Source organism: Macaca nemestrina, chromosome 20, assembly GCF_043159975.1.
Source record: "Macaca nemestrina isolate mMacNem1 chromosome 20, mMacNem.hap1, whole genome shotgun sequence".
In the NCBI taxonomy this organism is placed as follows: Eukaryota; Metazoa; Chordata; class Mammalia; order Primates; family Cercopithecidae; genus Macaca; species Macaca nemestrina.
Window position 1 is genome coordinate 61,832,531 of NC_092144.1, and position 113,130 is coordinate 61,945,660.

The 113,130-nt window shown below is 41.9% G+C and overlaps 3 protein-coding genes and 2 long non-coding RNA genes across 12 annotated transcripts; 3 read left to right on the top strand and 2 right to left on the bottom strand.

The window, feature by feature from the left end:
* Positions 1-16,182: 16,182 nt before the first annotated feature.
* Positions 16,183-38,983, bottom strand: LOC105497082 (zinc finger protein 577). 6 transcript variants are annotated; one of them, XM_011767810.2, is made up of 7 exons: positions 36,045-36,100; positions 34,907-34,998; positions 28,472-28,670; positions 28,115-28,193; positions 26,508-26,634; positions 25,428-25,523; positions 20,160-21,804 (listed from the first exon to the last, which is right to left on the bottom strand). In XM_011767810.2, exons 4-7 carry the CDS (start codon positions 28,172-28,174, stop codon positions 20,645-20,647), a joined length of 1,443 nt encoding a protein of 480 aa, XP_011766112.2. In that variant the 5' UTR covers positions 28,175-28,193; positions 28,472-28,670; positions 34,907-34,998; positions 36,045-36,100; the 3' UTR covers positions 20,160-20,644. The 6 variants fall into 6 exon arrangements, with proteins under 6 accessions (XP_011766110.2, XP_070943790.1, XP_011766112.2 ...); XM_024797658.2 differs by lacking the exon at positions 36,045-36,100 and adding an exon at positions 35,934-36,038; XM_071087688.1 differs by lacking the exon at positions 36,045-36,100 and adding an exon at positions 35,265-36,038.
* Positions 38,984-41,134: 2,151 nt separating this feature from the next.
* LOC105497085 (uncharacterized) lies at positions 41,135-51,295 on the top strand. The gene is made up of 3 exons (XR_011617864.1): positions 41,135-41,237; positions 46,851-46,986; positions 51,157-51,295. It is a non-coding gene; the product is annotated as an uncharacterized lncRNA (long non-coding RNA).
* Positions 41,290-77,706, bottom strand: LOC105497084 (zinc finger protein 649). Of its 2 annotated transcripts, none has more exons than XM_011767813.3 (9): positions 77,209-77,706; positions 70,948-71,121; positions 64,494-64,603; positions 63,800-63,892; positions 55,855-56,060; positions 50,832-51,320; positions 47,847-47,981; positions 47,459-47,554; positions 41,290-42,747 (listed from the first exon to the last, which is right to left on the bottom strand). In XM_011767813.3, exon 9 carries the CDS (start codon positions 42,588-42,590, stop codon positions 41,295-41,297), a length of 1,296 nt encoding a protein of 431 aa, XP_011766115.1. In that variant the 5' UTR covers positions 42,591-42,747; positions 47,459-47,554; positions 47,847-47,981; positions 50,832-51,320; positions 55,855-56,060; positions 63,800-63,892; positions 64,494-64,603; positions 70,948-71,121; positions 77,209-77,706; the 3' UTR covers positions 41,290-41,294. The 2 variants fall into 2 exon arrangements, with proteins under 2 accessions (XP_011766115.1, XP_011766114.2); XM_011767812.3 differs by having other exon boundaries at positions 41,290-42,652; positions 47,839-47,965; positions 51,127-51,320; positions 77,209-77,703.
* LOC139360452 (uncharacterized) lies at positions 55,015-66,783 on the top strand. Its single transcript, XR_011617866.1, has 3 exons — positions 55,015-55,080; positions 56,554-56,676; positions 66,648-66,783. It is a non-coding gene; the product is annotated as an uncharacterized lncRNA (long non-coding RNA).
* A 112-nt stretch (positions 77,707-77,818) lies between the features above and the next one.
* LOC105497086 (zinc finger protein 613) lies at positions 77,819-105,081 on the top strand. 2 transcript variants are annotated; one of them, XM_071087690.1, is made up of 8 exons: positions 77,819-77,903; positions 78,257-78,356; positions 80,473-80,565; positions 86,095-86,302; positions 88,887-89,013; positions 89,295-89,387; positions 92,787-94,171; positions 103,587-105,081. In XM_071087690.1, the coding sequence occupies exons 4-8, from the start codon at positions 86,288-86,290 to the stop codon at positions 103,752-103,754; spliced, it is 1,788 nt and encodes a 595-aa protein (XP_070943791.1). In that variant the 5' UTR covers positions 77,819-77,903; positions 78,257-78,356; positions 80,473-80,565; positions 86,095-86,287; the 3' UTR covers positions 103,755-105,081. The 2 variants fall into 2 exon arrangements, with proteins under 2 accessions (XP_070943791.1, XP_070943792.1); XM_071087691.1 differs by lacking the exon at positions 103,587-105,081 and having other exon boundaries at positions 92,787-94,180.
* Positions 105,082-113,130: the final 8,049 nt, after the last annotated feature.

Consider the following 113,130-nt stretch of genomic DNA (forward strand, 5'->3'; position numbering starts at 1 on the left):
AAGAGCATGATGTGGAAAATAAAATGTTTAACAAATATGATCAAAACTATTAGATATTCATCTTTGCCTTGCACTTCACACCAAAATTAACTCCACATGGATTACAAATATAAGAATCAAAACTGTAAAACTTCAACAAGAAAGCATAAAAAATATGTAAGTAACCTTGTATTAGGCAATGATTTCTTAAATAGGACACTGCATAATAGAAAAAAATAATAAATTTAGACTTCGTAAATAGTAAGCAAGCTTCAGAATACCGTATTATAATATCTTCATTATAAAACTTACAAGCAAAACTAAAGAGTATAAATTCTTTAAGAATTCATAAATATGTGATAAAACTAAGTAAGTTCAAGTTGTTGTAAAACCAAATCAAAGGCTGTAATTATGCATTTAATCAGGCCTACTTTTATAAACTAAAAAAAGAAAAAATATCCATAATATGCACTTCAGTTTTAAAATGCATGACAGATACTTTGGTGTAGACAGTAAATTTAAGGGGAGTTTTATTATCTGCTTTTTATTGATGATAGGCATGTAAGGATATTGTAATAAACTTAAAGATCTCACTACTGAGCATATTTCCAAAGGAAATGAAATCACTGTGTGGAATAGATATCTGTACTATATATTCATTGCAGCACTATTCATAATACCTAAGATATGGAATCAAAGCAGTGTCTGTCAGTGGATGAATGGATAAAGAAAATGTGGCACAGATACACAATGAAATACTATTCAGCCATAAAAATAGAAAGAAATCTTGTCATTTGTGACAACATAGGTGAACCTGGAGGACATTATGTTAAGTGAAATAAGCCAGGCAGAAAAAGATGAATATTATATGATCTCCTAGCACTGACACCCATAATGCCCCCATGCTCAATAGCATAGGAATGGATAAAAAGGACTTCTGGAATGCTCCATTGCTTGATCTGAGTGGTATTACACACTTGTCCACATATAGGTGTTCCCATCACATGTTAAAATGTCATGTGTGTCTAATCGTGTTTAATATACTCTTCTGTAATGGTATGAATGTTTTAATAATTGCATACGCCCTGTCTTTACACAGCTAGTTGTCAGGTAGGGTGAATGGCTCTACTCAAAAGACAGTTTTCTGTTTTTTGCTTTGTTTTGAGACAGGGTTTCACTCCCGTTGCCCAGGCTGGAGTGCAATGGCACAATCTTGGCTCACTGCAACCTCTGCCTCTGCCTTCAGGCTCAAGCAATTCTGCTGCCTCAGCCTCCAGAGTAACTGGGACGACAGGCACAGGCTGCCCCACCTGGCTAATTTTTGTATTTTTTGTAGAGACAAGGTTTTGCCATGTTGCCCAGACTGGTCTCGAATTCCTAAGCTCAAGTGATCTGACCGTTTTGGCTTCCCAAAGTGTGGGATTACAGGCATGAGCCGGGTGATGGGCCCTGACCCAAAAGACAGTTTTCTTACTTCCTACTCCTTACTCCCTTTCTCTAACTCAACACCATTGGGTCTTAAGTGGTCTGCTCAGCAATTACAGATACTTCTTAGAACCCACTATCTCAAACTTCCCAATAGGGACAACAATTTTTGGCCAGCCACAAGTAAAAAGTGAGCCAGGAGCCAGTAATCTCATGTGAAAAGGGCACTATCCTAAGATTTAACATTTTTTCTCTTTCTCTTTTACCTGCTGGATCTTGGGTGATCTGCGTTGTATTCGTCTTTTTACAGATGCATTAGAGGATTTCAGTCCTCAACTGGACCAATCTAAAGGATAGTGGCTGTCCAGTTTCCAGAACAGGTAACTGTATGGGAGTCTATGTAGTACAGCCTGGTTCTGAACCTGGCCATATGATCTTTAAATATAATGAAGGCTCTGTTGCTACCTTCTATAATATCCCCAGATCTGTAGGCTTCTTGGCTTCAGAAAGTTTCACTGTTGCTTTCTTGCTTGAAACTTTCATTGAGACTAAGTTTCTCTTTTTCAGCTTGCTAGTCTTCTTCAGTGTGTAAGCCCCCTTCTTTCTTAAATACTACACCCTTAAAGGATTGACATCGTGACGGTGTTGTGCTTTGTAGGACAATACATTATTGTAAGATCCAAGTTGAGGCATTTGGGGGTGAAGGGTTATGATGTCTGCTATTTACCTTCAAATAGTTCAGTCAAAAGCAGCAAACTGGATAGAAGAGCGATATAGATTACAGGTAGAAGATAAAGAAAATATGGCAAAAATTAACATTTGTTGAATCTATGTGATGTATGTAAGGGTCTCTGCTATACTATTCTTTTAAGTTTTTCTATGTGTCTGAAAAATTTTATAATAAAATCCTTGAGAAATCTACCAGTGACTGATACTGGATTGTATGTAATTGATTCTTGGGTTGCTTGTTTTCTGTGTAGCAGGAAATCCAAGAATAAAGTGGAGGTTCTGTCTATCATATATCATTGGCATAAATATTCTCAGTGCTCATCTGATAATAATCCATTCTGCACCCATCTGGGAAAGACCAGGTTTCTGTTTAGTTTACCAGGATGAAAGCCTGTGGAGAAGGTAATGAATTCATGCTACTTGGATTTTTTTTTTTTTTTTGAGATAGGATCTCACTCCAGATGGGGTGCAGTGGCATGATCATAGCTCACTGCAGTCTTGACCTCCTGAGCTCAGGCAATCCTCCTGCCTCAGTCTCCTGAGTAGCTGGGACTACAGGCATGCACCACCATGCCCAGCCATTTTTTTTTTTTTAAGAGGTGAGGTCTCGCTATGTTACCCATGCTTCTCTTGAACTCCTGGACTCAAGCAATCCTCCAATCTTGGCTTCCCAAAGTACTGGGTTCACAGGTGAGAGCCACTGTGCCCAGCCTATTTGAAATTGATTGACCTTCTTAGATGGACACAATAATTTTCATCAAATTTGGGAAAGTTTGGCCATTATTTCTTCAAATATTCTGTTCCTTATTCCCTTTATTCATGCTCTGAGACTTACATTACATATATGTTGGTATGCTGGAAGGTATACCATATGTTTCTGAGGGTCCATTCTCTTTATGTTTTTCACTATTTTTCTCTTTCACTTCTTCATGTTCCACAGACTGGATAACTTCCATTGACCCAGCTTCGTGTTTGCTTATTCTCTCTTCTGCCAGCTCGAATCTGTTGTTGAGACCTGTTCTCTTTGTTGCTACTTCATAGGTCTTTATACATGGTTTATTTCAGTTCCTTGAACATATTTAACATAGCTGACTTTTAATCTTTGCATATAAAGTCTGACATATGAGCCTCCTCAGGGATAGTTTCAGTTGACAACCTCATTACCTGAATATGGACTACACTTTTCTGATTCTTTGTGTGTCACAAATTTTTCTTGAATACAGAAATTTTAGATCATATAAAGTTGTTTCTTTGGAAATCAGATTCCCTCTCTGCCCAGGGTTTATTGTTGCTGTTGTTGCTGCAGCTTGTTTAGTGGCATTCCTGGAGTAATTCATGTATTCCCTGCAGTGTGCAGTCACTTGAAGTCTCTTCTTGGTTAGCTAATGATTAATCAAGATTTCCTTCATTTCTTCGAGCAAGTTTTCCACTCTTTGCTGAGGGCACTGTGTGTGTGTGTATGTGTGTGTGTGTGTCTACTTCAATGCTCAAGCAGTTTATAAGTCTACTTTAGCCTTCTCTTCCTTCTTCTCAAGGGCTTCAAGATCAGCCAGAGGTGAACTACTGGTACCCTCAGGTATCTCAAGGGCATGCACACATCCCTGTGTATGTGTTGGGCCTTCTAGATCCTCAGGAATATGTCAGAGTATTCAAGAGCTCCCTATTAACATCTTCTTCTTCAGATGTCCCTTTAACAATTTTTTCAGAGCTCCTGTTTGCTCCCTAACGGTACTGCAGGCTTAGGCTACTACAACGTTAAACAATTGAAGCTGATTTTTTTTGACCAGTGCCCTAGTATCGCACTTTTCCTTCAAAGTCAGCTTTGAGTCAGGTGAAAGAATGACTTAGGACAAAGAATGGAACTGCATCATGGAGCTGTAAGATAACATACATAATGACATTGCTCTGAGTATGAGGCTTTTTGAGGACTTCCATGCTTATTTGTCTCCTCTGATGTAAGGGTGGTGATTGCAAGGCTGATGGTTTTCATGGCTACTGTGGTTCTGAGGCTGCTGTTTTCCAAAGGTAATGCAGATCTGGGGAAAGGGATATGGAAGTAGGCCAAAATTCCACATACCCCAGTATTTTTAATGAAGTTCAAAATGTTTTTCTTCAAAAAGAAAAATGCTGTTCAAAATACTGTAAGCCTTTGGTTATTTTCCAAACTTGACTGTGACAATATTTATGTTGATTTAATGAAAGAATGGATATACAGAGGCCTTGCCTCTGCTATTCTGGACATCATGCCTTATCATGTAATTTATTTTTTGCGCAGTAATCTCTAGGATAAAATTTATTAATTTTACAAGTAAAGACCCTAAGTCTTCTAATGATTAAATGGTTTACCATGGGTTATACAGTTGATGCACAAAGCCATTACTGTTTATCAATACATAATACTGCACCAATTTAATAATTGTGCTAATGAACCGTTAAAAATTTGAATATATCCCCAGATTATTTCTACCCAACCTCACCTCCATGCTTCCATCAAGTTATCTCAAAGGAAAAATACAGAGAGCATCAGGATAATGCTAACACACAGTTTTGTGTTTATTTGGTTGTATGCCTGCCTTCTGAGTAAAGCCTCTAGTCGCTAAGTCAATGTCATGCAAATCCTTTAATTATCCATATCTTAGGTGCATGTCTGTCATATTCTAGACATCCACACATCTGTGGGGAAAAGAAAGACAGATCAGCCTGTTACTGTGTCTATGTAGAAAGAAGTAGACATAAAGAACTCCATTTTGTTCTGTACTAAGAGCAATTCTTCTGCCTTGAGATGCTGTTAATCTGTAACCCTAGCCCCAACCCTGCGCTTGCAGAGACATGTGCTGTGTTGACTCAAGGTTTAATGGATTTAGGGCTGTGCAGGATGTGCTTTGTTAAAAAAGTGCTTGAAGGCAGTATGCTTGGTAAAAGTCATCGCCATTCTCTATCTCGAGTACCCAGGGACACAATACACTGCAGAAGGCCACAGGGACCTCTGCCTAGGAAAGCCAGGTATTGTCCAAGCTTTCTCCCCATGTGATTGCCTGAGATATGGCCTCGTGGGAAGAGAAAGACCTGACTATTCCCCAGCCCGACACCCGTTAAGGGTCTGTGCTGAGGAGGATGAGTGAAAGAGGGAGGCCTCTTTGCAGCTGAGATAAGAGGAAGGCATCTGTTTCCTGCAGGTCCCTGGGAATGGAATGTCTTGGTGTAAAACTCGATTGTGTGCTCTACTTACTGAGATAGGAGAAAACCGCCTTAGGGCTGGAGGTGAGACATGCTGGCGGCAATACTGCTCTTTAATGCACTGAGATGTTTGTGTATGTGCACATCAAAGCACAGCACCTTTCCTTAAACTTATTTATGACACAGAGACCTTTGCTCACATGTTTTCCTGCTGACCCTCTCCCCACTATTACCCTATAGTCCTGCCACATCCCCCTCTCCGAGATAGTAGAGATAGTGATCAATAAATACTGAGGGAACTCAGAGACCAGTACCGGCGCGGGTCCTCCGAATGCCTAGCATTGGTCCCCTGGGCCCACTGTTCTCTATACTTTGTCTCTGTGTATTATTTCTCTTCGCAGTCTCTCGTCCCACTTGACGAGAAACACCCACAGGTGTGGAGAAGCTGGCTTCCTTCACAAATCCTTGCTTTATTAAGTCAATAACCAGATTCTTTGAAGAAGAGACACTGTTGTGAACAGGACCGTCAGTAATTTTGGATTTTTTTTTCACCATTTAAGACCAGAAACATGGTGCTCAGGGACCTCGAAGCATCACGATCAGGGGGCTGAGGGAGGGATAACATGCTGTCTGAAAGGTGGTAGTATGCTGCAGCCAGAGGCTTGATTGGAAAAGAACAGCATTATAAATGAGCAGGACAAAATTGAAGAAGTAAAACAAAATGAAAGTACTTCCTAGAAGCAGCATGATTTGAATGGCTTTTGCCTCAGGGGAGAATCTGTAGGAGTTGCTGAGGGTGTGAATATGCCTCACTCTCCAGTGGTGTCTATGTAGGAGGAGTACCATGTAGATACTAGCTCCAACCATGAGTCCCATGAACACAACATCCGGGAAAGTCAACAGAAATGTGTATTTTGTGTAATCTCAGCACTTTGGAAGGCCGAGACAGGCAGAACACGAGGTCAAGAGATCAAGACCATCCTGGCCAACATGGTGAAACCTCACCTCTCTAAAAATACAAAAATTAGCTGGGTGTGGTGGCACATGCCTGTAGTCCCAGCTATTCAGGAGGCTGAGGCTGGAGAACTGCTTGAACCTGGGAGCCGGAGGCTGCAGTGAACCGAGATCATGCCACTGCACTCCAGCCTGGCAACAGAGCAAGACTCCATCTCCAAAAAAAAAAAAAAAGAAGAAAAGAGAATAAATATGTATTTTGTAGTAGATGTTTCAGGATTTTTAGAAGAGCATAGACCACAATTTCGTATCTTGACAGAATTGGGGATATGCTGAAGGGCCTCCACATGTATAAGAACAAAGATTTTTATTAGTAGGTTGGTGAACCAATACAGAAAACAGGAGAAACCAATGTTCTTCAAAGCTGTCTTTGAACTTCATCCATCCACCAGCTCTCAGGTGGGTGACTGCCAGACAACTGCTCAAGTGGCAAGTGACTGTAGCTTTCAGGCTGCTCACCAGAAATACATAGATACATATATATCTGCACACACACACACAAGATACATATATATCTGTACACACACACACACACAGGCACACACACTGAACTCTAAGAACCTATTATCTCATATGCTGCTTTTAAATCTTCCTAAAATTATTATTTTTAAATATTTTATAGAGATGGAGTCTTGCTGTGTTGCCCAGGCTGGTCTCAAACTCCGGGGTTCAAGGGACCCTCCGACCTTGGCCTCCCAAAGTGCTGGGATTACAGGTGCAGGCCATTGTGTCTGGCCTGCTTTTAGTCTTTGAGCTTTACAGAACCCTGAAGGCCTATCGTTGAATTCCCTTACTCTCACCAGATAGGCTTCCACTGCACAGGAAAGGCTCCCACCCAACTAACTCCCCAATCAGGTGAACAAGCTGCACCCAACATGGTCCTCAATCGATATTCAGCCCATGGAATTATACAAAGCAATTGCATTCTTCCACGGAAACCATGGGCACATTACCCTCTCCATTACTATAAAGCCTACTTCCCATAATCTAAGTGCCTGTTCACTCTATTCCTGAGTGCAATACCTATATGCAATGACCATCCCTCTCAGGCTGTGAGTATCTGTGACTAATAAACTGCTGTCAATTTCAACTAGCCAGTGTCAGGTATTGTGTTCAGCCATGCCATACCATTTAGGGTAGGGGATCCCTCCCTCACCCACCAGGGTGAATAGGAGGTTGTCAGAATATATGACACACACAAACACACACAGAAAAATGTTGCAATGGTCAAATCCAGATTAGTGTTTACTTTAGTATTCCTTAAACATCTTTATGTCTGAAGATTTTCATAATAAAATGGTGAAGAAAAGGTTTCTTGACAACTGTCAAACAAAGTGGGGAAGGGGCAAAAATCTAGAGAAAAAAATAAGCAAGATTTTGCTGGTACATTTTTATAGAATTCCTTGCAAAACAATAGGTTTCACTGATAACTAAAATAGGTCAGGTATTTCACATGGAGGTAATAAAAACCTTGATTTTTAATAACTAGAATACTCACTAGAAGTTTTATAGACGATTCAGTCAAGTCTCATTTTGTTTAAAAAAAGTCCATATTTGAAGTGCCAGAGTTCACGCAATATTTTTCTTTTTAAATATAATTTTATTCATATAAAAATTCAAATATTAACAATTTCAGAGTGTACAATTCAGTGAAGTTTAGTACATTTACAATATTATGCAACCACCATCTCTAACTAGTTCAAAAACATTTTCATCATTCTAAAAGAAAACCCCATACATACTACACAGATGGTTTCCATTCTCCCTTCCCCTCTAGTGCCCAATAACCATTAATTTGCTTTATTTCTCTATGGATTTACCTATTCAGAGGATTTGATAAAAATGAAAGTATAAAATGTGGAATTTGCATTTGGCTTCTTTCACTTAGTATAATGTTTTTGGGGCTCATTCATGCAACATGTCATCAGTACTTCATTCATTTGTATAGCTGAACATTCATTTATGTATTCATGTGTACAGGCATGTAGCACATTTTATTTATTCATCCTTCGATAAGCATTTGAGTTTTTTCAACCAAATGCCATTTTGGCTATTGTGAACAGTGCTAAAAAACATTCATGGACAAATATTTGGTTGAGTACCTGTTTTCAATTCTCATGGGTATTTTACTTAGGAATGGAATTCCTGGGTCATATGGTAATTCTGGATTTAACTTTTTGAGGAACCACCAAAGCAATGGCATATTATCATAACAAATCAAAAGTTTCTGTGTGACACAAACTTGAAATATATAGCCATAAACTCACCTCATATAACCTCACACTTTTTTCTTCCATTACTCTAATGTGTTGCTGGATTTTCAAAATTTTAGGTAAATCTTTTATAATCTTTGGATGTTTCAGAGTCACAAGGCTTTAGAAAAATGTAAACTTTTACTTGTGATGGATCATCACAGTTGGCAAAAATACTACAAATGACAGTAAAAATAAGGAATTCACACTTACGTGGTATAATTCTTTAAACTCCTTAATAATGAGTCAAATTATGTATTACAAGACATTTTGATTCATAAGAAAAAAACATTTTATTTGCACTACATTGTATTATTCAACATTTTGTCTTATGTTGAGAATTTCTTTAACCCTGAAAATTGTTTCTTCGTGTGATTCCAAATAAACAATAAAGTTTATAAATATGTAAAGTCCATGTCACATAGTACAGTCCACAACATAACCCCTAAAATCCTTTGTCACTATTTGACTAATCCTTATTATATTCTTATTTTTCATATATTCAAAAGGAATATTTGACAATGAAATGTCTAATATTTATAGAATATTTTCTGGAATCCTTTCTGTAATAATGCAAAACCATTGTAAAATTATATATACAGGCAAGTGTAATTACTCAAATCTAAACTGCCATCACACATTTAAAAAGCCCTGACAATTGCTATGACATTCCAGATCACAAGATGCTTCACAATTTAAGACATGGTAGGATGTGAAGAAGTGAATCCATGAAATAAAAAATAACTTATCACTGATGCTTTTACCACTTTCACTGTGTTCATAAAATCTCTGTATGGAGCAAATTCTGCTCCTATATTTAGGAATGGCAAGTTTTATATGATGCTTAATGCTATCTAATCCTCCACAGAAACTATTTCCTGTGACTATAACCATAGCTTTTAGGTAAATGTATGAATCTGCTGAAGCAGAATAGATATGGCTCCATTAGGATTTTATACCTCATTGAACCTAAATATTATTGCCTTCTTTGAGAATAGGATCTCTCTGATAAGTGAGTTAGGGGAAAATTCAGGAGCTCTGAATTTTAAATAAGAGTTTTAGACAATCACTGCAATTCTTTCCTGCTATGCAATGGGTTTTGTGGCCAATGGCCAAGTTTAACTCTATCATTTTCCCTTCTGATTTAAGTACCTGATGTATACGTCACTTTCAAAAGCTTTCCACATTCCGTTTCAGAAGGACCTATCTACTACATGGGTTTGCTGATATAATTAGTGACTTTTGGTATCTACATGAAGGTTTTACCACATTTACTGCATTAATAGGGGTTTCCTCTTGTATGAGTTTGCTACAATAAGGAAGATAAACATTAACTGGGAAGACTTTATCACAATCACATTCACTGTATCTATGAGATTTCTCTCTTAAACAAGATATTCAAAGAGTTTTGACTTTCTGGAGAAGGTTCTCATTATAAAAACGTTCATGAGATTTTAATTTTTACCTGCAATGAGGTGTGATTCTTCTTAGCTTTCCCGCATTCACTCGATCTGTAGGGTCCTTCTCCTGAATGAATACCCTAATGTGTAACAAATATAATTTGAAAATGACTTATCATTTTCATTACATCCACAGGTGCTGCCTACTAAATGCAAAGCCTCTCATTTTCTAATAAGCTCCTTTGACAATAACTGCACTCATAATGACTCTCTCTCTCCTCCACCCTTTTTTTTTTTTTGTTGAGACAGAGTCTCACTCTGTCACCCAGGCTGGAGTGCACTGGTGCAATCTCAGCTTGCTGCAACCTCCACCTCCGAAGTTCAAGAGATTCTCCTGCCTCAGCCTCCCGAGTAGTTAGGATTACAGGCGTGCACCACCACACCTGGCTAATTTTTTTTTTTGTATTTTTAGTGGGGACAGGGTTTCATCATGTTGGCCAGGCTGGTCTCGAACTCCCAACCTCAAGTGATCCGCCTGCCTCAGCCTCCCAAATTGCTGAGATTACAGGCATGAGCCACTGCGCCTGGCCAATCATTCTTCTTGGTGAGATCCCTATGGTAAATGAGGGAGATCTTCAAAAAAGAAGGCTTAAAATATTCATTGCATCTATAAGGTTTCTCTCCCACAAGAGTTCCAAAAGGGCCCATTACAATCATAGTATTCATGGAACTTCTATTATGTCTGAGCTGATGTGACTAATCAAAAAAGCTTTCTCATATTCCAAGTCACTGCATGAAGGACTTTCTTCCTTTATGCTGGGTCTTCTGATGATTAATAAGAGTTGATTTCTGAGTGAAGCTTTTTGACATTCACTGCATCTATAGGGCCTCTTTCCTGTGTGAGTTCTCTGGTGACCAATGAGAGTTGACAAAGTAGCAAATGCTTTCTTACAATCACAGCATTTATATGGTTTCTCTCCTGTATGAATTCTCTGATGTAGAGTGAGACAGGATTTAACTATGATGGCTTTATCACACACGCTACATATGAAGAGTTTCTCACCTGTATAGGTTCTCTGTTATTTATATAATGAGAGTTAACTTACAGGACAAAACCTTCCCACATTCACTGCATCCATAAGATTTCATTCTTGAATGGCAAGTTTTATGATGCTTAGTGAGACCTGTCTTTTGGGTGAAAGCTTGTTGACTTTCATTGCATTGATAGGGTCTCCCTCCTGTGTGAACTGGCTGATGATTCATGAGATATACCTTACTGGAGAAGGCCCTATCACAGTCTGAGCATTCATATTATTTATTTCTTGTATGAGTTCTCTGATATACAATGATATTTCCCTTTAATGTGAAGGCTTTATCACATACATTGCATTTGAAGGGTTTCTCACCTGTATGGGTTCTCTGATGTATAACAAAGTTTTTTTGGGGAGGATAAAACCTTCCCACATTCACTGCATTCATGGGATTTCCTTACTGCATGATGAGTTTTCTTATGATTGTTGAGATCCAACTTCCAGATGACAGCTTCTTGACATTCACTGCATCTATAGGGTCTTTCTCCTGTGTGAATTCACCGATGCTTCATAAGCTGAGCCTTTTTCAAGAAGGCTTTCTCATAATCCAAGCAAGCATATGGTTTCTGTCCTGTGTGAGTTCTCTGATGCATAGTTAGCTGTGTTCTAACAATGAAGGCTTTATGACAGACTTTGCACCTGAAAGGTCTCTCTCCTGAATGAGTTCTGAGATGCAAAATGAGGTTTGACTTCCAAGGAAAAGCTTTCCCACATTTACTGCATCCCTAGAATTTTCCTTTTCTATGAAAAACTTTCTGATGATAACTGAGCTCAGATCTGGTCTTCAAAGCTGTTTGACATTGAACACATTAATAGGGTATCTCTCCTGTGTGGATTCACTGATGAATCATGAGTAAAGCCTTTTTTGAGATGGCTTTCTCACAATCTGAGCAAGCATATGGTTTCTCTCCTGTGTGAGCTCTCTGATGTACAGTGAGATGTGTCCTAACCACGAAGCCTTTATCACATACTTTGCAAATGAATGGTCTCTCTCCTGAATGATTTCTTTGATGTAAAATGAGTTTTGACTTCCAAGGGAAAACTTCTCCACATTTACTGCATGTACAGACTTTCCCTTCTCTATGATGAGTTTTCTGATGATACACAAGACCTGAATTTGCAATGAAGGCTTTATGACATTGATTACATCAGTAGGGTCTCACTCCTGTTTGAGTTTGCTGATGAGCAATGAGCTTTAACTCACTAGGAAGGGCTCTCCTAAAATCATGATATTCCTGGGATTTCTTTCCTGCATGAGTTCTCTCAGGTATAGTCATGAGTAGTTTACAAGTATTCACTGCACATTCATTGCATCCATATGATTTCTTTCCAAAAGAATTGGTTATAATTAGCAAGCTCTGACTTCCGGATGTTATGAAAGCTAGTGTATGCACAACAGAGTAAGTGAGATAACAAGAAGAGGTCCAGAAAAGGGCTTCTTTTCCCATTTACTATAAAAAATATTAGTAAGATGGTTAAATTTGGTAAGCTCTGTAGTTTAGATAATACTGTATCAATGTCAATATTTTGATTTTGATCACAGTATTCTGATTATACAAAAGAATGCCCTTCTTTCTATGATATACACACTTGAGTTATAGGGTAGAGTTCAGAAAAACCATACCTGTGTGTGGTGTGTGTGTATAGATAAAATAAAGCAAATTGGTAAAATATCATATTTTGGGGAACTTGCAAAAAGAATGTGCAAGAAATTTGTATATTATTTTGGAACTTCTCATTAAGTCTAGACCATTTGGAGATAAGCATTTTCAAAAGCAGAAAAGAAAAAATAAATAAAGATATTCATAAAAAACATACATAGGGACACTAAGTATAATGGCCTGAATGTAAAACAGATAAACAGTGTAATATTCACCCAATGCCATTCTGCACAGAACTCTGATTCTTGATCTAGGTGCTGGTTGCACAGTGTGCTGACTAGAAAGTTACCTAGCTGTAGAATTACATTATATGTATGTTATACCAAAACATTTTTCATTAATAAGTAAACAAAAACATCTAGGCAGAAATCATGGCATGCTCCCTTGTAGGAGGATCCTGAAAAGAATTTGGATCTTGTGCTAACAGTAACAGGATGCCATTCCCAATGATAGTGGGAGCAGGATGACATGTCCTGATTTCCAATTTAAAAGCAACATCCTGTGTGTATGTTTTTCAGTAACTAACACTGACCATTGTCTTAAATATTACAGCATAAATATTTTTAGGCTTGTGCCCTGTGAATGAGTATAGATTTGCTATATCATATAACATTTTTAGACCATAATTTAGATATTTCCATCTTCCAACTAAGATTTACCTTCTTATATGAAGCTTTAATTACCTTCCACACTTTTGTCAGAACCTGAAGTCTTTAAGAACCAAGATGTTTCTGATAATTTATCTTAATGTTTAGGGATTTTGGAGGTGAGAGGCTAGAAACATTGACTCCTGCCCCTGACTCCCATATTCATTTTTATAAATAAAAATAGTAAAATAAATTCCTTAAGGGTATTATGTGGAGAACAGAAACAAGAGTAAAGGACTGAGAGTCTATTAGAGAAAACTATCATAATTTTGGCAAGAGATAATGGACATCGAAGCTTGAGTGAAAATAACTGTTAGAGAAAGGAGTAGACGACCTTGGGATATAAGGAGAAAGACTAAACTTGCTAAATGGACTGCATTTGTGGGATGAGTGAAATGGTGAAGCAAGGATGACTTGAAGTTTGAGTCAGCTATTAGATCTCCAAGAAATTCCCAGGCAAATGTAGGAGGATAAGGAAATATCTAGCCTGTAGAGAGAAATCTGTGAGTCATCAGCATATAAATAGTATTGTTAAGTCCATGAAATCGAAGAGATCACACTGGGAACAAAGAAAGGAAACTACCAACGATGAACTACCCTTATGCTGTCTGACTCTGAAGGCTTTAGGAGAAGGAGATGCCCAGAGAATGGAAAAAGTCCATCCATCAGGTTCAAACAATGAGTACCAAGAAAAGAGGCCAACTTAAGTCTTAGGAACCAACATCTGTCGGAAGCAAGATAGAATGAAGTCTTCTCAGCTCTTCACATAAAGGTAAGTGCAGTCATCCTGTTTCACTGATTCATTCTTCTTTAATTCTAAATGCAACAGTCAATGAACTTTCCCACAGATTTCTTTTTTCTCTTTTCTTTTTTTGAGACAGAGTTTCGCTCTTGTCACCCAGGCTGGAGTGCAATGGCACAATCTTGGCTCACTGCAACCTTCACCTCCCAGATTCAAGCAATTCTCCAGCCTCAGACTCTGGAGTAGCTGGGATTACAGGGCACTCGCCACCATGCCCAGCTAATTTTTGTATTTTTAGTAGAGACAGGGTTTCGCCATGTTGGCCAGGTTGGTCTCGAACTTCTGACCTCAGGTGATCCACCCACCTTGGCCTCCTAAAGTGCTGGGATTACATGTGTGAGCCACCAAGACCGGCCTTCCCAAAGACTTCTAACACCATATTTACAGGAACACCACTGTGGTGAGCACTCCCACCTTCTAGGTTGCTTTGATACATTCTCATATGACTCACTGAGGTCTCTAGGAAATACAAACATCAGGCCAAATATCCTTACCCCAGGAAAAAAGGTAGTGCTGTGATGATGTGGCAATTGTGAGAATCTGAGTCAATATAAAGAGAAAAAAAGGCACATTTTCTTTGAAACGCCAAACAAGAGAGCCTCATCAACGATCTAGGTATCTGTAGTCACCTTCCAAGTCTTAGCCCTGTTAAACACATTTGGAAGGGGTCCACCCCTCATGACCAGTTACTTTACTTTCCAGGTCTCCCATCTTGTTGGTTCTCACTCACCTGAAATGCACTGACCTCGCATTTTACCCTCTATTCTCCATGACTCTTCTCCATGTTTGAAATTAAATATCACTGGCTGGGTGCAGTGGCTCATGCCTGTAATCCCAGCACTTTGGGAGGCTGAGGCGGGAAGATCATGAGGTCAGGAGATCAGGACCATCCTGGCCAACATGGTGAAACCCCAGCTCTACTAAAAATACAAAAATTAGCTGGGTGTGGTGGCACACGCCTGTAATCCCAGCTACTCAGGAAGCTGACGCAGGAGAATTGCTTGAACCCAGGAGGCAGAGACTGCAGTGAGCCGGGATGGTGCCACTGCACTCCAGCCTGGTGACAGAGCAAGACTCCATCTCAAAAACAAAACAAAAAAAAAGAAAAAAAATTAAAGATATCTGGTTTGGTAGCTTGAGAGCCTGTTTATGGGAAATGACAGACTTGAACACTTATAATTGGGCTTGATGGGAGGTGTCTATGAACAGCACAGAAATGTTTCTGGAACTGACACACTTCCAGCTCGGCAGATTCAACATCTACTATGGCAGAGGTTGCAGTGAGCCAAGATTGCACCACTGCACTCCAACCTGGGTGACAGAGCAAGACCCTGTCTCAAAAAAAAATTAAAAGTAAAAAAAAAAAAAGTAAAATAAATAAATAAGAACAACCCCCAGCTGACAGCCAGCAAAGAAACAAATCTCAGAATTAGTCTGCCAACACCGTGAATAAGCTTGAAAATGGATTCCTCCCAGAGTCTTCCAGTAAGAGCCCTGTTGGCCCACACCTTGACTTCAGTCTTTGAAATCCAGATCAAAGAAACCAATCAAGCCAATCCAGACTTCTGACCTAAAGAACTGGGAGATAACAAATTTGTGTTGTTTCAAGCTGCTAAATGTTTGTGAGAATCTGTTTTGGCATCAACAGAAAATTAATACATTATTGACACCAGAAACATCAGAAACAGACCAGTTGTGGTGGCTCATGCCTACAATTCCAGCACTTTGGGAGGCTGAGGTGGGCAAATCATTTGAGGTCGAGTTTGAGACCAACCTGGCCAACATGGTGAAATCCCATCTCTACTAAAAATACAAAAATTAGCCAGGCGTGGTGGCACACCTTAATCCCAGCTATTCAGGAGGCTGGGGCAAGATAATCACTCAAACCTAAGAGGCAGAGGTTGCAGTGAGCCAAGACTGTGCCATTGAATTCCAACCTGAGCAACAGAGTAAGACTCTGTCTCAAAAAAACAAAACAAACAAAACCAGAAACTTAAGTACATCATACATTCTTACATATTTATTCACCTGTATTCAAACTTAAGGCACTCTGTATGAAGCTACATTTCCTCATTCTATCTTTGCCTGAACCTTGATTTGATGGTTTCTGAAATTTTTAAATTAGAAATGTATTTCCATTTAATAGTTATTTGTCTGAAGCCTTGCAAAGCCATTGGAAAGAAAGGCAAAAGTAAGAAACAAAACCTCACCAGGGCTTTTATGGTTTTCTTCGGTTCTTAGGAAAAGGCTATTATTTCTCAGGTATGATCTAGCTGTTGTCTTTTCTGATTCTGAACATCTGACAAAAGATCTCTTATCAAGAGTAAAGGAGACATTTCAGAGAGAGGCCCAGCTTTTAGAATTGTGACAATTACTCAATTTCCCTCCCTTAATGAAGGACAACTTTTTAAAAATACAAAGCTGGCCAGGTGTGGTGGCTCACACCTGTAATCCCAGCACTATGGGAGGCCGAGGTGGGCGGATCACAAGGTCAGGAATTTGAGACCAGACTGGCCAACATGGTGAAACCCCATCTCTATTAAAATACCAAAAAAAAAAAAAAAAAATGCAGCCAGGTGTGGTGGTGGGCACCTGTAATCCCAGCTACTCAGGAGACTGAGGCAGGAGAATCACTTGAAACTGGAAGGCAGAGGTTGCAGTGAGCCACAATCATGCCACTGCACTCCAGCCTGGACAAAAGAGCAAAACTCCATCTCAAAAAAACAAAAAACAAAAACAAAAACAAACAAAAAAAACAAAGCTAGGGTTGGAAAAAAGCCTTCGGAGGGCAGACTAATCAGCACCAATGAGGAATTTCCAGTTCTCTACCCCCACCCCTAAATACAGATACAGAGCAAGGCAATGAGAACCTGGACTGTCTTCTCCCTTGCATGGGATCACAGTCATGCAAGTTCTGGTGGGAGAGCTGACACTGAACTTCTACTCTGAGGTCTGACAGGTTCTAGAATCTACAGACCCAAGTTCTAAACTGGGAATCAAGACAAAGTGGATGGAATCTATAAATCTGTGCAGCAGGAGTTGTAAGTTTTTAAGTGTGTCAAATTTCTTTATACATAAATCATCTTCCCACTTGTAACAAAAGTTCTATTTAAAAGTTGCTGACTTAGTCCTCAAAGCACTGCACTGTAGACACTGTTCTAGAAGCTTTCTGTTAACAGTGATGCAGTTAATAGGCCAGTTCTGGACACCCCATAGGACACACAGACACCTACACACCTAAAAAAGTTTTATCTGGCGTGTAAAAGGAGAAAGTCAGCAGAGTAAGGTTAAGTAAGACCCATGCCCTGAGTGCCCTCCCCAGCCTCCAACATGGGATCCATCTGGCCCATGATGGCAGGAAGAACAAGGGCAAACATGTCCCACACAACAACGGGATTCTGTAGGGCTGCTTCCCACCTCAGCCACACAGCAGGGCAGACTCACCATGGACTGACTGGGTCTGACCCACCAAAGTCTGTCCCGGCCAAAGCAGAACTGCCAGATGAGCTCAGACTTAATATGCCCAAGGCCAATTCCCTCATAATGCTGCCCCAGCAAGCACTGGCTAAGGTTCTGACTGTTACCCTCTTCAACTGCCTTGAAACCCAGATAGAATTCACTCACGTGGAGAAAAATGGCCAAAGGCAGATGTGTGACAGAAACCCCTACAGGGGCTAAACAGTCAGGACACACCAGCCGCTACCTAGAGTAACAGTTGTTAGGCCTCCTAACTATACTTCCCAGAAACCTCAACAGCCCAGCACAGGTGTCTCAGGCACTGCCCATGGCCAAACTACACTTCCTAGGAAACTCAGCAGCCCTGCTCAGAAGCCTCAGTTCCCAGAAAAGGCAAAGAGGGGCTAAACACTGGGTAGACTACGCTCCACAAATTCAGCTGAGCTTGCTTCTGCCTCCCAGGGAACCTGGTTTCAACTGCTGGCAACTGCTTCCTTCTGGTGCCTCCCTGGGAGGATGAACATCCTAGGGGCATTGGCTCCTGTGCCTACACTGAGCTTCATCTGCCTCTTGTTCAGGTGGGGGGAACCCATCAGTAAATTATAATTTTTATAATCCACTTGATTCATATGGGACATTTATAGCAGCTGTTTCTAACATCCTTTTCTGCTATCAGTGTGTCACTTCTGGGTCTCTACTGACTTTTCTTCATGTTATGGGGTTATATTTTCCTGCTTCTTTGCACACCTGGGTAACTTTTGATTGGATGCCAGACATGGCCAAGTACTGACTGATAGACTGCTTTCTATTTCTTTATTAGTCTCTGTCTGGAAAACTGCTAAATTACTTGGAAAGTCTGGCCTTTTCGTGGATTGCATGTATGCTTTCTAAAGAGGGTTCCAGTCAGCCTTTACTGTACAGCAAATCTGAGCCACCCACAGAGGCAATACTTCTTACTTAAGGTTCACTGTGATTCTCCAAATGTTAAGAGGCGTTTCCATTCCAGCTGGTGGAAATGCCAATTACTCCCAACCTTGTGTATAATCCAAGGATTTTTCTGCATGTTCATTTCTTCCTGTTCTTCCTCCAGCCTAGGAGGGTTTTCCTCACATACATGTGCTGATTACGACTCAAAGGCTTGTGGGGGAAACTCGATAGAACTCTCAATTCCTGAGTGCAGCTCTTCTCCAGTAATCCAACTCATGAATTTGGGTCACCTTGAATTCCTCAAACCCTAAACTCTGTCTCAATTCAGAAAGATGGCTGGGATCTGCTTGGCTTTCTCCTCTCATTGCTGCAGGCTGGAAACTTTCTCCAAGCACTAAGCTGGGGCAATCATAAGGCTCATTTCATTGCTTCCTTTCTCTCATGGAAAGCCATCCTGAGCCCTTCACTTCCCAATGTCTGATGAAGTTCATTCATACATTTTGTGTATCTTTTTTAGACATTTAAGGCAGGAGATTATATATATTAGACATTTACTGTAAAAGAAAAAGGGACTGTTGGAGTTGGCTATGAAAAAGATTAGTCAATATCCAGGTGCATTATGTCATATGCATTCCATACTCATAATAAGGCACGTTAGTTCCACCCCCCTCCAACCTTTTTTAAGAAACAGAGTCTTGTCACTCAGGCTGGAGTGCAGTGGCACGATCATAGCTCACTGCAGCCTAGAACTCCTGGGCTCAAGCAATCCTCTTGCCTCAGCCTCCCAAGTAGCTGGAACTATGGGCACACACCACCATGTCCAGCTATTATTTATTTTTATTTTTTTGTAGAGATAGAGTCTCACTATGTTGCCCAGGGTGGTCTCAAATTTCTGGGCTCAAGTGATCATCCTGCCTTGGCCTCCCAAAGTGCTGAGATTACAGGTGTGAGCCACCATGCCTGGCCGGGTATGTTAATTTACGTAATTTCGGAGTAGATACAAATTTATGTTTAGCAACATTTCAAGTATCATAAATCTCATGTTCTTTCTGGACATTTAGGAGTTATTTTCCATGCTGATGCAATTTTAACATTTCAAGAGCATCTACAATGTTCACATATAACAATCATAGCATAACATTCTGTGATTATAGAGTAAAATGTTAAAATATTTGGATCATAATCAGATAGGGAGATTATCCTGGCTTATCTGGGTTTTCCCAGTGTAATCACAAGGGTCCTCAAACATGGAAGAGGGAGACAGAACACTCAAGTGTTTGAGTGATGTCAGACTGATTGGCCACTGCTGGTTTTGAAAGAAGTCCCAAACCACAGAATCTGGGCAACTTCTAGGAGCTGGAAGGGCAAGGAAAGATGCTCCCCTAGAGCCTCCAAAAAGAAAAGCAGCCCTGTCTACAGCTTGATGTAGCCCCGTGAGATGCATTTGGACTTCAGACCTCCAGAACTCTAAGATAATTATTTTGTGTTGTTCTAAGTCATTAAATCTGTGTTAGTTTGGTGCAGCACTCATAACAAACTAACATAATTTTACTTCCATATTTGTTATATTCATAGGTTTTCATTACATAATACCATTCCTGGGGTTCACGATTTCATTTATTAACCATGTCCCTCCAAGACTCTCAAGACATAAAAGTGTGATACAGGAGTTAATTTGGTGAGTTTCCATCATGTCTTACTTTCAAGAGTTTTTCTTTTCTATAAATTCTCCCATATTTTACTAAAAATGTTTTCCATATCCATTGCCTCTACAGTTGTCTTTGTTTCTTTGGCACACAAGGCACAATTTAGTGCTAAAAGCACCATCACAATCTTTCATAAACATTCCTGTAAGAATTCTTTTGATACCAATTGAGATATCATATCCAGGTAAAGGCTTCCTCATAACAGATGCATTTCTGCCCAACATGATTTCAATGGCATTTAACAGGTTTGACTTCTCACAGAAATGTCCTCCACGACCACTGCCTCCAGTGTTTCAGCCCTAAATGAGCTCTCCAGCATACAGTGGCTGCAGGATTCCTACTAAAGATTTTCCCACCTTTCTGGTATCAGATTTATTCTTATACAATATCTGTAACATACAAGATATAATTTATTACTGATGGGGCCACATTCACTTCATTTGCGAGGCTTATTCCCTGTTCAAATTCCTGATTAACTACAAAGGCTTGATTTCTTGGAAAAGGTTGTTCTACAATCACTACATTTCTACCCACTAGGCGCTCACTCTTGTTTAACAATGCCGGGGTTCCTGAGGCAGGCATTTCTATAGGTACAGTCTTTTGCTCTTGCATGTGTTCACTCATGTATAAGGAGGTATGACTCCTTGAAGAAGGTTTCTCCACCTTCAGTGAATGTATGGCTTTCTCTCTTATGTGAGTTTTCTTATGTTTAATGAGGACTGACATGTGGGCAAAGGCTTTGCCACATTCGCTGCATGAATATGGTCTCTCTCCAGTGTGAGTACGCTGATGCTGAATGAGCTTTGACTTGCTTCTAAAGGCTTTTTCACACTCATGACATTCATAAGGTTTCTCTCCTGTATGAATTCTCTGATGTCTGGTCAGGTCTGACTTAAAATAGAAGGTTCTCCCACAATCACTGCATTTATAAGGCTTCTCTCCTGTGTGAAGTCTCTGGTGTGCAATGAGGTATGCCTTCTGAGAAAAGGCTTTCCCACACACACTGCAGCCATAGAGTTTCTCTCCAGTATGGGATCGCTGATGTCTATTGAGCCGGCACTTCCGGCTGAAGGCTTTTCCGCATTCGCTGCATCTGTAGGGTTTCTCTCCTGTATGGGTTCTCTGATGGACCATGAGCTGTGACTTTCTGGAGAAGGCTTTTCCGCATTCACTACATTCATGGGGCTTCTCTCCCGTGTGAGTTCTCTGATGCTCAGTGAGCTGAATCTTCCTCATGAATGTTTTCCCACATTCACCACATCCATGGGGTTTCTCTCCTCTTTCAGTTCTCTGATGTTGAATAAGCTGTGCTTTCCTGGAGAAGGCTCTCCCGCACACACTGCATTCATGTGGTTTCTCTCCTACACAAATTTTTTGATGGTCATTGAGCTCTGATTTAGGGCTGGTGGGTTTAACACATCTATGGTATTTAACTTCAGTAAGAGTTTTGTCACGCTTGATATGGAGGCATGATTTCCCATATCCACCAAATGCATCAGAATCTTTTCCTGTGTATCTTCTATTCTGGATAACAAACCCTAAATGAGATTTCAGACTTTTACAATGTGAGCCAAACTTATTGTGTCTTTATATTAAAGGAACAATGCTCTTAAATAAATCAAACTTATTTCCAAGGGCATAACTTTACTGACATCTTTTGAAATGTTTAAGCTCATTTTGGTTTTCTGGGTACCACTGCATATGGTCAATCCCCCCAAATTTCTTCTAGGAAAAAGAACAATAAGAACATCCATGATAATTTTTTGTGGAGGTAGCAGAAGGTACAAAAATGCCATGGTTTTGGCTGGCTTTTATAAGATCTCAGTCTCAGAGTAGTGTACCTCACCCTCTGTGAAAAAGGATGATACTATAAAACAGCAAAAGGAAAATATAGCAACTTTAGCAACAACAATGGATACTCTATAATGAATCAATACAACTTGGGCTGCCTCCCAAATTGGACCTTGCAAATGGAGACAGAGTAGAAAGAGAAACACATTGTAACCGGAATAAATCAAAAATAGATGGAGGGGATGGATATATTCACCCAACAAACACTGAATGGACTGGTATTTGGGATACTACAGTGACTAATAATATATTCTCTCTCTCCATGAACCTGTCATTCAGGTAAAGATAGAGAATCAACAGGTATGCAAAGAAGTAAGAAAATTACAGAATGTGAAGAACAGTACAAAGGAAGTGGCTCACATCATAGGGTAAGAATGAGCAATGTTATGCAAAGAACAAAATAAAGAACATTCCAAGAAAAGGGAACAGCCAGTGTGAAAACCCAGAGGCAGAAAAAACTTAGGTGTGATTAAAAAAAAAAATGTAAGAAAAGCTGGTTTACCTGGAATATCCTGAGCTTGAGTGAAGTAGAAATACAAAAGTTTGGCAAGGCTGGCAGAATTAACAACATAGAGATTTTGGAGGAAGACTTTGTTAGAAATTGGAATTTATGCTAAGAACAATGGCAGTAAGCCACAAAACATTTTTTGCCAAGAAAACATACTCTGAATTGACAGTTCCAAAACATGACTGTTCTATGGAGAATGAAGTGGAGAGATGAAATTATAGAAGAGAATACCCCAGAGGCTATGGCAGAATTCAGGTGGCTTGATTAGGAATAATTACAATGGAGATGGAGAAATGTGAAAAAACAAGGACATAAGTATGGAGGAGGGAAAGACAGGATTCACTCTTAGAACAAATATTGCCGGTAGAAAAGGGAAGAATTGAGGATAATTGCTCAATATGTGGCTTAAACACCTATGTAGGTGCTGGTGCCATTTAATAAAATGAGGGTAAAAGAAGCCTCATACCAACCAGTAAAATACACGCACAAAACAATACATGACCATTACTAAGTTAGTGCAGCATAGACACAAAGGAGATAAAAGTCAGAAAAGAGAGTGGCCAGGCGCAGTGGCTCACGTCTGTAATTCCAACACTTTGGGAGGTCAAGGCAGGTGGGAGGAGTTTGAGACCAGCCTGGCCAACATGGTGAAACCTTGTCTCTACTACAAAAAAAAAAAAAAAAAAAAAAAATTGGCCGGGCATGGTGGTGGGCACCTATAATCTCAGCTACTTGGGAGGCTGAGGCAGGAGAATCCCTTGAACCTGGGAGGCAGAGGTTGCAGTGAGCCAAGATTGGGCTACTGCACTCCAGCCTGGGCAACAAGAGCAAAACTCTGTTTCAAAAAACAAAAAAAAAAAAAGAGGGAGCTCCAAATGTACCCTGCAATAGTCAAAAACTACTTCTTGGAAGTAAAACAAGAGCTGACAGTAAAAGAAAGCAGTATCTGGATGTAAAAATGCAACATGATCAAATGCACAGATGTCAGTCCTCACGTTATTTGACATTATCTGTAGCATTCAATAAAACATATGCCTTCCTCCTCTTTGGAATAATTTTGTCACTTATTTCATGGACATCTTCTGATTTTCCTACCGCAACCCTAATACTTTTCCTATGTGGCTGGGTTCTTCTCTTCTGAATCTCTGAATATATGTGGACCTCTTGTTTCTTCCACATGAGGAGTGAGCAACACTCACTCCTCACGTCTTCTCATCAAGTTCCAGTGCCTTGACGGCCCCTGCCCAGAAGGGAATGAAGCCATCACATCAAATGGAACTCACAGAAAAACGGAAGTCAGTCAAACATGCAGCAATGGAGGTGATGCGAACCTCTATTACCATGGCCTACTGTGATTTGGGGCTTGAGAGTGGAGTATTCAAAACAATAAAAATTAACAGGAGCAGCCGAGACGTTCAGACATACAACAGAGTAAACCGAGAAGACTCAAAGCAACGCCAAGGTGAGCAGGAACCGGAGTGGTGAGCAATACAGCAGAACCTAAATATAATGCACAGGGAGGGAAAGGATTTTCCAGGAGGAAAGAGAATCCCAGCTTCTAACCCTGAAGCCGAGGGAAGAAGAATTTCACAGAACACTCGTCCTGGGTGCTGGCAAAATATAGAATAAGGCAGGTGAGATTACAGAAAAGGAGATATCTGCATGAAACTATTTGTCAGAAGACAGAACTGAAATCTTTAGTATATATGAGTATACTATATGATGGTAGAAACATCTGGGAGAAAGGAGGATTCCGGTTTCACATACTGGAATAAGGAAATATTTGGAGAGCTGTCCTGGCGGCTGGCGACACACAGAGGGTTAGAGTGCAGATGAGACATTAGTAGCAGAGATGTCTATTTGCGAGTCTCCAGCAGGGGCCAGAGAGCTTAGGCCTTGAGGGTGAATTAAACTTCTACCAGGAGAATCAGCAGAAGATAAAAAGAAAACAGAAGCTGGAAAGGTGGGAGCAGTGGGTGAGTAAGTCAACAGAGATGCCCCGAGAGACAAGGTGTGGGCGCTTTGACACGAGCTAAGGTGAGGTGATTTTCAGTAAAGGAAATCGGCCCTTTCCAAAGGGGCCGGGGTACGCTTTTAAGCGGCAGAAGTGCTAAAAGTAACACAATCCGGCCAGGTGCAGTGGCTCATGCCTGAAATCTCAGCACTTTGGGAGGCCAAGGTGGGCGGATCATGAGGTCAGGAGTTCGAGACCAGCCTGGCCAATGTAGTGAAACCCCATCTCTACTAAAAATACAAAAAATTAGCCGGCCTCATGGCCGGCAGCTGTAATCCCAGCTACTCAGGAGGCTGAGGCATGAGAATCACTTGAATCTGGGAGGTGGAGGTTGCAGTGAGCCAAGATTGCACCACTGCACTCCAGCCCAGCCAACAGTGCAAGACTCCATCTCAAAAAAAAAATAAATAAATAAATAAATAAATAAAGGCAACACAATCCAGATGGGTTACAAGGAGAGTTTCAAAGCAAGTAAGGTAGGGAGCAGGAAGGGACAAAAGCTGGGAGCAGGCTGGGAAGAATGGAACCAGCTAAGAATTCAAGGTCTTCAATGATATGGACTGAAATTAGATCCAGAAAATAGAAGAAAGGAAGACATGATCCTGTGAGAGCCGGGAAGGGACAGTTCTATTAGGGATGGACACAGATGCAGAAAGGCTGATTAGGTTTCTGGGCCACCAACTACTGCAAAGTCCTCTAAAGAACATTTTAAAAGCATCAACCCTTCTCCGACCCAGCTGGGATTTTTGTGCCATTTCTCCCCGTTTTCTTAGTTTTCACTCACTTACCTGGACAGGTTTGACTGTGGGCTGCTCCTTCTACTATCCATGGGAGTTCTCCTTGCTCCAACTTGAAGAGTGAATCTGGCTTGGTGCCTTGATACCCTGTAAACAGGAGATCACTGAACACTTGGCACGTGTGCTTGGGGAATGGATGAAGATAGAGAGAGTTATGTCTCAGGAACCACAGCATTTGCACTTTGATAAAGTAAAAGTCTTTCACTCAGTAAAAGAGCACAATCACTTTGTGCCAGGGAGGAAAATACAAGTCTATGACACACTCATACCCATTAGGATGGCTACTATCAAAAAAAAAAAAAAAAAAAAAGCAGAAAATAACAATTGTTGGCAACAATGTGGAGAAACTGGGACCCTGTGCACTCTTGGTGGGAATGTAAAATGGTAATGATATTGTGGAAAACTTCCTCAAAAAATTAACAATGGAATGACCATATCACCCAGCAATTCCACCTCTGGGTATATACCCCAAAGAATGGAAAGCAGGGTCTCAGATATTTGTACACCTATTTCATAGCAACATGATTCACAAGCCCTCAAATGTGGAAGGAACCCAGTGTTCCTTAACAGATAAGTGGATAAGCAAAAGGTGGTATATACATACAAAAGAATATCATTCAGCCTTAAAAAGGAAATTCTGGCACACGTGACAACACGGATAAACCTTGAGAACATCATACTAAGTGAAATAAGCCAGACACAAAAAGACAGACACTATATGATGCCACTTATATGAGGTACTTAGAGAAGTCAAAATCCTAAAGACAGAAAGTGAATGGTGGTTGCAAGGGGCTGGGGAGAAGTGGGGGAATGGGTAGTTGTTTTGTGAGTACAGAGTTTCAGTTTTAGAAGACAGAAGGTAGTGGTGGTGGGTGCATAACACTATGAGTGAATCCCAATGAACTGCACACTTATGATTAAGATGGTAAATTTTATGTTATACATTTTACCACAACAACAAAAAAATCTATGACATACAACACTTTAGTCTAAACCATTAAATATTTACAGGACCATACAGAGGTCACCAAATAAGAAAGAAAAGGTAAGTGACTGTGATGCTGTCCTTACCTACTGATACTAGGTTGCTGTAGTTTTCCAACATTACTTCCTTGTACAAGACCTTCTGAGACCAGTCCAAAAACTGCCACTCCTCCCTGGTGAAGTCCACAGCCACATCTTCGAATGACAATGATCCCTATAAGAGCAATTCCAATGCAATCTGAGGTGGATAACAATAGATGATGCAGAAAAGAGGCACAGGGAAGCGTCTTGATCCTTTTCTCCATGACAAATTATGCACACCATGACTATGTCACATACCAAAGGACCATGGAATTCCAGCAATACCTCCTACCCTAAAAAAGCACTAAGGCAGTATTCACATAGATATGAAATAACGTGTAATAAGAATGTTCATTATTCCTTTGTTTCTGATAATGAAAAACTTATCAATAATCTAAATGTCTATCAAAAGCAGACAAGGTTAAATTACACCACCTCCATGCTATACTACAAAAATGTTAAAATCAATGAGGTAGATGTATACATAACCACGTGATTATCAATGATCTTCAAGGCATTCTCTTAAACGCAAAAAATTAAGCTCCCAAATAATATATGATCTAAGACATATTTTAAAAAATGTAATAATATGGCTGGGCATGGTGGCTCACATCTGTAATCTCAGCACTTTGGAAGGCCAAGGAGGGCAGATCACGAAGTCATGAGATTAAGACCATCTTAGCTAACACGGTGAAACCCCATCTCCACTAAAAATACAAAAAATTAGCTGGGCATAGTGGCGGGCATCTGCAGTCCCAGCTACTCGGGAGGCTGAGGCAGGAGAATTGCTTGAGCCCAGGAGGCGGAGGTTGCAGTGAGCCAAGATTGCGCCATTGCACTCCAGCCTGGGCAACAGAGCAAGACTCTATCTTGGGGGGAAAAAAAAAGTAATAATATATACAATTATATAAGTACACACGTATGTATACAGAAATGTACCTAAATATAAATATATTCTATCAGATGTCAATCACAGGGAGGAACTAGATAGAGACCCAAACTATGAACACTTATTTATTACCCTTTGGGTTGAAGTTTGGGCAGAAAAAGGGTGAAAGGAGATACTGTCTTTTGATACAAATGCTTCTATTTGCTTGAATCTCTTGCATGCAAATGTAGCCATGTATCATTTCAGTAATTAAACATAGTAAAAGCAAAACAAGCAGAACTGGTGCTTTGTTTTTTGAACCTGGAGTTAAGAAGGTAAGAAAGAAGCATTGTCAGTATCTGCATTCCAAGCTGTTACCAAAGAATGGAGCTGTTAGTTGTCTCCTGTTGTATCAATAACAAAAATCTGGCTGAAAGAATTCTACTTCATGGAGGATCAAAGGTCAGGCAGCCCATTCATTCTATTGGATGCTCCAGGCTTTACTCCTGGGCAAAGTCAGATGACCAGAAGCGTCTATTTTCAAAGCACCCTATTTTCAAAGAATTTTGTCCAATCCAGTTTTCCTTTGGCATTACTCCTTAGCTTACCTCCCTAAATAATAGGAAAAAGCCAAAGAAAACATCCCATGCCTTTATTACAAGGGTGACTTTGAGGATACTGTCAACCACAAAAGCTCTCTGAAGGAAAGAAATTTCTCAAGATCTAACAGCAATGACACATTTACCTCCCCTGAAGAACTGCCTTGCTCTCTCCTCACAGACATTACAATCGTGGCATTTTTCATGTGTTTCCTGTTATTTCAGCTGCCAAAAAAAAGGAGACACAGTTTAAAGCAGAGAAAACCCACAGGGTCTTAACAGGCACTTAGCTATGTTCCGACATTAAGAACTTGGCACAAACCCCCCGATCTATATATCTCGTTTCTTAATTTGCCAGGATTTTAAGATTCCAACTTAAACTTATTTTCTGACAGATCCTGATTTTTATCAGAATACACTATCTCATTTAACCAGACTGTCTTTTACAAGCTTCCACAGATCCACTGGGAAACAAAAGACAAAATAGGTAAAACAAACCTCACCTGGGCCTTGGCCATTTTCTTCAACTCTTAGGGGCTAGCAACTCTAGGGTGTTCTCTCTCTTCTATCTATTCTGGGCCTTCCCAGAAGTTGTGGTCAGGTATCATCTCAGGTCAAGCTACCACTGGAAACGATGATCTTCCCCAGCCTGGAAGCTCTTTCTTCCATTACTGAAAATGTCTTGTTCCTATAGGCTAGAACCTGGGGGTTCAAGACCAAATTCAATGATGAGAAACATGCTCCTAGGACCACAAGTCTCCAATTGCCATCTGGACTCACATTAACATCAGGTTCCAATATTTCATCGGTCTCCTTAACACCCTGGAATCATGGGGCACTGGTCCATAGGAAGATACGGAATGAGCAAGAGGAATGCCTTTTTTTTTTTTTTTTGGTTATGTCAGAAATAGAATGGATGTGAAACAGGAGATAGTAAACTAAAACCACCTTATGGTCTTGTCTACTGCCAAGTTCTCACATATATGTTTTAGGTAAGACAATGAAGGAAGTGGTAAAGCCAGGCATGGTGGCCTAGGCCCTAGGGTCCCAGCTATTGTAGAGGCTGAGATGGGTGGATCTCACCTGAGCTCTAGAGTTCAAGACCAGCCTGGACAACATGGCAAGACTGTCTCTAAAAACAAAAACATAAAAGAAGTGGTGGCTCAGGAAACTGACTTAAATTCACCGGCAGCCACATGCTCCTAAATTTTTTGTTTATTGCACTGTCTTACTAATCATACAAACCATACGCACTGTCTTACTAAACCCTCAATACTACTTTATAAGGTACTCGTTATTATTTCCATTTTAAACATGAGTAAGCTGAGGCTTGCTGAGACGAAGTGTGTTGTGCAGGTTAACATTCTTCCTAATTAGAAGCGTGGGAACTTGAATCTACATCTGGCTCTCTCCCTTGTGACACTTCCCTCCTACAACAGCCTCACAGTGCAAATTTGTTCTCTTTCCCGCTCACTTTTAGAACTCTACTTCCCAGCGCATTACACTGCGTGGTGGCCACACAGTCACAGCTACACAAACAAGAGCCTGCGATCTCCTAATGCAATATTCAGTGTGCATGCTCAGCCTGCTCCTTCCACACAGGCAGGAAAGCAAAGAGGGTCCCATCCTTGCCCCAGAAGCAGCAGTTCAGAGATCAGTCTCCCCAAGAGCCGCTCTAGAAACTCACACTCTGAGAACACCCACACTGTGAGACCAACTTGAATGTTGCTGTCACCCCAGCAAGTCATTCTCAAGACTCTCTAGCAAGCCTGTATCCTTTACACCCAGAGAGCTCATCTCCAAGCCATTTTCTGACCCACTGGTAAACACACTGGTCAAAATGCAAACCTCCTCTACCTTCAATCCTGAGACTGCTTCATCCCAGCCCCGGCCCTTCAGTCTAGCCTCCCCACAGGGCCAGTCCAAAAACAGTGGTACCCAACCCAAATGTAGAAATCCGTATCGATGGCTAAGAGGCAGAAAAGGCAGTTACGCATGAATGGGTTGGAGCTGAGTTCTCCAGGGTTGAAAAATCCAGGATCCAGCCATTTCCCAGAAGCTCATGGCAGACTTTCCGTCATATGTAATACATCAGAACTGCACCAGATACTCACGCGGAGAACATGGCAATGTAACCGAGAATGGCAATGATATAGCACCCTGATTGGTAAGAATAATCTGGATTTCCTACTGAACTGAGGTTCAGGTCAAACGTCCAGAGGGACAGCTACCTAAATTAAAGAGGAATTTGCTTAACAAAGGGGGCTTGGATGTCAGATTGTCAGCCAACAGTATCCAATAAAAAAAAAAAAAAAAAAAAAAAAACTAGGGCCTGCTGTGTTGGCTCAGGCCTGTAATTGCAGCAATTCTGGAGGTGAAGGCAGGAGAATTCCTTGAGGCCAGGAATTCGAGACCAGCCTGGGTAACATACCAAGACCTTGCCTCTACAGAAAAATTTAAAACTTAGCCAGGCATGGTGGTGCATGCATGTAGTCCCAGGTACTTAGGACGGTGAGGCAGGAGGATCGCTTGAGCCCAGGAGTTCCAGGCTGAATTGAGTTTATGATCGCATCACTGCACTCCAACCTGCACAACACAGCAAGATCCTGCCTCGGGAAAAAAAAAAAAAAGGCAAAAAAAAAAAGCCCTCCACTTCAAATAAAAGTTGGGATGCTTCCAAACCATTACAAGCCCTCAGCCTCATCTGCTTTTGAGAAGAATGAAGCAGAGAGGAAGGAAACAGGTAATTTCTCTCATATGATGGCCTACCTTTGGATCTGGCTGACTGCTGTATCAGGGTATCATTTTGTGTGGGTTTTTCAAAACTTTTTTTTTTTTTTTGAGAAGGAGTCTCGATCTGTCACCAGGCTGGAGTGCAGTAGCGCGATCTCAGCTCACTGCAAACTCCGCCTCCCGGGTTCAAGCAATTCTCTGCCTCAGCCTCCTGAGTAGCTGGGATTACAGGTGCCCACCACCACGCCCGGCTAATTTTTGTATTTTTAGTAAAGACAAGGTTTCTCCATCTTGGCCAGGCTGGTCTTGAAGTCCCAACCTCATGATCCACCTGCCTTAGCCTCCCAAAGTGCTGAGATTACAGGCGTGAGCCACTGCACCTGGCTAAATGTTTTTTTTTTAATAGAGACAGGGTCTTGCTATGTTGGCCAGGTTGGTCTTCAACTCTTGGCCTCAAGCAATCCTCCCGCCTCAGCCTCCCAACGTGCTAGGATTACAGGCATGAGTGACTGGTCCCAGCCTCATGGTATAGTTTAACTTGTTGTTCTCTACCTACCCAACTCCCAATTTTTCCTTTTAATTAAGTGAGTAGCTCAACTTAGAGGTTTGATTAGTCCCATGTTCAATTTTTTTAGGTAAGAATCCTTCGTGGATGGTGCTGTATACTTCCCACCACAACACATGAAGAGGTATGAGAGCAAAACAAAAACAAAAACAAAAAAAATAAAAAAAGGGGAGTTGTTATAAAATTAAAGAGATCTAAGAGATACAACAAGCAAATCGAAAGCACCCACATCATTTGGATCATGATTTAAACAATCCAATGTTAAAAGACAATGATGAGATGATCAGAAAAAACTGAATACGGACTAGCTATTCAATGAACTAAAGAAATAGGCTGGGCACAGCGGCTCACGCCTGTAACCCCAGCACTGTGGGAGGCCAACATGGGCAGATCACTTGAGGTCAAGAGTTCAAGACCAGCCTGGCCAACAGGACGAAACCCCATCTCTACAAAAAATACAAAACTTAGCCTGGTGTGATGGCGGATGCCTATAAGCCCAGCTACTCAGGAGGCTGAGGCAGGAGAACTGCTTCAACCCGGGAGGCGGGAATTGCAGTGAGAAAAGATCGTGCCACTACACTCCAGCCTCAGTGACAGAGCGAAAGTCCGTCCACCCAAAACGATAAGGAAAGAAATTATTATTAACTTGGATACACTGAAAATGGTCTAGGATGGGTGAAGTGGCTCACACCTGTAATCCTAGCACTTTGGGAAGCCGAGGCAGGAGGACTGCTTGAGCCCAGGAGTTCAAGACCAGCCTGAGCAACACACCAAGATCCTGTCTCTAAAAGAAAAAACAAAAAGGAAATGGTCTAGTGGTTATAAATTTTTTTAATGACCATACCGGTTAGAGATTCATACTGGGATACTTACAAGTTTCAAGGCATGAAGCCTTGAATTTGCTATGAAATTCTCCAGAGTAAAACAAAAGTGGAGGCACAGATAAATATGACTGATACGACAGATGAATATGAATTGATTACTGTTGAAGCTAAGTTATAGGCAAATATTATACTATACTCTCAATTTCCATGAAAAAAAAGTTAAAAAGAGTCATCAGAGCCTGATGAGTTCTATCTAATCTTTACAATACAGATGACTCCAACATTTTGTAACATTCACAAATCACAGAAAAAGTGAAGCCTCTCTAACAATTACATAAAACCAGCATTTCCAAACACGAATCAATAGAATAGAAAAAAAAAAAGAATTATAGAGATAGGTGCTTATTCACTGATTTTCATCCTTCCTTTTCTAATACTTGCAATCAAGGTTATAAATTTCCTCCACTGACTGCTTAGGTTAAATTCAACAAGTGTTTACATGTAGAATTCTTATTAAAATGCAATTTAAAATATTTCCACTGTGATTTTTTTTTGAACTCAGATTATTTAGAAGTGTATGGCATAACTGCCAATCATTCTGACAAGAAAACAGCATGTTCTGATTTGATAGTTCCAAAAAGTCACATGACTATTCTATGGCAAATAAATCATTTTGATATTGATTTACAGCTTAATTCCACTGTAGAGAAAATACTCTGTATGATTTTAATCCTTTGAAATTTATGTAGACTTCCCTGAGGGCCAACCATATGGTGACTTTTTATAAATGTTCTATGTGCATCTGAGGAAAATTATTGAGTGCAGTGTTTTAGATTGGTCAAATTTGTTAATTACGTAGGTCTTTCTAACCTTTCAGGGGTTGGGACTATTGTGGGTTAGCTGCCCATTTTTGTAAATAATGTTTTATCAGAATACAGCCACACCCATTTGTTTATACATTCTGTATAGCTACCTTCATTCTATAATTGCAGACAGGAAGTTTGCCAGCAATGGTTAATCTATGCCCTTTTAACTTTTTGTCTGCCTGTTCTATCAGTTACTGAGAAAGGTATGTTAAGAATTTCCCATTATGATTGGGCATTTGTGGTTTCTCCTTGTGTCTAGCATACTCCATTTCTCTACACTTAACACACTAAGTATATGCTTAATTAACTTTTTTTTTTTTTTTTTTTTTTGAGACGGAGTTTCACTCTTGTTGCCTAGGCTGGAGTGCAATGTCATGATCCCAGCTCACTGCAATTTCTGTCTCCTGGGTTCAAGTGATTCTCCTGCCTCATCCTCCTGAGCAGCTGGGATTACAGACAACCGCTACCACGCCCGGCTAATTTTTGTATTTTCAGTAGAGACGGGGTTTCATCATGTTGCCCAGACTGGTCTCAAACTCCTGATCTCAGGTGATCTACCCGCCTCAGCCTCCCAAAGTGCTGGGATTACAGGCGTGAGCTCTCACGCCCAGCCCTGAATAGAACTTTTATGCACCAAAAGACATGTACAAAAACATTCATATCAACAATTCTCATAACTCCCATAAGCCATAACAATGTCTCTTGATACTGGAATGGATAAAAAACATGGGGTATAATCATCAATGGAATACTACATAGCAATGAAGAAGAAATGAGCTACTGCTATATGCAGCAACGTAGATGAATTTCACAACAAAAATACTGAGCAGAAGAAGCCAGCCACAAAAGAATGTGTACCTTAGGATTTCATTCACATAAAGGTGACAACCAAGCACATCTATGATGTTTTTAGGATAACAATTACCTCTGGGGAGGACAGAGAAGACGAGGGCTTCTGGGAAGATAAAATTATTCTATTTTCTTAACCTGGTGATTTTTCAAGTATAATCATTTGGGAAAAAAACTTAAGAAAACTACAGACCAATTTCTCTTATAAATGTATAGGCAAAAAAATTTTTTAAATTTTCTACTGTGAAAAATTTCAAGCAAAAGAACAGTATACTCAAATTCCACATATTCATCATGTGACTTCAAGAATGATGAACTCACACCTGATTTTGTTTTATCTATACCACCATTCAGTCCCTCTCCACCAATGGATTATGGATTATTCCCAAGCTCATCCAAGATCTCTTTTCATTTCTTGATGCAAAAATATTAAATAAAATTTTAGCAAATAAAATCCAGTCTCATATTAAAAGAACAAACCATTATTGACAAGTATGGTTTTTTTCCTCAGGAATACATGAAATTGGGAAATAGAGCAACATAAAGAAAAATTTTTTTTTTTTTTTTTTTGAGACAGAGTCTTGCTCTGTCACCCAGGCTGGAGTGCAGTGGCCAGATCTCCGCTCACTGCAAGCTCCGCCTCCCGGGTTCCTGCTATTCTCCTGCCTCAGCCTCCCCAGTAGCTGGGACTACAGGTGCCCGCCACCTCGCCCGGCTAGTTTTTTGTATTTTTTAGTAGAGACGGGGTTTCACCGTGTTAGCCAGGATGGTCTCGATCTCCTGACCTCGTGATCCGCCCGCCTCGGCCTCCCAAAGTGCTGGGATTACAGGCTTGAGCCACCGCGCCCGGCCAAGAAAATTTTAAAGAGAAAAAAATATAAATGAAAATAATTGTAAAGGTCAAAAGCCCTTAGGAAAGAGAAATAAAAACTTGATAAATCACAATCATTATTTATTCAGACCATACTGTGTACCTAGTACTACACTTTGAACATACTTAAAGAACATTTGCTCACTTAATCTTCATAACGATTCCATGAAAAAGAAACTAGGACAGCTTTTTTTCCACAAATAAGGAAACTGACTCAGAGATTAACATACCCAAGTCAGAGGCAGAGGCAGGTACTTCTTACTCCACAGTCCATCCACTTGCCACCTGGCTAAAATTATTAGCAGATGACAAAAATGCTCAACTAGAAAAAAGAAAGACATCAATTTATAAGTTATGTGTAATGACATGAGTAGAATGAAGTGACAGAATAAACGTATATATTTTTAACTTCTGTTCTTGTCCACTAAGTAAAATTAGAAAGGAAAAAAGTAAAGAGGGAGGGGTCTTATGCGAAAAAAAAAAAGTCACGATTTACATCAAAAAGTATTAACTATGTAGAAATAAGCATAACCAGAAATGTCCAAGACACGTATGGAAAACACTACAGCTAGTCGAAGAAATAAAAACCTTGGGTTAATGGAAATCCATCGCATGTTCCTGAAAGTGTTGTATCTAGATCTACATCAGTTCTACCCAAATTAAAGCAACCACCTGACGGAACCGCAGCAGTTTAAGAAAGAAAACTCTCAAAGAGAATGTAATATGGGAATATGTAGTTGACAAGATGTTAGATTAAATACGAATAAAATTATACCAATATGTAGACACCTGAACCCAAAATACGAGTAAAATTATACCAATACCTAGACATCTGATCCCAACGCTAAACATGAAATATACTAAACCAGAGTTATTTTCTGGAGAGTATTTAAAATGATGGGGATGTTATTACTTGAGTCGCAATGATCCTGAAAGCAAATTTTCTACAGAATATACAGGAGCAGGGAAGCAAGGGGACCAGCAGACCCCTTTTTAAGCACGCATGTGATAAGCAATGAACACGAACTGCCCAGAGCTGTCTCCAACACCGACACGATTCGCTTCCCCACCACGACGCCCTAGTGCTACCGTGCAACGAAGACCTCCCAAGCGCTTGTTCCAATGCGGAGCGCATGAGCTCCCAGACTCTGGGAACCACAACACGACTCTGCGAAACGAACCCCCAGCGAGGACTCCCCACGAGCTCCCCGCAACACGGACCCCACGCGCTAGCGAACAACCAAAAAAAACCTCAACGCGCTCTCCCTGGCTCTGAAACATTCCCAGAAGCCCACGTAGACCAGATCGATGACCCTCTGTGTCCACTGCTGGAGGCGAGTCACGGACCGTAAATCCCTAAACACTCGCCTCTGCCCGCCGACCCGCAAACCCCGCGAGCTGCAGACGCGACACTCCCAAGTTTCAGGGATGGCGGCCGGCGAGGGCCACACAGTGTCTTTCCAGAGACGCGGAATCCGGCGAATGCCGTCGCTTCATGATGCAATATGTCTGCGCCCAAGGGATGCTTGCTGGGAGCAGCCATTTTCAACCCTACTGCCGTACAGCAGGCGGAGTTCCCCTTTTCGCGCCTTAAGACAGGTAGGCTCTGCCAATGAAAAGCGATTGAAAACGACCCACCCTTTTTCCATTCCACGTGAACTGCCGGACTTTGGCTTTGCAACATTCGCCAGGGGCGCTACATAAACTTCTTAGTTTCTCGAAAGCTCAAGCCTGCCCTGATCTGTCTGCAGGCTGGGTAGAGATAGTCACAGACATTTAGGCACTTTAATCCTAAGAAGAATGGAAAGAAACCATGTGGGCGCGGCAATCTGAGAGGAATTTCAAGAGGAAGGGACCTGAGCAACAATCGGAGGGGCTATTATCCTGAGGATGCTTCTGGCTGGAGGGACCTTAAGGAGAAAGCTGCCTTTGAGAACTGCCTGAAAGCCGGGCGCGGTGGCTCAAGCCTGTAATCCCAGCACTTTGGGAGGCCGAGACGGGCGGATCACTAGGTCAGGAGATCGAGACCATCCTGGCGAACACGGTGAAACCCCGTCTCTACTAAAAAATACAAAAAACTAGCCGGGCGAGGCGGCGGGCGCCTGTAGTCCCAGCTACTCGGGAGGCTGAGGCAGGAGAATGGCGTAAACCCGGGAGGCGGAGCTTGCAGTGAGCTGAGATCCGGCCACTGCACTCCAGCCCGGGCGACAGAGCCAGACTCCGTCTCAAAAAAAAAAAAAAAAAAGAGAACTGCCTGAGAAGTATCTTTACATCTACATCAGATGTAGCCTCAGATGAAGGAGTCAGTCAAAGAATGGGTAAAACAACGGCAAAGCTTAGGTTATAATTGGGGTGGAGAATGGAGAACAGGGTTGATCAGCGGGCCGACCAAAGTGGGGAACTGAAGGGGGCCAGCTCCTCAACAACTCGTGGGTGTTTCTCGTCAGGTGGGACCAGAGACTGAGAAAAGAAATAAGAGACAGAGACAAAGTATAGGGGAAGAAAAGTGGACCCACTGGTGCTCAGCATACGGATGAGGACCCACATCTGCACCAGTCTCTGAGTTCCCTCTGTATTTATTGATCATTATCTCTACCATCTCAGAGAGGGGGATGTGACAGGACAATAGAGTAATGGTGGGGAGAGGGTCAGCAGGAAAACATGTGAACAAATGTCTCTGTGTCATAAACAAGGTTAAGAAAAGGTGCTGTGGTTTGATGTGCACATACATAAACATCTCAGTGCATTAAAGAGCAATGGAATGTCTCGGTGTAAAACCCGATTGTATTTTTTATTTACTGAGATATACAAGAAAACCGCCTTAAGACTGGAGGTTGAAGGGGTGGCCTGCCCCTCCACACCTGTGGGCATTTCTCGTCAGGTGGGTCGAGAGACTGAGAAAAGAAATAAGACACAGAGACAAAGTATAGAGAAAGAAAAGTCATCCCAGGGGACCTGCCCGGCACTGGTCTCTGAGTTCCCTCAGTATTTATTAATCACTATCTCTACCATCTCGGAAAGGAGGATGTGGCAGGACTGTAGGGTAATGGTGAGGAGAGGGTCAGCAGGAAAACATGTGAGCAAAGATCTCTGTGTCATCAATAAATTTAAGGAAAGGTGCTGTGCCTCGATGTGCACATAGGCCAGATTTATGTTTGACTTTACACAAACATCTCCGTGCATTAAAGAGCAGTATTGCCGCCAGCATGTCTCACCTCAAGCCATAAGGCGGTTTTCTCCTATCTCAGTAAATAGAACGTACAATCCAGTTTTACACCAAGACATTCCATTCCCAGGGACGAGGAGGAGACAGATGCCTTCCTCTTATCTCAACTGTAAAGAGGCCTTCCTCTTTCACTAATCCTCCTCAGCACAGACCCTTTACGGGTGTCGGGCTGGGGGATGGTCAGCTCTTTCCCTTCCCACGAGGCCATATCTCAGGCAATCACATGGAGAGAAACCTTGGACAATACCTGGCTTTCCTAGGCAGAGGTCCCTGCGGCCTTCCACAATGTATCGTGTCCCTAGGTACTTGAGATTAGAGAACAGCCACGACTTTTACCAAGCATACTGCCTTCAAGCACTTTTTTAACAAAGCACATCCTGCACAGCCCTAAATCCATTAAACCTTGAGTCAACACAGCACATGTCTCTGCGAGCACACGGTTGGGGCTAGTGTTATAGACTGACAGCATCTCAAGGTAGAATTTCTCTTAGTACAGAACAAAATGGAGTTCTTTATGTCTACTTCTTTCTACATAGGCACAGTAACAGTCTGATCTCTCTTTCTTTTCCCCACAATACACTGATTTTTTTTTTAAACTTGCCCTAATTAAGACAGTTTACCTACTGACAGGCCTAAGTGATAAGACCTCAAGCCCTTCCTCAAATATCACTTTTGCAGTAATAGACTTGACCTCAGCCTTAAGCTAGCATCATTTTGTGCCAGCACCTATTGACATTACCACTGACCACAGTTCAATTATTATATCTATCAGCCTCTGAAAATATCATCCAGACTGGACAAAGGCCTGCAGTATTCCAGTTTACAACTAGATTCAGCTCTTCCACAACCTCTTTGTCTTCCCCTAATCCTGTTCAGCCTCTTCAGCTCTCTGTGGAACATGAGATACCAGAACACAGTTGATTCTCCTTTAAAGATCTCTTTTCATAAGGCACGAGGATACTTACCTGCGAGTACTTCTGCAGTGCGAGGAAATGAGGGTAGATGCCAGGAAGAATGTTGGGTCTGTTCCATTCCACAAGGAAGGTTGCAGCTGGTCAGTTATCTAGGAGTTTACAAGTTCATATTCCCAGGATTCTGAAAACAACAATTTGGATCAGGCATGACATTGCCTGTCCTGTATTTATATAAACCCCAGACCACCCACAGAGAAAAATGTAGGTGTAGCTCTCAGGTGCACACAACACCCCTTCTCCATTTTCTTGTTCAGTGGCCCATTCGTGGTTTGCCATCCAAGTCTCAAACCTGTTACAGGAACTTAGTTTCTCCCACACAATGTTGTTCATGAAGCCCCTGCACAAATGGCTAACAACACTCCAGTCTTTCTTTTCATCATCACCAGTGGGACACTCTTCATGTAATCAAAAGTGTGGTGCATCAAAGTGCCAGCCCACCAAGGTTTTGTTAGTTGTGGCTGTGGCATTTTGTCATAGTTGATTACGTTAAAACAGGGCACCTCTGCTTCCTTTCCATGTTCGGTAAGCCAGTAAGCCACTCGAGTTCTGCTGGTATATGCTGTCATGTTAGGTATACTGGTGTAGTTTATCACTGGTAGGATGAGAGGGTCACTCTAGGTGGTGACAGGTGGGCCAGGATGGCAGATCCAGCAGGGCTTCATCAGGTTACCCTTGGTGGCCAGAGCTTGGGAGAGCATAAGGAAAGCTTTATGTTTCCAGGTCTCTGCTGCCTTGTCATTGTGAAAAAAGCATATTGACAGATCAGTGCCCTCCCCCTAACTTTCCTGGGGCCTCAGATATTCCCTACCTATTGGATAGGGGTTGAGCTGAGTTGGGGTAGGAACCCAGTCTGTTTATACCAGTCCCTGTTGATTGACCCAAACCTTTCAGCTTCAGTTGCCTAGTCCAGGAAGGGAGGTCACATCCTATATAAACTTGACATCTGATATGTTGCACACTTAACTAGAAAGATCAGCTGTCTCTGGCCCCACTAGAGGGAACCTAGCACTGTAGTATTGCTTGGTCCTGTCCCTTACCCTTTCTTTTTGAAGGACTCATTTTCTGAAATAATATTGAATTAACTTTAGGGTCAGAAATTTAACAGCTAATCATCACATGATCTTGGTTGGGCACTGAAGATAGACAATTAAAAAAAGGAACCCACAAATGGGAGAAGTGAATATAATGTCGTTACAGTCTCACCGATGCATCACAATGTAGCAGTCCCTGGTTGTGAGGTATCATCCAGACTTCTTTGTCTCACAACCAAGAAAATTAAGGAGTATGGACGCAAAGGGAGAGGTTGGAGTGAAAGTTTAATAAGTGAAAAAAGAAAGCTCTCCACAGCAGAAAGGGAGCCTGAATGGGTTGCCATTTTTACAACTGAATTCAAAAGCTTTTCTACGAAACTCATCTCTGTAGCTATTTGTATAACTTATCTGTGAAGCTGTCTGTGCAACTCCCCTTATCTGTGTAGCTGTCTTTAGGCAAGCACAAAGCATAGCTTCTCCTGTTTGTGTAACTGTGGGTCTGTTTTAAGTAAGACTCCTCACTCCCCCTGCAAGCTCCCATGGAGTTCACCATGTACATGCCTGAAAAGGGGAGGAAACTTCTTCCTGGGAGCCCACTAATCACACAAAGAACAAAAGGCTTCTATGCTGGGCCTTACTTTCTTATCAGAGTAGCTGCTGCCTGAGTTTTCCCCCACTCTGCTCTTTTCATGCCTGTGCTTGATTTTTCAGGCTTTCTGTTTAAAAGAATTTTGCCAAAGGCCAGCTTTAGCTGTCTGCCCAATTAATTTTTCCTTTTTTCCTCCCTCAATGTGATAACCTTAACCAGTGATGTGGGGCAGACACTATCTCCTTTAACTTTTGGAATAATTAATGCAGTAAATAGTAATAGTTCAAGATATTCTGTCTAAAAATAGACATCAGTTATACTATCTGACATATGATGAAGTCAGGAATGGAACAGAAAGCTCTCAAACAATCCTCATTTCCGCAGGGCTTCTTTGTTTCAAGAGTACTTTAATATTTTGATAAAGGCACTTCACAGTAGTGGGTTCACAGTGTTTTATTTCTATATTTCACCTGCTAAAGGATGTGGCAGAATGTACCACTGAAAATGCTGTCACATTAACTACCTTCCAGGAGTTTTTCTCCAGTGTGTACTGACACCTCTTAAGGACAAAGGCTCTCCCACCATCACTGTATTTCTACCCACTATGAGCTCACTGTTGCCATGGTGATCACCAATGATAGGGTCCCTCTTCCAAAAGAGGCTTTCCTACTTTCTGCATTCACAGGATTTCAAGCTTTGTATTGAACCATAAGCTTGAAATCTTATGGAGGACTTAACCAGGTAATCAACTAGATACTTTTGGTCAAGGCTTTTCCGCATTTAATATACAGTTTTCAATTACGTGTTTATAACATAAAAGAAGATGTAATTGATGACTGAAGGCACGACCACGTTCACTGCATTTGTAAGGCTTCTGTCCTGTGCAAAGCTTCTATTATCTCCCGAGGGTGCACATCTGGCAAGTGGCTGTCCCACAAGGACTACGTTCCTATCTGCTAGGAGCCCGCTGGTGTTAAATGGCATCTGCGGGTTCACAGAAGGTATCTGCAGAGTCACCATATTAACAGGGCTTTTCCCCTGCGTGTGTTCACTAGGACTTAAGCTATGACTTGCTGTGGAAGGACTGTCCACCTTCACTGAATCCCCCCGTTTCTCCCTTGTGTGTATTCTCTTATGTTTAACAAGGCAAGACATATAGAAGTAGGCTTTCTCACACTCATCACAGCCATAGGGTCTCTCTCCCGTGTGAGTTCTGTGATGTACAATGAGCATTGTCTTTGTAATGAAGGCTTTCCCACAGTCACTGCATTTATAGGGTTTCTCTCCTGAGTGAATTCTCTGATGTCTAATGAGTCCTGACTTCTGTGAACAGGGTTGTCCACATTCAGGACATACAAAGGGAGTCTTTCCTGTATGATATCTCTGATGTGCTACAAGGCAAGACTTCTGGCTGAAGGCCTTACCACAGTCAATGCAACCATAAGGTTTCTCTCCAGTGTGAGTTCGTTGATGTATAATGAGATTGCCCTTCTGAATGAAGCCTTTTCCACATTCACCGCATGTGTAAGGCTTCTCTCCTGTATGAGTTCGCTGATGTACAATGAGTAGTGATTTTCTGGAGAAAGCTTTCCCACATTCGCTGCATTGATGCGGCTTATTTCCCGTGTGAATCCTTTGATGTTCAGTAAGCTGAGATTTCCTGGGGAAGGCTTTCCCACATTCACTACACCCATGAGGTTTCTCTCCTTTGTGAGCTCTCTCATGTTCAGTGAGCCTGTACTTCTTGTAGAAGGTTTTCCCACACAAGCTACACCCATGGGGTTTCTTTCCTGTATGAATTCTCTTATGCTCAGTGAGCTGAGACTTCTTGAGGAAAGCTTTCCCACAGTCAGTGCATTCATGGGCTTTCTCTATATTGCGTGTTTGCTGATGTTTAAGGAATCGTGACTTAGTGCTGATGAGTTTTCTATTTTCATGGAATTCAATTTCCATAGGCATTTGTTCATGATTATCAAGGAGAAAAGCTCCATCTCCATTAAACTCAGCAGGCTCCTTTCTGTTGTATCTTCTGCTCTGGTTGGTTAAACCTAAATATGATTTCAAAGTTCTTCCATGTTCATAGTGTTGTCCCATCCTCTTCAGTATTCTTTGGTTTTGCAAGTGCTGCTGCGGATGATCATCAGCTTTCTCAATTTCTAAGAGACAGAACAATAAATCCTTCCATGATCCTCACATGGAATAAAACTGCTTCAAAGATGCCTCGGGGTTGGCTGGCTTTTTACTGGAAACCCTATGATACCAACATGGAAGGAATTCCAAGTATAAACGTTCCCTATCTGTTAAAAACCTTTTAAGAATTGCAGTTAAATACACATAAGATAAAATTTGCCGGCCAGGCACGGTGGCTTATGCCTGTAATCCCAGCACTTTGGGAGGCCAAGGCAGGTGGATCATGAGGTCAAGAGATCGAGACCATCCTGGTCAAGATGGTGAAACCCCGTCTTTACTAAAAATAGAAAAAATTGGCTTGGCGTGATGGCACACGCCTGTAGTCCCAGCAACTCAGGAGGTTGAGGCAGAAGAATCGCTTGAACCTGGGAGGAGGTTGCAGTGAGCCGAGATTGTGCCTCTGCACTCCAGCCTGCCAACAGAGCGAGACTCCATCTAAAAAAAAAAACAAAAAATTTGCCAGCCAGGCACAGTGGCTCATGCCTCTAATCTCAACACTTTGGGAGGCTGAGGTGGGAGGATCGCTTGAGCCCAGGAGTTTGAGACCAGCCTGGGCTACATAGGGAGACCCTGTCTCTACAGAAACATTTTTTTTTAATTTGAAAAAGAATAATCCTGAGTAGGGAAACAGCAGACATAGGGATTAGAATAAATAGAAAGTCACGTTAGAATGTTAGATACACAGCATTTGACTTCATCCTAATTCTATTAGACTGTTGGGTGCTAAAATATGCCCTTCTCCATTCTGTAGACCATCATCACACTAACTTTCCTAGAGCGCCAATCTCACATGTGAAGGAAAATTGCAGTCAGTACTCTAACCTTTGTTAAAATAGAGATCACAGACTGATGGAACAGACTCTTTGTGGCAATAAGATACCAAATTATAAACTAGGCCTAAGGAAACACAGGCAACGGTTAAGTCGTACACCCCCTACATTTAAAGAATAAACTATGTTCTAACTGCCACGACTTTTTTTGTTCTGTTTTTTTCTTTTTCTGTAGCAGCTAAACAAACACTGACCTTGGGACAAGCAATATTGAAACAATTGCAGCTCCCCGACCACCAGACGCTGACTAACTGATGCCCCTCACCCCCAACAGCATTCCTAACTGCAGCTATGATTGGACAGGAGACTGATCTCAATATCTTTCTCCTGAGAAACATCAGTGAGGCTGTTTTGGTCAGTTGCTGGAGTCTGTGCAGACTTTTCTTATATCCTGTAAAAGACCTCCTAGCATAGAGTCAAATTCCACCTCATTTTAATGTTAAAACTCCACTCCAAAATGAACATGGATATGTTACATATATGTTTGCTTGCTATGCACACGTTTGCTGATTCTCATAAAGATATTCCTAAGACTCCCCCATCTCTCACTGAACAGGTATGCAAAGCAAATTCTGCAAGGCAAAAAGCCTCCTGCAAGGCAAAAAAAAAAAAAAAAAAAAAAGAGTTTCCCCTCTCTTCAGTGATGTGTGTTTCTTTCACTTCCCCAAGGTCACATTACTGAGATTTGCGAATCATCTTTTGTTAGAATATAAAGTTTCTCTTTGTCTCCTCGATTTTTCAATTAACACCTTGTATCTACCTGGCTATGACACATTCTCTTATGTTCCAACAGAAAGAGAAACACAGCCATCCCTATGGACTTTCAGAATATGCAAGCGGAACACGCAGTCCTCTCCGCACAGCTCTGCCACTGCACCACATGTGGAAACTGTCACCTTCTTTATCATGCCCTACTTGCATAGATGTCATATTAGAATTTTTTTTTTCCACTTTACTGTCCCTAATATACTAATCCCTCACCTTGCCACTAACAGCCTCTACTTCCTGAATTTTGTACTTATGTCTCTGTTGGCATCGGTGAAGGGAACCCTTAAGGAACACGTTCCTACTTCTGAATCAAGACTTGAGGCAGCTTTACTTTTAGTTTTTCTTAGAACATCAACTACACAGTATTATTGCTACAATACTGCCACCAGGTGAAAGGTAACCTCTACGTAGAGCTAGAAAAATACACAACTTTACCTCCACCACCATCCTAAATTACTGGCACAGAAAACTCACAGCAGGGGCTGAACAATAAAAGTTTTACCATTACCAGACGCATCCACTTTAAGTTCCCACTTGACCGTTTCCCAGCAAATATCTTCTAACACTGGCCTCCATGTGACCAGTTTCAGGCTAATCTCTTTTTTTTTTTTGAGATGGAGTCTTGCTCTGTCACCCAGGCTGGAGTACAGTGGCACAATCTCAGCTCACTTCAATCTCTGCCTCCCGGGTTCAAGCAGTTCTGCCTCAGCCTCCTGAGCAGCTGGAATCACAGGCGTGTGCCACCACACCTGGCTAATTTTTTGTATTTTAAGTAGAGGCAGGGTTTCACCACGTTGGCCAGACTGGTCTCAAACTCCTGACCCTCGGGTGATCTGCCCACCTCGGCCTCCCAAAGTGCTGGGATTACAGGAATGAGCCACCGCACCTGGCCTTCAGGCTAATCTTCTGACAGTCCCCACATGGCCTTGCATTTCCAGCTCTACAACTTCTTGTCTTGTCATAGTTCTTCATCTTAATTCAATACCTAGCTATGTCTCTTGCATATCAGTCTGTCATTCTCCATCTTGTCTAGACCACTGTAGGTTACATTTCTTCTAAAGTCCTACAATTCTTTCTGTATTTACTATTCACTTTATCTTTGTATAGCCCTGAATTGTAACAAAAACATTTCATATGTTCAAAAGTTTAATTTGTAAATATTACATAAAAATTTGCCCTATTTTTGCTAATAAAATCTTTGCTCAAGAGAGACATTTCTGTTTCTCAGTAAATTCAGTCTCTTCTACTGTGTATTATGGCTACAGTTCATCAACTTATGGAAACAGCCCCCGAGAGACAAGCCCAGGCCCCCAACCCAATTCTAACGAAACCAGACTCGCAGAGCAAGAGGCCTTGGGATGGATAGTGTCATGAAAACTCCTTTAATAAAGATCTTGCCTTTAAGAAATGCTTAATAGATAGAAAAGTATGATCTCTCTTCAGCCTGGCTAATCTGTCCTTCGATAAAGAAATGCATGAATGACCAAGATGTATTTCAGTCTTATACAAGGAAGAACGAAAACCAGGCCCTTGACTCCAGAGTAGCAAAGGAACCTCAAGCACCACCAAATCCCACTGATATGATATCTATGGGAGTGGCTTGTGTGTGATTAGGGTGCAAAGTAGAATGGGAATCTAGAGATGGAAGATATTATTATATTGTAGTGTATTATAAACCATGTCATGAAAAGAAAATTCAAGGTGAAAAATACATACTGTCAGAATGCAAAAAACAAACCATAGTCACATACCTATGCCTCAGGTTTTTTTTTCTGTTTTTTGTTTTGAGATGGAGTCTTACTCTGTCACCCAGGCTGGAGTGCAATGGCGTGATCTCTGCTCACTGCAACCTCCACCTCCTGGGTTCAAGTGATTCTCCTGCCTCAGCCTCCCAAATAGCTGGGACTACAGGCATATGTCACCACGCCCGGATAATTTTTGTATTTTTAGTAGAAACAGGGTTTCACCATGTTGGCCAAGCTGGTCTCAAACTCTTGACCTCATGATATGCCTGCCTCGGCCTCCCAAACTGCTGGGATTACAGCCACTATGCCTGGCCTCCTGTGCCTCAGTTCTTATCTCATTTGATGAATCAGCAACTCTAGACAATGCTTATGGCATTCTCTCTCTCTTATATAAATGTATATATAGATATAAAGTATATGTATAAATGTATATACACATATATAGACACATACACATATATATATACACACACATGCATATACATATAAGTGCTGTTCTAGCAAATTAATCAAACTTGAGGAGAGGGTCTTGGGAACCTCTACTTTACAGCTGGTTGATCAGAAGCTGAGGTGACAACCTGGGACTTGCCACTGGCATTTGAAGTGGGAGACAGTCTTGGACTGATCCCTTAACCTGTGGGATCTGATGCCGCATCAGGTAGATAGTGTCAGAGCTGATTTGAAATAGAGGACACCCAGCTGATGTCTGCTGGAGAATTGTCTGAGGTGTGAGAAAACAACCCTATATATCCAGTGGCATAAATGCTGGGTTGAGTGACTATGTGAGACAAAAAAAAAACAGTTTGTTGTTTTTGCCTCAGAAACACAAAATGATCCTCTGACAAGTGATGAAGAAGAATGGGAAGATGTGAAAATCCAAGCAAGAAGAACTTACGGGAAACAACATCTAAGAAGAAATGAATAGGGATCAGTTCAGTTCCAAGAAGGGATAAAGGGGTATGTATGTTTCTTTTTTTTTTTTTTTTTTTGAGACGGAGTCTCACGCTGTCGCCCAGGCTGGAGTGCAGTGGCGCGATCTCGGCTCACTGCAAGCTCCGCCTCCCGGGTTCCCGCCATTCTCCTGCCTCAGCCTCCTGAGTAGCTGGGACTACAGGCGCCCGCCACCGCGCCCGGCTAATTTTTTGTATTTTTAGTAGAGACGGGGTTTCACTGTGGTCTCGATCTCCTGACCTTGTGATCCGCCCGCCTCGGCCTCCCAAAGTGCTGGGATTACAGGCTTGAGCCACCGCGCCCGGCCAATGTTTCTCTAAATTCCTATAAGAAAAAGAGTTCTTGTATCATATGGGGAGAAGGATATGTGGCAGCTGTTTCTGTCTCCCTAAACACTTTCACAACTGTCATGCCTTCTCTAAACGACCAGAATGTGACTTTCACTGCCTTCCTCTCTTGCTGGTTCTCTCTCACTTACCTGGATGAGTTGGACTGTGGATTTCATCTTCTAATGCCCATAGCGGTTCTCCTTGTTCCAACTTGGTGAGGGCATCAGGTTTGTTAGCTTGAAACCCTGTTTGTGGGAAATGGGAGAAGACTTAGGCTCACTGAATTGCACTACATGGCTCTGATGATAGGAGAAAGGTACATGTTAGGGACTGCATAATTTGCATGTTAGCAAATTAAAGCGTTTTTTTCTAAGATGAAGGAAGATAGTGCCTCTTCCTCTGGGACCACAGAGGGGCCTGAGGATCTGCCATTTGGGAGCATAGCAGACACACCAAAGCTTCCAGAAGCTAAGGAAGCAAAGGCCACTGACTGGGCACCCTCTGAGTGACACAGGGCAGCTGTCCTCACCCACTGACACAAGGTTGCTGTAGTTCTCCAACATCACATCCCGGTACAGATGCTTCTGAGCAGGGCCCAGGAGCTGCCACTCCTCCCAGGTGAAGTCCACAGCCACATCCCTCAGGGTCAGTGATTCCTGTAATAACACAGTCCTGCTTAATATGAAGTGTTTCTCTTTTATTGGCATGGAAGAAATATGAAGTTGTTCTGCCCATTTTCACCATATAAGTTGCACCTGTACAGTTGTCCCTTGGTATACCCAATGGAATGGTTTCAGGATGCCCCACATATACTGAAACTGTGCATACTCATGACCCACACAGTTGGCCTGGTGGAATCTGCTTATGGCACTCTGTATAAGTGAGTTGCACATCCTGAGAATATTATATTTTTGATTCAAGCTTGTATATAAGTGGACCCTTGCAGTACAAACTCAGCATGTTCACAAATAAACTGTATTCCTAGTTCTTTCAATATACTGTGACAGAAGCAAAGTCATAGTAAAATATTCTATCTTTTATAATAACCATGAAGCCATCCATTAATCCAACAAATCGTAAGTTTCTGTAATATGCAGCCATTAAATCCTCTTGCTAACATAAGAACATCTGCAGTGTTTTTCAGCACCTACTTGCAACCCTGAACTATATGCTATAGTCATATAGCATGAGCAGAATAATCTAGCATGATTCCCTTCATGTGAACTATACCATGATGTTTAGCAAAACAACAAATAAACTATGCAGTGGCTGTAAAAAATAAGCCATCATACATGTAAACATTGACATGCATAGATACATGTATATGTATACAAATGCATGTGTACATACACACACACACACACACACACACATGCAGACATAGACGTCCTCACAGGTAAATCCCTAGAACAGGAAGACAAGCATTTGTTAATGACATACTAGGGAATTAGGTAAAAAAGTATACAGAGGGGGAACTTTGTGTACTATTTAACTTGAGTCTTTCACATTGAAAAATCTATCCATGAGGTCAGGCATGGTATCTCATGCCTGTAAACCCAGCACTTTGGGAGGTGAAGGCGGGTGGATCACCTGAGGTCAGGAATCAGAGACCAGCCTAGCCAACAAGGCGAAACCTGGTCTCAACTAAAAATACTAAAATTAGTTGGGCATGGTGGCGCCTAGATGAAGCATGAGAATCGCTTGAACCCAGGAGGCAGAGGTTGCAGTGAGCGGAGATCACATCACTGCACTCCAGCCTGGGCACCAAAGTAAGACTGTATCTCAAACAAACAAACAAAAAAAACTATCCATGAATCTGTGGTTCTTTCTGATACCAAATACACAGTGTCTTTTCCAGCAACACTTCTCCAACCCTTTGATTCTCTGATGCCAACTGGGTATCCTAGAGTTCGATCCTCTGCTAACACTAACCACTGAGGGTTATCATCAGACTCTGCAAGTTTAAGGGCTCGGTCCCACAAGACTGCCCTCACATCATGTGCCGCTCTGGGGTCCCCACATTATCGCACTTCTGTCCAACTTGACCACAATTGGGGGCTGCCACAACCTTTCTGCTCAGGTTTGATAATTTGCTAGAATGACTCACAGAACTCAGGAAAATGTCACACAATTACAGTTTATTATCTAGGATACAAATGACAGCCAGGTGAAGAGGTACAGAAGTCAAGGTCCAAAGGGTGCCAAGCACAGAAGCCTCTGTTCCTGTGGAATTGCAGCACACCCTTCCCCCACCCCCCACTTCCACATGTGATCTCCAAACCCCATGGGGGTTTTTATGGAGATTCTACGATGTGGGCATGATTAAATCATCAACCATGGCTGGGCATGGTGGCTCACACCTGTGATCCCAACACTTGGGGAGGCCGAGGCAGGCAGATCATGAGGTCAAGAGATCGAGACCATCCTGGCCAACATAGTGAAACCCTGTCTCTACTGAAAAAAAAAAAAAAAAAAAAGGGTAGCTGGGTGTGGTGGTGCCCACCTATAGTCCCAGCTACTCAGGAGGCTGAGGCAGGAGAATTGCTTGAACCCAGGAGGTGGAGGATGCAGTGAGCCGAGATTGTGCCACTGCACTCCAGCCTGGCGACAGAGCGAGACTCTGTCTCAGAAAAAAGAAAAAGAAAAAAGAAATAATCAACCATTGGTGACAGAATCTGGAGGTCAGGGGTGGGACTGAAAGTTCCAACTCTGTAATCAAGGCTTGGTCTTTCTGGCAACCAGCCCCATCCTGAGGTCACCTCATTACTATAAAAGGAGCCCACCCTGAGTCACCTCATTACCATAAACTCAGGTATGGTTGAAAGGGGCTGGTTATGAAGAACAAAATAACACTCCTATCACTCAGGAAATTCTAAAGGTTTTAGGAGCTCTGTGCCAGGAACCAGAGATAGAAACCAAATATATACACATTTAAAACCATAATGAGTCATTTGCATAATTTTTTCAAGTTAAGGCATTAAAAGAGGTGAGAGGTTAACAACTGGATTTGAAAACAGGGAAGGGATCTGTATTTTCTGAGACAACATGACATTCTAAAGCAAACCCTGTGGATCTCAACAACCCAAGCCATTGCCAAAGGGAACTTTCAACTCCCTATGGTCAAATCTGTACTTAAACGCCAGTTTAGTGACCTGTTCAAGGAGCGCCTTTGAAAGCAAACCTTGCATTGTTTAGGCAACTAGGTTTATTCACAGACTAAACAGACTGCAACAAGGTTGGGTATATAGGCCGCGGTGCTGAGGGCTCCTGAAATACTGTGTTCATTAAATTCTGCTTGGTATAGTCCCAGAGAGGACTGAGAATAATCGTGTAGAAACAGCCACACGAAACTTGCTTGTGTATCTTTTGGAAGAAAGCTGTTAAGGACAAAAAGTCTATCTTGTCACCTCTAGCAGAAAGCATCAAACGAATTTTCCAAGATTTAAGTGCCATGAAATACTGACATCCCCTGAGGAAGGGACTCACATTCTCCTCAGAATCAGTGCACATCATGTAACTTACCATGATTCTCTGGGTGTGATGGTGGCCAAAGATTTTGGACACAAGTTGACACTTAATGTAACCAACAGGGTCCGGCAGAGTCACACATTATATTCCAACACTGGTCACATGTGAGCTATGTGAACAATGTATTCATGATCCCGCTTTGTCCTGGTTGAAAGGTACAGTCTAAGTCTGTTTCTCCCCAGAGCTCATTTTTTCCAATTTATACTTTTAATGTAAAGGAACTGATTTCTTTAGACTTCCACAAATCCATCAGGGAATCGAGTTAAGAATAAAACAAACCAAAAGTCACCTGGGCCTCTGTCATTTTCTTCTGTTTCAGGAAATACCCAAGAACTGGGATGCTTCATCTTTGGTTTCTTCTGGATCCTCCCTAAATTTTGGCTAAGAAATCCATTTAAGAGTGTTCCCAGAAATGATGACATCCACATGCAGGAACCTCCTCCTTCCTTCACTTGAAGTCTCTTGCTTCTGGGGAGCCAGGATCTGTGGAGTAAAAATCAAGTTCATTTGGTGACACATTCCCTCTGGGCCCAGATGCTGTCTCTGCTGCTTAAACTCTCCTGAAGTCAAGGCCAAGCAATACATCTAAGCATCCCTTTGTCAGGTGTCTCCACGTCTTTACATCCCAGGGCAATAGAACAACACTCTGAATGTGGAGAGTCATATGGGAGTGGGCTTAACTAGCAGCCGGCATATCTGACCACATTCCAGTGCTTCAAAGGAGTGTCTTTCTCCTTAAGCACAGTGTTTATAGACAAAAGAGCAGGTCAACGTGATGGCAATAAGGCGGCTTTCCTCCTCAGAGGCCTCCTGAGGCTTTCCACAATTTATTGTCCCATACTTTTATGACCAGTTTATACCGGCACCCTACAAGCCTTTTTCCCAACAATCTTGAGACACACAGAGAAGAAACACACAGGGAAAAGACAAGGCCATGTGAAGATGGAGGCAGAGACTGGAGTGATGCTGCCACAAGTCAAGGACACCTGAGAGTCTGTTGGAAAACGGGAGACAGGTGAATGAATGCAGACAGCTGTGCCAGGGGTCCCTCAAGACCACTCCCAGATGCAGTGATTCACTAGGTGAACTCACAACACTCAGTTTGTAATCATATTCATGGCAACCACTGATTACTGTGAAAACATACAGAGCAAAACCAGCAAAGGGAAAAGGTACATGTGGCAAAGTCTGGAGGAAGCCTGACACAAGTTTCAAGTTCAGTCTCTTTGGAGTCACACAGGATACACTTGATTCCTCCAGCCACAAGTTGTGACAACACACGTGAAACACTACAGACCAAGGAAGTTTATTAGAGAGAAATTGTGTGCCCATGGTTTTTATTGGGGGCTGATCATGAAGGTGCTTACTGGCTAACATACACCAAAACTCCAGAATCCTAGAGGAAAGCAGGTGTTCAGGATAAACCACATTGTTTGAAAAAACAACTTAGGCACAGTGAGCCACTCTTATTAGGAAATGGTGAGACAGCCTCCAAAAATCTAAGCTTCCAAACACCAGATGCTATGGTTTGAATGTTTGTGCCCTCCAAAATTCATGTTGAAACTTACTCTCCAATGCAGTGGTATCAAGAGATGGGCTTTTAGGAAGTGATTAAGTCATGAGAGCTCCTCCCTTGTGAGTGGCATTAAGGCCCTTACACAAGAGGCTTTGGCCAGGCGCAGTGGCTCATGCACGTAATCCCAGCACTTTGGAAGGCTGAGGTGGGAGGATCGCTTGAGGCCAGGAGTTTGAGGCTGCAGTGAGTTGTGACTGCACCACTGAACTCTAGCCTGGGCAACACAGCAAGACCCTGTCTCTTCAAAAAAAAAAAAAAAAAGGCCAGGTGTGGTGGCTCACACCTGTAATTCCAGTACTCTGGGAGGCAAAAGTGGGCAGATCACTTGAGCTCAGGACTTGGCAACATAGTGAAACCCCATCTCTACAAAAAATACAAAAATTATCCAAGCGTGGTGGCATATGCCTGTATTCCCAGCTACTCAGGTGGCCAAGGCAGGATTGCTTGAGCCTGGGAGGTTGAGAGGTTGAGACTGCAGTGAGCTATGATGGTGCCACTGCACTCCAGGCTGGGTGACAAAGTGAGACTCTGTATCCAAAAAAAAAAAAAAAAAAAACCTAAAGAAAGAATAATAGTAATAATAAAAATAAAAGAGGCTTCACACACACATCGGCCCTTTTTGCTCTTCCGCCTTCTGCCACGTGAGGGCACAGCATTATTCACCTCCAGAGAAATAGGGACAAAACACTATATTGAAAGCAGAAATTGGGCCCTCGCCAGACACCAAACCTGCTGGTGCTTTGATCTTACATTTCCCTGTCTCCAGAACTATAACAAATAAATTTCTGTTGTTTATAAATTATCCAGTCTCAGCTATGTTGTTATAGCAGCACCAACAAGACTAAGACAGCATCCTACAATTTAATTCAATTCTGAGACTGTGTATCTGGACATAGTGTCAGATACCATAGATTAAGTGCTCAGTTCAAGCCTGCCCCCAACTTCAGATGCAAGTTGCAAGCAGCAGGTTGTCACCTGTATCTCTGATAGACCAGCTATAAATCAGGATTCACACGGCCTCCTCCTCAGGTTTGATTAATTTGCTGGATTGCTCACAGAACTCAGGAAAACACTTAACATTTACTGGTTTATTTTAACTCTTTTACTGTCTAGAAAAACAAAGTGCAGCTTGCTGCCAGCGCTTATTTAACTTGTCATAAATATGCTCTTTGAGGCTGCAGTAAATCTGATTTTCAATGTGGAAATAAAATATAAAAGCTGTTCTAGGAGTTATTTCTAATCAGAACTAACATCAGAATCATCTGAATCATCAGAATTGTCTATTTGGAAAAATCGGCTCCATCTAGCGAGTCTTCAGCCAAGAACTGCTTGAGAATGATGTTAACATCACGTGTAGGAATGCTATGTTTTTTAGGATTTGACATTTTCAGTGATCAAGAACTACCACATTTTGTAAATGGAAATACCACTACTAAAAACAGAATGCTATAAATAGAATGATGTCTTTTATTTCCAAAGTCCATCTACTAGAACAATATGAAAATAATAAAAGCGAGACCGTTCATGACAAAGTTATCTCGGGGTAAATGCTCCAGCTGCAAGCATCGACGGTGAATATTCTCAGGGCAAATGGGAAAAGGAATAAAGGATATTACAAAGGATACAGATGAAGAGCCAGATGGAAGGGATAAAACAGGGCAAAGTTTGTAGCAAGGGGCGTTGGACTTCCATGCCCTCCAAGGCAGCTTATTAGAGATTCAGTGCACCACCCCTCAGGCACCTCCACCTGCTCAAGAATCTGTAAGTTCCCCAGAAGTTCACCAATCCTTTTGAGTTTTTATGCCAGTTTCATTATATGGGCATACTTGATTAAAACACTAACCACTGGTGATCAACTCAACCTTCAACCTCCCTGTTGCCAGGCAGAGCTAAAATTTCCAACCCTCAAATCACACAGTTAGTTGCCCTGGCAAGCAGCCTCCCCCATCCTAAGGTCAGCCAGAAGCACCCAGTCACCTGCCATCTCAATGCCACACGAAGACACTTATCCCTGAAGAGGTTCCAAGGGTTTTAGGAGACATGTGCCAGGAAACAGGATAAAGATCAAGCACACATTTCTTATAAATCATAACAATCATAGCTGGGTGCGGTGGCTCACGCCTGTAATCCCAACACTTTGGGAGGCTGAGGCGGGCAGATCACCTGAGGTCAGGAGTTCAAGACCAGCCTGGCCAACATGGTGAAATCCTGTCTCTACTAAAAATACAAAAATTAGCCGGGCATGATGGTGCGGGCCTGTAATCCCAGCCGCTCGGGAGGCTGAGGCAGAAGAATCGCTCGAAGCCAGGAGGCGGGGGTTGCAGTGAGCTGAGATCTCATCACTGCACTCCAGCCTGGACAACAGAGCTAGATTCCGTCTGGGGGATGGGGGGAAACTTTGATCCTCAAATACTCAAGGAGACTGATGCTTAAGCAAACTAAATATTGCCTGAGAAGGGCTCCATACTTCTATATTTGAGTCCTTGTGGATAAACTGCAGACAAAATTGAAAACCGAACTTAATCGTATGCACCTGTAACAATAGCTGAGCGTTGCCAATCCCAGCGGCCATAGTGATAGAATGCTGAATGTTCCAATGGCGTTCAAATAAGGCAAACGACGAGTGGTAACCAATCTCACTGTTTCTGGACCTCGCTTCCGATTCCCGTATGTCACTTTTTTGTCTATAAATTTGTTCTGACCACGAGGCACCCCTGGAGTCTCTGTTAATCTATTGTGATTCTGGGGGCTGCCCAATTCGCGAATCGTTCATTGCTCATTTAAACTCCTTTAAATTTAATTCCGCTGAAAATTTTCTTTCATCACTGATTTGAGTAATAATGAAACTTCGGTCTCCCCGCACAGCCGGCTCTGCATGAATTGCTCTTTCTCCATTGCAATTTCCCTATCTTGACAAATCGGTTCTGTCTAGGCAGCCGGCAAGGGTGGGCGGTTATAGTTTCACAACTCAACCACCAGCCAGGGGCCTGGGCTTGTAAAATATCAGATTTTACAAGACTCTGAGCCCCATATGCCTGGACCTTCCCTAAACACTTAACACACATCCCTGATTCACCCTAAAACCTACACCAGACACCCTCGTAGGCTGCCCAGCACCCCGGCTTCATCACCGACTTTAAACTGCGGCGTTTGAAGTGATAATAATGGGGTCGGTGATGAAGCCGGTGTGCTGGGCAGCGTCCCCCTACAGTTCTCGATCCAGTGATCGACAGCCCTACTAACAGAGTGACCCTCAGAGACCCCAAACTTTGACGCCGAATCTCAGTCGCTGAACCCGACAGACCGTTAACGCCCGACAACCAGAACTCTCCCATGCCGGACCGCAAAGGCTCCACCGCCCAGGCCGCCACCTCTCCCCACAGGCTCCTCAGAAGCTCCCTGCCACTTTAACCTACTCCACGGAGAGACCCAAACGCTCACCTGATTTTCTCCTGGCTACACCTAAATTCCGTGATTGCTTCCTTTTCTGGCCCTTAAACCCCGGCATTGGCACCGGCCTACGGCGGCCGACGAGGGCGAGAGTCGATTCTGCTGCGCTAGGACGACCGGATTTAGGCTTCTCTTCAGGGATGTAACATGTCCGCACCCTGTGCCACGGCTCTCTGGGCGCGGCCATCTTGGTAGATCTGACGTACAGAAGGGAAACAGTTGTTCTTGTATCATTAACCGGGATGGCTCTCCTGAAAACAAAAATCTGAAGCGCAGTAAACATTTTCTAGAGTTTACTGAACAAACAGCAGTTCATGAATTGGGAAGCATCACACCAAAAGAAGTCTCGTGGTCCTTTTATGCTTAAAGCATTAGACGCAAGTATTCATAGGGTGAATGAAGAAGTAAAACAAAGAAATTATTTGATCAGTTACAATTATAAAAATGGATTTTAAAATTTGCCTTGAAAAGTCCCTAATGACATAATAGTATGTGAATTGGCCGCTTTTGATCGGTTGAAATTGAGTTTTGTCTTTCCCTAACACAAGCATTTACCAGAAATGACTCAAGTGAATTGTTGCTTATGTTTACAGGTTAAGCAAGGTTAAGGCTGTTTTTAAGGTCTACCAGGTTTTGTTTTCTCAGGAGTTTTTCAAGTCTGGTCTGCATTTTAATTTTGCTTTGACACAGGAGACAGTGAAACGGCACTGATGTGTTCCCTCTCCTGACACCTCAACCCCTGCACTGTGAGATTAGAGCACCAACACCACTGCACAAGCCACACAGATATTCAGAGGCTCAAATGGAACCAAGGTCAGCACAGTACCAACTATGTCTACCTCAGTGAGCTGGGGAGAGGTGACTGCACCCTTTATTGACTGACTACTAGGAAACTGTCAAGAGGCAGCCCACTGAGCATGGCCATCTTAGGGGAATTTCAGGTGTCCCTACAGCAGAGAACATGCCTTGAGAAAGGGGGGAAAAATAGGCCACTTAGCTTGAGTAGTCAAGGCTCATGACAAGTCACTGCATCTCAGTTACTGACTTTAAAGTTGTGAGTGAGGATCGATATATATATTCATATTAAAGATTGCTTTTTGCTTCAGGCTGTTTGGAAAACACCAAGCATAGAAATTTGAAATTGTGTTCTATGAAAAAACTGGATACAAAAGCCACTATCAAGGCAGGGGGTGGGACTTGACTCAAGAGGCCAGGCTCCAACACTAGACCAAAAAGAGGACTAGCTAAAACAGCAACAGGGCAGAAGCAGCTTTTCATAAGACATACCTGCTAGTATGCCATGTCATGTTTACCATTTCCACGGTAACACCTGGGAGTTATTGCTGCTTTCCATGACAAGCTGATGACCTGAAAGTTACCACCTTTTCCTAGAAATTTCTGCATAATCCACCACTTACTTTGCATATAATTAAAAGTGGGTAGAAATATGACTGAAGGGCTGCCTCTGAGCTGCTACTCTGGGCATACTGCTCCACAAGGAGCAGTACCTCTGCTGCTGTTGTACATTGCCACTTCAATAAAAGTTGCTATCAAAGGCCGGGTGCAGTGGCTCACGCCTGTAATCCCAGCACTTTGGGAGGCCAAGGCAGGCGGATCACGAGGTCAGGAGTTTGAGAGCAGCCTGGCCAATATGGTGAAACACTGTCTCTACTAAAAATACAAAAATTAGGCTGAAGACCATCATTCTCAGCAAAGTATCACAAGGATAGAAAACCAAACACTGCATGTTCTCACTCATAAGTGGGAGTTTAACAATGAGAACATATGGACGCAGGGAGGGGAACATCACACACTGGGGCCTGTCAGGGGGTGGCAGACTGGGCGAGGGATAGCATTGGGAGAAATACCTAATGTAAATGACGAGTTGATGGGTGCAGCAAACCAACATGGCACATGCATACCTATGTAACGAACCTGCACGTTGTGAACATGTACCCTAGAACTTAAAGTATATATAAAAAAAATACAAAAATTAGACAGGTGTGGTGGCACATGCCTGTAGTCCCAGTTACTCGGGAGGCTGAGGCAGGAGAATGGCGTAAACCCGGGAGGCGGAACTTGCCGTGAGCCAAGATCCGGCCGCCGCACTCCAGCCTGGGTGACAGAGCGAAACTCCATCTCAAAAAAAAAAAAAAAAAAGAAAAGAAAAAAAAAAGAAACGTAAGATGAAGTTTTTTTGTAAAATGGAGTTAGTTATGTCAATGTCAAGGGTGCTCTGTACATGTTGGGAATTCAAAACAGACAACTCCCCATTTTTCCCTCCCCCCTCCCCCGAGATGGGGAGTCTCTCTCACTCTTGTCACCTGGAGTGCAATGGCATGATCTTGGCTACTGCAATCTCGTGACCCACTACGCTTGGCCTTAATATTTTCTATTATCGTTTATGTTAACTCTTTTTAAAGAAATCCTTCCCCACATTAAGATCATAGAAACATTATCTTATATTTTCTTCTAACACTTTTAGAGTTTTGCTGTTCAATTCAGGTTTCCAGGGGTTAGCAAACTGCTGCTCATGAGCCATATCCAGTCCACAGCCTGCTTTGCCCTTGAGCTAAGATTGGATTTTAATATTTTTAAAGAGTAAAATAAATAGAATATACAACAGAGATCATATGTAGCCCGCAAAGCCTGAAATACTTACTATCTGGTCTTGCTCCAAAATAATCTGCTGACTTTTATAGTCTAATACAGGAAATACTGATTTATGTAGGATATGAAGTGGCACTTGTAATCCCAGCCACTGGGGAGGCTGAGGCAAGAGAATTGCTTGAACCTGGGAGATAGAGGTTGCAGTGAGTGGAGATTGCACTACTGCACTCCAGCCTGAGCAACAAAGTGAGATTCCGACTCAAAAAAGCAAAAAAAAAAAAAAAAAAAAAAAAAAAAAAAAAAAAAAAAATCCCAAAACTCCCCTTGAGGTGCATTTACCAGTTTGCTTACACTATCTTTTTTTTTTTTTTTTTTTTTTTTTGAGACAGTCTTGCTGTCACCTAGGCTGGAGTGTAGTGGTGCGATCTCAGCTCACTGCAACCTCTGCCTCCTGGGTTCAAGTGATTCTCCTGCCTCAGCCTCCCAAGTAGCTGGGATTACAGGTGTGCATCACCACACCCAGGTAATTTTTGTATTTTTATTAGAGACAGGGTTTCACCATGTTGGCCAGGCTGGTCTCAAACTCCTGACCTCAGGTGATCCACTCACCTCAGCCTCCAACAGTGCTGGGATTACAGGTGTGAGCCACTGTACCTGGCCTGTGTTTTGAAAATAGATAGATGATCTCTGTTTTAAAAGTCTGATTTTGGCTGCAACTGTGTATATAAAAGACCTCTCAGCAATCTTGTGCCTTGGTTCCCCTGAAACAGATACCTCACCTATATTTGGTTGTTGGTTATCTGGAGACAAATAGTATCCTGTGTGACTGAAAAAGATCCCTGGAATCTGTGCCTGTATGTCTCAGAACACCGTCATATTTACCTGTATTTTATTTCATTGGATTTTATTTTTCATGCTATACTGTAACCTTTGCCTTTCTTGGAGTCTTATGTAAATATAACTTGTGGAGTCATGTGAGACTGTTCAACATCTTACCCTGAGTAACTGCTATAATTGCAGTCACCTATTTTAAGGAAAAACATCGTGCTTGAAAAGGAAACATATTTTTGTAAAATTAAAATCAAGTTCAATGTATTTTAGAATTTATTCTCAATTTAAGAAAACAGTTTAGGAGACTTTCCTGCTACATTCTAGAGAGGGATTAATAAAAACATGTCTTACATTTGGCTTATGATGTTTCAAAGGGAAACACATCTTGCACACCTTGTGGCTATGAAGGAAAGAGCTTATTTTATTTGACTATAGGATCAAGCCACATTATCCATTCATGCAATAGAACCAGGACTGCAACAATTATTTAATTTCCATCTCTCTGATATCAGGGACTATTTCTCAAACTATTTAGAATTCAGAAGGGGCATGAAACCTGGAAGACTCATTTTCCTCAATCCCCAAATATTTCATTGGTTTACAAGAAACAAAACCCTGTATAAAGATGATGGCTTCTACTATATTTCATCCAATCTGAGATACCTTTGGTTGTACGGCACACCACAATTTTATACACCAAGTTCTCCATTTAAATACATTAAGCCATCAATTGTATGCCACATTATTTTAGCAGTGGTAATATGTTGGAAAAATGTCTACCTTAGAATTCATGAGACAAAGTTTTACCCAAGAGCAGCACAACATCTTCCAGACCCATTTACAAATACTAGCAAACACTAGGGGCATAAAGATATATAGTATTGTAATGAGTTTTTTACTAAAACAATGAACCACTGCAGTTCTGTGGGGACCCGAAAGCCTGAGGGTCATGACTGGCTCAGCATTCCACTGGAGGCTTTATGATCAAACAGCAAACTGTTTACCATGAATGCAGAATGTGAGCAAACTCGCATCTGCACCTGCCGCCAGAAGGTATGCTGAGGGCAATCACTCCCTGGTGCTGTGCTCCTTGAGATTATCTATTGGGACATCTGGAGCCTACTGTTCAAAGAATGCAGTCATGCAGGCCTGTACTAAATCAAGCAGCTGACTGACAACCACCCCCTCCTCATTTTCTTTACTCAGTAAATAGGAAGTGCTGTAGAAGCTCAGAGCCCTTGTTCACTAGAAGCAAGGAGCCCCTGACCCCTTCTTCCAAACATATTCTTTTGTGTTTATCTTTATTCCCACATTCATCCTCCTTTGTTCAGTCCAGTAGGGTCCATGGCACAGTTCAATTATAATTTACATAGCATTATACAAAGATTCAATGCAGATATTCTATGGGAAGGCTTTATGCACATTTAAGCATACATACTACAAATTCACAATTGTGATGCTAACACATGCAGTTCCCAAATATGAACAATCATTTTTTATAATAAAAATAGGTACAAAACACTTAAATATTTGGTATTATTCTGATATTTTTTGCTTTGTTTTCTGACAAGCATATTTATTTACATATTTAATACTTTCTATAATGCTGATTATATGAGAGCAGAAAAAAAATTATGAAAAAGCATGATTTCCCAGATTCATTAACATACAAATTTATTTTTTCTTTTATTTTCTTTCTTTGAGACAGGCTATCACCCAGGCTGGTGAAATCTTGGTTCACTGAAACCTCCACCTCTTGGCTCAAGTAATTCTCCTGCCTCAGCCTCCTGAGTAGCTGGGACTACACATGTGCACCACCATGTCCAGAAAATTTTTGTATTTTTTGTAGAGACAGGGTTTCACCATGTTGAAAACACTGGTCTTGAACTCCTGAGCTCAAACGATCCTTCCACTTTGGCCTTCCAAAGTGCCGAGATTACAAGTGTGAGTCACTGCACCTCACCTAAAGTACAGAAATTCTCCCTTAGTGTCAATTATCTGAAACTGATGTAACTGCCTTTTATCCCAACAACATCCCCACAATCAATAATACATAGATGTTCCTTCCTGTTTGTTCCCACTGGCTTATATTCAATTGACATTTATTGGAAAAGGTATTACTTCCTGACTGGCATCATGCCCAGCACTATTCTCTGATAAGAAATGATGTGTAAGCTTGAAATTAAAGTTTGTTCACGTTTTCTGCAGCCTCGAGGTTTCACTCCTATATTAACCTTGTGGTATAATGAGCTAGCTCTTCTCACTGCAAACTTTCAGATATTCACTTCATTTATTATTTCTCTCCTTTGTGTGTTTTCTGATGTAGAATGAGGCTGAATTTGCGGGAGAAGGTTTTCCAACACTCAGTGCATTCATAAGATTTCTCACCTATATGCGTTCTTTGATGTATAATAAGATGTGACTTCTGGGCAAAAGATTTCTGACATTTGCTGCATTCATGGGGTTTCTCTCCTGTATGTGCTTTCTGATGTAAAACCAGGCTAAACTTGATGGGGAAAGTTTTCCCACATTGACTACATCCATAGGGTTTCTCTCCTGTATGGATTCTTTGATGAGTAGTGAGACTAAACTTATGAGAGAAAGTCTTCCCACACTCAAGGCATTCACAAGGTTTCTCTCCCAAGTGAATTCTCTGATGGATCAGGAGATAGGACTTCCGGCTGAAGGCTTTGTGACATTCTCCACATTCGTAAGGTTTCTCTCCAGTGTGAGACCGCTGATGAATATTCAGGTGTGACTTTTGGCTGAAAGCCTTCTGACACTGACTGCACTCATAGGGTTTTTCCCCTGTATGAGTTCTTTGGTGTAGGATGAGACTAAACTTGATGGAGAACATTTTCCCACATTCATTGCATCCATAGGGTTTTTCTCCCGTATGAGTTCTCCAGTAAGTATTGAGGAATGACTTTACACTAAAGCCTTTTCCACATTCACTGCAGTGATACGGTTTCTCTCCTGTGTGAGTTCTCTGATGTCTACTGAGCTCAGATCTCTGGATGAAGGTTTTCCCACATTCATTACACCCATACAGTTTTTCCCCAGTATGGGTTTTTTTAATGTAAAATGAGGCTAAACTTAAGGGGGAATGTTTTTCCGCACTCATCACAACCATAGGGTTTATCTCCTGTGTGAGCTCTCTGATGGCTCATGAGCTGTGACTTATTGCTGAAGCTTTTCTGACATTTGCTGCATCCATAGGGTTTCTCTCCGGTATGAGTTATTTGATGTAAAGTGAGTTTTGACTTATCACTAAAACCTTTCTGACATATACGACACTCAAAGCATTTCTCTCCTGTGTGAGTTATTTGATGTTTATTAAGGCATGACTTATCAGTAAAAGCTTTCCGACATTTATTGCACTCATAAGGTTTCTCTCCTGTATGGGTTCTCTGGTGTAAAATGAGACAGGACTTCCTGCTGAAGGCTGTCTGACACCTACTGCATCCACAGGGCTTCTCTCCTGTGTTTTTTGATGCTTAATGAGGTCCGACTTCTGGGAAAAGGCTTTCCCACAGTCACTGCAGTCATACTGTTTCTTTTGTTTTTGAGGTTTCCAGTGTTTTATGAGCTGTGACTTATGACTGAAAGCCTTTACACATTCATTATATTCATTGTATTTCTCTTCAGCATGAATTTTCTCATGCTTAGGATAAAGAAAAACTTCGTCATACCCATTACATTCATCTTCATTTCTTGCATAGCTTCTATTTTGAATAAAGTACTCTAGATTAGGATTCAGGTGTTTCCCAAGTACAAAAGGGGTATGAAGGTTTGAGCTCAGACGAGATATTATTTTGCCAAATGTATGATATTTGTGGTGCCTCTCCATAGTTTCAAGGCTGCTTTGATTTTCTTGGTGCCATTCTGTGTGATCATTGAATTGCCAGACATCTTCTAGAAAGGAGACCAATTAATCCACTTGATCATGTAATAAAAGGGGTAGATGTTCACAGCAAGGGCCAAGGAGAGAAGAGGAAGTGAAACTGGGTAGAGAATGAAAATCTGAGACATTTGTAAATGGAAGAAGAAAAAAACAGAAGAAACTATGAGAGGTATGAAACACACATAAAATGAAGATAAGGGAGGAAAATTTAGGAATACTTGAAAACGGGGCTATGACTATGGATTAGGGGGATGGAGACAGGGAAAAGCAAGTAAACTAAACATGCCAGGGAGAAAGATTAACCAGGAAAGCAAGTTCTGAGATGAGCCAGAGAGGGATTTGATCAGAGTACCTAAAAGAAGAACATGGATTCTTTTAAAAGTCAAGCAAAAGAGTTCTAATATGGAGAGATTAAAAAGTGGAGGCAGTATTAAGGTATGTGAGGAGCTTACATCAGCTGTTCTTAGTCACATTCACAGCTTTAAGAACTTCAAAAACATTTCTCCAAACAGCATTTCAGAGGTGCCCCCCTATTTCTGCTTAACTGGGGTATTACTTCACGTTCCCCTACAGGACTGGTTTTTCACTTACCTGGACAAACCTGACTCTGGATTTCTTCCTCTAGTATCCATGGTTTTCCTTGGTCCAACCAGAATAATGCATCTGCTTTGGCAACTTGATACCCTAGAAAAGCATCAAGGAAACTCATAAAGGACACATGAACGCAAATACTAGGGCTACAAGACTTCTGAAAAATTATGTACTTTTTTTTCAGCTGGAGTCTCACTCTGTCTCTAGGCTGGAGTGAAGTGGTGTGATCTTAACTCACTGCAACCTCTGCCTCCTGGGTTCAAGTGATTCTCCTGCCTCAGCCTCCCAAGTAGCTGGGACTACAGCTGTGTGCTATGACACCCAGCTAATATTTCTATTTTTAGTACAGATGGGATTTCACCATGTTGGTCAGCATGGTCTCGATCTCTTGACCTCATGATCCGCCCCCCTTGGCCTCCCAAAGTGCTGGGATTATAGGCGTCAGTCACCACACCCAGCCAAAGATTACATTTAAGGAGTTAAATAATTTGTATCTGGGCCAAGTAAAGGCCTTCAACGTCCTTTGGAAATGAGAGAAAAACACTCTGTTAGAGGCCAGAAAAGTACTAAAAATCTATAATGTATTAAACTGAAGTCTGAAAAAAGTAAAGTATTTGTGAGGCCCGACCCTTTTTAATTACTCAGAAAGGAAGGGCAATTGATTGCCTACACTACCCAGAAAAACTATGCTTACCCAGTGATACCAGGTTGCTATAATTTTCCAACATCACATCTTGGTACAGATTCTTCTGAACAGATGTCTTCTGTGAAACCCACAGCTACATCCTTGAATGACAGTGAGCTCTGTAATAGAACATTCCTACTCAAATTCTAAAGAATTACCATTGTGTAATGCTATTAATATAAATGATAATTTCTTATAATACATTTTCCCAGAGTAAGTTATTTGGCTGCCTTCCATGTAACTAGTTTTGCATTATAATATATAGGAAAAAATGTTTTAGTTAAAATATCCTATTTTGGTACTTCCATTCATTCACTGATTCACATATTTAATCATTCATTCACAAAAGAGAAACAGAACCTCCTTACATCCTTTAATAAAGTATTTAATCTGCAGTCCCCAACTTTTTTGGCACCACGGATTGGTTTTGTGGAAGACAATTTTTCCACATATCAGAGCAAGGGGATGGTTTTGGAATGATTCAAGTGCATTACATTAACTGTGTACTTTATTTCTATTATTATTACATTGTAATATATAATGAAATAATTATACAACTCACCATAATGTAGAATCAGTGGGAGCCCTGAGCTTGTTTTCCTGCAACTAGATGGTTCCAGCTGTGAGTGATGGGAGACAGTGACAGATCATCAGGCATTAGATTCTCATAAGGAGTGTGCAACCTAGATCCCTCGCATGTGCAGTTCATAACAGGGTTTGAGCTCCTAGAAGTATCTAATGCTGTCTCTGATCTGACAGGAAGGGGAGCTCAGATGGTTATGCACATGATAGGGATTGGCTGTAAATACAGATAAAATTTGCTCACTGGCCTGGCCCACTTCCTCACAGGCCATGGACCAGTAGCAGGGGTTGGGAACCCCTGTTCTAGAGAATCATTCAGCCTGAGGGTGAGCAAGAGACACTTAGCAAAAATTCACTCAAATTCACATTTAGATATGCCAATGCTGATACAGGAAACCATAAGAATACACAAAAATGTTTTGAGATTATTTTAAAGATGGTGAAAAAGGATTAAGGGGGAACTTTCAGGTTTTGCACTATAAACTTCTACATTGTTTGAAAGTTTGATACTGTGAATATTTTCTTTTTTGAAATTCATTCAAGTTGGAGAAGTATTATAAAGATGATGATTTTGTTTAGAGACAGAGTATTGCTCTGTTACCCAGGCTGGAAGGCAGTGGCATGATCACAGCTCACTGCAGCCTTGACCTCCTAAGCTCAAGCGATCCTCCCACCTCAGCCTCCTGAGCAACTGGAACTACAGGTGTGTGCCACCATGCCCAGCTAACTTTCGTATTTTTTTGTAGAGATGGGGTCTCACTATGTTGTCCAGCTGGTTTCAAAGTCCTGGGCTCAACTGATCTTCCCAACTCAGCCTCCTAAAGTGCTGGGATTACAAGGGTGAGCCACCACTGCCCAGCTGACATTGTGAATATTTTGAGCTTAATATAATTGGAATTAAAAAAAAAAAAAAAAAAAAAGAAGTAGGTAAGTATTGACTTTGAACAGAGAGCTGACACTGCATTCTCGGGTATGAAGAGATTATGAAGGAAAAATCTAAGACTCTGTCAACATAACTTGGAACTGTTTACTAATCAATGTAAATAGGAGTTTCTCTACCTCAGCACTACAGGTTGAGCATCCCTGATTCAAAATTCTGAAACCTATAATGCTCCAAATTCTGAAATTCTTTTGAGGGCTGACATGATGCACAAAGGTCACACTCAAAGACCAGGACATTTCAAATTTTGGATTTTCAGATTAGGGATGCTCAACTAGTAAGTATAATGCAAGCATTCTGAAAAAAAAAAAAAATCTAAAATCTGAAACACTTCCAGTTTCAAGCATTTCTGATAAGGGATGCTCAATCTGCATTTGTTGGAGGCCAAGAAAATGGGGTCGTGACCAATTCAGTATACCACTGGAGGCTATATGAGCAAACAGAAAACTGTTCTCATGAAAGTAGGATGTTGGAAAACTGACAATTTGCGTTGCCTCCAGAAGGAGTGCCACGGGCAGTCATACCCCAGGCACAGTGTTCCTTGTGGTTTGTAGGCAGCCGAAAGCCCATGGGACATGATCAACTCAGAATTCCACTGGAAGCTATATGATCAAACAGCAAACTGTTTTTCACGAATGCAGGATAAGAGCAAACTCATGACTGTGCCTGCCGACAGAAAGTTTGCTGGAGGCTATCACTCCCTGGCACTGAGGTTATCTACTGCAACATCTGGAGCCTGTTGTTCATGGAATGCAGTCTTGCAAGCCTACTCTGGACCAACCGGCTGACCCCCTTCTTCCACCCCCCTTCTCACTATCTCTTTTGCCTAATAAATATGGAGGGCTGTGTAAAGCTCAGGGCCCTTGTCCACTACAGGCAAGGTGCTCCCTGACCCCTTCTTCCAAATATATTCTTTTGTCTCTTGTCTTGTGTTTCCACATTTGCCCCCCTTTGTTCAGTCCACCAGGGATTGTGGCAGGGTACACAGTGCCCTCCCGACCCTGGAACAGTGACAGAATCAGGTGCTCCACACTGGTCATCTATAGGAATATCTGAAGACTGTTGTATAAAGAAAGTAATTATGTGTACCTGTGATGAGTCAAAGCAGCTGACCAACCATTACCTCTCTCTCACTATTGATTCCACCTAATAAATATGAAGGGCTGTAGAAGCTCAGAGCTGCCTTTGCTCACTAGAAGCAAGGAGCCCTCTGACCCCTTATTTTAAGATGTATCTTTTTGTCTTTGTCTTCACTTCTACATTCGTCCCCCTTCATTCAATCATGTAGGAACAGACTGCGACATGCACTGACATTTTGGGTTGGAGAATTCTTTATTTTAAGGCCCGGTAGTGTCATCACAGGATGCTTAGCAGCATTCTTAGCCTCTATCCACTAGCTGTGATTAGCACACCCTCCTTTCCCAGGTGTGACAATCAAAAATGTCTCCAGACATTGCCAAATGTCACCTAGGGTCAAAACTGTCTGAAAATGGAAACCACTGAGAAAAAAAAAAAACAAAAACAGAATATTGAGGACTCTTTGTGGAAGACCATACAATGGTCATAGAATCCATCCATCTTAAAAATCTCTACATTTTATCCCTGAAAAAAAAAACAGACCATCAGGAGGCTGTGAACTTTGGCTACAATGTTTTGGAGCCCTGAAGCACTCTGATCACTGAGTTTGGTTTTGGTATTACACCACTGGCTTCTCTGTGGAGGGCACTAACTTCTATATGATCTATGTGATGACCCATCAAATAAATTTCTTCTTATTTAAGTGACATGAAATATTTACTTTTCTAGAGGAGCTTTATCCTCAGGAGAAGGAAACAATTTCTTACTGTGCCCATGTGGTAGACTGCATTTCCCAAAGATGACCACAATAATATCTCACATTCCAAAGAAAACCTTCTGCAAAACCTTGCCACTCCCACACAAAGAGATGGAGCCTATTCCCTTCCCCCTCGAATCTGGCTTGTCTTGGTGATTTGCTTGTACCCACAGAATGCAACAGAGGTGACACAACATAACTTCTGAGGCTAAGACAGAAAAGTGTGGGGGAAGAAAGAGAGATCAGACTGTTACTGTGTCTATGTAGAAAAAGGAAGACATAAGAAACTCCATCTTGTTCTGTACAAAGAAAAATTCTTCTGCCTTGAGATGCTGTTAATCTGTAACCCTAGTCCCAACCCTGTGCTTGCAGAGACATGAGATGTATTGACTCAAGGTTTAATGGATTTAGGGCTGTGCAGGCTGTGCCTTGGTGAAAATGTGTTTGCAGGTAGCATGCTTGGTAAAAGTCATTGCCATTCTCCAGTCTCGAGTACCCAGGGACGCAATGCACTACAGAAGCTGCAGGGATCTCTGCCCAAGAAAGCCTGAGTATTGTCCAAGGTTTCTCCCCACTGAGACAGCTTGATATATGGCCTCATGGGAAGTGAAAGACCTGACCATCTCCCAGCCCAACACCCATAAAGGGTCTGTGCTGAGGAGGAATAGTGAAAGAGGAAGGTCTCTTTGCAGTTGAGATAAGAGGAAGGCATCTGTCTCCTGCTCGTCCCTGGGAATGGAATGTCTCGGTGTAAAACCCAATCATACATTCTATTTACTGAGATAGGAGAAAACCGCCTTATGGCTGGAGGTGAGACATGCTTGTGGGAATACTGCTCTTTACTGCACTGAGATGTTTGTGTAAAGTCAAACATAAATCTCGCCTATGTACACATCAAGGCACAGCACCTTTCCTTAAACTTATTTATGACACAGAGTCCTTTGTTCACATGTTTTCCTGCTGACCCTCTCCCCAGCATTACCCTATAGGCCTGTCACGTCCCCCTCACTGAGAATAGTAGAGATAGTAATCAATAAATACTGAAGGAACTCAGCGACCAGTGCCAGTGTGGGTCCTCCATATGCCAGTTCCCTGGGCTCACTTTTCTTCCTCTATATTTTGTCTCTGTGTCTTATTTCTTTTCTCAGTCTCTCATCTCCACCTTGCGAGAAATACCCACAGGTGTGGAGGGGCAGGCTTCCTTCATCTGGCGCCCAAGGTGGGGCACAAACCCACGACCCTGAGATTAAGAATCTCATGCTCTACCAGGTGAGCTAGCCGCAGAATGCAACAGAGGTGACACAACATAACTTCTGAGGCTAAGGCAGAAAAGGCCCTGTAGCCTCATCTTGGCTGTCTCAGAGCCAGCACCATGCTGTGAGAAGCCCATCCACACCACATGAGAAGGTCACACACAGGTGCTCTGGCTAGCAGCCTCAGCTGAGCCTAGTTTTCAAGTAATCTCAGCCTGGCACATAGAAACAGAGAGGAAGAAGCCTTCAGATGATTCTAGTCCCTAACCTTCTGAGTCTTCCAGCTGAGATTCAAGACATCATGGTGTGAAGATAAGCTGTGCAGTAAAGGATTAACAGAGTGAGTCTGGGTTACCCATAAACTGAACATTCCAAAGAAAGGCTCAGCCTTTGCCTGTCCCTGGGAGGTAACTTCTAAATCAAACTTTTCCAACCTGTGGACCATGGGGTGCACGTGGCCCAGGAGGGCTTTGTTTCGTTTGTTGTTGTTGTTGTTGTTGTTGTTGTTGTTTGAGACAGAGTTTCACTCTCTCGCCCAGGCTGGAGTGCAGGGGCACAATCTCAGCTCACTGCAACCTCCAACTCCCAAGTTCAAGCGATTCTCCCACATTCAAACAATTCTCCCACTTCAACCTCCCAAGTAGTTGAGATTACAGGCATGCATCACCATGCCCAGCTAATTTTTTGTATTTTTAGTAAAGATGGGGTTTCACCATATTGGCAAGGCTGGTCTCAAACTCCTCACCTCAAGTGGTCTGCCCACTTTGGCCTCCCAAAGTGCTGGGATTACAGGAATAAGCCACTGTGCCTGGCCTCCAGGAGGGCTTTGAATGCAAAACAAATTTGTAAACTTTCTTAAAACATTATGAGATATTTTAGTTTTTCTTTTTTCTTTTTTCTTTAAGCTCATCAGCTGTTGGTAGTGTTAGTATATTTTATGTGTGACCCAAGACAATTCTTCTTCCAGTGTGGCCCAGGGAAGCCAAAAGACTGGACACTCCTACTCTAAGCCATTGGAATATACTGTCTGATGAGTGTCTTTGTTTGCTGGGAGCCTTGGGTCACACAAGATCATGTATGCTAACAATGTATGATGGGAGCCTTGGGCCACACTGTAGTATAGTGGCCTCTGAAGGGGCTGAAGAATAAGGTCAGCCACTCATGTGATCAGCCTTGCCCATAATAACTAAAGCCAAATAAAAACCCTGGACACCCAGGCTCAAGTGGGCTTCCTGGACTGGCAATATGTCATGCCTGTTGTCACACATCATGGCTAGGACAATCAAACATTGTCTGTGTAACTCCATGGGGTGAGGAAAACTCGAAGCTTCTGCACAGAATCTCCCAAAACTTGCCCTACACACCTTTCTCTGTTTCCTGCCACATCCCCCTCACTGAGATGGTAGAGATAGCGATCAATAAATACTGAGAGAACTCAGAGACCAGTGCTGGTGCGGGTCCTCTCTATGCTGAGTGCTGGTCCCCTGGGCCCATTTTTCTTTCTCTATACTTTGTCTCTGTGTCTTATTTCTTTTCTGTCTCTTGTCCCACTTGAAGAGAAATACTGACAGGTGTGGAGGGGCTGGCCCCCTTCACCTCATAAATATTGAACAAACATAATATCCTTTTTTTTCCCTTTTTTTCAAATATGAGGTCTCACTATGTTGCCCAGGCTGGTCCCGAACTCCTGAGATCAAGCGATCCTCCCACCTCCGCCTACCAACGTGCTGAAATTACAGGTGTGAGGCCACTGTGCCCAGGCTCATAATATCCTTTTAATTATGAGCATTATGAAACCTCTTCAAATCCACTGGAAAACCAAGTAGGAAGTCAAAATATACATGTATAACTCACTTGGGACTTGGACATTTTCTGGTGCCCTTAGATACAGCCAGCAACGGGAATATTTGTTCTATTGTTGACTCTGGCTCTTCTCTGAAGCTGGTCACTGGTCAAGGATGATGTATTGATCTTAATACCTTCACTTCCTTCCCTTATAGGAAATATTTTTTCCCAGGAAGCCGGGACCTGAGGATTAAAGGAATTCACTGCCTTAGTAAACTATGATTATAACAGATGTTTTGAGTTGTTTGAGTTGTGTATATGTGTGCCTTAGATACACACATATACACAATTATTTAACTGTTAACTGTGTTTTCTTCAGGTGATAGGTTAATCTAATAATTTAAAGGAAAAAAAAGTAACATACAGTACCAGATGGTTGGTTTTACAAGAAACACAATTATTTTATATAGCAAACACCAACAAAGTCATCTTCATTAAATTATGAAATCCTGCCAAAAACTATACCCAAAGGTCTTCATTTGGGAAAAAACAGTTATAAAGAGAAAGGGGGAGAAAAATCAAAGGAGAAAATTTTAAAAGCCAAAAAAAAATCCAGAGAAACAGATAGAAGAAGTGGAATACTGTTTGTTAATCCATCTTGGGTACCTACTATGTGCTATGTATTTTTACTATATGAGTAGTTATTAATGATTTTGTTTTTATACAAATAAAAAAAGAATCTCAGAGAAGTTAAAACACTCACCCATGTTCTCACAGTATAAATGCAGAATACAGATAAAAACCTAAGTCTGCTCAAATCCGAAGTCTGTATGCTTTGCTGAGTCAAACTTACCTGTAGATGTTCTGACTGCTTCCCTAGAAAACCTATACTTAAACATATTAGTAATATATTAATAAAACATATTAGTAATAATGCATATTATTACTAAATAATAAAACATATTATTTATTATTAAATAATAGTAATAAAACACATTAGTAATTGTAGAGAGCCAGAGGCTGGGGAATTGTGACCAAGTCAGCCTTCCACTGAGGCTATATGATCAAACAGCACATTGCTTATCATGAATGCAGAATGTGGGCAAACTCGCTTCTGTCCCGGCCCCAGAAGGTTTGCTGAGGGCCATCACTCCCTGGCGCTGGGATTCTTGAGGTTATGTACTAGGACATCTAGAGCTTATTGTTTGAGGAATGCAGTCTTGCAGACCTGCTCTGGACTGACAACCACCCCCCTTCTCGCTACCAATAAATCCTAAGACAGCTCAAAGTTTAGGGCCCTTGTTCACTAAGAGCAAGGTGCCCCCGACCACTTCTTCCAAATACACTCTTTTGCCTTTTGTCTTTATTCCCTCATTCGCCCTCCTTTGTTCAGTCCAACAGGGTCCGCGGCATAGTGGCTCAATGAACAGCGACAGAATCGGATGACATGGTCACATCCGAACACAGGGACACAAGGACGTGAATGAAGAAGGTCTGCTGGAGCAGAGGAACTGAAATTGACAAGATGAATGGGGACCCCGGGACGAGTTGGCTGGCAGCAGATATGAGGTCAGTACCTAAAGAGGCACTGTGAGCATTGCTTTAAAGAAGTACTGGGAATGGGAAGTTTTCTGAATCAGGGTAACATGGGGCAGATTTGTCTATTGAAGAAAAATACTATGTGCAGTTGCTTAAAGTTTTACTTAAACTGGTGCTCAGGTGTGAGGAAAAGAGAGATCAGACTGTTACTGTGTCTATGTAGAAAGAAGTAGACATAAGAGACTCCATTTTGTTCTGTACTAAGAGAAATTCTTCTGCCTTGAGATGCTGTTCATCTGTAACCCTAGCCCCAACCCTGCGCTTGCAGAGACATGTGCTGTGTTTGCAGGCAGTATGCTTGGTAAAAGTCATTGCCATTCTCCAGTCTCGAGTACCCAGGGACACAATACACTGCAGAAGGCCGCAGGGACCTCTGCCCAAGAAAGCCTGGGTATTGTCCAAGGTTTCCCCTACTGAGACAGCCTGAGATATGGCCTCTTGGAAAGGGAAAGACCTGAGTGTCCCCCAGCCCGACACCTGTAAAGGGTCTGTACTGAGGAGGATTAGTGAAAGAGGAAGGCCTCTTTGCAGTTGAGATAAGAGGAAAGCATCTGTCTCCTGCTCCTCCTGATGGTAAGTTCAATTTACTGAGATAGGAGAGAACTGCCTTAGGGCTGGAGGTGAGACATGCTGGCGACAATACTGCTCTTTACTGCATTGCGATGTTTGTGTAAAGTCAAACATAAATCTCGCCTATGTACACATCGAGGCACAGCACCTCTCCTTAAACTTATTTATGACACAGAGACCTTTGCTCACATGTTTTCCTGCTGACCCTCTCCCCACCATTACCCTATAGTCCTGCCACATCCCCCTTTCCGAGATGGTAGAAATAGTGATCAATAAATACTGAGGGAACTCAGAGACCAGTACCGGCGGCGTGGGTCCTCCATATGCTGAGCGCAGGTCCCCTGGGCCCACTTTTCTTTTCTCTACACTTTGTCTCTGTGTCTTATTTCTTTTCTCAGTCTCTCATCCCACCTGACAAGAAATACCCACAGGTGTGGAGGGGCTGGCCCCTTCATGAATAAAAATCTTACCTTAGTTTTATTTCATATTTTATAAGTTGCTTGTTTATTTACTTCAGTATTTTTTTCAACTTTATATTGGTTATCTTTTTCTTATTCATACTGTGAATATTAACACCTGTTAATTCTGCCATTCCCCCCACCTCTAGATTTGTCTATATGGACTTTTCATATAAATGCAATCATATAATCTTAAGTCTTTTGTGACTGGCTTCTTCCTTTAGGATGTTTTCAAGGTTCATTTATGTTTTAGCATGTTTCAGCACTTTATTCCTTTTTATACCTGCATAATATTCTAATGTATGGCTATAGTTGAAGGGGTGGCCTGCCCCTCCACACCTGTGGGCATTTTTTTGTCAGGTAGAACGAGAGACTTGAGAAAAGAAAGAGACACGGAGACAAAGTACAGAGAAAGGAAAGTGGGCCCGGGGGACCAGTGCTCAGCATATGGAGGACCCATGTGGGCACAGGTCTCTGAGTTCCTTCAGTATTTATTGATCATTATCTTTACCATCTCAGAGAGGGGGATGTGGCAGGACAATAGAGTAATAGTGGGGAGAGGGTTAGCAGGAAAACATGTGAACAAAGATCTCTGTGTCATAAATAAGTTTAAGGAAAGGTGCTGTGCCTTGATGTGCATGTAAACAAACATCTCCACAAACATTTCTATGCATTAAACGGCAGCATTGCCACTACCACATCTCACCTCCAGCCCTAGGGCGGTTTTCTCCTATCTCAGTAAATAGAACATACAATCAGGTTTTACACAGGTTTCGCATTGCCCAGGGACGAGCAGGAGACATATGCCTTCCTCTAGCTCAACTGCAAAGAGGCCTTCCTCTTTCACTAATCCTCCTCAGCACAAACCCTTTATGGGTGTCGGGCTAGGAGACGGTCAGGTCTTTCCCTTCCCATGAGGCCATATTTCAGACTAGCACATGCGGAGAAACCTTGGACAATACCTGGCTTTCCTAGACAGAGGTCCCTGTGGCCTTCCGCAGTGTTTTGTGTCCCTGGGTACTAGAGATTAGCGAATGGCCTTTTACCAAGCATACTGCCTTCAAGCACTTTTTTAACAAAGGACATCCTGCATAGCCCTAAATCCATTAAACCTTGAGTAAACACAGCACACGTCTCTGCAAGCACAGGGTTGGGGGTAGGGTTACAGATTAAGAGCATCTCAAGGCACAAGAGTTTCTATAGTACAGAACAAAATGGAGTCTCTTATGTCTACTTCTTTCTACATAGACCCAGTAACAGTCTGATCCCTCTTTCTTTTCCCCACAATACTACATTTTATTTTTCCCTTCATCAGATGATGGATAATTGAGTTGTTTTCACTTCAGGCTATTATAAATAATGCTGCTATAAACATTCATGCACAAATTTTTGTATGGACATGTTTTTATTTCTCTTGGATATAAACCCAGGAGTGAAACTGTCAGATCATATGGTCAGTATGTTTAACCATTTGAGGAACTGCCAGATTATTTTCCAAAGTGGCTGCACCATTTTACATTTCCACCAGCAGTATGTGAAGGTTCCAGTTCTTCCATATCCTCACTACACTTGTTATTCCGTGTAAATGGAATCATATAACATGTTCTCTCTTCTCTCTTTCTGCCTGGCTTCTTTCTCTCAGAATAAGGTGTGGGGGAAAGAAAGAGAGATCAGATTGTTACTGTGTCTATGTAGAAAGAAGTAGACATAAGAAACTCCATTTTGTTCTGTACTAAGAAAAATTCTTCTGCCTTGAGATGCTGTTAATCTGTAACCCTAGCCGCAACCCTGTGCTCGCAGAAATGCACTGTGTTGACTCAAAGTTTAATGGATTTAGGGCTGTGCAGGATGTGCTTTGTTAAAAATGTGTTTGCAGGCAATATGCTTGCTAAAAGTCATCGCCATTCTCCAGTCTCGAGTACCCAGGGACACAGTGCACTGCGGAAGGCCGAAAGGACCTCTGCCCAAGAAAGCCTACGTATTGTCCAAGGTTTCTCCCAACTGAGACAGCCTGAGATATGGCCTCATGGGAAGGGAAAGACCCGACCGTCCCCCAGCCCCACATCCATAAAGGGTCTGTGCTGAGAAGGATTAGTGAAAGAGGAAGGCCTCTTTGCAGCTGAGATAAGAGGAAGGCATCTGTCTCCTGCTCGTCTGGGAGGAATGGAATGGAATAGAATGTCCTGGTGTAAAACCGGATCATACATTCTATTTACTGAGAAAGGAGAAAACCGCCTTATGGCTGGAGATGAGACATGCTGGTGACAATACTGCTCTTTACTGCTCTTTGTGTAAAGTCAAACATAAGTCTGGCATACGTACATACCAAGGCACAGCACCTTTCCTTAAGCTTATTTATGACACAGAGTCCTTTGCTCACGTTTTCCTGCTGACCCTCTCCCCACCATTACCCTATAGTCCTGCCACATCCCCTTCACTGAGATGGTATAGTGATCAATAAATACTGAGGGAACTCACAGACCAGTGCCGGCGCGGGTCCTCCATATGCTGAGTGCCGGTCCCTTGCACCCCCTGCGCCCACTGTTCTTTCTTTATACTTTCTCTGTGTCCTATTTCTTTTCTCAGTCTCTCATCCCACCTGACGAGAAATACGTATGCTGAGTGCCAGTCCTCTGGGCCCATTGTTCTTTCTTTATACTTTCTCTGTGTCCTATTTCTTTTCTCAGTCTCTCGTCCCACCTGACAAGAAATACCCATAGGTGTGGAGGGGCTGGCCCCCTTCATAAGGTTGTTGACATTTATCTATAATGGTGCATACATCTGTGATTTGTTCTTTTATTATTGTTGAGTAGTATTCCAGGGTATGATTACATTACCATTTGCTTATACATTCATCTACTGATGGACACCTGGACTGTTTCCTGTTCAGGGTATTATGCATAAAAGGACCAAGAACATTCTTGTGAGACTTTGTGAGGACATATAGTTTCATTACTGTTGAATAAATATTTAGGAGTGAAATTCCTGAGTCATAAAATTATTGCTTTTATTTTGCAATTCTCCTAAGGAGTCATATAGTTCTGTAAAGCTTTTTACTCTTCACAGATTCGATATTTTAAGTAACATGGTATGTTTCTGAAATGGAGTTTGCATTTTGGGGCATTTTCTATAGATTTATCATGAAGGACACGTGAAAACTCTGTTAGAAATAGAAACACTCCACTACACGCGAATTTCCTTCTCATTCTTCCAATGGAATTGTCTTAATTTAGGTAGGATCAGAATTAGAATTTACATTATGATGACTATGTAAATAATATTTATAGGTCAGTCAGGTAGTACCCTATGATTTCTTTTCTTGCATAACTTTTTTTTTTTCTTTTTTCTTTTTTTCCTCAAGAAGGGGTTGCCAAGGCTGCGTGGTGCAGTGGCTATTGATAGGTGCGATCATAGCTCACTGCAGCCTGGAACTACTGGGCTCAAGCGATCTTCCTGCCTCGGTTTCCCCAGTAGCTAGGACTACATGTGCGCGCCATCGCGCCCGGGCTTGCACAACTTTTCATTCTCCCAGAGTCGTCTTATTTATTCCTTATAGAATTTTAGGCACTTGGTTCTCGGAAAGCCCCGACCTTAAGATTGACTCCACCTCCAGCAGAGGGAAGCCCTTCTCCTCTCTTAAGAAAAATTCCCTCCTCCCACATTGGATTCCCTTTTCCTGTTGGCTCCTGGCTGCTCTCCTTACCTGCACTGGGCGGTGACCATGTCCCTCAAACGTAAATAAGGTTCCGGCTGGTCGCTGTTTTTTCACTTTCCGTTGACGGGGTGAACAATATCCTGGTACCTCAACTGCTTCTCCACACCCTTTTTGTCCTAAAAAATCTTCCTCTTGCCCATGTAGCTAGAAGCGTTTTCGCGGTATATGACTCAGGGTGCGATTGTTCTTTTTCCTCAGCGGAGACAGCGTTTTCACTTGTACGGACACCTAACTTCTAAGATGGCCGCACCCATTGTGTCATTCCGGTCATTCTTTGTGCAAAGCGGATGACTTTTCCCCCCAGCCCGCTAAGGTGCACGTAGCCCATCCCGTGTTTGTCTTGGCTAAGCTCGAGCCTCTGAAAATAAATGAAACTTGAGTGCAGGATTTAGGTGCCAAAATATGGGGTTCTTCACGGTCCCGAGCCATCCCTGCATATTTGGGCAGAAAAGATCCACTTTACCTTCCGTACGTGCAGGATTCAAAGATGGCCGCCTTCAGTATCCGTGACGAGAGGACGCGAACTTACTACCGCCCAGTCGTCCGTGCTCCGTACACCTGCAACTTCAGACCTTCGTCGGCCGCCGTAGGCCGGCTTGGAGGCTGTGGGAGGGCCCAGAAGTGGAAGAATTCAGGAAAAGTGCAGGCTCAGGGAAGTGTCGGTGGGTTCCCCGGAAAATCAGGTCTGTGTGTGGGTCCGTCTGTCAGGATGAGGGGAGGAGGGTGTCTGTGAGCGTCCGTTTAGTGCGGAGTCGTGGAGTTTGTGGGGGAAGCTGGAGCAAGTGGGAGTCGGGATGTTGGAGTTGGGGCGTCTCAGGATTCAGCCCTGAGGGATCCCAGTGGTCAGTGGTCAGTCTGTCGAGCGCAACGCTTGGAAGTCCGTGATCAGGGTTTGGTGCCTTTACGGGTCACTCTGTAGGGCTCGGTGGTTGAGGACTGGAGTGAGGAGTGGTTTTTGTCAAGGAAAACGGTGTCTGCCGTGGATTCGGGATTTTATTTTTTTATTTTTGAGACAGGGTCTCGCTCTGTCACACAGGCTTGAGTGCAGTGGCGCGATCGTGGCTCACTGCAGCCTCCATCTCCCGGGGCTCAGGTGATCTTCCCACCTCAGCTTTCCCGAGTAGCTTGGACTACAGGTGAGCGCCACCACGCCTATCTATCTAATTATCTATCTATCTATTTTATCTATCTATCTATCTATCTATCTATCTATCTATCTATCTATCTACTTATTGCAGAGATCTATCTATCTATATCTATCTATCTATCTACTTATTGCAGAGATCGATCTATCTATCTATCTATCTATCTATCTATCTATCTATCTATCTATCTACTTATTGCAGAGATGGGGGTCTCACTATGTTGCCCAGGCTGGTCTCCAACTCCTGGCCTCAAACGATCCTCTCACCTTGGCCTCCCAAAGTGCTGGGATTACGGGCGTGAGCCTTCGCTCCAGGCTGTAATCAGGATTTAATATGTGACTCAGTGAGGAGGAGCCCGGGTTCATGTGAACCTGGGTGTGTGGTCCAGGTTTTAGGATTAATCTTAGGGGGTGTGACCAGCGTTAGGGAGGTCTAGACGCTTGTGAAGGCTGAAGCCTTGGCAGCCGAGGCATGCTGATTGGTGTGTGTGCTGAAGTCCAATGGTAATTCCCTATCAGTCCCTTTTAAGTTTCTCTGCAAGGACTGGTTTACAGACCTCATTTGACTTCTCACATCACTCCTCCCTCTCATCCTGGTAAATAGGAAACCTTGGGGAAGATCAAAGATTAATCAAATCTGGCGCGGTGGTTCACACCTGTATTCCCAGCATTTGGGAGGCCAACGTGGGCAGATTGCTTGAGCCTAGGAGTTGCAGACCAGCCTGAACAACACAGCCTGTCTCTCCAAAAAAAGACAAAAATTAACTGGGTGTGGTGACACATGCCTGTAGTCCCAGCTACTCCCGAGGCTGAGGTGGGAGGATCACCTGACCCTTAGGAGGTCTAGGCTGCAGTGAACTATGATTGAGCCACTGCACTCCAGCTTGGGCAACAGAGTGAGGCCCTGTCTCAACAGAAAAAAAGAAAGAGAGAGAGAGAGAGAGACAGAAAAGGAAAAAAACAAAAAAAGAAAATGATAAGGTTTCTATTAAAGATTTTCGTCTTTCTTCCTCAAGTTTACTGTGTGAATGTATGTATACACACACATAAATATTTTCTTTCAGGTTCTGACACAAGTAAAACAACATCTCTCTTATCCCAAAATGTGTTCCCCAGTAATGACTTTTGATAAGATTTTCGTATATTTTAATTTCAGTTTTCTATGCTTGATTTTTCACAATTCAGATAAACTACTGAAACATTGGTATAATTTGCCCTATTTAATTTTATATTATAACATTCTTATACTAAACATATCATACATGTTTTTGTTTAAAAACTTTTTTTAAGATTTCTGTAATAGTATACCATCAAGAGGCAAAACTGCACCATTGCGACTTGAATCACTAAGTATATGGATATATTTAGATAGAATTTTAAGACTTAAAATGTTCACTTATCACTTTTAAGAACTGGTTATGATTCTGTGTTTACCCAAACATGTTTCTCCCTGACCCTCATCAGCACCTTGGTTTTTAATTTTTTTGCAATTGTAAATGGTGTATTTTTATTTTTGACCTTTCTGTTCTCTTCCAATTTACTCTTACATAGAAGAGCAATTAGTTTATAAAATATTTACATTGTTTTTGGTCACCTTACTGAACAAGCTTCCCTGTTCTCCAGGTTACAAAACTTTTCAAACATATAACACGATTTAAAGAACTTTACAATTGGGCCGGGCACGGTGGCTCAAGCCTGTAATCCCAGCACTTTGGGAGGCCGAGACGGGCGGATCACGAGGTCAGGAGATCGAGACCATCCTGGCTAACACGGTGAAACCCCGTCTCTACTAAAAATACAAAAAACTAGCCGGGCGAGGTGGCTGGCGCCTGTAGTCCCAGCTACTCAGGAGGCTGAGGCAGGAGAATGGCGTAAACCTGGGAGGTGGAGCTTGCAGTGAGCTGAGATCCCGCCACTGCACTCCAACCTGGGCAACAGAGCGAGACTCCATCTCAAAAAAAAAAAAAAAAAAAAAAAAGAACTTTACAATTGAATACCTGTATGCCTACCACCTGGATTTTATCATCATTTTGTTGTGTTTCTTTTATTACATATCTATCTGTATATCCTTCTACTCATCATTAATCCATCTTTTTTTCTTTTTGTAGAGATGGCATCTCACTATGTTGTCCAGACTGATCTTGAACTCCTGACCTCAAGTGATCCTCTCTCCTTCGCCTCCTAAAGTGCTGGGATTCCAGGTGTGAGCCACCTCACCCGGTCACATTTATCCATCTTGTAAAATATTGCTTTGTTTTTTGGGGGCATTTCAAAGTAAGTTGCAGACATTCATACATTTGCCCCTAAATATTTTAGTAGGTTTATCATAATTAAGTTCTACTGACAGCTTTTCCTAATTACAGGTCTATTAGTCACATACTGTATAATTCAGTGGCTTTTACTATGTGCAGTCATCACCAAAGTCAATTTTAGAATATTTTCATCACTTAAAAAGAAGCCCCGTACCCTTTTGTTGTACAACCACTACTTGCAGTCACTTCATATTCTCCCCTCCAGTAGACCCTGGCAACCACCCATGTGCTTTCTGTCTCTTTTTGTAGAGTGCCTGATTCTGTCGCTGTTCGGGGCGCCACTTGTAACCGACCACAATCCCTGGTGGACTGAACAAAGCGGGGCAAATGCTAGAATAAAAGACAAAGATAAGGCCGGGCGCGGTGGCTCAAGCCTGTAATCCCAGCACTTTGGGAGGCCGAGACGGGTGGATCACGAGGTCAGGAGATCAAGACCATCCTGGTGAACACGGTGAAACCCCGTCTCTACTAAAAAATAAAAAACTAGCCGGGCGAGATGGCGGGCCCCTGTAGTCCCAGCTACTCCTCGGGAGGCTGAGGCAGGAGAATGGCGTGAACCCGGCAGGCGGAGCTTGCAGTGAGCTGAGATCTGGCCACTGCACTCCAGCCTGGGCGGCAGAGGGAGACTCCGTCTCAAAAAACAAACAAACAAACAAAAAGACAAAGATAAAATAGTATATTTGGAAGAAGGGGTGGGGGCACCTTGCCTCTAGTGGACAAGGGCCCTGAGCTTTACGCAGCCCTCTGTATTTATTAGCCAAAAGAGATAGAGAGAAGCGGGGTGGGGGAGGGGGGGTGGCGGTGGGAGTGGTTGCGGGGGAGGCAGGTGATTGTTGAGTAATTGTCAGTCGGGCCCTTTGGTTCACAGCAGGCTTGTGAGACTGCATTCCTTTAACAATAGACTCTAGATGCCCCCGTAGATGGCCTCAAGGAGCCTGGCGCCAGGGAGTGATGGCCCTCAGCAAACTTTCTGGGACAGGTACAGAAGCAAGTTTGCCCACATTCTATACTTATGATAAACAGTTTGCTGTTTGATCATGTAGCCTCCAGTGGAATGCTGAGTTGATCACCATCCCTTTGGCCTTTTCAGCTCCCAACATTTTTTTTTTTTTTGAGACAGAGTTTCACTCTCATTTCCCTGGCTGAAGTGCAATGGCTTGATCTCACCTCACCGCAGCCTCTGCCTCCCGGGTTCAAGCAATTCTGCCTCAGCTAGGATTACAGGCATGCCCCACCACACCCGGCTAATTTTGTATTTTTAGTAGAGACTGGGTTTCTCTATGTTGGTCGGGCTGGTCTCGAACTCCTGATCTCAGATGATCTGCCCGCCTCGGCCTCCCAAAGTCCTGGGATTACAGGCATGAGCCACCGCACCCAGCCAGTGTGCTTTCTGTCTCTATGCATTTACCTAATCTGGGTATTTTATATAAATGAAATCATATAATGTGACATTTAGTGTCTGATATTTTCTTTTTTTTTTTGAGACAGGGTCTCACTCTGTTGCCCAGGCTGGAGTACAGTGGTGTACTCTTGGCTCACTGCAACCTCTGCCTTCTAGGCTCAAGCAATTCTCATGCCTCAGCCACCCTAATAGCTGGGATTACAGGCGCACACCACCATGCTTGGCTAATTTTTTAACTTTTTATAGAGATGGAGTTTCTTCATGTTGCCCAGGCTGGTCTTGAACTCTTGAGCTCAAAGCAATCTCCCCGCCTTGGCCTCCCAAAGTGCTGGGATTACAGGTGTGAGCTCCTGCACCTGAGTGTCTGACATTTTCACTTAGTATAATGTTTTTGTGGTTGTGGGTTGTGTGCTGGGCTACTCCTTTTTTTTTTTTTGAGACGGAGTCTCACTCTGTCGCCCAGGCTGGAGTGCAGTGGCCGGATCTCAGCTCACTGCAAGCTCCGCCTGCCGGGTTCACGCCATTCTCCTGCCTCAGCCTCCCGAGTAGCTGGGACTACAGGCGCCCACCACCTCGCCCGGCTAATTTTTTGTATTTTTTAGTAGAGATGGGGTTTCACCGTGTTAGCCAGCATGGTCTCGATCTCCTGACCTCGTGATCCGCCCGTCTCGGCCTCCCAAAGTGCTGGGATTACAGGCTTGAGCCACCGCGCCCGGCCTGGGCTACTCCTTTAATGATTAGCCAGGGCATCTGTAAACCTGCCTTACCCTTCACTTCCTGCTTGCACTGAACCTGTAGACATCAACTAGAAGGAACGTTTAGAGTCTTCTCAGGTCTTTTCTCAGCCAACATCCTCCCCTGTGCATGCATGTGGCTTTATAAATTCCTCAGTCTATACGAGTGCTTTTGAATGGCATGATTTCCCCAAGACACTTTCCTCCTAGCTTTTTCTCTCAACCTTTTCTCTATGGCTCAAGTGTAATCTTTTGCCCCAGGCAGCTGAAGGTTGTTGTTCTGCTTCACAAAGTTTTTGAGAAATGCCCGTTACTTTTCCTCCCTGAGTGAGTTCCAAAACAGGAAGGGGCCTGTTGCGTAGGTCCTTCAGGTAGTTAGAAAAGACAACAATCAATTTTTTATTTTTATTTTTGAGACAGGGTCTCACTCTGTCACCCAGGGTGGAGTACAGTGACGAGATCATGGCTCACCGCAGACTCAAACTCCTGGGCTCAAGTGATCCTCCCACCTCAACCTCCCAAAGTGCTGGGATTACAGGCGTGAGCCACTCCACCCAGCTAAACAAAATTATTTGTGAATAAAGCCTATTCTGTTCCCTCCAGGGCCTGAATCCAGGATCCCACACTGGGGATGTTGGCCGCAATGTTTAAGACCATCACTGAGCTGGGGAGGGGGTGGAGCAAAGACAAGTAAAAATGGCCCAGAACTTTCCTACTATTTTTAAGTCACCGTTTTGTTGTTGTTTGTTTTGTTTCTCTGAGATGGAATCTAGCTCTGTTGCCCAAACTGGAGTGCAGTGGCGTGATCTCAGCTCACTGCAACCTCCACCTGCCAGGTTCAAATGATTCTCCTGCCTCAGCCTCTTGAGTAGCTGGGACTACAGACATGTGCCACCACACCCGGCCACTTTTTATATTTTTAGTAGAGATGGGGTTTCACCATATTGGCCAGGTTGGTCTTGAACTCCTGGCCTCAAGTGATCCTCCTGCCTCCGTCTCCCAAAGTGCTAGGATTATACGCAGGCATGAGCCACTGTGCCTGGCCAGTTGCCTTTTTTTTTTACTCAACATTTGCTCTGTTGTTGTGAACCTTTGACTATTTTTCAGAGTCCTGACCAAGTTTTTGTTTCATTTTTTATTGTTTTTACTTGATTTTTTGATAGTGTTTTTACTTGAGTTTTTGATTTTTATGTAGAGGGGCGGACTCTTGGACCTACCTACTCTGCTATTTTTACTCAATGAGATTTTCCTCCACAGTATACTTGATTTTGTTTTTTCTGTTGTTGGTACTTTTAAAAAAGAAATAAGCTGATGCAAGTGCACCTTCAGTGATATCCTCTAATCCACCCCCTTTCTTCTCCTCCATCCCTAGGGATAACTATTCTCTTGAACTAATTTCATATAATACATGTTTTATTAAATGTGTACATATCCAAAATTAATACATAGTCTTGTTTTATGTTTTTTAATTTTTTAAATATACTTTACTTTGTTGTTTCTTTCATATGATGATGATTTGTGAACATGTCCTGTTTGGTAATGATGCTTTAGAATTTATGGAAATTTTCTTTATGGCTTCCTATACATACATGAGTTTTCAGGAAATGTACTCCTCCAGGGAAAGGACCTAGCCACTGGAGCAAACAGGTGTGATTACATTCTCCAGAAAGCTCGTAAGGGTCAAAAATGAAGTAGAAGCTCTTCAGCTGTTCCTGGGAAAGGGGCTGTGGAAGCTCATGGGAAAGGAAGCCTTGCCATTTGAAATGCATACCCTGGATGTCACTGAAATGTTGCATCCACCGCCTCCTGCCCAGGAATATTAGATCATTTGGGTTCCGCACCTTTCCACTGGTGGCATTCTAAGAAGAAAAGTGTGAAACATCTCTTGCCACAATTATGTGCTTCTGAGACTGCAGACGGAAGGGGAGCATTTGTAGCTGTGGGTTAGAGGATGAGTCAGTGCAGGCCCTGTGGGTTTGGAGCATGCAGGAGGGCCACCGGGAGCTTGCTACAATGATTCCATCCAGGTAGAAAGAAAGCTCAGGGTGACTCCATCCAGTTGATGCTCTCACCATGTGAGTCTCTTACTTGAGTTTTAGAATTGGGCCTAAAGAAAGCCTCTGGGGCTGCCACTCTCTGACCTGCTGCTTTCAGGCCAGGGGTGTAGCGTGCAGCTTTTCCATTTGTCTTTGTGCCTGTGTCACTGTTGGCAGTGCTGATTTCAGAAGGTCACATTATATGTCCGTGACGCTGGCCATCTTCCATGATGAATGAAACTCCCTCAAGGTAGTAGCAAAGAGAGCTAAGATGTATGATGACGGTATGCGGTCCAAAGGAATTCAGAGTGGCTGAGGTCATGTCCTTGGAGACAGGCCGTGTCGGTTCAGATTTTACTTCTGTGTTTGGACAATATAGTTCAATCTGTAAGCCTTAGGTCAATATTGGAATGAAAAATAATGATTGATACCTTATAAGGATATAACGCAGTAGGTAGTAATGAGAAATAAGACAGTGCCTCTGCTTGGCTCAGTACGTTTGTCTTCAAACTGAGGCGTGCCTACATGTGAGGTGTATGGTGACTGTTGACCAGGCATGTGGACATGTGGTTTTAAAGAAATAAATATCCAAATCCTCACCTTCTCTGTCCTTTTTCGGAAACCTGATCTAAGAAGTGTCTTCGTGTGGCAGCATCATGCTGGTGCTGGTTCTCCTTTCCCAACTCTCCTCACAGTCACCCCGCTTCCATCTCACAGAAGAAAGACAGTTTGTAAATGTATTGGTCATACATATAGAGTGTTATATTTTGTTGTCCCAGGATTTGTTGTTGCCCCAGGGTGGGTAAAAACTTCTGGGGCGGCCGGGCGCAGTGGCTCAAGCCTGTAATCCCAGCACTTTGGGAGGCCGAGACGGGCGGATCACAAGGTCAGGAGATCGAGACCATCCTGGCTAACACGGCGAAACCCCGTCTCTACTAAAAACACAAAAAATTAGCCGGGCGAGGTGGCGGCGCCTGTGGTCCCAGCTACTCGGGAGGCTGAGGCAGGAGAATGGCGGGAACCCGGGAGGCGGAGCTTGCAGTGAGCTGAGATCTGGCCACTGCACTCCAGCCTGGGCGACAGAGCGAGACTCCGTCTCAAAAAAAAAAAAAAAAAAAAAAAAAAACTTCCGGGGCCCCAAATAAAGGGACAGTTAGAGATGGCCTTGCATTAAGGTGAGTACACAGCAGCAGTGACAGCACCTGGGCCTGCAGGGAATGTACACTCAAATAAATTTACTCTTCAGCCCGCAGTTCCTGACTCCAGGGGCGAGACACTTCAAGTGAGGTGAGGAGGAGGTTCCAGGACCTGGATCCCATCTTTTGCAGGGATATAATTCACCAGAGACCAAGATTTCTAGCCAGAAATTGAGGGCAGCTCAAGGAGAGACTCCAGACACAGCATCCTACTTACTGGCTATTTCCCAGTAACAGAAGAAAATGATCAAGTCCCAGGTGACTTTTGGTTTGTTTTATTCTTTCCTTCATCACATGATTGATTTCTGGAAGACTTTAAAAGTCAATTGAATTAAGTGAAAAAGTATAAATTGGTAAACTAGGATTTGTGCATCAGTAAATTTAGATTTTAATTTCAACATCTAGGCAAAGTAGGATCGGGACTATATTGTTCACATGTGGTATCATAGAAAGATATTTGGTCTTTGTCTGCAGTTCCTGGCATAGAGCTCCTAAAACCCTTGGAATTTCCTGAATGATAAGGGTCTTTTTTTTTTTTTTTTTTTGAGACAGGGTCTCACTTTGTCACCCAGCTGGAGTGCAGTGGTGCAATCTCGGCTCACTGCAGCCTCTGCCTCCTGGGCTCAAGCAATCATCCCATCTCAGCGTCCCAACTAGCTGGGACTGTGTGCCACCAGGCCCAGCTAATTTTTTGTATTTTTCTTGTAGAGATGGGGTTTCACCATGTTGCACAGACTGGTCTCTAACTCCCGAGCTGAAGCAGTCTGTCTCCCTTGGCCTCCCAAAGTTCTGGGACTACAGCTGTGAGCCACTATGCCTGGTGCTCTTTTTTTCTAGTGAGACTACTCTCAGTGGACCCCTAGGTAGCTTCAGTACGGAGACTGGTTGCCAGAAAGACCAAGCCTTGATTAGAAGCTTGGAACTTTCAGTCCTACCCCTAATCTCCAGGGAGTAGAGGGAGGCTGGAGATTGAGTTCAGTCACCAGTGGCCAATGATTTTTTCAACCATGCCTGTGTAACATAAAAACCCCTCAACAGCGGGGTTTGGAGAGCTGGGTTGGTGAACACATTGAGGTGCTGGGAGGTTTGTGCATGCAGAGAGAGCATGGAAATTTATGCCCATACACCACCATACCGTGCCCTGTGCAGCTTTTCCATTGGGTTGTTCCTGGGTTGTAAATAAACCAGTAACAGTAAAGTGCTTTCCTGAGTTCTGTGAGTTGTTCTAGTAGATTATTGAACCTCAAGGTGGGTTGCAGAAATCCCCACATTTGTAGCCAAGGGACAAAAGTCTTTGTAACCTGGGGACCTCACACTTGTGACTGGTGTCTGAAGTAAGGTTGGTCTTGTGGGACTGAAACCTTAACCTATGGGTCTTCCAGGAGTTGGTGTCAGAATTGAATCTTGTATTTGCTCTTTCACTAAATTGGTACATGCTAGACCTTACCTATCGTCTGTATTTATTAATCTGTCTTTTATGTATTGCATCATTCTGCCCTTTTGTTGCATTTTTGGTAGTTTTTTCAGATCTACTTACCAGTTCATTGACTATCTCTTCAGTTAGGCTGCTTACATGCCTGATAATGTAAATATAAATACTTCAAAACCATATGTGTGTGTATGGTTTTTGAATAATATTTTTTATTTTTTTATTATTTATTTATTTATTTTGAGATGGAGTCTCGCTCTGCCACCCGGGCTGGAGTACAGTGGCATGATCTCGGCTCACTGCAACCTTTGCCTCCTGGGTTCAAGTGATTCTCCTGCCTCAGTCTCCCAAGTAGCTGGGATTACAGGCATGTGCCACCATGCCTGGCTAATTTTTGTATTTTTAGTAAAGATGGGGTTTTGCCATTTTGGGCGAGCTGGTCTCGAACTGCTGACCTCAGGTGATCCGTCCACCTAGGCCTCCCAAGGTGCTAGGATTACAGGCGTGAGCCACCATGCCTGGCCTATTTATTTTTTAAGCCAGTCACATTTAGCAGTAGGGGGTAATAATACTTAATTGTCTCTTGTTCTTTGGACATGTTTTGGAAAGGTTCTTTTATTCCTCCTAACATATAAAATACACTTATTTATTATGTAATATCTTGTAGTGTTTGGGGTTTCTTCCTGGTTGATTCTGATAGTGCACATGAAGATTCATTGAAGATTCATGGTGAATAAAGGAGTATGCTTTATTCATCCTGATATTGCTAAAATATATTTAGTGTCTGGCAAATATGTGTTCAAAAAAAAAAAGAGGATTAGCAAGAAGATTAAATGATTGGTTCTTATAGAAACTTCTGATTTGTTAAATGATAGATAATTACACAATTACAGAATATTTTGCTAGAGATAGATTTTGAATATAGATAGACTTTGGAGATGGATTTTTGCCTCTATGACAATGTTTTTGTTTTTGTTTTTTTTTTTTTGAGACAGAGTCTCGCTCTGTCGCACAGGCTGGAGTGCAGTGGCGCAATCTCCACTCACTGCAAGCTCCACCTCCCAGGTTCAAGCCATTCTCCTGTCTCAGCCTCCCGTGTAGCTGGGACTACAGGCGCCCGCCACCGCGCCCGGCTAATTTTTGTATTTTTTTAGTAGAGACGGGGTTTCACCGTGTTAGCCAGGATGGTCTCGATCTCCTGACCTCGTGATCCGCCCGTCTCGGCCTCCCAAAGTGCTGGGATTACAGGCGTAAGCCACCGCACCCGGCTGACAATGTATTTTTTAAAAAATCACAGCACCTAGATATATAGATGCAGACTATTTGGTGAAAATGAGCAGAACAATGTCCTTCACATTGCTTCCATATAAATAAGAGAAATACTTCATATTAAGCAGGACTCTCTTATTACAGGAATCACTGACCCTGGAGGATGTGGCTGTGGAGTTCACCTGGGAGGAGTGGCAGCTCCTCGGCCCTGCTCAGAAGGACCTGTACCGGGACGTGATGTTGGAGAACTATAGCAACTTGGTGTCAGTGGGTGAGGACAGCTGCCCTGTGTCACTCAGAGAGTACCCAGTCAAAGGCCTTTGCTCTCTCAGCTTTCAAAAGCTGTGGAGGGCCTGTGTTGCTCTCAAGTGGTAGATCTGTCCTCTCCGTAGCCCCAGATAAAAGAGTATAATGTGCCCCCTTCAGAGAGGAAATCCCTTTGCTTTGCAGACACATAAATTACATAGTTCCTAAAACAGAACATGGTCCCATGTTGATAGACCACAGCTTAATTCAGTGAGCCTAAGTTGTCTTATCATTTCCTATGAACAGGGTATCAAGCCAGCAAGCCAGATGCACTCTCCAAGTTGGAACAAGGAGAACCATGGACAGTAGAAAATGAAATCCACAGCCAAATCTGTCCAGGTGAGTTCAGGGTGAGAGCCAGCAAGGAGGGTAGCTAGCAAGTCACATGATAGTTGTTCAGCAGTGTCTGAGCTGTCAGGGCATCTGAGGCTGTGTGGACAGGGCCTCCATGTATCCCTCTCCCCACACAAAAGCTCTTTCTCCTTCAGGTGTTTAGAGGAACATCTACCTCTTTATCTCCTCTTGGATTTCATCACTGTTTATTTTTTATTTATTTTATTTTATTTTTTTGCGATGGAGTCTCACTCTGTCACCCAGGCTGGAGCCCAGTGGTGCAATCTTGGCTCACTGCATCCTCTGCCTCCCAGTTGCAGCAATTCTCCTGTCTCAGTCTCCCCAGTAGCTGGGATCACAGGCACCCACCACTATACCCAGCTAAGTTTTTTTGTATTTTCAGTGGAGATGGGGTTTCACCAAGTTGACCAGGATGATCTCGAACACCTGACCTCTGGTGATCCACCTGCTTCGGCCTCCCGAAGTGCTAGGATTATAGGTGTGAGCCACCACGCCCAGCCTCATCAGTCTTCATTTAATCTAGGTTTCATTTGTTTTTCTCAAGGTTTCTTCCTTTTTAGGATTCTCAAATCTCATCATTTCTTGTTCCCCCATCAGAGCATCTCTACCTGTTCATTCTACTTCTCTTGCTGTGAAATTCCTCCTTCCATGTCTGTCTCCAAAGAGTGATCTTGAATATCAGCACTCTCTCCTGGCCACTATATCTTTCTGCCCCTTTAGATAATGTTGATTTTTCTTCCTAAGGTCTTCCCACACTATCTTGGACTCTGTGCCCCCTTAGTAACCTGGTCTGTTGCTTTGCATGTATTTGCTTCCTTAGCTTCTCTTTTTTCTCCCACTCTGAGGTCCTCCAGAGGTTCTGTTTTCCATTTATTTTGCTCTGTTCTCATATCCTTTAAAAGTTTCCTTCATTCTGATTACTTAAGTTCTTGTTCTCTATGGAGACTCTCAGATTGACATCTCCCTTAATATTTCCTAACTTACATGTTTGTACCATATTTTTTACCCACTTGCATGTCAACTCCTTGAGTCGACCTGGCCACCATAGGGCTACCTTGAAACTTCCCTGCCTCCTCAGCTCCCGTATTTAAAGTCCTTGTTCTTTCAATTGATTTTTGAAGAATTCTCATTCTCTTTCCAACCCAAACCAGATTACTAAACCTCACGCCTGCTTTGCTTCAATTTCCTTTTGGAATCATTAATTCTGCCCATTATTTAGTTTCTCTTAAATTATATTGCTGGGCTTATTCCCTTAAAGCTTTTCTGTTCTTACCATAGTCTGATGGCATTGAGTCCCAGTGAATCATAGCAGTCATATAAGATGGAAATTTCTCATCTGTCAAGTGATATTCTAGTTGAATCTCCATGATATGTTATCATCTTGCTCACACAGAGTTTGCTTTCCTTTTCCTTTTCATAAATTCAAAGCCAACTATATTTAAAGCGCTACATTTGAAGTAGTCTCCCCAGTGTGTCCCATACTTTCCTTGTTTCATTGCCTTAAATATTTTTTGATAGCCTATTACATACGGGCCCTGACAGCTGTGAACATCTAAAACAACAACAGAATTCTTCTTGGAGATTACATGCTAAAAGGAAGAGGCACGAAATTAATCAAAATGGATAAATGTCTTGTGGTGAAAAATGCTGGGAAGATCAATAACAAAGCATAATGAGGGATGCTGGGAGTGGGAATGGGTCTTTGGTGAGATGCCTTTCAGCAGCTGTATGAGAGATGTGAGTACATCCCTCAGGTGAATTACCTTCCAAGTAGACAAAATAGCAGGTCCAAAGGCCCAAGGCAGGTGTGCGTTTGAGGAACTTTTAAGGAAGCCTGTGTGAATACAGAGGAGTGAACAAGAGGGGCAGTGGTTGGAGATAATATGGAGGTAAGGACAGTGTGATGGGATCTGGAGTTTGAGGTAGTCATTTTAATGACTTGATTTTTTTTTTCTTTTTTTTTTTTTTTTTTGAGACAGAGTCTCTCTCTGTCGCCAGGCTGGAGTGCAGTGGCACGATCTCAGCTCATTGTAACCTCTGCCTCCGTGATTCAACCTGATTCAAGCAATTCTCCTGCCTCAGCCTCCCGAGTAGCTGGGACTACAGTTGCATTCCACCATGCCCAGCTAATTTTTGTATTTTTAGTAGAGACAGGGTTTTACCATGTTGGCCAGGATGGTCTTGATCTCCTGACCTTCTGATCTGCATGCCTTGGCCTCCCAAAGTGCTGGGATTACAGGCGTGAGCCACCACATCCGGCCATGACTTTTTAAAAAAACATTATGAGATGAGGAAACATGAGGGAGTTTTGAGTAGAAGAGTGACATGATGTCATTTATATTTAAAAGGATCACTTTGACTACTTTGTAGAAAGTATACAGGAGAAGGCAGAGGTTGAAACCTGAAGTCCACTAGGGAGGCTATTGCTATAGTACCAGACAGAGTGATTCTCTTCCACCTAGGTAGAGGGGGTGAGTGTTAGTTAGTTGCAGAATACAGGAGTCCCCTGTTATCCGCAGTTTCTCTTTCTACAGTTTCAGTTACCCGCAGTCAACTATGGCCTGGAAATGTTAAATGGGAAATTCCAGAAATAAACAATTCTTAATTACACTGCTCACCATTCCAAGGAGCATGAAATCTTGCACCATCTTGCTCCATCCTAGAACAGGAATCATTTTTTTGTCCAGCATATCCATGCTGTGTACCCTACCCACCTGTGTCGCTTAGTAGCCATCTTGGTTATCAGATCAACTGTCAAGGTATCACAGTGCTTGTGTTTAAGTAACCCTTGTTTTACTTAATAGTGTCTCCAATGCTCAAGAGTGTGATGCTGGCCTATTGTTATAATTCTTCTATTTCATGATTTGTTATTGTTAATCTCTTGCTGTGCCTAGTTTATAAACTTTATTATAGGTGTATATGCACTGTATAGGAAAAAACATAACGGATATAGGGTTTAGTGTGATTCAAAGTTTCAGACATCCATGGTCGGCGGGGTCTTGGAACATATCGCCCATAGATGAGGGATTACTATATATTTATAAAAGAGGACATATGGAATTTCCTGTTGAAGTAGACAAAGGGTGTGAGACAAACATACAAATGAAAGATAATAGTAAGGTTTCTGGCATGAGTGTGAGCAGGAATTAACTTGCCATTTCCTGAGAAATTTACCTTGTTTATACACTGACTGCTTTTATTTTTTTGTTTTCTTTGTTTAAATTATAATGGTTTATTCTTATCCAAGTGACAATAGGCATATCTACTTGGAGTTTTTTAAACCATGGAAATAGTGTGGTCAGTAGAGCCAGCCTGTACAAAGCTATTTGTGAAACAGTTCTATTCCATGCTCATGCAAAGATTTATTGTTCTCTTCTTTCCTAGAAATCAAGAAAGTTGACAATCATCTACAGATGCACTCACAAAACCAAAGATGTCTGAAGAGAGTGGAACAATGCCATAAACATAATGCATTTGGAAACATCATTCATCAGAGGAAAAGTGATTTTCCTTTAAGGCAAAATCATGATACATTTGACTTACATGGGAAAATACTGAAATCAAATTTACGTTTAATCAACCAGAACAAAAGGTATGAAATCAAGAAGTCTGTGGGGGTTAATGGAGATGGGAAATCCTTCCTTCATGCCAAGCATGAACAGTTTAATAATGAAATGAACTTCCCCAAAGGTGGAAATTCTATGAATACAAATTCACAATTCATTAAGCATCAGCAAACTCAAAAAATAGATAAACCCCATGTATGCACTGAGTGCGGGAAGGCTTTCCTCAAGAAGTCTCGCCTCATCTATCATCAGAGAGTTCACACTGGAGAGAAACCTCATGGATGCAGTATATGTGGGAAAGCCTTCTCCAGAAAGTCCGGGCTTACTGAACACCAGAGAAATCACACAGGAGAGAAACCCTATGAATGCACTGAATGTGACAAAGCATTCCGCTGGAAATCACAGCTCAATGCGCACCAGAAAATTCATACAGGAGAGAAATCATATATATGCAGTGATTGTGGAAAAGGCTTCATCAAGAAGTCTCGGCTCATTAATCATCAGAGAGTTCATACAGGAGAGAAACCACATGGATGCAGCCTGTGTGGGAAAGCCTTCTCCAAAAAGTCCAGGCTCACTGAACACCAGAGAACTCATACAGGAGAGAAACCCTATGAATGCACTGAATGTGACAAAGCATTCCGCTGGAAATCACAGCTCAATGCGCATCAGAAAGCTCACACAGGAGAGAAGTCATATATATGCAGTGATTGTGGAAAAGGCTTCATTCAGAAGGGAAATCTCATTGTACATCAGCGAATTCATACTGGGGAAAAACCCTATATATGCAATGAATGTGGGAAAGGCTTCATCCAAAAGGGTAATCTCCTTATTCATCGACGTACTCACACTGGAGAGAAACCCTATGTATGCAATGAATGTGGGAAAGGCTTCAGCCAGAAGACATGCTTAATATCGCATCAGAGATTTCACACAGGAAAGACACCCTTTGTATGTACTGAGTGTGGAAAATCCTGTTCACACAAGTCGGGTCTCATTAACCACCAGAGAATTCACACAGGAGAAAAACCCTATACATGCAGTGACTGTGGGAAAGCTTTCAGAGATAAATCATGTCTCAACAGACATCGGAGAACTCATACAGGGGAGAGACCCTATGGATGCTCTGATTGTGGGAAAGCTTTCTCCCACTTGTCATGCCTTGTTTATCATAAGGGAATGCTGCATGCAAGAGAGAAACGTGTAAGTTAAGTCAAATTGGAAAATCCTTTCTCAGAGAGTCATAGCTTATCACATACAAATGATCTCATACAGGATAAAGACTCTGTTAACATGGTGACTGTGCACATGCCTTCTGTGGCAGCTCAGACTTCATTAACTAACAGTGAGTTCCAAGCAGATAGCAAAGTAGCCATTGTGAGCCAGCCTGTTGCCAGAAGTTTAGTCTCAGCAGATAGTAGAATTTGCACAGAATAAAAACCTTATGAATGCAGTGAATGTGGTAGTGCTTTCAGTGATCAATTACATCTATGTCACAAAAAACAGGAGCAAACTGTGATACATTCAAGGTGGAAAACCCTTGAGTAAAACCTTATGGCTGATAAGCATATACTACAGAGAAAAATAGTATGATGTAGAGACTGGGAAAGTCTTTTATGGGAAGATAGATCCTCTCATCAGTGACCATAGATCACATCATCAGTGAGTTTATAGTTGGCAGAAATATAATGATCATGGAAAAGTCCTTGTTCAGAAATAATACCCTAGTAGGTATCAGGGGGTTTTCACAGGAGGGAAACTGTTGGAAGACCTTTGAAGGCTATGAATCTGGCAGGGTTGCTAGTGGTACATTCTGCCTTATCCTCAGAGGAAATCATAGAAATAAAACTATGAAAATAGTAACTAGAACATCTTAAGCAAAATATGGAAGAACACATGAGCAAGTAAGTCCTGTGAAAAGGAATATTTTAGAGATTTCGATCACAAATCTAACATCATTATACAGCAGATAATATACAGGATGTGTATTTTAGGACAATATACCTTGAATCACTAGTATATGTCAATGACTAATTAAAAGGGGTTGTCAGTGTTACACATCATTGGTTAAATTTATAACACAATGTACCTCTTCCTTCTTTTTTGATATGCGTCTTCTATTCCCAACCAAGATCATTATATGATTAGCTCTTATGTTTCTTTGATTCCAAATTTCTTCACTTGTTATTTCAGACTACTGAAGCTCTTCAAAAGGAAAAAATGTATTTAATTTAATAATGTAACACAAGTTTGGATCTGTTTATAAGTATCACCCCAGAGGAATGAAGTTCAAAACTTGTGAATAACCAATTGGCCATGCTCGTAATTTAGAAGGTAGTCCTCATCCTAACCTTGTGGTTTGTCTTATTGTTGGCATAAACACCATTCAGAATAGTTTGAATGATCTATTTTCTTTACCCGAAACTGTTTCCTTTATGTAGGAACCGTGGATGATGGCAGTGGGAAACAAAGCAAAATTTCAAGCCAGCATTTTTAAAAAGCTGGATTATATGCACGTAGCTATTCTACCCTCCAGCAGCTGTAGTTAAAAAATGCATATGCCTGTATCCGTTGAAAGAGACGTACAATGTAAAGATCAAATTGTCCTGATAATTTCTTGTTCAGGGGACATATTTGGAGTGGGAAGGGGAAAGGACTCAATTTTCCTTACATAAAACAGAATACAAATAGTTTTCTAAAAAGTGTTCATGTCTTATCTCTGCCTAAATTATAAATTCCTTGATAGGAACTTTGTATACCACAGCAGATACCAAAATATAAATTAATTATATGTAGATTTGGAAGATGAATGAAGGTGCATGAATAACCCAGTGGACAATTGATAAAATTACTTTTGCCATTGAAGGAAAGGAGCGACCCCAAAAAAATTCTAAGGATTAGTATTATTCTAAAAAAAAACTTAAAAAAAAATCCTGAATAGAGACTCATTTCTGTCATAAGAGGGGCAGAACAGAGAAGGAATAGGATTCACAGAATAACCCCAATTAAAAGAACAAAATAACTTCATTCTCTAAAAATGAAGGACAGCATGTAAGATCAGTAAAGGTGAGATCCTTTTGGATATCTTGGAGAAGAACCCTGAAATTTGTCTACAGATCTTTCACCTTGGAGAGTTGCTACTGTCTGAAAGATCCTGACTCCTCTGTGGTATGCTGAATTGGAACATACGGTTTATCTTCTTCATTCCTTCTCACCTGGGGTTAAGACCCTTGTCCTCTCCTGTACTCAGAGTTCCTTCCTTTGATCTAATAAAGATATGTCCATGTTAGAAACAGTCCTGCTCACAAGGAAAAATAAACTGGAAATTTGCCATAAAGTGGCTGCCTCACAATTGAAACCCAAACTCTGGGTTATTGGGTGATCACAGCAAATAGTTTTTGAGCATCTGCACTGTGGCAAACACTTGTACACACAGGATATACTGATGAACAAAATATAAAGTAGTGGCCTGTAACAGGAGGGATTCAGTACAGATGCTCTGCAGTTAAGAGTATAAGAAATGAACTCTTCTTCAACCTGGACTTCAGATTCTCTCTATTTCTTGCCTTGTGAATCTGCACATCCTATCATAGCAGTCGTAGCATCTTCTTACTCCCTGAACACATAAATTAGGGTGCGCTACTGGGCTGCCCAGGCCTGTCCTTGGGACCAAGTGTTGAACTCACTTCAGAAGTTGGCATCCCAGCTAAATAAATTTAACTGGGTCCTCAATTCCAGGTTGCCTCTTTCAAAAGGCATATCGCCCCTCGCCTTCATAAAAATTGTAGCCGACATTTATTAAGTGTGCTGTTTGCCAAATGGTGACTGCATTATTTTAATAATTTTAAAAATTTAAACAGTTGTTTGTTTTTGTTTTGCTTTGTTTGAGACAGGGTCGTGGTCTGTCGCCCAGGCTGGAGTGCAGTGGCCTGATCATGGCTTACTGAAGCCTTGACCTCCTGGCCTAAAGCCATTCTTCCACCTCAGCCTCCAAAGTGGCTGGGACTACAGGTGCATGCCACCACACTCTGCTAATTTTTGTATTATTATTATTTTTTTTTTTGTAAAGGCAGGGTCTTGCTATATTTCCCAGGCTGGTCTCAACTCCTGGGCATAAGTGATCCTCCCAACTTAACCTCCCAAATTGCTGGGATTACAGGTTTGAGCCATGGCACCCGGCCTCTTGAGTAATTTAACGCTCTTATATGCTCCATTTCCATCTTCATGTGTTTTAGGGAAATATTTGATTAAATTTGAGGCCTCATTCCTTTTTCCTTATTACAGGTAACCACACACTGTATGCAGTTGCACGTGGGCATTGATCCTCATAGAGATCGCCCCCGTATTTGGCCTCAAGACAATTTTCGGCTAGACTAGCCTTGCCCATTCTTTTCTACATCCCTTGAAGGAGATTCACAATGTCCACAAATTTGGTCCACTCTGTGACCGCTGTCCCCCATTCCCCTTCAGCCAATTCGCCTTTGGCACACCTTGTTGGTCCTGAAGAGGCCCTCAGAAATACGATTTCGGCCTAAACTCCCAACAGATTGTATTTTCTATTGAATGGAAACTGACACCTCCTAAAATGAACTGCAGCCATGATGCTTCTTCCTAACGGCTCAGTATGGAGTAGAGCGCGCGGCCATCTTATTTTTTTGCTCCGTCTGTTAAAAGTTTTTATAATTTTCTGATAATTTATCCAGTTTGCGCAGTGACTGTGTTGCCCTGAAATTAATTCACTGTCTTCCAACGCCGTGGTAACAGCCTTTCCTTCCGGGTTCTCTGGTGGGAGTCGCCGAGATGGGCGTGGCCATGATACGTCACAATGCGAGGCCGAGGGAGGAACTCTGACGTCTGGGAAGGCCTGGTTTCCCGACCGGATGCCGAGGGCCCTCAAAGTCCCTAGCAACGGCTGCGGAGGGGGATGGAAGTCGTTTTGGACGCAGGCTCAGTGTTTGGTCCCAGCGTTAGGTGGAGTCCGGAGAGACTCAGGATCAGATGGGTTGGGGTCTGGATGTGGCTCCAAGTGAAAGGCCTGTGGGGGTCAATGAAGGGGAGCCCTCTGTTCTGAGACCACGTGGGACCCTGCGTCCTGGGGTTCTCCCTGGGTTTACTCATTGGAGAAGACTGGCTTTGGTGATAGGGCTCCTGGTGGTCAGTAATTAAGAGACTGGAAGATATTAACGATCGATAGCCCAACTGTTAAGGTTTATGGTCGTTGAGGGAATGCCGTGGGAATCTGTGGTTGAGAAATGGAGTAGGAAAGTGTGTGTCAATGAATGAACTTGGTGTCCAGTCCGGGTTTGCAATTTAATGTTATAGAGAAGCTTGGGGCTGGAGAAGGTTTTGGTGAAAGAGGTTTCAGATTTAATTTGGAGTCAATGTTTGAGGAGGCCTGTACATGTCTGTGGTTTAGGGGCCTGAGGAGGCTGGAGCTTTGGAGGCCCAAGGGCCCTGGAGAGTGGGTGGGTTGAGGCTTAATAATTGACTGCTGGTTACAGTTGTGATTAAAGCTACATTTACCTAGTGGATCTACATGCAGTTTAGTTCTTCAAGTCCAAGTCTGTCTTAAAAATAACAATGAAAAACATTTCCCTTCCTATATTCATATCACTGTCTACAAATTTCTGGACGAGGTAATTATGAGTTTGCTACTAAAGTCGAGTTTTTTTTCTCTTTAGTTCCCAACTTTACCGTGTCGTTTCATATTTTCTTTCAGATTTATTCCAACACAAGAAAAAAATCTCTATTACCCACACTTCTGATTCTTATTGAGGAACATTTTTTTTTTTCGTTTCTTCCTACAGTTTTCACAATTGCAATATTTTGGGTAAATATTTGATTTTATCACTTAAATTCTCATCACATACATACATGTATGTATGTATATATAGTATATATCTCTCTATATATCTATGTATGTGTCTCTATCTATCTATAAATCTATCTATCTATTTATCTATCTATCTGTCTGTCTATCTATCTATCCAGAGGGAGTCAGTCTTGCCCTGTCTCCCAGCCTGGAGTACAGTGGTGCCATCAGCTCACTGTAACCTTCAACTCCTAGGCTTAAGGGATCCTCCTGGCTCAGCCTCCCAAGTAGCTGGGACTACATATAAAAATTTTCAATGGCTGTATCATATCAGAAGGTTGTACCAGTGGCTTAGTAAATGGAGTCACATTAAATGTTTGCCTTAATTAGGATGGAATTGACAAGTATAAAATACTCAATTCTATTTCTATATTTTCTCTCTATATATAACATTCTCATTCTTTAATTACACAAGTTCTTCCATTCCCACCCCAAGATTTGTGGTTCACTATTTTATGTCCTAGACCTTATGGTTATATTTATTCTTAAGTAGCTTATACTGTTTTTTCATAATTCCTCTAGAAGAGGAAGTCATTTTTTAAAAAAATTGAGACAGAGTGTCACACTGTTGCCCAGGCTAGAGTGCAGTGGTATGATCTTGGCTCACTGCAACCTCCATGTCCCAGGCTCAAGGGATTCTCCCACTTCAGTAGCTGGGACTACAGGCACTCGCCACCATGCCCAGCTAATTTTTTTATTTTTTGTAGAAATGAAGTTTCACCATGTTGCCGAGGCTGGTCTTGAACTCCTGAGCCCAAGTGATCCACCTGAGGCATTACCTGCCTCAGACTCCAAAGTGCTAGGATTACAGGCATGAGCCACTGCTCCTAGTCAAGCATTTCTTAAATCCAAATATTTGCTGGAGTATGCCTACCTAATGCATGTATTAAGGCCTATTCCTCTGAGAGTCTGGGTTGATACGATTTGGAGTACAATCCCTGATAGTGTTGATAAAATTCTCTAGGGGATGCTGTTGTGACATACTTGGTAACTCACAGCCCTAATATATGCTAAAATGGATGGAATTTTGTGAGAAACAAGAAAATATCTTCTAATAGTGATGATTTTTTTGTAGAAAAAATATGAAACATCTATATTTAATACAGGATTTGAACACAAGGTATTGTTAGAATTCTAGGTTGTGTGAAGTTACATGTCAAGATATTACTGAAGGCCGGGCGCGGTGGCTCAAGCCTGTAATCCCAGCACTTTGGGAGGCCGAGGCGGGCGGATCACAAGGTCAGGAGATCGAGACCACAGTGAAACCCCGTCTCTACTAAAAATACAAAAAAATTAGCCGGGCGCGGTGGCGGGCGCCTGTAGTCCCAGCTACTCAGGAGGCTGAGGCAGGAGAATGGCGGGAACCCGGGAGGCGGAGCTTGCAGTGAGCCGAGATCGCGCCACTGCACTCCAGCCTGGGCAACAGCGTGAGACTCCGTCTCAAAAAAAAAAAAAAAAAAAAAAGATATTACTGAAATGCCAAGGGTTTGGTCTAGGTCCTGTTCCTTGCCACACAGAAAGACAATCACTGAGATAATGAGTATTGTGAGAGAAGAAAGCCTTTTTTGGGTAACATCAAGTGGGAGAGGAAGATAAATATCAAATCTGTCTCCCCACAACCAACCGAAATTGGTGGCTTATATAACAGGTAAGGAATATAAAACAGGAATTAGGGAAGGGTAAGGAAGGGGAGTTGGCTAACAGGAATCAGGTGGTCGGTTAGGCAATCATGATGGATGACAGGTCCGCCATCTCATTGTCTAGATGCAGTGATCTGGTAAGTTTCAGTTCCTTGATACTATCTGGGAGCCCTGATGGTTGGTTTCAGGAGAAACGAACTCAGATAAGGCAAATATAAGTTTCAAGCTTTAAGACTAGGAGGGTCAATGTCTATATTTATTCAAAAAGACTGTTAACATCAGTTCTGTGGGGAAATCAGGCCAGTTTAAAAAATGATTAGCAAAGATAGGGAATATGGTAGAAATGTAAAGGAAATAAAGGTTAAAGTGATATATAGAGCATAGGGAATGATGGCATGATATGTGAAAGGCATATCTAAATTTTGGATAAAGAGAATTAAGGGCAGAGAATGAAGAGATTAAATGGAAAATTTGTCAGGCCATGGCGGAGACTGCCAAAAGATTTGGTCTGAAGCCAGCCGTATGAAAGCCAATGTTAGAAGGTGTCTGTAGGGAAAGTAGTAGAATGGAAATGTGGATAAGTGGGGTAATCATAGCAACATTAACTTTTATTGCCAGGCTGACTGGATTTTGTATTAGTAATTGAGGTAGCATGGTAGGGGGTAAGTTTCTTTTGTATTTTTCTAGCCTATGGGTAGTCTTATCTTTCAGGCAGTGACAGTAATGATGCAATAATAAGGAACAGCCAGAGTTTCATATATAACTATAAATAAATATATATATACACAAATATATATATACAAATTACATATATTTTTTGAGATGGAGTCTCGCTATTGTCCCCAGGCTGGTGCAATGGTGTGATCTTGGCTCAATGCAACCTCCGCCTCCTGGGTTCAAGCGATTCTCCCACCTCAGCCTCCCTAGTAGCTGGGATTACAGGTGCCCATAACCACACCCAGCTAATTTTTTGTATTTTTAGTAGAGCTGGGGTTTCACCATGTTGGCCAGGTTGGTCTCAAACTCCAGACCTCAGGTGATCCACCCGCCTTGGCCTCCCAAAGTGCTGGGATTACAGGTATGAACCACCATGCCCGGCCTCTAAGAAATATTTAAAGGTGGCATAAGTCTTGGTTTAAAAGGAAGAAGGTGGTCCCCTAGGCCCCTTGTGTGATGCCATCCAAGACATAATTGTAGAATTATAGAAGATGCTATTAGTTACATGACAAGGGATCAGTGTATTAGGGATAATGAAATGGGAAAAATTCCGATGTGACATCTGTGTAGGTACCACGTGCCAAATGTGACTGAAGAAGGTGACAGACAACACATCTGGGCACCAGCAGCAGCACCCATTCAGTAACACATCTTATCCTATTCAGAAGCACATCTGCTTCTGGAGAGATCAACATGGTTCATTGGCCTGTTACAAAATTTCCAAATGATCATTGTTTCTTATATTTCCCTCTTTCTTTAGAAGCACAGGAGAATGTGCCCACAGTGAAGCTAGAGGTTGAACACTGAGAATAAGTTTCACTCTAAATGTGAGATTGGTGCTTTGGGAAAATTAGTTTGATGATACAGAATGAAAACAGGATGACCATCTAAGAGTGTCGCAGATACGTTGAAGTCAAAATCTGACATTCTGACTTGACTCTCTCAAGATATTTGTTTAAAATAAGCGTGTCTGCTTATTTCCCTGATGAGTGTTTGGTTCCCTTTAGTGGTCTTTTCCAAGCCAAATGTTTAAATGGCTAACATCTTGGTTTTTTGCCTTAATTTTTATTCAGTTTTGGCATTCTCTGAACATGATCTCATCTAGTCTTTTATCCTTAAATATTTATGTCCTGATATTTTCCACATTGCCCTTCTCAAGCCCTTTCTCAACATTTAGGTATCCAGTTGGGTACTTTGTACTTTAATATCTAATAAAAATCTAAATATGTATATATTTTTAAAAGTATACTTATTTCTCCTACATTCCAAACCTCAGTAATATTCACTCTCGCAAACGCAGTTTCCACTTATCTCTTGACTCAAGCAGAATACTTAGGAGCAAACCTTAATTCCTCACTTTCTTCATCCCCTCATTTTGAACTCATCAGTGAGCCTTGTCTTCCTCCATTATATATCCTCCTTTCTTCCCCCTCTGTCTGTCTCCTTTGCTCCTTCAGACCACTTCTCATAATTTGCAGATACCTCATTTTTTAGTTTGCTTGTGTTTTTATTTTGTTTTCCCCAACCAGAACGTAAGCTCACTGAGAATAAAGAATTTGTTTGTGTGTCACCAGCATCAGCACCATGGCCAGTACTTGATGGGCATTTAATAAGGATTTGTAGAATAACTGAATGCAGCCCTTGTAATTTTGGATCAGGTTTTCCTTCAACCTCTATTTCTCTCATCTAAAGGTGATTTTCTTGTTTGTTTTAATACTCTGCATGTTTTTCAAGAAGATATTTAGAAAGTAGCCAAATCTATATTTATTCATTGTGAGTTATTTAAGCTTGCTTGTATACTTACTGCTTTTGCCACATGGTTTGTGTAATTTTTTTTTTTTTATTTACCAGTTGCCTATAGATAAGGAATATTATTAAATAGTATTTATAGGCAGGGTACAGTGGCTCACGGCCTTTGGGAGGCCAAGGCAGGCAGATCATGAGGTCAGGAGTTCAAGACCAGCCTGGCCAACATAGTGAAACCCTGTCTCTACTAAAAATACAAAAATTAGCTGGGCGTGTAGCGTGCATCTGTAATCCCAGCTACTCAGGAGGCTGAGGCAGGAGAATCGCTTGAACTTGGGAGGCGGAGGTTGCAGTGAGCCAAGATCGCACCACTGTACTCCAGCCAGGGCAATGGAGCAAGACCCCATCTAAAAAAAATAGTAATTACAATATTAATATTATAAAATTTAATTATATTAGATTCCTTAATATATTGTTATATAAGTATTTTATTATGTTAAGGAATCTAATATCATTAAATATTATACAATATTATTATTATTATACTGAGATCATGTAGTAGACAGTAAAGAGCCAATCCACACCTTTGCATTTATTGTTTTTTCCTTTTCTAGAAATAAAAAATGTTGGTCATCTTTTTCAGGGACATTTGGATAATCAACAATGTCTGAAGAGAATGGAACAATGCTATGAACATAATGCCTTTGAAAATATGGTTCATCTGGGCCAGAATCATTTTCCTTTAAGGCAAAATCATGGAAAAACTCAAATTTTAAACAGAACAGGAAGCCATGAAATAGAGTTCTTATGAGTGAAATGGAGATGGGAAATCCTTTCTCCATGCACAGCATGAGAAATTTTATACAAAATCACTTTCCCTGGACGTAGAAAATCCATTAGCATGAAGTCTCAATTTATTAAGCATTGGAGAGCTCCCCAAATTGAGAAACCTCATGTATGCTGTGAATGTGGGAAACTGTATACCACCAAAGTCCACGTTCACTGAACATGACAGAATGCATACAGGAGAGAAATCCCATGAATGTGCTGAATATGGCAACGAATGTTATAGAAAGAATGTATTATGCACAAAAGAAACAAAAGAGAAGAAAAACCCACCAATGCGTTGAATGTGGAAAGCTGTCCTCATTAAATCACATCTTATTTTACATCAGAAAATCCATACTGGAGAGAAACCCTGCATATGCAATGATTGCAGAAAAGGCTTCACCCAAAAGGACAGTTTCATTGTACAGCAGGAAACTTTTACTCTAGAGAATCCCTGTATATGCAGTAAATGTGGACAAAGTTTTATCCAGAAGTTGGGTCTCATTTCACATCAGAGATTTCATATCGACAAGACTCCCTTTGTATGTAGTGAATGTGGAAGATCCTGTTCTCAGAAGTCATGTGTCATTACATGCCAGAAAATTCATAAAGGAGAGATGACTCCTGAATGTAGTGAATGTGGGAAAGCTTTCATAGGAAGCCACAGCTCATTGTACATCAAAGAATTCATACAGGAGAGAGAATTTTTGAATGTATCACAAATGGGACAGCTTTTGTCTACAAGCCTTGCGTTATTAAACATGAGAAAATACAAGGGAGAAATGTCAATTCGGTGAAGGTGGAAAATCCCTGCACAAAGAATTGCAGCTTCTTACAAGTGAAACTGTGAACACATAAGGAAAACCCTGTTAATGCAGTGATTGTTTTAAAATGCCTCTGTAACTCCTCAGATATCATTAAGTATCAGTGGACTCCTACAAAATAGGAACATAGTTCTTTTGGAACAGTCTCTTGCTCCATATGTGCCTTCAGGAGAGAGCAGAAAATTTGCCGAAAGGAAAAAACTTATAAATGCAGTGAGTGTGGTAGTGGCTTCAGTGATCAATGACGTCACATTTTATGTCTCAAAAATTCAGGCTGGGCACGGTGGCTCACACGTGTAAGACTGAGGTGGGTGGATCACGAGGTCAAGAGTCTGAGGCTAGCCTGGCCAACATGGTGAAACCCCGTCTCTACTAAAAATACAAAAATTAGCCGGGCATGGTGTCAGGCACCTTAATCCCAGCTACTTGGGAGGCTGAGGCAGGAGAATCACTTGAACCCAGGAGGCAGAAGTTGCAGTGAGTCGAGATCATGCTATTGCACTCCAGCCTGGGCGACAAGAGCAAGACTCTGTCTCAAAAAAAAAAAAAAATTTATATGCAATCATGAGGCATTTCATTCAAATTTAGGGGCAGTGTCATATGAGGTGCAGAAAGAAGTAGGGCTTCTGGGCTGGGCGCGGTGGCTCAAGCCTGTAATCCCAGCACTTTGGGAGGCCGAGACGGGCGGATCACAAGGTCAGGAGATCGAGACCATCCTGGCGAACACGGTGAAACCCCGTCTCTACTAAAAAATACAAAAAAACTAGCCGGGCGAGGTGGCGGGCACCTGTAGTCCCAGCTACTCGGGAGGCTGAGGCAGGAGAATGACGTAAACCTGGGAGGCGGAGCTTGCAGTGAGCTGAGATCCGGCCACTGCACTCCAGCCTGGGCGACAGAGCCAGACTCCATCTCAAAAAAAAAAAAAAAAAAAAAAAAAAAAAGAAGTAGGTCTTCTGAAGGTATCAGCCTGCTAACTAAATAATTCTGAGCATGGAGTGAATTTAAAAGTGCTTCCAGGCTGGGTGTGGTGGCTAATGCCTGTAATCCCAGCACACTGGGAGGCTGAGGCAGGAGGTTCTCTTGAGCTCAGGAGTTTGAGACCTGCCTGGGCAACATAAGGAGACCACCCTGCCTCTACAAAAAAATGTGAAAAATTAGCCAGGCATGGTGGCGTGCATGGCCTGAAGTCCCAGCTAGGTGGGAGGCTGAGGTGGGAAGATTGCTTGAGCCCAGGAGGGTTACTAGTAGGGTGATTGCTGTATTAACCCCATGCAGGCTGGTAGTCCTCTAGCCACTGAATCCAATTGCTGACTATTGTATTATGTAGGTCTATTTTGAGCCCCATGTTTTTCAGTCAGAATGTCTAGGGTGTTTTCTTGATTTTCATGTACAAACAATGTAAACAAAATTTATAATTTGGATTTTCCAGTGCTGGGGCATCTATGAGATCTTTAAATTGTTTCTAACATTGATTTTTTTCTGTCCAATCCAGAGAGTCTGCTTGTCTCATTTTAAAAGAGTATAGAAAGGTGAGCTTTTAATGAAAAATTCAGACTCTAATTTCTGCAATAATTTTCCAGTTCCAGAAATCCTCTTAGTTGTTTTCTTCGTTTTTAGAGTAAGCAAGGAAAATTTTTTTTTTTTTTTTTTTTTTTTTTTTTTTTTTTTTTTTTGAGACGGAGTCTTGCTCTGTCGCCAAGCTGGAGTGCAGTGGCGCGATCCTGGCTCACTGCAAGCTCCGCCTCCTGGGTTCACGCCATTCTCCTGCCCCAGCCTCCCGAGTAGCTGGGACTACAGGCGCCTGCCACTGCGCCCGGCTCATTTTTTTTTTTTTGTATTTTTAGTAGAGACGGGGTTTCACCGTGGTCTCGATCTCCTGACCTTGTGATCCGCCCGCCTCGGCCTCCCAAAGTGCTGGGATTACAGGCATGAGCCACCGCGCCCGGCCATATTTGTTTTATTCTATCTGGATCAATAAAAAGGCCTTTCTTGGATAACAGATAACTCTAAATATTTTACTCATTGTTGACAGAACTCAAGATTTTTTATTGGAGACCCCATGTCTCTTTGAAAGCAATTTTTGTAACAAGTGAATCCCATCTTTTTATAGCAGCTTTCTCATCTTCTGAAAAAAGAAGGAAATCATCCACATATTGTATTAAAGTGTAGTTTTCAAAAAATGCAGCATACAAGACATTTGGTTTCAATTTTTCTGAGAAATAAGTTGGACTCTGAGTATATCCCTGAGGCACAACCATCCATGTCCATTGTTCGTCTTTCCATGTGAAGCCAAGTAGTAGCTAAATCTCTATCAACAGAAATGCTAAGAAAAGCACTACATAAAGTAACCATTAGCTAAGATGGCAGCTACCTACATATAGTGTTATTCAGTGTTGAATGTAGAGGAACTACATATAGTACTGTCCATCCCCATATGTTATTGTTATTGATTGTTCTGAGATCCTGTACAGATTTCCACCCTTTATAGTTTGGCTGTCTCACAGGAAGAACTGTAGTTAACATAGGCTTGTACAGGCAATAGTCAATCCTCTTTTTAAAAAATTTTATTTTTAACTTTTGTGGGTACATAGAATATATATATATATATATTTATGGGTTATATGAGAGATTTTGATACAGGCTTATAATGTGTAATAATCACATGAGGGTAAATGAGGTATCTATCCCCTCAAGTATTTATCCTTCATGTTACAAGCAATCTGATGATACTCTTGTAATTATTTTAGAATGTACAATAAATTATTTTTGATGAGTCACCCTGCTGTGCTAGCATATACTAGGCCTAATTATTTCCAACTATTTTTATATCCATTAACCATCTCTACATCCCCCACCCAAAACTACGACCCTTTTCAGCCTCTGATAACCATTATTCTACTCTCTATCTCCATGAGTTCAATTATTTAAATTTTTAGATCCCACAAATAAGTGAAGATGTGAAGTTTGTCTTTCTGTGCCTGGCTTATTTCACTTAGCATAATGGCCTCCAGTTCCATCCATGTTGTTGTAAATGACAGAATCTCATTCTTTTTTTATAGCTGAATAGTACTGCATTGTGTATAAGTACCACATTTCCTTTATCCATTCATCTGTTGGTGGACACTTAGGTTCCTTCCAAATTTTGACTATTGTGAATACTGTTACAATAAATATGAAAGTACAGATAAGTCTTCAGTATACTGACTTCCTTTCTTTTGGATACACAGCTAGCAGTGGGATTGCTGGATCATATGGTACCTCTATTTTTAGATTTTTGAGGAACGTCCAAACTGTTCTCCATAGTGGATGTACTAATTTACATTATTACCAACAGTGTATGAGGGTCGCTTTTCTCCATATCCTCTCCAGATTTTGTTATTGCCTGACATTTGGATAAAAGTCATTTTAACTGGCGAGAAATGATACCTCATTGTACTTTGGATTTACGTTTCTCTGATGATCACTGATGTTAATCACCTTCCCATATACCCCTTTGCCATTTGTATGTCTTCTTTTGGGAAATGTCTATTCAGATCGTTTGCCCATTTTTAATCAGATTATTAGATATTCCCCCTCTAGAGTTGTTTGGGCTCTTTATATATTCTAGTTATTAATCCCTTATCACATGGGTAGTTTGCAAATATTTTTCCCATTCTGTGGGTTTTCTCTTCATTTTGTTAATTGTTTCCTTTGCTGTGCCAAAGTTTTTAACTCGACATGATCTCATTTGTCCATTTTTGCTTTGGTTGCTGTGCTTGTAGGGTATTACTTAAGAAATCTTCCACTGACCAATGTTCTGGTGAGTTTCCACAATGCTTTCTTATAGCAGTTTCATAGGTTGAGGTCTTAGATTTAAGCATTTAATCCTATTACTTGACATTTTGTATACAGTGAGAAATAGGTACCCAGTTTTATTCTTTTGAATATAAATATCCAGTTTTCCCAGCATCACTTATTGACGATAACTGTCTTTTCCTCAAGGTATGTTCTTGGCACCTTTGTCAAAAATGTGCTCACTGTAGATGTATGTATTTATCTCTGGATTCTCTATTCTGTTCCACTGATCTGTGTGTCTGATTTTATGCCAGTAGCATGGTGTTTTGGTTACTATAGCTCTCTGGTATAATTTAAAGTCAGGTTGTGATTCCTCCAGTTTTGTTCTTTTTGCTTAGGTTGGTTTTGGCTATTCTGGATCTTTTGTGTTCCCATATGAATTTTAGTTTTTTCTTCCCTATTTCTGTGGAGAAAGTCATTGGTATTTTGAGAGGAATTGCATTAAATCTGTAGATTGCTTTAAGTAGTATGAACATTTTAATCTGTCAATTCTTTCATTCCTAAACATGGAATATCTTACATTTGTTTGTGTTTTCAATATCTTGCATCAATGTTTTATACTTTTTGATTGTAGAGATCTTTCACTTGTTTTGTTATTTCCTAGTATTTTGTTTCATTTGCAGCTGTTATAAATGGGATTTGTGTTTTTTAATGTTTTCCTATGTTTTTCATATGGAAACACAAAAGACCCAGAATAGTCAAAATGATCCTAAGCAAAAAGAACAAAACTGGAGATTCTAGCCAGGGCTGATCTAAATGCTTCATCCATGAGTGCTAGCTAAGTTCTGCTCAGTGTTGCTGGCTGCTGTGACAGAGCAGCGCTGAGTTCACATGCATAGTCCCGCAATCACTGTACTCTCTCTGCCCAACCCAAGAGCACAGGTTCTCTCTTTGCACCACGCGGCCACCGCTGGGGGAAGGGGTGGGGTGGTGTTGGCAATTCAAGACTGTTTTTTCTACCCTACTCAGTGCCTCTTTCAGTGATATGAAGTAAAAACCAGGTACTGTAATTGCTCACCTGATTTTTGGCTCTTATGAAGCTGCTTCTTTTGTGTGGATAGCTGCTCAATTCCTGCAGGGAGGACGATTGATGGAGGCTCTTATTCAAATATCTTTCTCCACTTCCTACTTGATTAGTTGTTTCTTTAAATCACTCTCTATCCCATGCAGGCTGATCCACATACTGGAAATACATGACACAGTTGCTATGTCTGTCCTGTAAATATAACTAACATAGATACCCAGACAAATATGCTCATTTGGCTGTAAGACAAGTCGTGGGCAGAGACCTGGAGGTGGCCTGTGTAGCAAAACATTTACCATTCCCAACAGGAAGTGTGGCCTTTACCCTTACCTACCTGGAGGTGATGCCCATTTTTTTCATATGTCGTGCCTGAAGAAAGTATTTTTGTTTTCCCATGGGCTTGACCATCAGACAGTCTAAGAATTTGCCTTATGGTGGGGGCTTTGGGTCTCACAGTAACAGCTTAGCCTCTGGAGGAGGTAGACTTAAGGGCAGCCAAGCAGGCAGTATGCACTGAAGCTTCAGAAAAAACTCTGGTCTCCAAGGCTTAGGAGAGATTTACTGAATGAAAACATTCATGAGTATTATCTCATATTGCTGCTGATAAAGTAACATATCATGACAACATGGAGAGAGGACAACTGAAAACTCAGCGTTTTGGGTACTAGTCCTGGAGTCTGTCTTCTATGTTTCTTCCCATTGCTGATTTTAATCTGTATCCTTTCCCCAGAATAGTGAGTAAAATAGCTCTCAGTGAGTTCTGTGTGTCCTTCAGAGAATTACCAATACTGAGGGTGAATTGGGGGACCTGAAATCTTACAAATGGTGTCAGAAGGAATGGTGGCCTTGTGAAAACTGAGTTTCTTCTACAGTTTGCTTGCCTACAAATCCTCATGAAGGGAATAGATAGTGGACCTTGTCAAATGTAGATTTGTCTGTTGCAAAATCCAAAGGATTGATTTTGATGATTAAATTTTACACGTCTTCTTTAATTACATAACCAATGAATGCTCCTTATTTTTTGGCAAAAATAAGTGTGACAATTTTCATAACCATTCCATGCTGTTGAATTGAGACGTAGAGTTGGCTTATGTAACAATTAAAAGAATGATGTAATCTTCTGGTTAAACTGTCTGATACTGGTGCTTTCACCTTTGAGAGAATGCTATACATCTCTCTTTCTTCTAGGGATAAATTTCTGTCTCGATTTCTTATCTCTGCAGGGGTCAATATTGGTGGAGCACATTTTTCTAGAATATTTCTATATAATCATTTTCAAGTTATTTTGCCTTTAATTATACAAACAAGTCCAGTGACCTCCAATGTGAATTACTGACATTGTGTTCTTGCTTTTACTCTTACCTCACGAGACATCCTTCTCAGGAACGTTTTCCGATTCTGTGTATCTGTTGAATACTTTAAAGTGGTATAGCTCAGACATCTGAAAATTAAGGGTTAACTAATCTAGCTAACTAATGGGTAGAAGAACTCAGGGAAGCCTGGAACCCAGTGAGACACACAAATCTCTCTGCGGGTCCCTCATGGGTCAGACCTCAGTATTTCCTGTTCCTTCCATATGAGACCCTGTGTACCTCTAGAGATCATGAAAAAGTAAGAGCTTTTCCCAAACACTGCAGCAGCCTGTTTGAAGACACACATAAGAGACTTGTCATTGGTGTTGGTAATTAGCAACTGGGAAACAAAATTTCAGAAGTGTTCTCAGCTCCCCAGGCCTTCACTGTCATTTACCCTATAGGTAAAGTGACAATTGCAGTTCTGAGGGGACGTGAAGTCACAGAATCACAAACCTTTATTTGAGGTGTGGCTGCCTCCCTCCCTCATGTAATGGCTGTCACAACCTTCACACTGAGCTCACTGTCCTGGCAGAGGGAAGAAGTCTAGTGAGTATTTTCTGTTGCACTCTGAGATGCAGAGTCTGCAAGGAAAGGAAGTCTTACTACATGCTCATGTCTACAAAGGGAGTATTCTGGGGTAGAAGCAGATTCAGTGGCAAGGCCAGTCAAGGAGGAGGAATAATACCTTAGCTCTGAGTCGGGTTAGTAAAAAGACCGGCGTCCTAGACCATATGCCAGTCCTCAATGGCTCCTATTATAATTTAATAAAACTCTCACTGAGGATGTTAGTGAATAATTCAAGTGATAAAATCTCATATCTCATTTTGAAGATGCTTAAGAATTGTAATATGAAATAATTCAGGTTGTTCACATTGCCTTGCTTGAATTATAGACTACGTTTTCAAAATTATTGTTACGGTCACATAATGCCTATGTGTTTATAAGAAAGATTAGGATGGAACTATAAGAACTACATAATCCTGTACAAAAACCATGATGTCAATTCATCTCTGGAATAAAAAATATTTTATATAAATCTAGGTTTATTATTATGTTAATGGAGGTCACAACTGTGTCTATAATGAAGTATCCATGTTCTGATGATTATGGGAGAGTGCATTTTCTCTTAAAGTTAAGGACTTATTAAAGGAAAAGGTAATATTTTAATTATGGATATCAGATGACATTGCCAGGACCATTTATGTCTTGTGTTATTTCTTCTGGTTTAATAACATATGAACATCAGTCTCAGGCTCATGACACGTTTTTCTGTTATTTGAATTTTTACATTGCAGAAGATTTCATATTCTTAAATTCCTACCCCCAAGAGCATAGTTCTGTTGGGTATATTTGAGTAGCAGAATTGTTGAGACATAGGTTTATATCTATTCCAACATTTAAGAGGTCACATCGCTTTTGTATGTTTTGTTTTTTATATAAATAAAATCATACAGCAAGAACCTGTCTATATTTAGCTCTTAAATTTTTATGATTTTTCAAATGTACTATTGATTTCCATTAGCATTGATACATAACATTCCTTCTGTTAATATCAAATATTTGAATCATTCTATTCTGAGGGAGCAAGTGGTTGGTCTTCTGGTTTGGGACTGTTATGACTAGTGCTGATATACAAATTCTGGAATTTGTCTTTTGATGATATATTTAGAAATTCATTTGGGGCATACTTATAAGAGGGGAATTGTCGAGACAGAGGTTGGTATCTGTTCCACTTAAGTAGGTACTGCCAAACAGTTCTCCAAAATGCCTGTGCCAATTTTAACGCCCATCAGCAGCACATGGAATTCCTGGCACATGTTTGCCAAAACTTGGTATTTCCTGCCATTTTAATTTTAGACTTCTAGTTGGCGTATGATGGCACCAGGTGGTGGTATTTGAAGTTTCATGATTACTGAGGACATCAAAACTTTCCTCATAGTTACTACTCACTGGACAATTTCCATTTTTTTGTTTCTGATGTAATGTTTTCCCTATACTTCATTATATTATGTGATATGTGTTCTTTATGCTACATACAACTCTTCCTACCTATGCTCCCCGCTGTGTGTACATGCGTGTGTGTGTGTGTGTGTGTGTGTGTGTGAGATGGCGGCCTACTCTTATTTAATGTTCTAATTTGTCATTTCACCCATATCATCAATGTGTTTCATACTGTTTATAAAACATCCTCAGATTCTAAGACCATAGCAAATATTTCATTTTGTAATTCTCAAAATTGCATTATCTGGTTGTAAATTTCAATCAGCAATCCATTAGTATTGGTTTGTTGAATGGCATGGGTAGTGAATGAGGCTGTTTCTT

Coding starts and splice junctions, on each gene's coding strand:
- LOC105497086 (XM_071087690.1), top strand. Junction 89,388..92,786: donor CCACAGCCAAATCTGTCCAG/GTGAGTTCAGGG, acceptor CTTCTTTCCTAG/AAATCAAGAAAGTTGACAAT. Junction 94,172..103,586: donor TGCATGCAAGAGAGAAACGT/GTAAGTTAAGTC, acceptor CATCTTTTTCAG/GGACATTTGGATAATCAACA.
- LOC105497084 (XM_011767812.3), bottom strand. Junction 47,555..47,838: donor CAGCAACCTTGTGTCAGTGG/GTGAGGACAGCT, acceptor TCCCACAAACAG/GGTTTCAAGCTAACAAACCT. Junction 42,653..47,458: donor CCACAGTCCAACTCATCCAG/GTAAGTGAGAGA, acceptor TCTGTCTCTTAG/AAATTGAGAAAGCTGATGAT.
- LOC105497082 (XM_011767808.3), bottom strand. CDS start 38,934: ATGGAACAGACCCAACATTCTTCCTGGCATCTACCCTCATTTCCTCGC. Junction 26,635..34,906: donor TGCCTCTGCCTCTGACTTGG/GTATGTTAATCT, acceptor TTGCTCTTATAG/GGATCATTGTCATTCGAAGA. Junction 21,805..25,427: donor CCACAGTCAAACCTGTCCAG/GTAAGTGAGTGA, acceptor AATCTCATTTAG/GGTTTGTTATCCAGAATAGA.